Genomic DNA, 131,252 nt, shown 5'->3' with positions numbered 1-131,252 from the left:
CACAAGAGGTCGTCCTTCATTCGATAGACCCGGCGTAGTTGGCGGAGGCCTGCGCCGGCGGCGGTGCCAAGGGAGTGGATTATGGCAGCAATGGCGGGATCTTGCGTTTGTGCAGTCCTCAGGTCCGTCAAAGCCGTCACGGAACAAGGGTGGCGAGAAAGGAAATTCGGCATCTTGATGGGCAGAGCCGCGCCGATGCACTATTGTGAAATTGTACTCTTGAAGTTGCAGGGACCAGCGTGCAATCTTGGCATTCAAATGTTTGGCGGACTGCAGCCAAGTGAGAGCGCTATTGTCCGTGACTATGGTGAAGTGACGGCCGTACAGGTAGGGACGGAACTTCTCGACGGCCCAGACAACGGCGAGGCACTCGAGTTCTGAAGAGTGGCGGCGGCGCTCAACGTCGGAAAGCTGGCGGCTGGCATAAGCTAGGACTTTGTGGTCACCAGACTCGTCTTCTTGCAGGAGGACAGCGCCAAGCCCATCTTGGCTGGCATCCGTGTGGAGGACGATGGGGGCCGATTCGTAATGGGCCAATGTAGGAGGCTCGAGGAGGGCGTGCTTGACGTCAAGAAACGCGAGCTGTTGGGCCTGCGTCCAACTCCACGGTGCATTCTTCTTCAGCAGGGCGGTCAATGGAGCGCTGCGCTTGGCAAAGTCCGGAATGAAACGACTTAAATACGAAGCAAATCCAAGGAAACTTTTGAGCTCCTTGGCGGTGGTGGGAGCTTCGTAAGCTGTAAGCGCTTTTAGCTTTTCAGGGTCGGGACGGATGCCATGCCGGCTCACAACGTGGCCCAAGTACGTCACCTCCGCGAAACCGAAGAAACATTTTTTTGGTTTTAAGCGAAGCCCAGCAGAGGTAAGGGCTTCGAGGACGAGTTTGAGGCGTCTCTGGTGTTCTTCAAATGTAGCCGCGTAGACAATTACGTCATCCAGGTAGACCAACGCCATAGTCCACTTCAAATGGCCTAAGACTCGGTCCATGAGACGCTGGAAGGTGGCTGGAGCGTTCGAGAGACCGAAGGGCATACGGTTGAACTGGTAAAGGCCGTCGGGAGTCACGAAAGCCGTCTTTTCCGCATCATCGGGGTGAACAGGCACCTGCCAGTAGCCCGAGAGCAGATCTAGCGTGGAAAAATAACGGGCCCCCTTCAGGCGGTCAAGCGCATCGTCGAGGCGAGGCAGCGGGTACACGTCGCAATTAATAATAGCATTTAGCTTCCGATAGTCAACGCAGAAGCGGAGTGTTCCATCCTTCTTGCGCACAAGGACGACAGGGGAGGACCAAGGGCTACAAGAAGGGGCAATGATTCCCTGGTCAAGCATGTCGCACACGTGCTGCTGGATGACTCTCCGTTCGGCTGGCGCTACACGGCGAGGTTGGTGATGAACGGGCCCGCGGTTTTCGGTGTTGATCCGGTGTTGAGCCCAGGAAGTGCACCCGAGTTCACCGGCGCTGAGAGCAAGGCAACTGCGATGCTCGAGCAGCAAGGTCTTCAGAGAGGCGAGCTCCGCGCAGGTCAGGCTTGGTCCAAAGTTAAATTCTTCCCATGATAGGATCGCCGGCGCTGGAGGGTGGCGAGGCGGGGCTTCAGGTTGCAGAGACGCCACTGGTGACCCGGGGTCCAAAACTGAGGCTGTACCCAATTGCGTGCCGGGAGTCAGCGCGAGAGGTACGCTGCTGATGTTGAGTATAAATACGTGGGCCGCTCCTTTGAGCACAGGCAGAAGGCTTCGAGGGGAGGTCATCTGACGGGCTGGAGCTGAACACCGGATGGGTTCGAACAGCACGTCTGCTGTGACCGGACTGTCAAGCTTGGCATACACCCACGTTGCCGCACCCGGTGGCAGGGTCACGGCGGACGCCACAGTCACGGTAGTGACGTCGAACGGCTTGACTCGACACGGCCACTTCGTCGCGAGGTCACGCAGAGATGCTGAGGCACGCTTGGTCGCCGACACCAGGGACTGCCACAGGGCGACACCGAGGCTGGAAACCCGGCTAAGCCAGCCCGGCCCACAGAGAGTTCGGCTCGCCCGTGGTTTGGTTCTAGTAAAATTAAGGACGACTCCGGCTTGCTGGCACCACCCGCACCCGAGGACCACTGGCCAAATAGGGCTGTCTGCGACAACAAACTCGGTGGAGATGGTATTTCCGAGTGCTGTCAGGTTGACGACGACACGTCCGACTTGCTCCACAGGGGTGCCGTTAAAAGCTAAGAGCCGGGTTTTGGCGGCTGGCAGAAGCAGGTGGGGCGCGTTAGCAACAAACGATTTGTGCAGTACATTGACAGCCGCTCCAGTGTCAACCAAGGCCTTTACGTGCCGGTCAAGCAGGGCGACGTCGACGAGCACGTAAGGAGCATCAGTGGTAATCGGAGCCGACGAAAGGAGGGGACGCGGAGAACGAAGGAGTGTGGGGACGGACTGTGTGGGGGCGGAACGGTGCCCCCGGAGTTCCGCCAAATCGTTTCCCGACGTTGGAGGGCCGGCACAGTCCCTCGCGTAGTGTCCCCGCAGGCCGCAGCGGAAGCAGGTCATGTGGACGTCGTTACGCAGGCGTCGGATAGAGGCCGCAGTTGGGGCTGCGGACCGAGGAGCCTGCACCCGGACGCTGCGCTCGGCAGACGGTGGCGACCCCCGCGTGGCCAGCAAAGTCAATTCCGCCTCGATGGCGAGCGCCATGGCGGCGCGGACGGAATCAGGACGGCCAGAGCGGACCAAGCGCTGCACCTCGGGGAGTTGGATGGCGTCGACAAACGCCTCGGTGCCGACCAGGGCCACGGCGTTCTGAGGCGCTCCCGGCGGCGACTGCAGAGCCAGGCGCTCAATGGCGGCGGCGAGGTCCTGGTACGTCTCCCCGGGTTCTTGACGGCGGGCTCGCAGGCAGTGGTACTGCACACGGGGTTGACCTGAGGCACCATAGTGGGCGGCGAGGAGGCCCGCCAGAACAGTGTAAGAGCCCAGCTGGTCGGGCGGCACGTTCTGCAGCAGCTCGGCGGCGCGGCCCCTCAGTTTTGCAACGAGCATCCATGCCTTCATTTGCTCGTCCCAGCCTCTCGCCGCCGCAATACCGTCCAGCTGGATGCGGTAAGCATCCCACGAGATGGTGCCGTCAAATGTGGGCAATTCCACAACGTCCAACGAACACTGCGGCGAGGACGCACCCGCGCCGAGCACGCCATTGGCGGCCACGACCGCAGGCCCAGCGACGGCAGAGCCGTAAACAGCGGCGGCGGGGACGCCCAAAGGCACCTGACCTGTGCTCGGCTCGGCTGGTACCAGGCGACGGAGTTCGCGCCGGAGAGCTTCCATCTCCCCAGCCTGGGCAGTCAGACGGGCCTCCCATGCGTCCATCCGTTGGGTGACTGTATCCAGGAGGCGCTCAACACCGGCGTCCGGCTGCTGCGAAGAGCCGAGCCCCTCCGAGCGCCTAGGTCTAGCTGCGCCGGCCGCCGCGTCGTCGGCGCTATCGGCTGGTGGTGGACTCCTGTCGTCTGGCACGTCGGGTGCTTGACTCTGGGAGCGGGTGAGCGGCATGATCCCACAGCTGCCACCAAAATGTTACGGTGTGGGATGCCACGGGGTGGCCACGGGCCCGCCCAGAGAAATATAGCAGCAGTACGGAGGAGAGCCGGCGAAGCACGACCAGCGGCGGCCAAGCTTTTTCGTTCTATCTCCCTCGTGCTAGAGCCGCGCGCTCGCCGCTCGCGCTCGCTCTCCGCCTCTTCTTTTATTCCCGTATCAATAGATAGATAGATAGATAGATAGATAGATAGATAGATAGATAGATAGATAGATAGATAGATAGATAGATAGATAGATAGATAGATAGATAGATAGATAGATAGATAGATAGATAGATAGACAGACAGATAGATAGACAGACAGACAGACAGACAGACAGACAGACAGACAGACAGACAGACAGACAGACAGACAGACAGACAGATAGATAGATAGATAGATAGATAGATAGATAGATAGATAGATAGATAGATAGATAGATAGATAGATAGATAGATAGATAGATAGATAGATAGATAGATAGATAGATAGATAGATAGATAGATAGATAGATAGATAGATAGATAGATAGATAGATAGATAGATAGATAGATAGATAGATAGATAGATAGATAGATAGATAGATAGATAGATAGATAGATAGATAGATAGATAGATAGATAGATAGATAGATAGATAGATAGATAGATAGATAGATAGATAGATAGATAGATAGATAGATAGATAGATAGATAGATAGATAGATAGATAGATAGATAGATAGATAGATAGATAGATAGATAGATAGATAGATAGATAGATAGATAGATAGATAGATAGATAGATAGATAGATAGATAGATAGATAGATAGATAGATAGATAGATAGATAGATAGATAGATAGATAGATAGATAGATAGATAGATAGATAGATAGATAGATAGATAGATAGATAGATAGATAGATAGATAGATAGATAGATAGATAGATAGATAGATAGATAGATAGATAGATAGATAGATAGATAGATAGATAGATAGATAGATAGATAGATAGATAGATAGATAGATAGATAGATAGATAGATAGATAGATAGATAGATAGATAGATAGATAGATAGATAGATAGATAGGAGGAGGAAAATGCAGGGATGTTACCCAGTCTTCATGCATTTCGAGAAACCATATTAGTCACTGAAAATTTCAGCTGTCATGCAGAGAATCGGTAAAATGAGGATGTAGAGTCTTATATGAAAATTTCTGAAGATATCTAAATCGACTTCACAGCTACAATTGTCCTCCATAAAATCAGCAATAAACCAGATAGGGAGACAAAATCTCGCCATTGCTATTCACCACCTGTTTACAGGAGGTGTTACGAGGCATGAATTCGGAACAGTTGGGGATAAGAGTTAATGAAGAATACCTAAGTAATGTACGATTCGCTGATTACATTGCCTTGCTAAGTCGTTAAGGAGGTGAACTGTACAAGCGTGATGAAAGAGTTACTCAGGCTGAGCAGAACGATAGGCCTAAAAATTAACATGGAGAAAAGCAAAGTAATGTTCAACAGCATAGGAGGGGAGCATCCTTTCATGATTGGCAGCGAGGTGCTACAAGTGGTAAGGGAATACGCCTACCTATAGCAGGTAGTGACCGTTGATTCAGAGTTTGAGAGGGATATAACCAAAAGAATAAGAATGGGATGGAGCGCATACGGCAGGTTCTTTAAGATCATGGAAGGCAGTTTAACAATACCCCTCAAAAGAAAAGTATACAACCGCTGTACCTTACCAGCACTCCCCTGTAGGGAAGAAGTATGAACGCTAACGAAAATGGTTCAGGGTTAAGGTTAACGCAGCGAGCTATGGAAAGAAAAATGATTGATGTAACGTTAAGAGACCGTAAGCGCGCCGAGTAGGCGAGGGAACAAAAGCGGCCTAATGATATGCTTTTCGAAATCAAGATGCAGAAATGGGCTTGGGTATGGCATGTAACGCGAAGACAAGATAACCGCTCGTCTTTATAGGTAACGGAGTGAATTCCATGAGAAGGTAAGCGTAGCCGGGGGAGGCAGAAAGGTGGGTGGATGAGAATAAGAAATTTGCGCTGTTACAGTAGCCGCAACTCGCAAAAGAGTTCTAACTAGAGAGACATGGGAGATGCCTTTGTTTAGAGAAGGCGTAGTCAGGTTGATGACTATGATGACGTGAAGGACTATGGTGCCTTGGCGCCCGCTAAAGTCACCTTCCCGTATTTTTGCCTAAGGCCCTTCTAAGCCCATATTCTGGAATGCCTACATGGCAGATGAAGTTTCGACTGAGTCAAACGCTTTCTCTTAATGTACAAAGGCTTTGTATAGGAGTCGGTTACTCTGTGGTTATTTTTCTGTCATATAATTGATAATGTGCATACGGTATAATGCCGCAAATATTTGCAGTGTTTGTTCGTTTTTCAAATCTGCCGCGACACCACCTTATCGCTTTGTTTGCGACGCAAGACGCGACTAGATTTATCTCGATTGATCGCAGCCAGGCAAAGCTGATTCTACGTTGTTCCGGAATGTTCTAGTAACTTTGCGCCCTTTATCTCGAATGTTCGCTATCAGCTTTAAATTGAGCACGGCCGACAGCGGCGGGCATTCTGTTCGACGACCGCCGAGCACGCTTGTCGCTTCGCCGCCGCCGAGTGATTCAGTCCATTTTGGGTGCAAGTCAGCCCAATAAACAGTTCTTTTAGAAGACCCTTTCGTCCGTCTTCATCGCTGCTTCGACTGCCGTCACCACTACGTGACATCTGGTGGAGGTGCGGGGTAGACGTCCTTCTTTGTTATGTTGTTCAAGCGGCGGTAATCCACGCAGAATCGAAGTGCGCCGTCTTTCTTTCTCACTAGAACAACCGGTGCCGCCCATGGGCTGTTTGAAGGCTGGATGACGTCGTCGCGAAGCATTTCTTCGACTTGGTCCCGGATGGCTTGTCGTTCTCGCGGAGACACACGGTAGGGGCTTTGACGGAGAGGTCGGACGTGTTGATCCGTTATAATGCGATGCCGTTATAATGCGATGCTTGGCAATTGGCGTCTGTCGCACCTTCGGCGATGTCGAAAAGCACTCACTGTAGTTTTGAAGCAGATTGCGGATCTGGTCTTGTCTGTTCCGGTGCAGGGCTGGGTTGATGTCGAAAGTGGGTGAGTTCTCTTGGTCAGGCGAATCTTCTGCGGAGGGGTCGGAGAGGGCGAAGGAATCTCGTACGTCAGATATTTCGTCGTAGAAAGCAATCGTCGTTCCTTTGTTAATATGCCGGTATTCTTCGCTGAAGTTAGTCAGCAGTACTTCGGCCTGGACATTGCGGAAATGTGCGATGCCTCTTGCGATGCTGATTCCTCGGTCTAGTAGCAACTGCATGTTCCCCTCGATGATGGCTTCATTGTTTATGGCTTTCGTGGCGCCTACGGTCACGATAACGCTTGAACGGGGTGGGACGCTCACTTCTTGCTCCAGGACACTTAGGGCAACGTGATTTTCCCGAGTTTTCATCGAAGCGATGGCTTCGTCCGTCGAAAGCGTGATCAGCTTGGATCGCAGGTCGATGATCGCCTGATGCTCATTAAGGAAATCCATACCCAAGATCACTTCGCGGGAGCATTGCGGTAGCACAACAAAGGTCGCAGGATACGTATGTCCTTTGACAGTCACTCGCGCTGGGCATCGTCCTGATGGCGTAATGAGGTGGCCCCCAGCGGTGCGAATTTGTGGGCCGACCCAAGCCGTTGTGACTTTTCTGAGCTGCGCAGCGAATGCTCCATTCATCACCGAGTAATCGGCTCCTGTGTCGACTAGAGCGGTAACTTTCCGGCCGTCGATAGTCACTTCTAGGTCGGAGGTCCTGGCTCTTGCATTGCATGTCGCTCTCGGCGTCGGGTCACGGCTTCGTCGCGTATGCGAGTCACGGGTTGGGCGTGTGGTCGAAGCTCCTCTGGGTGGTGGCGTCGATTTCAAGGTAGCTTGCGTCGTAGTCCAGGTTCTCATTGTGTGCGGCGTCGGTGCAGCGAGTGTCGGTTCTTCATGCGGCGTCGCGGGTGCAGCGTCTTCATGGGGCGTGGTCGGTGGAGGATCTTCGGCGTTTAGCTCGTGAGCAACCTCACCTCCAGAGGTTGCTGCCTTTAGTTTCCCCTACGGGGGCTGGGCGACCTTCCTCGTACCGCGGCTGCGTAGCTGCGGCGTGGCGACGCAAAGCGCGAGGTTGACGGCGATGGTGAGCGCGAAAAGCGGTTCGGCGTGTACTCTTCTCGACGCAGGTACTCGTCGATTTCGTGCGGACGTTGTCCGAAGCGTGGTCGTGGGGCGTTAACGGCAAACCCTCGAAGACCGATTCGTCGGTACGGGCAGTGACGAAGAATATGGCCGGCCTCACCGCAATGGAAGCACAACGGCCGGTTGTCGGAAGTCCTCCAGGCGTCGCATTTCCTGGGGCTTGAGCGTCGGTCATAGGCTGGGCGGGCGGGGGCTGGGAGGCGGCGTTGTGGAACGATTGGCTCATCTCGGAGAGGACGTGGGGGTTGTCGCTGGGGCTGAGCAGTACTTACTGCAGCGGCGTAGGTCATGGCCTGGGGTTCTGTGGCCGTCGGGGTGCCAAGTGCCGTTTGCACTTCTTCCCGTACCACATCCATCAGAGTCGCTGCTTGTGGCTGTGGGGAAGATGGCAGTAATCGGCGTAGCTCCTCTCGGACGATTTCGCGGATAACTTCCCGCAAGCTGTCGCTGGTGGTGGCCGGCGTGTCCGAACGGATTGCACAGGCAGAGGAAGGGCGATTGTACTGCCGAGCTCGAACGTCGAGGGTATTCTCAATCGTGCGTGCTTCTTGCATAAACTCCTCGACTGTTTTTGGCGGCTGGCGGACGAGGCTTGCAAAGAGTTGTTCTTTTACGCCGCGCATTAAAAACTGAACTTTCTTTTCCTCGGTCATCCCGGGATCGGCGCGGCGAAATAGGCGCTTCATCTCCTCGACGTAACTGCGGACAGGCTCATTCGAAAGCTGGATCCTGGACTCGAGGAGTCGTTCGGCTCTACCATCTGAGCTACACCCCCCGCTTCATTCAAGCGAGGACTGTCTTCTTTCTGTGTGCAGAATGAGGTCCTTGTGAAGAACTTTACAGCGAACAAAACAGCCTACCTCCTTGTTGTACCTACTTGTCTGCGCGAAGAAGTTCTACAGGCTTCACACGACGAGCCGACAGCTGGACATCTCGGGTTTACTCGCACCCTCCGCCGCATTCAAGACAAGTATTACTGGCCCCGACTGTCTGCCGATGTCGCACACTATGTGAAAACATGCCGAGATTGTCAGCGACGAAAGACTCCTCCCACACGACCAGCAGGATTTCTGAACCCCATTGAACCTCCCACAAGACCCTTTCAGCAGATTGGCATGGACTTGCTTGGCCCTTTTCCAACGTCAACATCTGGAAATAAGTGGATCATCATAGCGACCGACTACCTGACCCGCTACGCCGAGGCGAAAGCCCTACCGAACGGAACAGCAGCAGAAGTGGCCAAATTTTTCGTGGAGTGTATTCTTCTTCGGCACGGCACCCCCGATGTGCTCATCACGGACAGAGGAACAGCATTTACGGCGGAACTCACGCAAGCCATCCTGCGCTACAGCCAAACCAGCCACCGGAGGACAACTGCATACCATCCGCAGACCAACGGACTGACCGAGCGCCTGAACAAAACCATCGCCGATATGCTCGCTATGTATGTCGATGCCGAACACAATACCTGGGATGTCATCCTGCCTTACGTCGTCTTCGCCTACAACACCGCAGTGCAGGAGACCACCCAGATGACGCCTTTTAGGCTCGTCCATGGCAGGGATGCCACGACCACGCTAGACGCCATGCTGCCCAACGTTACAGAAGAAGAGAACGTCGACGTTGCCGCCTACCTTCAACGCGCAGAAGAAGCTCGAAGGCTTGCCCGATTACGGATCAAAGATCAGCAGCGGTCCGACGCCAGACGCTACAACCTACGAAGACGCAACGCGGAATACAAGCCAGGAGACCAAGTCTGGGTGTGGACGCCCATTCGCCGCCGTGGATTGAGTGAAAAGCTTTTGCGCTGCTATTTCGGCCCGTACAAGGTTCTTCGTCGGCTGGGTGAACTGGATTATGAAGTCATCCCTGACACAATGACTGCATCCCAGCGACGCCGAGTACGACCAGAAGTTGTCCATGTAGTCCGTCTGAAGCCGTATTATGCGCGCTAAAGGCCGCTGCATTTCCATGCTCTATTTTCGCAAGATCCGTTTTTTCCCTTATAGTCGCATTATTTGTTTTAATGCATCGGGTCGATGCTTCTTTTGAGAGGGGAGTAATGCCGCCAATATTTGCAGTGTTTGTTCGTTTTTCAAATCTGCCGCGACACCACCTTATCGCTTTGTTTGCGACGCAAGACGCGACTAGATTTATCTCGATTGATCGCAGCCAGGCAAAGCTGATTCTACGTTGTTCCGGAATGTTCTAGTAACTTTGCGCCCTTTATCTCGAATGTTCGCTATCAGCTTTAAATTGAGCACGGCCGACAGCGGCGGGCATTCTGTTCGACGACCGCCGAGCACGCTTGTCGCTTCGCCGCCGCCGAGTGATTCAGTCCATTTTGGGTGCAAGTCAGCCCAATAAACAGTTCTTTTAGAAGACCCTTTCGTCCGTCTTCATCGCTGCTTCGACTGCCGTCACCACTACGTGACAATATTGTCGAGCATTAAGGTCGTCGTTCTCAGTTAAACGCAAATATCTGTTCTCCAGCGATATAACGCACTTCTCTTACTTTCCTTCTAACAATTCGCTCGTTAATGTGTTTTCGTGTCACTCGTTTTTCTGTTCACTCTTCAAGTCTAGGCTTATTTAATACCTTATCATCACTTGCTCGCTTCAGCGCACATTTGCGAGGACGTCCACATCCTGCACTATGTCAAGGTGAGCGCATAGTATGAAGCCTAATTTTGTTTTTAGAATCCCCATTGAGGCTCTTTCATGTGTATTTTCTGTTTTTCCGTTGCCGTTGTGATGTAGCAATGGCCGCCGAAAATTCTTCGAGAGCCCAAGTGTAACGTTGTGCAAGTTACAGATATCCCGCCTTCGTCTCCTGTGATCATTTTTATTACATGTGCCTCTTTTTTTAGTCCACTTAGCACCGTATTCTCCTTTCGTCTCGCGAAGATTTCTTCCTCCACCGTTCATCATCTTTACTGTACGAAGGGGCCGGGCCGAACTAGCCATCTGCAATGACACTTTCTGCTCTCTCATTTTTCACCGTGGTGAGTTGCACCGTGGTGAGGTGAGATAGTTAAAGTAGACTAAGAGTTCTACACAAGTCTATACAGTAGCCAATGCAATCACAACGTTAATTATGCAGACAGTACAGCAAAGCAATGCGTCATCCCGCCAGTAACGAAAGAGGAAATAAAGAAAGCCTTAGGGGCAATGCAAACAGGAAAAGCAGCTGATGAGGATCAGGTAACAGCACATCTTTTGAAAGACGGAGAAGGGATTCTGGTAGAAAAACTAGCCACCCTGTATACGCAATTCCTTATGACCTTGACCGTACCAGAAGCTTGGATGAACGCAAATATAATCTTAATTCATAAGAAAGGAGACGCCAAAGCCTTGAAGAATTGCAGACCGATCAGCTTACTGTCTGTTGCCTACAAGGTATTTACTAAGGTAAACGCTGATAGAGTAAGGGCAACCTCAGCTATTATTCAACCAAATGATCAGGCGCTGCAGGCTTTCGTAAAGAATATCCCACAATAGATCATATTCACACTATCAATCCGATGATAGAGAAATGCGCAGAATATAACGAACCATTATATATAGCCTTCATTGATTATTAGAAAGCATTTGACTTAGTGGAAACCTCAGCAGTCATACAGGCACTGCGGAATCGGTGTGGAAATGAGCCTTATGTCAAAATACTTGTAAATATATATATATATATATATATATATATATATATATATATATATATATATATATATATAGGAAGCCAACAGTCACGGAAACCAAGGGGCATAAGGGAAAGTTTTTTATTATTTTTTTATTTTTTTATTTGTAGTGCCAATCAATCGGTTTAAAGAAAATTACTTATAAAGCAGCAGGAAAAACAACCTTGCCGCCGGTGGGATCCGAACCCACGACCTCCAAATATCGCGTCCGGTGCTCTTACCAACTGAGCTACGGCGACAGCTGTCCAATCTGCTGCTTTCGTGGGTATTTATGTTTACTGCTTGTTAGCGAACCTTGAGAGTGTTCACCAGCGCCACCCTCGACCATAGCGGTGGACGTAGCACGTCCTGTTATACCGCGAGTGTGACGTAGAACGTCATCTAACGGCGAGGGCGGAAACTGTGCGAGAGCCCTCTTATACTACCTATGGCAACAAGACTGCCAGAACCGAGACCCCCGTTAAGCTATTAGCAGACAAGGTAAAGGAAAATGAGGGGCTCGTTTGACAAACATATTAAGGAAGCCAACAGTCACGGAAACCAAGGGGCATAAGGGAATGTTTATTATTATTTTTTATTTTTTTATTTGTAGGGCCAATCAATCAGTTTAAAGAAAATTACTTATAAAGCAGCAGAAAAAACAACCATGCCGCCGGTGGGATCCAAACCCACGACCTCCGAATATCGCGTCCGGTGCTCTTACCAACTGAGCTACGGCGACAGCTGTCCAATCTGCTGCTTTCGTGGGTATTTATGTTTGCTGCTTGTAAGCGAACCTTGGATGGATGGATGGATGGATGGATGGATGGATGGATGGATGGATGGATGGATGGATGGATACGGCTGAACCCTTTACATCGGGCGGTGGCTCAAGCCACCTAGCCATGTCTTGTGAAATTTTACTCCTGTCTTGATTTTAGCCACCAATCAGATAACCTTCGCTTGGTTTCTTCTAACTTCTTAAAATCCACTTTCCCTTCACTATCCCTAAACCCCAATGCCTTGGGTAAGTCAGCCCCGCTGCCTTCCACTGTAGGGTGAAGCCCTTTACAGAAAAGTATCAAGTGTTCAGCCGTTTCCTCCTCCTCTCCGCACGCAATGCACAAAGTGTCTATCTCCTGGTACCTGACTCTATACGTCTTAGTCCGCAAAACTCCAGTCCTGGCCTCAAACAACAAAGAACTTCCCCTACAATTATCATAGACATTTTCTTTGACAATTTCCTGTTTAAAGGTCCGGTATGTTTCTAGTGCCGATTTCGTCAGCATCCCTGTTTTCCACAAAGCTCTCTCTGTTCCTTTAACCTTTTTCTTAACCGATAATTGCTGATTTGCCCCCTTACTGCTGTCCAGATATTTGCTTGTCAATTTTCTAGTTCGCTTTCTCCATTTCGTGTCAACATTCTTTATATACAGGTATCTGAAAACTTTCCTAGCCCACCGCTTTTCCTCCATCCTTCTCAATCGTTCCTCAAATGCTATCTTACTGCTAGCCTCTCTGCTCTCGAAAGACGCCCATCCCATATCACCCTGTACCCCCTGATTTGGTGTATTGCCATGTGCTCCCAAAGCTAACCTCCCTACTCCCCGTTGCCTAATTTCCAGCCTTGCTTGAACATCTGGCCTCATACACAGGACCGCATTCCCGAAGGTCAGGCTAGGGACCATCACCCCTTTCCAGATCCCTCTTACCACCTCATACCTATTGTAATTCCACAGTGCCCTATTTTTCATGACAGCTGCATTCCTACTAGCTTTATTCATTACATATTTTGCATGCTCTGTCAGATACTCAACACTGTTATTTATCCACACCCCAAGATACTTGTACTCATTCACTACTTTTAGCACGAACTCCTGTATTCTATGCTCGCCGCCCTCTTCATTAAATGTCATGACTGCAGATTTTTCCTTACTATACTTGAAGCCTAATCTATCTCCCTCTGTACTGCATATGTCTAACAATTTCTGCAGGTCTTCCTTGTTGTCAGCCATTATCACTATATCGTCCGCATATATTAGTCCCGGTAATGTCTGTTTAATCAATTCCCCTTGCTTGAAAAAAGATAGGTTGAAACCTACCTAGTCCGCTCCCCTCTAGCTTGGCCTCCAAACCTTGCAGGTACAACATGAACAACAAAGGGGACAGAGGACATCCTTGTCTAAGCCCCCGCTGTATCTCTACAGGCCCTGATACATTTTTTCCCATTTTATGAACACTCTGTTACCTCTATATATATCTTTTAAAAGATTAATTACTCCATTTTCCACATCCAATGTGCCCAATATGTCCCACAAATGCTCCTGAGTAACGTTGTCATAGGCTCCCCTAATATCCAGAAATGCTAGCAATAAGGGCCTATGTTCCTTTTCCGCAATTTCTATACACTGTGTCAATGAAAATAGATTGTCCTCCAACCTCCTTTGTTTCCAGAACCCATTCTGTAGAGGCGCCACTGAAAGCCGCCTAGCGGCCGTTTTCGGCCCATCTTCCGGGAGTCCGGTTCAGCGCCTGCCGTTGCCACTGCGAGAATGGCTGAAGTTCGCAGCTGCGATTTCCCGGTTGTTCGGGTCCCCGACGAATATTTCTGTGGAGACAGCGAGAGAAAGGGCCGGGCTTTGTACGAGAGCGGGCATGTCCACGACGTCGCAGCCGTCTGGGACAACCCAGTCCGCATACGTGCCAAGTGCGTGGCGCAGACGAGCGTCGATAAAGTAATCACTTCAACAGAGCCTCTATTTTTTTTTTAAACACATCTCCCGCACTGCACGTGTGTGGTGAGCACACGCGAGTCGCGCGTTTTAAGTGGACCCAGCGCACATGCTCATGTACATGTATCCGGTCTTCAAAACATCGCTTCACTGACGTACTGATATGCGCTGGCGACCGGGATACACGAATGGCAGAAGCAGACTAGCGCGCTGTCACAATCTAACTCCCACCATTCCTTTGGAAAGCAAGAACGGGAGGTGCTGCGCATACGCAGGTGTAGTGTCGGCTGCGCTGCCGTGCATGCATAACCCTGACTGCTCATTCTTGCTGCATCGAGATATGCAGATCAGCACAGCGCGCTCCGTTTACTGGTGTCCGCGCCTGTACGAGAATTGCCATTGCAGCGCCCAGTTCGCGAGCCTACCGCCCAAGTAGACACTCTTCTTGTCTCTTTTACCTTTACCGGCACATATCTCACATAATTACCTTTCTGTAACGAGGAGACGCGTACAGAGGACGGTCGTTAATTTTTTTTTTGGCATTTCTTGCATTCACTACAGCACGTCATAATATGGATATTGAATACCTACATGCCACACGGGTCCAATTGTGTGAAAAAGTTATTTCCTCTTGATACTAGATTCACACATTTAAAAAAAATTATTGGACCATTGTGGTTATGCAAGGAACATTTAATTGCAGCATACACCATCGGCATTCCAGCAAGCTTTAGTGCATTGCTCGTGTTCCACAAAATTAGTTACTGCTGAAATTTGCTTTCTGAAATAACAGAGCCTTAATTATGCTTAAAATCTCACCCCTCAGCTGATTGCACAAAGAATTTTTCTCATCAATTTTACCTGATGATTCTTGCATACTGGCAGCTTGAGATGAAAAAGAGAGTAGTACACATTTTTAAACTTAAGTTCTTCATTATTTTCATGGCAGGCATCAGTTCCAGACTTTTCGCTGGAAGATGGCAATTGCTCCTGTAAGGCAGGACCAGGTGGACGATGCAAGCATGTTGCTGCTTTAGTGCAGTACATAAACAAAGAAGAAAATGCATCACGTACAAGTGGACCAAGAGAATGGGGGAAGCCTTCAGTACGGTCACTGAGGACGTATAAAAAGGGAGCTTGCTTGGATGGTTTTCTTGGGAAGACGGTTGAAGACATTGAACCAATGGCACCAGCAGTACCGCCGCCTCAAGATGCAACTGCTGTAGTCGCATTACTTGATGAACTGTGGGACCATAACTGCTCACTCGTTACAGCCATCAAGCATGAGCTATCTGTGAACATCGATAAAGAACCAGTGGAAGAAACAATTGTGTATGGGACACCAGTGGTGCAAGGCAACTTGCGAAAGTCTGGTTTCTACCGCTGCCTGGCAACCAATGAAAACAACGACGAAGATATGAGTTTATACATGGCCAACATTGTACAAACTGCTGAGCAAACAGTAGAAACTGAAAGAAAAACACGAGGGTCAGAAAGAGACTTTCTGCAATGGAAAAAAATGCGGGCATGCCGTATTTCAGCCAGCAGTCGGCCGCACAACATACTGAAATCATGAAAGGAGCGCCATGTACTGGCTGAGGAGTTCTTGTCCGAACGGTCATTTTGGTCATCAGCTACAGCGTATGGGAATGCCCTTGAAGAAGAAGCCATAGAGTCATTTTCGAGGGAAATAGAAGCAGAAGTCCACAAGTGTGGGCTTGTGATTATGCTGGAGCAGCCTTGGCTGTGCTGCACACCAGATGCTATTGTTGTAAAGGCCCTACTGCATCGCTTCTTGAAGTGAAGTGTCCCTACTCGTGCAGAGACAAACCTATTGTAGATTTTGAAAACACCAAATCTGGTGTTTCATACCTGGTTTTCCAAGATGGCAAGTTGGAGCTTAAGCGTACACACATGTATTACACGCAAGTTCAAGTTTCAATGTATGTCCTCGGTTTAGAAGCGTGTTTCTTCTATGTGTACTCAAAACAGCAGCACATTACAGTCAAGGTACCAATTGACAACGCCTTCATTGCTCAGGCTGTTCCGCAGCTTGAGAACTTCTATTTTAAGTATTTCTTACCGGCACTAACAAAAGAAGTGGTGCCCACTTTCAGGTAAACTGGTGTGTATTCTTCTCTCTATCACAAAGATTTCAGTTCAGTGTTGGATATTGTTATAGCGCGTGGTCGCGATGAGCACGCATTATCAGCGCGCTATCAGCCGCGGAAGCGTCGCCACGGTTTGGAGTGCGTGACGTCACCTTATGCTATTATTGTGTTCTGTGCCCGTGAATAAGCGGCTTTTTGTTCCCAGGATGCCAGCGTGATAACTTACTTCAGATATTAATGCAAGTGCATTAGAGGAACCATGGCGAGAAAACGTGGTGGGGCGCCACGTCAACAACAGTGATACATGGCCACGATGCATGACCCTGGTGCATGGAAAGGAATAAAGCGCAAGAATGACGGAAGCAGTCAAAACGAAAAGTGTTGCTGAAAAGACAACAAGACCGTTTTCAACATCATTCAAGCAGGTTCGAAGACATTGGTGGCTATTTTAGGGCTTCTGTCAAGACAGGACAAGAACAAAATCAGCGTGGAAAATGTAAACTAGAAAAGGATTGAGTGCCACTGATGAAATCTAGGGACATAGTGTCAAGACTATTTTTAACACTAAGGAAGTAAGCAAGGAACGAGCACAATAGAAAGGCTAAATAAAAAATAATTTATTGTAAACATTGATCCCTCGGAGAAATGAGATCTTTTTACCAAAAGTAGCATACTTCATCTTCAGCATGGAATCAGCATTGTCTGGTTGCTTCACTTCATAAAAAAAAAAATCATACGTTAGCCACGTTTTTTTTATAAATCAACCAAACAACTAATAGATTATCAAACATATACCACAGCCACTGTATTTACAGTCTAGAGCACTGCACATGCAAGTGCGCTTTCCTACAACTGGATAACTGGCACCACAAAAAACTGCCAATGAGCTCATAAGATAGAACAAAAAAGGGTGAGGTGTTTTCATTCAATTACTTAAATGTATGGGGCAAAAAAAGTGGGCTTTTCGTAAAAGCAGTTTGACAAACTCAGTTGCCCTTCAGCTCTCATTGTGCACATACTGCAGAAAAAGTATTTGTACACATAAACTCAGTGTGAAACGCAGAGCACCAAACAAATGCTTCAAGATGTTCTGAATGCATATGACAGCCTGAAGCGGTGAGTGCTTAAGCAATTCCGAGTAACAAAGCAATCGCACTTCAAGCTGAAACAAAGGAGTGCTCGATGAATTTAAATCCCTACTCTGCATAGCATCACACGAGAGTGATGTCTAGTTTTCGACCACCTGAGAGAAGTTTGGCAACCATGGCAGCTGCATGCACTCTCTCTGCCTGCCCATTAGTTCACAAGTATCCAAAGTGTGGCACATACGTGTTCTAGCTCGAACTGGACGACCCTGTACATATTGTCCGCCTGACTGTGCAATCCACCTGCACAAAACATGCCAAAGTATCTCTTGTATTTAAAATTAAAATCTGTAAATGTTACAAAAAAGTCACGCTATAAGTTCAGTCGGGGAATTAAAAGATAGCAATGATTGTTAGTTGCCATGGTCACTCGGAAAGTAAATGAAAACAGGATTCTCAATAGGTTAAACCAAAACCTGGATTTTTAAAAATATACATATTGCATTTTGACAAAAAATCTGCTTATTTCCAAATTTGGTTTGTGGTTTATGGGGGTTTAACGTCCCAAAGCGACTCCGGCTATGAGAGACGCTGTTGTGAAGGGCTCCGGAAATATCGATCACCTGAGGTTCTTTAACGTGCACTGACATCGCGCAGCACACGGGCCTCTAGAATTTCACCTCCATCGAAATTCGACCACCGTGGCAGGGATCGAACCCGCGTCTTTTGAGCCAGCAGCCGAGTGCCATAACCACTGAGCCACCGTGGAGGCTGTTACCAAAAATGTAGCTATGGCTGCACTCCAGAGATCTTGCTGAGACATACATACTCGCATTGCAAGGTTTACCTACTTTTAATGGTATTTTTTTAAATGCCTATATAAGTTATGCAACCTAAGTATAAATGTAACTTGAGTGCTCATTGTGCTCTCACACAGTCAGGTTTCTAGATTTGTGTAGTAATAGGATCACTGAGCAGCCTAAGTTTTTCGTGTGTCAATCAGATCACTGTTCCCAACAGTCAAACAAGTCCCAAGTTTCTCGATGTTTTTCAATAGATGTTTCAAAATTTTGTCAAAGAAATGTATCCTGCAATGCGCACCTTTTACTAAACACATCCTGGGTGCAACAATTTTGATAGAGATACATGAAGATCCTAAAAAAATAACTACTGATTTCCTGCAGTAAAAAAGGTTTTGTGCATTCATGGTAATAACCAGCCCTCAAAAGAATATACTTGCACTGTAACGTCATCTCAGTCTATTTTGTACATGGTGAACATGACAGCTTGCACATTACCACATTACTCTTTAGCTTTAATGATTGGGCTGTGTAAGTTTGTTTGCACACCGCACATATCAATTATTCTTGAGATGTGAGGAAGCAAATCAGCAGACAACTTTTCTGACAATATCCTGAAAAGTTTCATACGTTGAATACATCTTTCAACATGTATTCTTGCACTTGCCACTTTGTATGAGGTAAAAATTTCCTCACGAGTAAAAGGCTGGTTTGGTCGTGCAAAAGTAGGCATCTGAAATAGCACGCCTCGTTCCACAAGTGCACTTCTGATTTGAGAAAAGCCCTTGTCAGCAAGCACAAGATCTCCTGGGCTAAGCAAGTGCAAAATGCCAGAATCAGTTGTTATGAATGAATCGGTGGCACGACCACCATAAGGCCTTGATAAGAAGCTGATAATTCCGCTAGGTGTTATTCCTACAAGAAATTTGACAGTGTATGTGCCTTTATAATTGGAAAACATCAGCACTTTCTCGTGTACTGTGTTTGGTGCTGAGCAGAAAACCTCAGTGCAATCTATAATGACTCGACATTTTGCATACTCAGGCTTGAAACATTCAGGCATCATGAGCTAAATGGTTGATCGTGAGGGCCAGTAGATAAGACAGCGCATTTTGGCATGTAAAAGATTCAAAATCAGAAGAAAATGTCGTGAACAAGTTGTCCTATGCATACCAAAAAAGACCGCTAAAGCCGAATAGGAAAGGTTGAGCTTTAGCTTCATGAGAAAGAGGAGGAGTTTGTTTGATGCATTTACAATTTCCTCTTCCCCACTAACATTAAGCGCCTCCACAACAATGCTCTGCAATTTTGAAAATACTGGCAGTGACACACCAGCAATGGATTTTAAAATGTCTGAGGCCTTTTCACTGGAGCAGACAGATACACTTGGGTAGCCTCGGAAGCTACAGGTAGATTTCAAGCTGTCGATGTTCATTGGGTCACATGCGCTGTCCCTGACGCCATAGGAAGTGCCCCATGCGGCATACTTTGTTTCCTTCTTGCTAGGAAAGGTAGCCTGGAAGAAATTACGCACACAATCATTTGAAGCCGTGCTTATTAGAGGGTAACAAAGCTATTGAAGAAGGAAACCAGCGCAAAGACGAAGACACAGGAACAAGGAACACAGGGCCCAGCTCTCCACCAGCGGTGTCCTGTGTTCCTTGTTCCTGTGTCTTCGTCTTTGCGCTGGTTTCCTTCTTCAATCATGTACCGACTCGCCCAGCTCTCCACTCTACTAACAAAGCTATCTTACGTACACATCTCCATTAAATATTGCCTAAAGATTAATGCAGTGAACAATGACAAAACTGAAAATATGCTTAAGATAAATACTAACACATAGTTTATTTCCCAAGCTGAAGTATTTTATCTATCATACACGCTAGCTGCTATCTCAAAGCTGTAGCTACACAGCCCAGCACCCAGTCCACACTTCAAAAAATAGGGCGCTGCAGAAAGGTAGCAACAAGAAAATATATGTAATTTTAGGTACAAGCCTATTCAGGTGCAATGAAATTATAGCAAATATGCATACCAGTTCCCATCCTACCTGTGTCTCAGCATTGCAATCTTGCATGCAGCAAAGGAACAGACTCAGCATATCTGGCTCCAAGGTCCAAGTACAGGGGTCTGTTTGTGTTTCTACCTGCATTCATTGAAAGGCACAGTCACTTCTTTTTTGTTCAAAATTTCCTCCCCACAATACACAATGCAGTCATGCAGTGAATCGTAGTGCTTTGTTAGCACCAGTATAAACTGCAATCTTTAAAAAAAAAATATGAATGACATATATGCAAATGACCTGAAAGAGTGCTGTAATGATTATTGAAGACTTCTGGCGTGTTATGTTCACTGACACAATGTTTTAAAAATGTCTTGGGCAACTTTTCTAGATAACAACACAACTGAAAGCACAAAATGTCAGCATGATATGTGCAAACTGATACAAAGAAAGAAACCAATGACTAGAACATCGTCATGTCCATAGACACAAACATATTAAGGGCAAGGAAACTGGGAGAAAGCATTAAATCTAGCTTGCCAGAAATTCCAAAGTTTTGTTTGTTGTTCAAGTCAACACAGAAATTTGTGAAATCAGCTTAGTAACGTTGATATTGTGAAAGCTTTTCAGGATGGGTATGTGAAGAGACATACACTTATGAGTCCATTTGTGGAATCGTAGCCTTCTTCATCACTACCTTCATACTACCTATGGCAACAAGACTGCCAGAACCGAGACCCCCGTTAAGATATTAGCAGACAAGGTGAAGGAAAATGAGGGGCTCGTTTGACATACATATTAAGGAAGCCAACAGTTACGGAAACCAAGGGGCATAAGGGAATGTTTTTATTATTTTATTATTTTTTTTATTTGTAGTGCCAATCAATCGGTTTAAAGAAAATTACTTTAAAGCAGCAGAAAAAACAACCATGGCGCTGGTGAACACTCTCAAGGTTCGCTTACAAGCAGTAAACATAAATACCCACGAAAGCAGCAGATTGGACAGCTGTCGCCGTAGCTCAGTTGGTAAGAGCACCGGACGCGATATTCGGAGGTCGTGGGTTAGGATCCCCCCGGCGGCATGGTTGTTTTTTCTGCTGCTTTATAATTTTCTTTAAACCGATTTATTGGCACTACGAACAAAAAATAACAAAAAAATAATAAAAAACATTTCCTTATGCCCCTTGGTTTCCGTGACTGTTGGCTTCCTTAATATGTTTGTCAAACGAGCCCCTCATTTTCCTTTACCTTGTCTGCTAATAGCTTAACGGGGGTCTCGGTTCTGGCAGTCTTGTTGCCATAGGTAGTATAAGAGGGCTCTCGCACAGTTTCCGCCCTCGCCGTTAGATGACGTTCTACGTCACACTCGCGGTATAACAGGACGTGCTACGTCCACCGCTATGGTCGAGGGTGGCGCTGGTGAACACTCTCAATGTTCGCTTACAAGCAGTAAACATAAATACCCACGAAAGCAGCAGATTGGACAGCTGTCGCCGTAGCTGAGTTGGTAAGAGCACCGGACGCGATATTCGGAGGTCGTGGGTTCGGATCCCACCGGCAGCATGGTTGTTTTTTCTGCTGCTTTATAAGTAACTTTCTTTAAACCGATTGATTGGCACTACAAATTAAAAAATAAAAAATAATAAAAAAACATTCCCTTATGCCCCTTGGTTCCCGTGACTTCGCTTCCTTAATATGTTTGTCAAACGAGCCCCTCATTTTCAGTCAGCAAAAAATTTGCAATAAAGAAAGGCGTCAGGAAAGGAGACACGATCTTGCCAATGCTATTCACCGCCTCTTTACAGGAGGCCTTCCGAGGCCTGAATTGGGAACAGTTTGGGATAAGAGTTAATGGAGAATATCTAAATAATCTGCGAATCGCTGATGTCATTGGCTTGCTGAGTCACTCAGGATATGAACTGCAAATCATGATCAATGATTTGCACAGACAGGGCACTACGGTGGGTCTAAAAATTAACATGCAGAAAACCAAAGTAATGTTCAACAGTCTAGCAAAGGAACTCAATTTCACAATTGGCAATGAGGTGTTGGACGTGGTGAAGAAATTCGACTTCTTAGGGCAGGTAGGGACAGCTGATCCGGATCATGAGAGGGAAATAACTAAAAGAATAAGAATGGGGTGGAGTGCTTATGGCAGGTTCTCTCAGATCATGAATAGCAGTTTGCCAATATCCCTCAAGAGAAAACTGTGCAACAGCTGTATCTTACCGGTACTCACCTACGGGGCAGAAACGTGGAGGCTAACGAAAAGGGTTCAGCTTAAGTTAAGGACTACGCAGCGAGCCATGGAAAGAAAACTGTTTGGTGTAACCTTAAGAGACCGGAAGCGGGCAGAGTGGGTGAGGGAACAAAAGCGTGTTAATGATATTCTAGTCGAAATCAAGAGGAAGAATTGGGCTTGGGCAGGGCATGTACTCCGAAGGCAAGATAACCGCTGGTCGTTAATGGTAACTGAGTGGATTCCAAGAGAAGTTAAGCGTAACAGGGGGCGGCAGAAGGTTAGGTGGGCGGATGAGACTACGAAGTTTGCAGACATAGCGTGGGCGCAGCTGGCAAAGAGCAGGGTTAATTGGAGAGACATGGGAGAGGCCTTTGCCCTGCAGTGGGTGTAGTCAGGCTGATGATGATGATGATCATCATTATGAATTCTTTGGACACGCCGAGGTTCTCCGTCCCGATGACATTGTTCTTGTGTCGCGCCTACTCCGCAGTGCCGCTGCAGTCCCCAAAAGCCTCAATGCTCTCAGCCCGCCTCGTTTCTTACGCGCATCTTCGCTTCCGGCTGCCTTCACCACGGCCGTCGACGGCGCCCTTACTGCTGATCAACGCGCCCGGCTCCTCGACTTGCTGCATAAATTCCGAACTTCTTTTGGCGCCCACCAACCATCATTGGGTCGGACCTCAAATGCGGCTCATCGCATCTATACTCGTGTGCACGCGTCGTTACGCCGTGGCTTTCGTGTATGCGCTTGAGAGCGCTGCATTATTGATGAACAAGTCGACGACATGCTTCGTATAAGTGTGATTAAGCTTTCCAGCAGTGCCTGGGCTTCGCCCGTCGTCGTAGTACAAAAGAAAGACAGATCCGTTCAATTCTGTGTGGATTAAGCCTGAATGGGCTTGAGTTAGTGGGCTTAGCAGCAACACATCGGAATGAGTGGGCTTGGCAGCCGCGCATCGGAGTGAGTGGGCTTGGCTGCAGCGCTTCGGAACCGATAATCACCAACCCGCTCTGCTTTGTTGTCCATGTCCTAGCCGGCCTGATTCAAGTGCAAACGTCCTTTTTCTGCGCCTTGCCTGGACTGCCTGTCGTCCACCCCGGGGATGCCAGCAAGGGGCTAGGAACACGTGGTGACTAGATGAAAGCCAGAGAAATAATCCTGCCTACAGTAAAGACTTCTGCGCATGCCCCAACATCTGGGATGGCAGAACAAGTGGCCCATCAGGTCTTTATATAGAGCACCTCATTTCCGATCACCTTCAGTGTACTTGGCAGCAGCGCTGCGGGAAAGACGTTGACCAACCCGTTCTGCTTTCTTGTCTAGGTCCTAGCCGGCCTGATAAAAGTGCAAATACGCTTTTTCTGCGCCTTGACTTGACTGCCTGTCGTTCTCCCCGGTGATGCCAATTTGAATGTAAGGACTGGAATTTCTGATCCCCAAGCTGTCGTACTGACCTTCATTAATGCAAATTTCGACCGCGAAGACACAATTCGCTTCTTTTCTAACTTCTCTCGCGCTCATGACGAATCAATTATTGATATGCTAAAGTTTCATTATGACACCCTTCATAAATTCTAGCTGCAATGTGAATGACCTATGGCTCCTTTTCAAAAATATCGTTTTTGAGTACTTTGAACGTTTTGTTCCAAAAATTGCTTAGAAGACTCCCAGATGTAACCCGCCGATCACACGAGAAACGTTAAGCCCGCAACGAAAACTAAAAAGAATGAAAAGACTGTTAAGAGTGGGAAGCTGTTCTCGAAACAGCATTGATCAACAATCAGAGAAACTAAAGGAGCAGATTGTCCGTGACATGGAGCGATACTATTCTACGGAACTACCTCCATACATTAAAACCTCTGCTGGCAAATTCTGGAGGCAAATAACACCAAGACCGCGACAAAACGTAGTGAATGGCAGGTGTTTGCGTGATGATGCTTTGGTGTGCACGGCTTTTAACTATTATTTCAAGTCGGTATTTACACAGGACGACGGCTCCCTTCCCAACTATACCACAAATTAACTTCAATTTCTGATGTTGCAATTTCTGACGCAGATGTTCTCAATTTCTAAATGAAGATTGATGTGAAAAAAATCTACTGCACCATATGATATTCCTAACGCTTTGCTGAAGCGTTATTCAGAGTGGTGTCCAAAATATTTACGCATTTTGTTCTGCAGGTCCTTAAGTAAAGGCTAATTACCATGGGACTGGAGAACGGCCAGAATAAAGCCAATTCATAACACTGGAGTTAGAACACCTGTTCTAAGTTACCATCCGAAATCATTAACCTCAGCAGCATGCAGAATTATAGAACATATTATTCATAAACATATAGCTCATTTTTCCCCAGAATTAACTTTCGAACTAATCACAACTTGGGTTTAGACGAGCATATTCCACTAACTCTCAGCTAGTTGAAACCATACATGATTTTGCAGAGGCAGTAAACGAAGGAAAGTAGATTGACGCTGTATTAATGAATAAGAAAAAAAGGTTCGACAAAGTTTCGCATAATAAACTCCTTTACAAACTATGTATTGTAGTAAAAAATGACACACTACTCGCCTGCATTTCAGCTTTCCTCAAAAACAGCCGACGGTTTGTGGCATTAAATAAGTCTTCTTTTCTTGTCGTTTCGGTTGATTCTGGCGCTCCCCAGAGGTTCGTTCTTGGGCCGCTTTTTTTTCTTGATTTTTATTAATGGCATTGTATCCAATATCTCGGTTTCAATCGGATTTTACACTGACGATTGTGTGTTGTATGAAACAATAACTACTACTTAGTATGAAGTCAGGTGAAATGAGGATTTTGCGAAGGCGTTATTTTGGTGTGACCGATGGCAAATGTGTGTTAACTACGATAAAACAGTGTTCATGCGCATAACACAGAAAATGAACCCACTCCTATTTAACTATACTGCTGCTAACAAATACCTCTTGAAGTAAATATCTACAAATACCTAGAGCTTCGTATTTCTAATAGCCTCTTCTGGAGAGAACACATTGATAACGTCACCGCGAATACCCATCGCAAGCTCTTTTTCCTTCGATGTGTTTTGAAGCTCACGCCCCCGCAGTGTACGTTTGCTCGCTTGCAGCACCGTTATTCACCCAATGTTAGAATATGCCGTCATAATGTGGGATCCCTTCGCTGAAACTAACGCTGCTAAATTAGAGCGAGTTCAGAAGAAAGCAGCACGGTTTATTTACAACTCGTATGACCATACATCTCTCAGTCATCTTCTTAATGATAGTGGATTGCGTCCAGTCACTCAAAGAAACTGCATCTATTGTTTGAAATTATTTTTTCTACTAATCAAAGGCGAATACAATATTAACACCTCCAACATTCTGTCGTACTCATCTGGATATAACACAAGGCAACGGAACGATTTTACAGTGGCACCATTAAACACAGGAATTCACTCCTATATGTATTCTTATTTCCCCAGAACGACTAAAGACTGTAATAATCTCAATAATGGGGCAGTATCACAAACGTCCCAAAAAATTTTGGAAGCCCATTTTTAGTTTCCTTACATTTTTTACATGATATTTGTTGTTGCATTTGTTTCGTGCGCTTTGCATTCCTGTTCCTTGATTTATCCTTTTGTATAATCGATTGATAATTTCATTTTTACACCTTAAGAACGTGTTTATTGTTTCCAGCGTGTGTTTACTTGCATATTGTGTGCCCACCCTGCTAAGGTCTTGAAAAAGATCGCAGTATCAATAAATATATAAATAAAAAACCGACGGCTTTAATGCAATCACAAGAAAGGATGTTGTTATAACTCGGGTAGCAGCATCCCACCGCTGCCACTAGTTATCGTGGCGCAGGGGTTCACTCGAACCCGGGCTCCTTCGGGTATCGTGTCAGAGCATTTGGGCTGAAGAAAGATGGAACTTGAAGGTAGGGAAAACGAAAAACAAGCAGGTTTACTGGCACTTAGGGAAACTTATTTACTTATTTTACGAAAAAAAGAACCAATAGCAAAGAATTAAGAGTTCACAACGTAAAGCGACTGGATGAACCTTGTCGCCAAGGCCCAGAGAGTTCGTTCTTACTCAGGACGCTCGTTAAATACACTAAGGCTCCGCCCTTTTCACCAGCCGGTAGCCATTTGAACACGAGGCTCAGATCGTGAGAGCGACACCGCACATATCATGCGGAGCCCCGTGGGAATGGGCGAGAAGGACTCGGAAGTCGCTGCAACTTCAACCAAGATGCATGTGTCCTTCCATCACCAAGATGCATGTGCCATCCAGTCCAAGCTTGGCTGCTCATCCTCGGGTCTGGGACGTTCTCGTCACGGGTCGGACGTTCTCGTCACACACGGTTAGCTGCCGTCCCCTATTCCCTCCGCCGTCTTGTACATCGTCGGTCGCGTCTCGCGGCGAACCAGGAAAAGGGAAGGTCATCTCCCTCCTTCCTGAAGAACGTGGGAAAGATTCCGCTGTCAGGTTCCTAGAGACAAACTTTTTTTTTCGTGGGGTCGACGAAAGGTCAAATGACCTGTCGAAATGACCGCCACCGCGTGATCATCTCGGTCGATGGAATCTTCGCTTTAATCTTTCGGCTGGTGTATATCCCGTTCATAACAATGTCTACCACCTATCACGCTGCTTAAACGACCCTTCTGGCTGTCTACATGGAGCTTAATTTTTCTCCTTTCTCGATTTAGGATCTGGCTACTGGCAAGTGCCGATTGTGGAGGGTGTTAGGCCAAGACAGTTTTCGTCTCTCCCGATTGAATCTGACTTCTACGTCATGCTGTTGCACTCGCTATTTTTGAACGCATGTTGGATGCTATTCTTCGTGGCTTGATGTGGAACGGATGCCTTTGCTGCTTTGATGGAATCGTTGTAATTTTCCTCCGACTTTGCTACCTATCTCACTGGCCGTGAGATGGTTTTGAAGTGCCTTACCGACGCTGGTCTGCAGCTCAATATGAAAAAGTTGCTATTCCTCCTCCCACCAACTCACCATTTTAGGGCATTCCGGGTCGAAAGATCGCATCCTTCCTCACCCAGATAAACTCCAAGCGGTCGTCGCTGCGTTCCCAAAAACCGACTTCAATCAAGCAACTACACAGATTTCTTGGTTGGCTTGTGTTCGTTCTTGCGGCGTTTCGTTCGCAACTTTGCAACCATCACAGCCCCTTTCACGCAATTACTCGTCAGCCACAAAGGCCTGGCGGCCTGGTCGCCAACTTGTGACAATGTGTTTACAAAATTGGGCACTTACCCCGCACCTCCATCAATGCTATCGCGGGATTTAAGACACTGGTAGCCATCAGAAACGGAGCAGTGGTTTACTGGCCGGCCAGGCAGCCATCAGTCTCGTCTTGTTTTGCATCTAGCCGTTCGTGTCAACTTCTTCACTGCACACTAAATGATTCAAACCAGGGGCGGCGTAAAAGAGAACCTTCGTTCACCGCTGCCTTAGGCTACTCGCCCATCTCTGATGCTTCTTATTGTTGTTGCATGCAATATCCGAAAGTTACCTAACCCACTTCGCTCCTTACTTAACCAGGTCGAAATCAACGAACTCGGCATACGGCCTCACGCCACCAACATTTCCTTACTGCGCCCGCACACCAAAATTCCGCAGAGTGCCCACGTAATGAAGGGGCTACAAGTCAGTAGGTTGAACTTCGGCGCTATAGGCCTTTCCATCCGAAATGCTTGTAGGCGAGAAAAAAATTGTGGGTCTTTTTTTCGGTCAAGAAGGTATCAAACAGCGTGCAAAAAATTAAGAAGACTGTAATTACAATGGCTTTAAAGGAATAATCATATAAAGTATACTGGAGACTGGGATCTATTCGTTAAACTAGGTCTAGCACATTTTCATCTACAAGGAAACTTGTTGGGCGAGTTGGCTTCTATATTCCATAACTACAGCGCAACGAACGGGACGTAGAAGAAGGACACAGGCAGGGACACAACACAGCGCTGCATTGGAAGAATTGACGCTACTTCCTTCGCCATGTAGCATAGACTCTGGTTGGAAGTAGTGCGCTTCGTCGCCTGAGTCTGAATCGACGTCAAGGTCTAACTCGGCTCCAAACAAAGGTTCCTGAATTTCCTCATTAGTAAGCGTCTTTTCTCCAAATAAAATCGAAATTGCGCTCAAAATCGTGCTACTTGCACGAAAACTCCACATCAGGTGGTTTCTACAACGACATATTTGGAGTTACGTAATTTTGGCGCCAAGAATGCTGAAAATCAAACATAACCTGATTGCACGCGGATTTAAACAATAGGCGCCAATTGAATCCTAATTACCAGTACACTGGACGTAAAAATATTATCGCACTGCGGAAAAACTACCCGTAACTAGGGCAAACTTTTAACCACATTGTTTCAAATCGACTTTATTAACTCGCATGAATTTGTTTATTTGAATTGCTTGAACAGAAAACATTAAAAGAAATTATTTACATGAGCATGTGGCGCATGGCAGTCTGCGCGTTGAGGACGCCATTACTCTGTGCTGCTTACCTAAGAACATGCGGCTGAAAGAGGAGCAATCATGATCGAGATATTCCTCGTCTCTTCCTGTAGCCGTAGATTTCGGTTTTGATTGTACGCTCTGTCTGCTTTTTTTCATCTTTTTTTAATGTTCAGTGTACCTACTGGTCGCTGTCTCGGAAAGGGTTATACCTGCTGCGCTTAAATGCACTGTTCTTTCAACACTGACCTCGTCGAACGCGGTGGATCCACGTGTACGCTTCATACGGCTTCCGCACACGCCAAAACAGTCCTATTAACACGAAAAGTTCATATGGAATTTGAAACTCTCTCACCGCAGGCAGAAATTTTATAGTGTACGGTGCGATCGTGATGTCTTTTTCAGTAGTTTGCTGAAGTTTGTCCTAAACGCAGCTTACAACACAACACAAATCATTTCATTGTTCCATATCCTCTCGTTGCTCGCGCAGGTAGAAATTCACCAATCATGGCACAAACGTGTCCTTGGCGCCAGCGCGCGTCCTAACGCTCAATGAATTATCTCAAGTCTAAAAGAGGCTCCCGCGACCTATTCGATCAAAATCTTCTGGACCCGCTTTAACATACTGGCGTGAAGAAAGGATAGGCAAGGCTGCAGGAATATCATATGGGTAGAGGAAGCAATCACCGATCAGAACTTTTGTCCTCAGCCTTCTGTGAAGGGAGCACAGGTGTTGCCAGAAAAAAAAAAGAGTGACAAAAGCGAAAGCATCACCACAGAATTTTCTCTCACGACCATGTCCAGAAATGACAGATGGGCGCTTAGTCGTCAACCCGCCGCGGTGGCTCAGTGGTTAGGGCGCTCGACTACTGATCCGGAGTTCCCGGGTTCGAACCCGACCGCGGCGACTGCGTTTTTATGGAGGAAAAACGCTAAGGCGCCCGTGTGCTGTGCGATGTCAGTGCACGTTGAAGATCCCCAGGTGGTCGAAATTATTCCGAAGCCCTCCACTACGGCACCTCTTCTTCCTTTCTTCTTTCACTCCCTCCTTTATCCCTTCCCTTACGGCGCGGTTCAGGTGTCCAACGATATATGAGACAGATACTGCGCCATTTCCTTTCCCCCCAAAACCAATTATTATTATTATTATTATTAGTCGTCAAATGGTTATGTTGGTGTGTGGCTCTGAAAAATAAAAACCCTGAAACAAGTTGCTGCACAAAAAGCACACGTCAGATTGAGCAGACTCTGCTTGCTCAGTCTGAGATCAATTTGAAGACAAGGGGATAAAAAAAGGCCGCCACCGTCTGGAAGACGTTGAAGTAACGAGCGTTAGCTGTTTGGTTTACTAGATGACGAAAGTGAAGAAGAACACGCCGCTCGTCTCGAGACACAGGATGTAATACCCTTTGAAACGGGGTGGATTGCCACCATACTCGGCTACGCGTGCACGCACGCCGCCTAACGGGGAAGGAATGGGAGAGGATCACGAAATCTCTTAACATGAGGAGTAAGAGCATACGCTCTTAAAAATTTTGTTGACGCATAGGCCTACATTTATAGCGCCCAAGAAAAGTCGCAACATTCCATGTAGCGGATGAACCTTTTTCCTCGCACAAAGCCGCCCAAAGCTGCAACTGCGTTGCAGCACAACGTCGCAATGATGTTGAAAAGTTGTGCCCGTGCAGACACGAAGTGCTCCCGACCCGTTCGAGCCTCTTTTCTTTTATCATACTCTTTTTATCAGAACAAAAGAGAGCGACGTGATCAGCGTGGGCCAAAATCTTATTTTTAAATTTTAAAGGGCGAGAAACGACGATTAGATAGCTATGTTCTTGATACTGAGCTCAAGGTCCTAGAGATATATTACTCGAGTTGCAAAGGAGAAGTGATAGCCGTCGAAGTGGCTCATTGGTTAAGAGGCTTGGCTGCCGATCCGAAAGACACGGGTGCGATCCGGGCCGTGACGGTCGCATTTCGATGGAGGCGAAATGCTAGAGTCCCGTGTATTGTGCGATGGACCCCGGGTAGGCTAAATTATCCAGATGCCTCCAATATGGCATCCCTCGCGGCATGAGTCGCTTTGGGACGTTAAACCACCGTTAAAAAAACCAAAATCAATGTAAAACAAATTATTTAAATTAAATATGTTTGGTAAGTTCTTTGTTGTTAGGGACAGCCAGTATTCCCACGAGGCTTTCAAGTTATTTGGGGGTGGGTACTTGAGGGGGTTTCATATATATTCACACCATTTGATATGCACGCCGCAAGGCACTGCCAAGTGCGATAGGAGTCCGCAAGAACGGCACCTGTGCCCGAAGCATGTCGTCGACCCCTGGAGTGGCGCTGTTTTATTTGCGCATGGGACATAAGCCCTACTAATTTAAATTGGGGACAAGGATTTGACAGACACCTTGTAAAGATAGCGTGTTTTTGTGAGTGCGCAAGTGTTCTGTTAGGCTTGATTTCACCTTTCATCTTTTCCTTTTCTCTTCGCTCTTCTTCACCCATTTTCCTTCACCCTCATCTGTAAAAACTTGCCAGGTTAACTACCAGATACGCTTCTTCTGTATCTCTCTTCCTCTCTCCCATACCTCTTAAAATTGTCCTGGACAAAAAAAAACGTTCATCTGTGCACGGGTATCTTGAGTCAGCGTGATTAAGCGCGCAGATAGAACAGACACCGCGGCGTGAGTTGTGCACATGCCTGTTCTTTCTACTTCCTTGTCTCCTTCTAATATTTTTCTAAGATGCACCGCAAAGCTGCACTGAGCCTGGACGCGGAGAGGGGGACACTATCGACGTGCTCGATGCTTTGGTTCGGGAGACTCTTTGCAGCCAAACCGCTTTGTTGTAATGTATGGCTGAGAATAAATTATGCTCCAAGACCCTTTATTCTAGTATGTTTTTGTGCCTACGACACGTGAAAACAAAGGGGTAGAGTACACTTGCGACGTAGGACAGATCGCAGTTGTATTACCTTTCGGCATCTGGGTGTAAAGCCATACACGAATGCATATGTATACGGGTTCGCCAACATCGCGAAAACTTTTTAAGTCTGCCATTGGTTAATCGCGATTTCACTTCAAAGGAACATTCTGAACACAAGAACGGTTCGCGAACGTGCCGCCTTAATTTCCACCTTGGTCCCTAACCTTAAACTGGCAATTGCGCAAACTGAAAGATGCATGCATTTCATGCACCGTTAAAGATAATGTACTCGGAAGGCATATGGCTGGTTGCTTTGGACTTTTACCACGAATTTCATACGCCGGGGCCAATTTAGCGTATCGGCTGAAAACGAAGAATGACCGGAGATTGTCAGAAAGTACATTAATCGCAATCGTATCAGTGCCTCGAGCTGGAGTAGGGAAAGGGGGCAAATTCAATGAGAGCGCGGTATTGAAGACCAAAATGTTGGCGGGCCGCTTTATTTTCTATTTTGTCGCGTAAAATTGTTGACCATTAGTCCAAGAAAAGGCAGGATGAATTTGACTGGTGGATGTTTGGAAGACCCATCTTCAGCAAGGGCGGTGCAGCTTGTTCTGCACATTGCGAAAAAGAAGGAGAGCTTCATAATGAGCTTCTTTATTGCATTATAAGAGTAAGAATAAAAGAAACAAAGTCATTTTTGGAACAAAAAAAGAGAAAACTGCTTGCTTGCTTGCTTGCTTGGTCAAACTTGTCTTTGCTCACTTCTTGGTGCATTTGTCGTCGCGTGTGGGAGGCTTTCTGCCAGCTTCTTGCAGGTGAACCAGGTCACTTCTTCCAGTGGGCACGACTTCTCCTTCGTCACTGAAACAGCCAACGTTCTGGTTATCTAAAGAGACCATGACGTTATTGGCCAACGCAAGCTGTGCATCGAGTGCATCGGCACTGCATCGGCACTGCATAATTATTTTTCAAAAACCTCTACGGGATCCGAAACGCTGAACTGCCACCTTAAAATGGTCAGTGACCTTCAACTTGTTCAGTATCATGACTGACCGGACGAATTGTTGCCGAACTGTAGACTAGGAAAGATTGTGCCGACATGCACACCTTTCTGAGCAGTATAGTCAAGTATAAAAGCACTAAATTGTTAGATGTGCGCCTTGTTACTACCTGAATTTGATTAGGGTAAGTCTAGCCTACGTACAGCGTAGATGTCTGTTAGCGGGGATCAAATCAGCACGAGAAGAAAAAAAAAGAATTGCGAAACGAGCACAGGCATTATTCAAGTAAATAGGTAAGGGTAAAGCGTGCGGAATGTTTCAAGGAGAAAAATTTCTAACAGCAGAAAACTTGTTTTCCAATACCCACCTAAGAACCGTGAAAGAATAGTGAATAGGAATCGCACTTTATATTTAACAAGCCTGGGATGGAATATATACGTTAACGAGAACCGTAGTTTCTGTTGTGTAATTATGATTATTTTTGAAGCTCTTAATATTAGATATATAAAAGTGATAGTGAGAATGCTCCTTACTTTATCTTTATTTTTATGAAACCTTGGCTGGCTCTTGTTTTAGATTTCAAATTCAAGATTACTTTTCAATGTCTCTTTCACGGTCTCCTCACCGTTTCATAATATTGGGATGCTGTTGGTTGCTTCCATCTAATGTTCTTACCAGAAACATGATTTCTATATTACTGATTACATAATGCTGAATACGTATGCCCTGGAAAATATGATGTATACATTGATTGAGAGCCCCAAGCAAAAATCCTCTTATTATGCATTAATTGGTGTCTCCATAGAGAGAAAAATATAAGTGACAACACTATTCGGGATTCTTGAGGCTGTTTAGATAAATCAGAAGTTAGCGATACTAACGAGACCATATTTCACACCTCAAGAGCTCTTGAATTTGAAACATGATATTGTCTACCAGGAAGCATTGGTACTTTAATATTACGTGTTCTTAATTCATTAAAATGCACTCATGCAAATCTCGCGTTAGTTTAAAGAGCAATTTTCAGTGGGGAGACAAAAATGTGTGGATAAAAGGGAGTTTTTAGCTGAAAAAGTAGCTGAACTGTTTAACGGATATTTAAAACATTTTTTTACTTGAAGTAGTGCTTTTGATGTGCCAGCGTGACCCATCATTTTAATAAATTTATTGTCACTTCTTAATGGGCGGTCTGTCTGCTTCCTGCAAAAAATAAATATTCAGAAAGGCTTCCACCCTGACCACATTACCAAGGGTTTGTAAAAGCATACGCCAGAGGCCTCTCGACGATCCGCAAGAGAGAGGGTTTATTGACGGGAAAGTCAGAGAGGTTGGCCCGAAAAAGAAGCATCTGGCCTGCTACTCTGCACTGAGGAAGAGGAAGAGGAGAAAAAATTTGGAGGACGCTTAAACTTCGTCTTTAAGAGTGAGACGCGACAGCGCGTTGCAGCGTTTCCAGGGAGTGCACGGAACGCCTTCGCCCGTTCGGCGCGACGCGCGGCCCATTGGACAGTTTAAGGAAAGGACGCCTGTCTCACATATCTCAGTGGACACCCGAACCAGGCCGTGAAAGAAGGAAAATGAAAAGAAAATTGGTTTTAAGGAAAGGAAATGACGCCGGTCTCAAAATTTTCGCTGGACACTCGTACCGCGCCGTAAGGGAAGGAAGAGGAGGCTGAGGAGGAGTGTGAGGCGGACGATTTTTCGCTCACGGTAAACGCCGCCGACGCCGACACCGTCTTTTCTGCTACACGAGCACCTTAACGATGCCGAGCTAAAAACAGGACACACAGCTGTGTTCGTCCCACTTGACACGGGGCATGCACACAGCTGTGGCAGCTCGGTATCGCCAGATCGCCGCGCCGCCGCCTGTAGCTGCTGCTCCGCAACACGTGGCTGGTCACGTGACCAACCACGTGACGACCCACGTGATCAGTCACGGCGCCGCTCCGCCGGCGGCTGCTCCACACCACGTGACCAACCACGTGACAGCGCGACGGCGCAGCCACGCTGAAGGCTCGAAATGCTACCTTAATGTAGCTATCGCTACAAAAGTATACTACAGATTGGTGCTTCTACCATACCTAATCGGGTTTAAACTTTAAGCATATAAATTTTTAGAATAGAGGATAATTCTAGACACATCGATAAAGGAAAAGCAAGTTTTGACAAAGTGTAGCATCGCAAACTTCTTCATATATTTAAATTATTGGGCTTCATTCCTATATTTTCTAATGTTCTTTTTAATAATAGATCGGAGTTTGCCGCACTGAATGGAACTTTTTCTGAATAAGTTATATTATTCGCATATTTCTCATTTCATTGCTATAAAGCACATCCTTTCCTTAGCGTAAGTGAGTGATATCCATCAGACCCCATCTTCCAGTTTTTAGCAAAATAGTTGCTGCCGAAGAATTGCGTAGTTTTGAAGAAAAATGCGTAACAAACTACCCCTACCTTCAAAAATCGTTAAACAGGAATCTTCACTTAAAGAACGATTAGTTGTACTATACGTGAAATTTCAATTCTTACGAATTTATCCTCCTGAATTGTGCTTGCATCAATTTCAACTCGTTGCATACACATGGGAACTCCTATTACCCATCGCAAAACATTGAGTACTTATATGTCGTAAAGCACAATTACACTCCGTTACTTCTTGGACAAACAAAATTGCAGCGCATTTCCTTGCTTCGCAAAAGCTTTGTCAAGCAAAATTAAGATTATTTCTTGTGCATTCGTTAAACACTCCAATACGAAAGGACCTGCCGGTGGAAGGAACAATGTCTACAACCGGTTTTTGTAGCAGGAAATGCGAATGAGAGAAGTTTTTAATTCAACAACTTCTCTTTGGAAGGTGCCTCCTGCATGCATTTTTGCACTAGGTTTTTATTGCTTCTTAATAAATATATTTTTCCCGCGGCAAAAAAGCTTTTTGCCCTCTTAAGCATATCGCATTGTAGACTTTTGTGTTGACGGCGGTCTTTCTAAGAATATGTGTTTTGTTTCATTTTCGGAATAAGAGTTGTCACTGCGTGCGCAGGACCCTTATGTCACCAATTAAACGTACAAGTTTGATAAGTAAAGATCGGAGACCAGGTTAAAGAAGTCTGATGGCAATATGGCGGTCGCAACCGAAGCAAAACAGACCGTTGAACGCAGATAGAAAAGGCATTTGTCCTAAGTAGAGATATCCGTTGCAAAAACTAAACATTAAACAAGGATATAACACATTTCTTATCTTTAATTTTGAGAGATCATTGAACTTAATATTATGTAGTGCTCTGTAAGTCTGCATGACTTCTTTACGATCCTTATTTCTTGATACCCGCAGCAACGACTGTGGCACTCAGAGAATATAAATTTTCCGGCACTCCATTCCAACTCCTAATCTCAAGAACGAAACAGACGCTGTGGTGACTGCTGTGAGACGGGATGCCAGTGCACCCTGGCCGCAGAAATACACGCAGAACAAAAGAACTCTCCTCGACGACACCGCCGCTAGTGTGAGAAAATGGCTCGCTCTTTAAAGCTCCATCTTAGGTGAGAACAACATCCTCGTCATTAGAGACGGCTAATCTCTCAATATAGGGCAACTTCAGTTTGCATAAATATGCATTTATTGACTAGTCCTGGTAGAGGCAGAAGGCCCACCAAATGATATGGAGGCGACACTTAAACAGCGCTTTAAGATTGTGAGGGGATAGCGTATTGGGTTAATTCCCATTTGCAGGAGGTCATTCTCTACTTTACCGCCATAGATCCCTGGGGGTCCTCATACCTCTCCTGGTGCAGCGATACAGCGATGCGCCACTGCCCTGCGATGAAAGGTGCTCCCAGTGGTGGGCCTTGTGCGACTAAGGTTGCTCTTCCCGATTGACCAGTCATTCATCAAACTGCCATCCGCCACGGTAGTGAACAGTTTGCTCGCTATTCGGCGGCCAGGTTGTAATGACACTGCAAGCTCACGTGATACCGGAACTTTCTTAACAATGGGGTCTTTTAGGCTACAGCGTTAAACACTGCGCTATGGATTCCAAGGAAATATGCAAAAAGTTGCTAGCATGGCCGTTTTTCCTTTTCGTGTACCAGGTGTCCGTAATAAGTGTTACCACGTTTTCGAAAGAGAGTTATTGTCCTAGGCATGCAAAACCAACTTAGTGGTGTTGATATTCGCTTGTCCTGATCGATGGTATTTTTTTCCTCTGCAAATAAGCAAATAATTAAACGTAACTAGCTGCCTTTTTAAATATTCGGTTCGGGAAAAAGTGTGAATTCGAAAGTTGCAGATCAGCTTGAAAAACGGACGGCCAATATGTTTGCAGCAAGGTTTTGCTTCATCATCAGCCTGACTACGCCCAGTGCAAGACAAAGATCTTTTAATACCTCTCGAATTAATCCTGTCCTGTGCCTGTTGCGACCACCCTGCAGCACCTCACTACTATTTGTAAACAGCTGTCCACATCTGAGGCTGTTGCACATTACTTTGCTTTTATGCATATTAATTCTTGAGATCCACCGTTCTGTTCTGCCTGTCTAACTTACTCATCATGTTTCGCAGTTCATCACGTGAGCGATGCACGAAATTGGAAATCTGCTACCTGACAGTTTTGCAAACTGAGCTCCCAGGAGTGATCAAAGATTTTTAAAAAATACGCCTATCTAATACCCCTCGTCCACTTAAAGCGCAGAGCCCTGTCGAAGAGAGCGTTCTGGAAAGAACCGGATATTTTTTTCTCTGAGAACGTATCTTTTAGCGCTCAGAATTCTTTGTTAAGTGCAGTGTGCATAAACAGGGTCTACATCTTTTGAAATGATACCTTTTTTGGAGCCAATATCTAAAAAGTTAACTAGTTAGGCCTACCTCACTAACTATGCCGAACAAAAAAGCACTGTGGCCAAGCCACTCTGGACAGAATTAGTATCACTGGACTGTGACATTAGGCTTTATTTCAAACCTTAGTTATACTTAGCTGGGAGAGCCCGTACTTCCCTAGAATAATGAGCCCCGTCTTTTCGAGCATTCTATTGACTGTTCCGTGGTTTTCCTTCTATTCTATATGCAAGTGCATACTCTGTATATTTAGCGTACTACATAATATTTACGGATACATGTTTGCGCATTAGTTTTCTTTTTTCTGTCACTGTTGCCATTTTCGCCTTCGCTTTCCATCTATGCACTCTGTATACCAAATCCACTAATATTCCCTCGGCGCTGCAGGTACACGAATAAATGGATAACGAATTGAGCTTAAACGGTTCCATTCTTCGCTCTGCACGGCACATTGGGCATTTATCCTTGAGGCGTTCCTCTTCTTGGAGGCTCCAAGTCTTTCATCGATGGACCAAACCCGAAAGTGTCGTTAACTAGACACGGGCGTTGCCCTCTGCTGCTATGTTTGGCATGCCATCAAAGGTTATATATAAGCTCCGAGTTCATTTCTTTTCCGTGATTCCTTCCTACTCGTGTTGCCTACGGGCTTAGAGGGTGAGGGCACATTACTACATATGGAAGGAAATCTGCGGCTAGGTGGTGGCTCAGGGCAAGCCTGAACTGATGGTGCGGCTTTGTCATAAACAAAATAGGTGCTCCAAGTATGGTGGCTTTTTACCCAATGGGCTGTTTAGGCGCACTGATTTCCGAGAGACCTTAGTGCATGTGTGAAATGTGGATTGCCAGAACTGAAATGATTCTTCAAAATGCATTTGTCCGCTCCGCTTCAAGCTGTTCATTGATTTTCTCATATTCTCAGTGTGTTCTGCGAATCGTGAGCTCGAGCCCAACTGTCTTCCTGTACGTTAAGCGCTCTTTGTCAGTTCGTACCTTGTTTTCAGGTGCTGTCAAAAACATGGCCCTATATCGCAACATTAGGAAAGAGAATTGAAGAAGGCCTTCTTTACTTTACGACATAGTTAATTCGAAGTACTAGTGAATTTTTTTCTCGAATGCATGTGCAGTTGTTTTTGTATGCTTGCTAATATTTGTTCAACTGGTTCAATTATGGAAGATTAGGTGCTCTGAAAAGGGGTTTGTCTTAAAATAGAAAGGACTGTAAGTTTGTTCCACATTTGAGCAGCGGTACTTTCCGATGTATTTTTGCTGGTTTCGATATTGAATAACTCACAAAAAAGTGACACTCACCATGGAGCGATTGCAGTGCCGACTCGTTCGCCAAGAATGCTAGAAGCCAAAGTCAGTCCAAATCCTGGCAAGCTGGCACAAACTCTTAAGGCCGTAGTGATCGCAAAAGCGGGGCTGAAAGGTGCAGAGAGAATCGCTAGGCCGACAGTAGCAATAATAGTGCTAAACAGCCCAATCATTCTTCCTTTGTAGCTCTTCTGATCGTTCCTTCTTTCGAATTCCTCGAATGTTTTGTCGATCATCTGAAAGACACAATTTAAAAGGTCGTGCAGTTACTTCACACTGAAAGACCAACATGGTGCCTTTCTTGCAGCTGCTCTGCGGCAGCTAATTCCTACAACGCAGCTGTGGTGCACCTTTGCGCAGCTCATGTCTGAGCTGCAAAAGTAAAATATTTACAGGATGTAAGAGATCCTGTTGGCTGCACCATCATGCCGAATCAGAGTCACAAATAATAAGGAGTATAAAATAAAATTATGAAGGAAAGAGGTGTGGAGAAGAAGGCGTGGATTAACCGAAGAATAAAGAAGATGAAGCATTCGGCGAGCTGCAGAAAGATGATAGGTTGAGAAGCATCCGGTGAGGTGGAGGGAGATGATTGGTGTAGAAGAGAAGAAGACGACGACAAGGCTTACGTGGACTAACGCCAAGGCTATAAAAGGGCGAGGAGAGCGAGGCACGGGAGCGAAGAACACAGAAGCGGAGACTCCGGCGGGTCAGGGACGCTTAGGCTGGAAGAGAGCGACGCAGGCTACTGCTCCGATGAGCTCGCGTTCTACGGCTTCGCATCGTGGACTTCCTGCCGTTCCTGAGCCCATTCCGGGGAGTAAACGGAGGACGCTACCACCTGCTACGGCCAGGCGTCTCTCTAGCGCTGTTGCCACCCATCCGGTTGGTGCCCCCAACGCCAACAACTCCGCCATCACCTCCACGGGCGCTTAGACCGGGACCTTATACGACGCAGCCAGCGACGCCGCCAGCGACGCCAGCCCAGGCATGTCGAACGCCGCCTCGACGCCGGCTACTGGATACATACAACGCCGCAGCCGCACCGAACCAACCGTGAGCACGAACGCCGACCGCTAAGAGTAGGACGCTAGTAGTAGACGCTGGCAGCGGTGTTCCCGGGTCGTGTGTATTTATAGTGTTTGTGTTTTGTGTTAGCTTTGTTAGTTTTGTGTGCTAGTGTGTGTGTCACTTAGGGTGCATTAAATGTGCGTCTGTGTGCGTACACCTGTTGCCTGGTCCATTCTTTTGGTCCGAGTGTTCTCTGGGGAGATCCGTGACAAAGATAAGTGGCGAGCCTGTGCAGGATTCATTTCCTCGTTTCCTTTTTGCTTTGTCTCGGATCTTTCCGATCTCTCGGCGGCAGAAAGAATGTACTTGGCAAAAACGTTAAAGCTGGCGCTCAAGCTAGGGTTAAGCAATGAAGAGGCGATGCGTCTCTATGACGAGGAGGGAAAGAGGCAGAAAGAGGAGGAAAAGAGGCAAAGAGAGAGGAGGCAGATAGCAGAGAGAGGAAAGGGCGCAAGCACGCGCAGACACTCGCGAAGCAGAAGAGCGCGAGGCGAAAAAAGCTCGCGAGGCAGAAGAGCGAGAAGAGAAAAGAGCTCGCGAGGCAGAAGAGCGAGAAGATAGAAGAGCACGCGAGGCAAAAGTACAGGAGAAAAGAAGGAGAGAACGGGAGAAGGAGTGTCTTTTTTGGAAACAGGCGCATGTCGCGGGAGGATATGAGGAGATCACGGACAGTGATCAGCGTTCCTTAGCGGGTACAGAATCTCCTTGACCGGCCAGAATTTGTCCAAGCAAGCTGACGGCTCCCTTCGATGACAAAAGAGATGATCTGGACGCATATCTGCAGCGATTCGAGAGGATAGCTTTGGGGCAAGGCTGGGAACGCAGTGAATGGGCCACGGAATTGAGCATGTGCTTAGTCGGAGAGGCGCTGAATGTGTTTGGAAGAATGTCTGCTGCTGATTCCATGGACTACGAGAAAGTCAGAAAGGCGATCCTCCAAAGATTCAGGCTTACGGAAGAGGGTTTTCGCGAGAGATTTCGCACCGCGAAACCTTAAGATTCGGAAAGCGCTAAGCAGTCTTCCTGCAGGTTGACCAACTATTTTGATAGCTGGCTTGATATGTAAAACACAGAAATGAGTTTTGAAGGGGAGCGTGACAAGCTGGCCACAGAGCAATTTTTAGCATGTTGCAGCTCAAAGCTAGCGCTATTCCTGAAAGTTGTGTTCATTGGAAGAGTTCGCCGACACTGCAGACCAATTTCTCGAGGCTCAAAGGCTAAAAAAATTCGATTAAGGCAAAGGAGGAAACCCAAAAGATCAGAGACAGATGCGGCCAAATCAAGTTCATATGGCGGTGCATCTAGGGCGCCAGTAAGGTGTTTCCTCTGCGGCAAGGTGGGACACCGTGCAGTTGACTGTCGGACTAGAAGCGCTGCCCAAAAAACACAGGTTTTGTGTCAAGGTTGTAAAAGGAGTGGTCATACTCAGGATGAGAGCGGATAGAGAACGAAGGACCGAGCTGCATGCCTTGTCGACTCTAGGGTAGAACTTGTCACGCCACCTGAAGTTCCGCAGCTGAAAGGAGAGCAAACGCCGCTGGAAAATGAGGCGGTGTGTGGAACACCCAAGTCTAAAGCAGCAATGCCGGTGGTGGATGGCTAAATAGGGGACCGTCCTATAATGGTGCTTGGAGACAACAGAGCCAACACAGTTTTGGTTCGGAGAAGCTTGGTGAAGGACGAGAATCTTACAGGGGAAGCGTCAGCCGTCTCTCTTGTAGATAGCACAGTTAGGTACCTTCCTGAATCCAGGATTCTAGTGTCCACATCATATTATACTGGGAAGGTAGTAGCAAAATGCGTAGACCAACCCATCTATGATCTCAACTTGGGAAACAAATGGGTGCAAGAAGTGTCAAAGACCCCGATCCCGAGTGCAGGACGCTCGACATTGAAGGACATCCAAAGGAGGAAAGGCCCGCGACAGCTCAGACGGGTGCAGTCAGTTTCTCGTCGGCAGTGGAGAAAAAGAGCTCAAGCGACAGCCCGAGCAACGCAGCGTCCGCTCTCTGCTCCTGTTACGATGTGCCTGAGCGTAACACCGGGCGAAATTGCAATTAGGCAAAAAGAAGACCCGAGCTTGAAGGGCTGCTTCGAAAGAGTCGGGGAAGAAGTGAAAAGAAAGAAGAGTCGTACGTCATTCGAATATCCAATGGTAAATGGTCTTTTGCACAGGGAATGCATATTTAGTTCAGGATGGCGGGTACAACAGCTGCTGTTACCGAGAGATATGCGAGAGACAGTGCTACGCTTAGGACATGACGCCATTATGGCCGGACATCAGGGTGTTCAAAAAAAGGTGTCTAGGATCACCTAGGAGTTCTTTTGGCCGGGTGTTCATAGTGAGGTTAAGCGCTTTGTTCGCTCATGTGACGGGTGCCAGCGCACAGTTTCGAAGTGAAGAGCTGGTCTCGTACCTCTGGGCAAGATGCCAGCCATTTGCCTACCGTTTCAGCGAGTGGCGATTGACATTGTGGGGACAATCTCTCCAGTATCCGCCAAAGGCAATAGATATGTGCTTACTCTGGTAGACGTGACCACTCGTTGTCCTGACGCTATTCCACTGACAACTATTGACAGTATCCAAGTGGCGGAGGGTGTTGTGGAAATGTTTTCGCGTTATGGGTTCCCGAGTGAAGTTTTGAGTGACCGGGGCTCAACGTCACATCGGAACTAATGAAGGAGGTTAACCACCTGTTGTCAGTAAGGCAGTTACTGGCGACACGTTCCCATCCCATATGTAATGGGCTTGTAGAGCGGTTCAATGGCACCCTCAAAAATATGATCAAGAAAAAGTGCCAGGAGAGACCTACTCATTGGGATAGATATCTCCCAGCTCTTTTGTTCGCTTACCGCGAAGTACCGCAAACGAGTCTTGGTTTCTCGCCCTTCGAGATGTTGAATAGGAGAACCGTTAGAAGTCCACTTGCAATACTCAAGGTGCTGTGGGCTAATAAGGAGATTGCATCAGATCTCAAGACAACATACACATACGTTCTTGAGTTGCGGGACAAGTTAGAAGAAACATGCAGGCTTGCACATGAAGGCCTGGAAAGGGCACGCGAACGCTATCAGGGCTACTATATGACAAGAAAGCCACTCACAGGAATCTGAATCCGGGCGACAAGGTTCTAATCTTGCTACTCACGGATCATAATAAGTTACTGATGCAGTGGAAGGACCCTTACCTTGAGACGCAGAAGAAAAATGACATGGAATAGGAGTTATTGATAAATAACGCCGAGAAGGTTTTCCATGCTAACATGTTGAAAAAGTACGAAGAAAGAGTTCGCGTACAGTGCACCCCCAAAGCAGCATGGTCGGTAGTAGCCGAGGAGACAGATGATGTTGTTGAGGTGCCCACGTGCTGTGGGGAGATAAATGCGGAGGGGATGAGGTACTAATGAAGCCCAATGTGAATGAAGACAGACGATCACAGCTCTACTCCAAATCAAGGGGGAGATGTTTTCGGGTGGGCCAAGCATAACGCAGGTCACATGTTACAAATTACAGCTCACTAGAGATAGAGCCAACTGAGCAGCTCTAGGTATCTCTGGGATGTATCTTGTTGTTGCTGTGTTAATGTATCTCTGGGATTTATCTTGTTGTGGTTGTTGCTGTTGTTGGTGCTATGTGATTATACACAGGAGTGTGTTGTGGACACAAACATGTTTATTAAGGCCTCTGTATGGACAACGGCAGTGGTGTGTTAGTGTTCTGGAAACGCCGTTTTGTGTGCTATGTTAGTGGTGTGCTCTTGGTGTGTGCTGGACATCTGCGGTGTGTTGTGCTGGGTCCAGAATCGCCACAGAAGATAGTCGGTTGGCTGGATTGCTTGAAGATGAGTATGACGTGAGCAGTTTTTCATGAAAAAACTCTTGAGAGGGGGCCCTTGTCACATATAAAAAGGAGTATAAAATAAAATTTTAAAGGAAAGAGGTATAAAGAAGACGTGGATTAACGGAAGAATAAATAAAATGAAGAAGCGTTCGATGAGGTGGATAGAGATTATTGGTGGAGAAGCATTCGGTGAGGTGGAGGGAGATGATTGGTGGAGAAGAGAAGAGAGAGAGAGGGTTTATTGATAGGAAAGGCAGAGATTGGCCTGAAAAATAAATATCTGGCCTGCTACTCTGCTCTGGGGGAAGGGAAGAGGAGATAAAAGAAGGTCACGATGGGGGACGATGATGATGGGAGGAGGCAGATGAAAAACTACTTAAAAAAAACAAGGCACACTTTCTGACATCACAAACGCGAGACAAGGTCCGTGTCGCTCAAAAAGCGTGAGAGCGCTCGCGTTGCCTTTACAGTTCTAAAAATATCTGGCCAAGCGCCGAGGATCAAATCCTCAGAGAGGAGCGATGTGTCCATAGGCTATAAATGAGAGAGGCAGAGCGAGGCCCGGTGGGGGGGGGGGGGGGGGGTGGAGAGAACAGAGAAGCGGAGACTCCAGCGGCCCAGGGACGCTTCGGCTGGAAGAGAGCGACGCCGGCTACTGCTACGGTGAGCTCGCGTTCTACGACTCCGCATCGTGGACTTCCTGCCGTTCCTGAGCCGTTCCGGAGAGTCAACGGAGGAAGCTTCCACCTTCTACGAACAGAGGTGCCTCCAGCACTATTGCCACCCATCCGGGTGGTGCCCGCAACGCCAACAACACCAGCATCACATCCTCGGCCGCTTGGACCGGGAGCTTGTACGACGCAGCCAGCGACGGCGCCAGCGAGGCCAGTCGCAGCACGTCGAACGCCATTACGGCGCCGGCTACTGGACCTATACAACGCCGCAGCCGCACCGAACCAACCGCGAGCCCGAACGCCGGCCGCTAACAGGAGAACGCTAGTAGTAGTGGCTGGTAGCCGCGCTCCCGGGTCGTGTGTATTATAGTCTTTGTGTTTTGTGTTAGTTTTGTGTGCGAGTGTGTGTGTCACGTAGGGTGTATTAAATGTGCGTCTGTATGGGTACACCTGTTGCCTAGTCCATTCTTTTGGTCCGAGTGTTCTCCGGAAAGATCGGTGACAATCAGAGACGACACGCACCGTTCCTTTAACGCTCCCTCTTTAGTCACAACGTCTTCGTCATCATCTCTTTCACTATGCCATGAACTTCGTCTTCCTTGTTGCTGCTGCTCCACACATACTAAATTAACGCAGTACGACGCGGCTACCTGCGGAAATAAAACTTTGTTGGAGGCACTCAGATATCTCTTAACTACAGGAAGGCGAAAACCGTTTGCGACACATTGCACTGATTTGAATTTAGCGCCCTTGAACCTTTCAGTGACCTCAAGATTACGTGACATCACAAGGTCACGCGCCCTAGGTGGCGATGTAACGGACGGACGGTCACCACGAGTACGAGTAATTAAAGACTATCGCCTTAAAACTGACTCCGTATAGTAAAAAGCTGTCAAAATGAATAGAATACATGACCATGCAGCGATGCAGCGATGGAGCGGAGGCGTAGAGGTAGAGCATCGGCCCCGAATGCAAGATGATCGGGGTTCGAATCCTGGTGCCGCGCAATTCTTCGCCGGGCCTTAAACAAAATTCGCGTGTCGATGGCATTGCATGACCAGGCCTAGGGTGCGGCCTGGTTTCGGTTCTATGAACCTTCAATGAACAAACCAATTAACCCTCGGCCCTCAATCCCCAGCGGTTTCGGAGCAACCGATCACAGCGGGGGTCAGACCTGTGACGCAGCGGAGAGTGCTAAGAATTTCTGCTTTCGCACAGGCCGCCATTGGAATCTGAACGTGGCAACGCTGAACGCCAGAACTTTATCTAGTGAGGCTAGCCTAGCACTATGGTTCGGGGAACTAGCGGGAAATAAATGGGAGGTCATAGGGCTTGGTGAAGGTAGGAGGACAGGTGAGGCATATACAGTACTAAAGGACGGATACGTACTGTACTATCGCGGATTAGCGGATAGATGAGAAATAGGTTTGGGATTGCTCATTAATCACAATATCGCTGCCACCGTAGACGAGTTCAATAGAATTATAACGAGAGGGTAGCAGCTATTCTAATTAGGCTCAACAGGAGGTACAAGCTGAAGGTGGTGCTGACCTACGCGCCTATGTCCAGCCATGATGAGCAGACCGTTGAAAGCTTCTATGAAGACATGGAATCGAAAATGAATAAAAATTGACGGTGGTTTAGCTCTAGTTAAACATGGGATGGCGCGATAGCTACAGCCGGCCGAGTGGCACTTGCTCAGCTTAATTGCAAAGCCAGCCTTTGGCCGCCCTCCGTTTCGCTGGGCGTTCCTTCTTCATTTTCGTCCTACTGGACACGGCGCATGCGCACAGCTGTGAGAGATCATTTTTGCTGGCGCGCCGTGCCGCCGGCAGCAGCAGCTTCTCCGCACCACGTGGCTGGTCACGTGCCCAACCAGGTAACGAACCACGTGATCAGCCACGGCGCCGCGCCGCCGACAGCTGTTCCGCACCACGTGGCCAACCACGTGACAACGTGGCGGTGCAGCCACAGGGTGGCAGCGCCGCCACGATGAAGGGTCAAAATGCTACCGTAATGAGCTATCGCTACAAAAGTAAAACCGCACTACACTGTACTGATGGGCGACTTCAATGCGAAGGTGGGCAAGAAGCAAGCTGGCGACCACGTGGAATACGCGACAATGGGATAGGTTCTAGAAATATCAGGCGAGAGTTATTTGTCGAATTCTCAGGTAGAAATAATTTACGGATCATGAATACCTTCACCTTCAAACGAGAGAACAGGAAGTGGACCTGGAAGAGCCCCAATAGTAAGGCTAAAAATGAAATCGACTTCATACTATGCGCACAACCTGGCATCGTCAAGGATGTCGACGTCGTCGGATAGGTGCACTGTAGCGACCACAGAATGGTAAGGTCTCGAATTAGCTTAGACTTGAACAGGGAACGAAAGAAGCTAGTGAAGAGGAAGTCTATTAACGAGTTAACCAAACGATCAGGCAGGCTTTCGTAAAGGATGTTCCACAATAGATATTATTCAGACTAATAATCTGGTGATAGAGAATCGCGCAGATAATAACCAACCTCTATATACAGCCTTCATTGATTAGGAGAAAGTATCGACTCAGTGGAAACCTCAGAAGTCGTACAGGCATTGCGTAATCAGGGTGTAGAAGAGCGATATGCCAAAATACTGGAAGATATATATAGCAACTGCACAGCTACCTTAGTCCTCCATAAAGTAAGCAATAAAATTCCAATGAGAGAGGGCGTCAGGCGAGGAGACTCGATCTCGCCAATGCTATTCACCGCCTGTTTACAAGACGTATTTCGAGGCCTGAATTGCGAACAGTTGGGAATAAGAGTAAAAGAAGAATACCTAAATAATCTGCGATTCGCTGATGACGATGCCTTGCTGAGTCTCCCAGGAGAAGGACTGCAAATCATGATCGATGAGTTAGACAGAGCAGTACCGTGTGTCTTAACATTAAAATGCAGAAGCCCAAAATAATGTTCAACCGACAAGCAAGAGAACAGCAGTTCACAATTGGCAGCGAGGTGCAGGAAGTAGTCAAGGACTTAGGGCAGGTAGCGACAGCTGATCCTAATCATGAGAGGGAAATGACTAGAAGGAGAAGCATGGGTAGAGCACATATGACAGGTTCTCTCAGATTATGAATGCCAGTTTACCAATATTCTTTAAGAGAAAAGTGTAGAGCAGCTGTATTTTACCGGCACTCGCCTATGGAGCAGAAACCTGGAGGCTAACGAAAAGGGTTCAGCTTAAGTTAAGAATAACGCAGCGAGCCATGAAAAAAAAATTATACGTGTAACCTTAAGAGACCGGAAGCGGATAGAGTGGGCAAGGGAACAAACGCGGGTTAACGACATCCTAGTAGAAATGAAGAGGAAGAAATGGGCTTGGGCAGGGCAATTAATGCGAAGGCAAGGTAAACGCTGGTCCTTAAGGGTAACTGAGTGGATTAAAAGAGAAAGTTCGCGCAGCAGGAGGCGGCAGAAGGTTAGGTGGGCGGATGAGATTAAGAAGTTTGCAGGCAAAGGGTGGATGCAGCTGGCAAAGGATAGGGCTAATTGAAGAGGCATGGGAGAGGCTTTTGCCCTGCAGTGGGTGTAGACAGGCTGATGATGATGGTGATCACATGACCATAGGAGCATATTATGATGATGACGTGACCGTATATACTTATTTGTGGAGTGAAATTAACAAACGCAAGACAAGTTTGCTTCGTCTCGCTTTCAATCTTTACGTGACCGGTTTTTTCAAACCCTTTAAAATCAGTACACCCGTGGTTTCGTTCAGGCTGATCATTTCGAAACGGATTCGTCACGTTTATTTAGGAAGTGCTCTGCTTTTGCAACTGTAATAAAAAATCTAAACCCTCTAGAAATTGACTATGCGTAGAGGCTTCATCAGTGCGCGTTCGATGAGAACATATTACCTATTCAGTGTATGTTTATCACAGAGCAATAATGCGCATACCTACTCATCTTATCGACGCTAGTGTTCTACGTCCTTAGACCAACGAGCCAGCTGTGTAAAAGGTACGAAGTAGCTGCTTGCCTACGACCATCCTTTTTACGTAGTCGGTGAAAAAAGAGTCAGTAGCTGCTGCATCAATTCGTCGAAATAGTAACAGAGTCTGCAATGTGCAAGAGAGCCAAGACTTCTATGTAGTCATCAGGTAAAGGCGCAGCCTGACTGGCACTAGCTAAAGAAATTACTTTCTTGTATGTATTTCCGAAGCCAAGACAAATTTGGAATTTTTCAGAGTAACAAAATATCGAGAGGAAACCTAAGCAGCGCCCGAACGGTACGACGCCATAGCTTAATGAGTTAATACCCATATATGCAGAATAGGCCATTCTCTGCTTAACACTGATAGATACCTGGGATTCCTCACATGTTTCTTGGCGCATTGGTGCAGCTGTTACGCGATGAGCCTCTGTCATGCGATGGCAAGCGCTGCCAGCGATGTAGCATGTACGACTGAGGTTGCCCTTGCCGAGCGACCCCTAGAGACCAATGAGTCATTTACTTGCCACCTACAACGGCACACAGTTTGCTCACAATCCAGTGGGCAGGTTGTGAGGATGCCGCAAGGTTACGTGACCTACGCGGCCCACCTTCCTGCGAGGTTGCTTCTTTGGGGATTTTTCGTCGATTTTTCCCTCGCAGTCAACAAAGCCGACGACGCTGGTGGCGACGCCTGATTTTCCGCAACACGAGCTCTCGCTTCAAGATATAGAGAGTGGAGGCTCGCTACAAGTTAAAAAGGGAAATCGCTGGTTCCGAGAAGTCATAACAAGCGTTGTCGAGGTGTCATATGAACAGCCAGGACAATAACTGTTTTAACGCTCAGCACATGCAACTATAGCCCTCTACAAAGGTTTGATCCCTTTCCGCATACATTCATTCCGAAGAACAGTCGGAAAGGATGGCTGCCTTCAGCAGCCGCCTTCTGTGGAAACGTAAACTATTCACTTCACGGCTAGATATTTTTCATTTGCTCTGCCCGCATTCTTCCAGAAAAGGAGAGGTGCTGCAGCATTTCTCTTTGTCCGACATCGTCCGCGCTCTGCATTACGCAGGATGAAGAAAGCAGCTTATTCTCGCCTGTGTGGGGACCTGCCCTGCAGCCCCCTGAGTTTGCTTTCCCGCGAGGCACCGTGCAGCGGCGGTCTCACCTCGAGGCTGAGCGCATTCCCTAGTGAGTTACATTAACTGGCAAGAGAGGGCGCCAGCATCGCTGCGCGGAGACTGCCAAAGCCCGCGCGCGGGATTGGGGCTTCGGCTGGGATCGTCGGCGAGGGCGGACGTGTCGCTCGCGGCTCCGCTCTTCAACGGCGGGCGAAGAAGCGACGGGGAGACAGGCTCCCGTACTCGTCCCGTCCGACCTGCGGAGTTTATATCCCTTGCCCTAGCGCGGGCGAACATTCGCTCGGAACCTTGCTGGTGAGTCGGAAGACCTCGATTCATTAGCGTACCTTGTTGCTAGCTGACGTTATTGTTGCTGTAGCAATAAATGCCTGTTTGTGTCAGCCAATGTGTCGTTCCTTTGTTCCCTCAGAGCAAGGCCCGCCGTAGTTGGCGTGCGATGGGTAGCGTACGCGATCACGGGGTGGGGTCCGGGCAGCTTTGAACCGTGTCAGCCGCGATCGAGTGGGGAGAACGTACGTATCTCCCCAATTCAACCACCACATCTGGCAGCCCAACGTGGGGCCTGCTCTTGGAACATTGGACGACTGTCGGTTCGGTTCGAGGAACGCTCTTTGTCCGGACTTAAAAAGTGCTAGGCCTAGAGTGAATTTTGTTCGCTAGGACCTGCGGCATGCTTTCTTGAGTGCGATCTGTATTGTGCTGCAGCATGTTTGAACTTTTCGACATGCTCAGCACTTTTTTTTCCCTGGAGATTCTTCGCGAGAATCACTTGGTCCGCATCGAGGGAGCGCCAGGCCTAGCGCCCGCGGAGTCGCCGAGCCCGTAGCGAGTGAGTACGGAAGCCGCGTGGGTGGTCCGAGTTTCTGTATATATTTTCTCTACTGTCTCTTTTTAGACTCTGTGAGTCGCGGCTCCGGGAGCCGGGTGGCCTGGGGCCACGGGTGCCGCTACGAGCTCGCTGGTATTGCAGCTCGGCACCGGGCGCTCCGACACCGTCCGATACGGTGGGCGCCGACCGCTCAGTAGTTGCTTTGTGCAGTGAGCGGGGTAGGACTACCCCACAAAGCTGACGTCTCCTCGCGGCTGCGCGCACATAACCCGTTTCGGGTCTTTGTTGTGGTCACGGTCGTTGTCGGAGTGGTAGTTAGGCCTGAGGCTTTCGGAGCTGCCTGCACCACGTTAAAAGAGACGCGACCACCGGACCGTGTCGTTGAGAGGGGGCGCACTTTGCTGCCCGCCCGTTTTTTTTTGTTTGTAACCTCGCACGAACTGAGCAGTCTCGTTCAACTCAAGAAAGGGCTTTGTTCACTCGAACTTTCCGTTTGCACAACCGCCGACACATTTTGCTAGCGAGTTAGGCATTGTGCCACGAGGCCCTTGCGGATGCCGTTTCCCCTCTCGTGACCTACGTTAAAGGCACGCCGAGAGCGTTTCGGCAATTTTTCAGATTCGGTGGAGCCACCCAGGCTTGCTGTCCGGTGCACATCGTCTCGCTGCCACCTGCTGCGACGGAGCGGCCTGTATCCTGTTCGCCGCATCCATCCGGGGCAGCTGTGGCGATACCAGTCAGCAGTCACCTCCGGCTGCTGCTGCCCTGGCAACTACTGCAGGATACTGGCCTGCAGTTTTCCCACCGGCCTTCGATTCGTGGGCCTGCGGACACGGTAGTCCGCGGGCCATGCGAGTCGTCCCAGCGGAGACCTTCACGCCGCTTTCAGAATACCGCGAAAGTCTGCGTGGACGCTGTCGGCGTTTTCTCCGCTGCAAGACGTGCCTCAAGGACATGAAGACCAGGAGACTCCTCCATAGGATGTACTTTCAGGCGCGTGGGTCTATTTAAGGTTGGGGGGATGTGGGGACCTGCCCTGCAGCCCCCTGAGTTTGCTTTCCCGCGAGGCACCGTGCAGCGGCGGTCTCATCTCGAGGCTGAGCGCATTCCCTTGTGAGTTACATTAACTGGCAAGAGAGGGCGCCAGCATCGCTGCGCGGAGACTGCCAAAGCCCGCGCGCGGGAGAGGGGCTTCGGCTGGGATCGTCGGCGCGGCGGACGTGTCGCTCGCGGCTCCGCTCTTCGCCGGCGGGGCGAAGAAGCGACGGGGAGACAGGCTCCCGTACTCGTCCCGTCCGGCCTGCGGAGTTTATATCCCTAGCACGGGCGAACATTCGCTCGGAACCTTGCTGGTGAGTCGGAAGACCTCGATTCATTAGCGTACCTTGTTGCTAGCTGGCGTTATTGTTGCTGTAGCAATAAATGCCTGTTTGTATCAGCCAATGTGTCGTTCCTTTGTTCCCTCAGAGCAAGGCCCGCCGTAGTTGGCGTGCGATGGGTAGCGTACGCGATCACGGGGTGTGGTTCGGGCGGCTTTGAACCGTGTCGTCCGCGATTGAGTGGGGAGAACGTACGTATCTCCCCAGTTCAACCACCACACCTGAGGAGAACATGATTTAGGACACTCACTTGCTAGGCGTGGAAAACAAAAGCGGACATCATATGCCTATAAAGCACCGCTTTTCTTTAGTTTATATGGCCTGTAGCTTATTCTTCTATCGCCGGTGATGTGGAAGGCGCAAGGGCACACTGGCATGCACTATTCGCTCTGTTTGTCACATAACTTCTACTGGAGCCAAATAAATGGTAGGACGCTCAGGTTTTAACGCCGTCGTCGCAGGCTGGCACCACCTGTACACTCTCTAACGCGTTATTTCCTCTCTTACGAAACACCGCCTAATAGCGACCCGAATACTAGTGCCCTTTAAAGAACTGAATACATTGGGACCGCTAACAGTTATTTTAAAAATAGCGCCTAGGTGACGAGACGACTGTTAAAGGCGTGAGAGAAATCTATGTGAAGTCACGCTTCTTGGCCGATCTTCCTGACAAAAGGGTAGACGTCCCTTGTAGGTGTTGCTACAATGGGGAAAGAAGGGTCTCCTCCTAGTCAAAACTTTCTCGACCGGAGCAGTCGTGTGGTGTAGGTCAAGCGAGACAGAACGAAAACTGATGCATCATTCCTTTCTTGTTATCACAAAAAAGTGTTATCATTGCCCACCGAAGAAGGTACAATCGTTGTGAAACGAGAGGTCCTACGTTTCACTGCCGCCAAACTATTTTCAACAAATATGCGAGATGGAAGACGACTGGAGAAAGTTGTGCTCTGGTCCGAGGGGGCTAGGTATGCCGCTTTTGCATTGTGGAATTTTCAGCGTGGATGCCTTGCACCTCGAAACGGTGCCTGGTTGAATTATTAGACACTGACAATCTTGTGTTAGAGTTTTCTATGCTGACGCTTCTTAATTTTCATATATTAACTGAATTTTCTGCTTGCATCACACTGCGTTCGAAGGCATCGAAATTCCATGCTAATGTTTCACGCATAAGGTGACATAGGGCCGTCAGAAAGCGCACTCAGCGCTCATGAAAAAGAATAAAGCACTGGATGCCTTTTGAGAAAAAATATGATGTAAATGAAGTAAAAGACGCAGAGCAAGGCGTACTGATGAGATCGACGATCGATTTTTTCCGCACTTGTTCTTAGAACGCCCGGAAGGACTTAAGGAATTCAAAAATAAAGTAAAAAAATATTGCAGTTATGATCATGTCCCCAATCTAAGACGGAGGCTACTGAAAGAATACTGACTTATTTGAACTAATAGCAGATTGCCCCTCCCTGAAGCCGAACACAGCTGTATTTATATGCCTTGTCATGGGTGGACTGAAGAAAGCGCTTCATAAAAAGTGAACTTGAAGGGAGAAAGTGTATGAGTGCAGAACTCATGACGAGGTAATGGGCATGGAATCCTGCCTGCCCTAACTCGCTGCTACATTAGGCGAGAATGTTTAAAATGTATACCCACCTCTAAGAGCCTCCCTCTGTAGAGCTTCTCCAGGTCTTTGCCACCCACTTTCGCCACGTCGTCGAACATTTTAAGAGCAGCATTCCTGTGTTCCTGGTGACCGCTGGACAGCTTCTCTGCATCGAGCATCGAGGCTCCACCGCATAGCTGCAGGTGTCCAAACATGTGCACGTAAAATCACCTCAGTAAAACAGGCTGACTTACTCCACAGCACCGGTCCTTTCTACTGGCTCTCCTCTCTGCTGCTACGTCGATTGTGAGGAAAAATAAACACTTATTCTGCGGCATGCGTGTGTGCATAGATGTTGGCGTAATTTGTTTTGCGCTGATTTTCTTTGAGAGACCATACAGCCATGTCGCCTAAGCTCTCTCTGTCTCTTTTCGAAGTGTTCGTTTTAGGGGTGTCTGAATATCGGAAGTTTTCCAAAAGTGAATCTAATTTAATTTTATTAGATGCGCTGAGCGAATGAAATTGTACGCATACAATATTATTGGAAGTAAAGCGAATACCCGCCCTCAAGTTTTCGAAATGTTTTGGAATAACTGCCACAAAGTTAGAATAGGTCACACTGTAAATTTTTTCGACAACTCTTCCAAGATGAAGGTCCCCTCCGACACCTCAATCTAAGCTTCCGAAATCGGACTGTGCGAGAAAGAGGATTCAAAGCTTGAGCTGGACTATTCATGCGGTGGAATTCCTAAATATTGCATTCAGTATTGAGTAAACGCCTGCTAAAATCTCGGTTTTTCATGAAAGGGTCTCTTTCTCGTTTTCAGTGTTACGCTATGCAACACGCTTCCAGAAATTAGCAATTCCTGCCTTCACGCCCGATGTTGGAGGCCATGGCTCAAGCTCAACTTACATTTGGCACGTGTTTTCGCGGTCTTCATCAGAAGCCAAGGGTTAATTTTTCTATGCGTATAATATCAAAGGAGAGAAATAACATGCCGACATCGTGTTGCGTTTCGTCTGATGGAGATCCGTGTTGCGCCTTTCGATAGATGCGGAGTTAATTCCGTGACCTGCAGAGCCGCCACCAAAGATTCACTCTTCCGCCTGAATATTCGCTTTGTACAGCTATTTACACAAGAAAGGAATAAGCAAAGCTATAGGAACAGTAATCAATCCAGTATTTTACTAATCAATTCATATCCTATTCGCTTTCTGACTATGATCTTCGTATTCGATTTGGTAGCGAAACGCGTATTCGTGTTCGAGTTCATTTCGGAATAAGTAGCGGTGTAATCTTTGCTGCATCTAGATTAGAGTACCCCTCTGCAGGATTGCATGCGCGATGTTCAATGCTTTGTAGTAATTCATATGTAAGGAACAACACGAGGAATGACGTTACTAAAAAAGCCATTCTTTACTTGTTTTTTTACGTCACTTCTAGGCACGTAGCCAGCGTTGACTTTGCGTGCACAACACGGTTGTTTAGAATCATCGCCTCCTATCGGCGCCTCGGCAGATGCGTTTGTTTTGAATTTAATTCTCATTATGCATGCTATTGACCAAAAATGCTCAGATTACAAGACCGTGCGAGGGCGGACAAGAGTACTTGCGAGGGAGGCTGGGAACATGTGGTCGAACGTCACAGAAAACACCTCACAGAGAAAGACTACGCGTCTCAATAGGCTCCAACGTCTTCAAGGAATCTTTGTTAGGTAATCTCATAAAGATATCGCAAACTCATAAGCGGCAGAAATTTGTTTCTCGCACTACGCCTGTTATGCTTCTACGGCCAGCGTAGCAGATGAAAGGCTCGGCGTTTTAGGGACATATATCGCTGAGTAATCCCTTCATCTTACGTGGTCGCTGCAACACGCATATTTCTTCAATTTTTTTGCATATGTTTTCTTCAAATCCCTTCAATCTGTACCCGCCATTGATAGTGTACCAAGTTGGGGTAGTCATTTTCTTCAGTTTTATCTGTCCCGAACGGACAAACATCTGCGTACAGCGAGATGAGAATTTAGCCTCTTAATACATTCCTGTTCGCATCCTCCACCCTCTCAGTGTGTTTAATATTTCGACTCAAAGCACACACTTCGGCGGGCATGCCGGAAATGCGGTGAAAAGCGTGGAGTAGCGACAACGCGCCCTTTGTGGGCTTACGTGTGATGACTTCGGTATTGATTCCTCAATAATGAGTTGGCGAGGGCCGCGAGGTGGGGAAGAACGCACAGTTGCGACATCAGCTCGGGAAGTATCGGACGTCCTCCAGCACGTTAGACTACAGCAACGTACTCTCCTGACTCAAACTTCGTGCCCAGAACAGCATTCGTCTTGTTTAAGTGTGTCTTTTCAAATGTAGTCTGGTTTTCTGTAGATATAAATCCGTAAAATAGCAACAACTGTAAATAGGAGCATACAAAAAATAGCCAACCTCACTCCTGTGAAACAAAGCAAAGCAAAATGAAAAAGGAAGAATTTTACGCATACCTGATTCATTTCTTTTATGTACTTGTCGGTAGCGTCCACCAGTGCGCTGACGTTGTTTGCCACGCCTGTAGCCTAAAAAAGAGAAGCAATTTCCTGAAAATTTTCGGCATGTAAAATAACACCTCACCTCTCGCATAGACATGGGGCCAGGCACGTTCCCTTTCTTGAAAGCCTCCGCGAGTACCTGCGAAAATTTCCCACTGTGACAACGGCAAAAATGGAAACTTCCCATACCTTAATGTAGGCGTACAGCTTCTCGCAAGTAATATTGGCGCCATTCACTGTTTTGGGCTGCAGTGTTCTTGGGTGGAGAAAAGCAGACACAAGCTTCTCTAGATGGTCTATGAAGCTGCCTTCAATTTCGGAAAGGCTACCTTTAAACTCCCGGTCCGTCGCCACCTGCATGAGAAGAACTTTAATCCATGCACATCAAAAACCCGTGCTGTACCTTAAGACCTGGATGCGGCATAAGAAAGCACTTGATGTCTTTGAAGGAGGAATAGATGTCTTTCCGCAAGTTTCGGAGCTCTGGGGGCTGTTCGTCGGATATCTTCAGGAACTCCTTCAGGAACCTCTGGCCTCCTTCCTCGCCGTAGCTGAACTCGTACGGAGAACTCCAGTCCCTGACCAGGAACAATAGTTTCTGGAAGGGCGCATCGTTCACTTCCTGCGGTAGCAAAGGTGTCAATGTGCGAAGGAAAAGCCTTCATTGCACTAGATTTGTCTCAATACGAACCTTTTGCACCAATTGGCCATAGTCGCAGAAAAGCTGAAGATGCTGAAGGTCGTCTTCTCCAATGTTCTGCGAAAGGTTGTAGATCTGCACTGAACTCGACATTGTGCTGAGTGCGAAAATTATCGCAGATTCTTTCAGGGTAGACTTCCTGTCGAACGTTCCCTGTGTGTCCATGAACACCACAGCCACCTCCCCGCATTCAGGTGTATTAACCTGCAGGCAGACGGGGGTTGTATCCTTCGCTTTCTGCCAACGAAATGTATGGACTTACCACAAACACTTCACTCCACAGTAGTATGCCCGTCGTCTCCCGTTCGGATCCTCCGCGCCACTTGAATCCATCCAGCGTAGCGCCACAATCGTTTAGCCAGTTACTCTGGCATTGGTTGGCAAAGTATCGTATGAAGAAGTTCAGTAGGAACGACTTTCCTTTGCGAAATGCTCCAGCCACTGAGATGACAACCACTGGTTTGTTCTTGACGTGGTCGGCCAGCAGTACTCGTTTCAGTGCTGCCTCGTCCAGCTCGAAGCTACCGTCGGACTGGTGTTTGAAGATGGGCACGGCTTGCGAACTGCTCGACCGGTCCGCCATTGCGCCCCTGCGTATATGAATCCTCGAGATGCGGCGTAAAATTCAACTCTATACTTATCAGACGTCATAACTGAGCTACCAAAGTCCCAAGACGTTAAAATGCCACGTTTTCTTAGAAGGTTGGGACATAGGGCGCGCATTTTTTGAACTAGTTTCTTTTGCTACCCTTCTGAAATATAGGCTATTTATGTAGTTGTATACGTTTGCTGTTGTATACCTTTCTCTCGAGAGGTATTTGCAAACTACCATTCATAATTTGAGAGAACCTGACATTTGCGCTCCACCACTTTATTTTCTCAGTTATTTAACTCTCACGATCCGGATCAGCGGTCACCACCTGCTTTAAGTAGACGTATTGCCTTAACACTTCCAGCACCTTGTTAAGGGTTGTGAAGTGTGGTTTCTTTGCGAGACTGTCATTTTTTTAAGCGTTGTTTATTGCCTTAGGGCATAAAAATATGAAGTGAGAGATGAGAAAGATGGTTAAAAAAATGAAAAAATGTGGGCTGATCTGATGAAATCAAGAAATGAACGATGATATGGACCCTGTGTCCAGGCAATATAAGAATCCGGATTGTCCGGTGAGAGTCCCACTGCCGCCAGGTGCCGAATTCTCGTCGGCTTCAGCGCCGGTCACTCCCACAACTGGTGGTGAATATCCGCCTCATGATCTCTGTTCTTGCAGACTGGACACCCGGGGCGGGGATATAAATCTTTGAAATGCGGCCACTTGCGCGTCACAGCTGGAGTTAGGGCAACCCCGACCCGTATCCTCCGAAGCGCAACCTCCTCTGAACGGGTAAGACCACGGGGGAGGGTTACCGCACACGGAGGGATTAGAGCACGCGTGCGGCGCCGGAGGTGTTCCTTTCTTGTTAAAAGGAGGGTAGTGTCCTCCAGAGTGAGCACTCGAGGCAAAGACGAGGTTGGGGTTGAAAGGCGGGTGGGTTGTGCAACCACGCCTGGTTTACCAAGCCCAATTCCAGCATTTGACGAGGGCTCAATGGGATCGTCTAGAAGCTGTTAATCAAGAGTCAATGAGGGCCATAACTTGCCTTCCCCGCATTACCCTGATCGTGGCGCTCCACGAACATTCGCAGCCGAATACACTAAATAAGCTGGTGCAGCAACGGCGCGATGCTCGCCGCCTAAAGTCAAGCCTTACACACACAACATGTGCACTCAGGGCATATGCTTCATCTCACTCCATTCTACAGCCGCCCCCGCCAGTGTTTCATCCTTGGCGTTTTGTGCAGCTAAGCGACAACAAGCCAACTGACCTATGTCGGTCATCATCTACCCGCGCGGCATCGTTGTTTCGCGACCGAATTACAGACCAAGACGCCAATCTGCCACATGGCTTCATCGTTATGTACGTTGACACAAGCATCCAGGCCTGCGAAACAACAACGGCAGTTTACTGTCCTTGCAAGCCTGTTCTAAACAAAACGTCAAGTTTTCGCCTCTCAGAACCTCCTTCCTCCTTCTGTGCGGAGATGCTTGCGGTTCAAGAGGCACTTTGCTCTGTGGCCACCGTTCCCATGCTACACACGGCCCACATTTTCATTCGCACCGACGCCCTTCAAGTCACATGCCTACTGCGACGAGTCAATCGTACCCCAGAAATCTGCCAAGACATCCACCGTCTAGCGGCACGCATCCCGCAAGAAATCCGTATTGAGTGGGTCCCGCGTGACCTCCTGAGTGCACAAAGCCGCGCAGATTCTGCGACCCGCCTTTCGACTCGAGACTGTAATTATACCTATACCTTGTTTATTGCCGATCCCACGTATCCATAGAAGCTTTCAACAATCTGGTCATCATGGCTGAATGTAGGCGCGTAGGCCTGCGCCATTTTCAGCTTGTACGTTTTATTAAGCCTAATCATAATAGCCACCCTCTATAATAGCCACCCTCGTTTTATTAAGTCTAGTTGCCACCCTCTGGGCAATGCACAGCACAGCACGTGTCCGCCCCTTAGCACTGTATACGCCTTATCTGTCTTACTAACTTCGCTAAGCTCTACGACATCCCATTTAATGCCCGCTAGTTCCTCTAACAGCACTGATAGGCTAGCCTCACTGGATAAAGCTCTAGCGTTAAATTTTAACAGGTTAAGTTTCGAATAGAGGCAGTTCCGGAGCCACTGGTTCTTAGCATCCTCCGCTGCGTCACAGGTCAGACCACCGCCTTGGTTAGTTGCTCCGCAGCCGCTGGGGACTGAGGGCCGAGGGTTAATTGATTTGTGCATAGAAGGTTGCGGCGGCATACTACACCAGCGTGGCGAAATCTTGCTCTGGAGAGGGAGTGCTTTTTCGGTTCTGTTCACTGAGTGCAGGCCGCACCCCATCCATGCTTATGGATTCCCATCGACGCGCAGAGATTTTTTTCAAACCTGGTTCAGAGTTTCGGGAAACCGCGATTCGAACCCCGGTCCTCTTGCACCCGAGTCGCATGCTCTCCTTTATGCCATCGCTTAAAACTTAATTGTATCGTTAAAAATTATCGCAGCTACTTTTGAGCGCACAGTCTCCCATGCAGAAAAGAGTATGATGAAAATGATTATGGGGAATATCTTTATCGAGGGCGTCTGTGACACCATGACCTGAGAGATGCATGCAGTGACAGCTTCTATAAAATGTTCCATGACCTTTGCCATAGCCTTCTCTACCGATGCTTCTATGACCTGAGACAGGCTAGAATCCACCAGTCTTCCGCGCTGTCGCACAAGAGTAACCATGTGTCATTTCCTTAACAATCACAACGGCCTTGAGCCTAGATCAGCGAAGCTCCTTAATAATCTCCTCAGCCCTCGCAGTACAGTTTCAATAATTTGCAGAGTAGCCACCACTGCACAACCAACTTGGCTAATTTTCTTTAGAGCACTGTTTGGGGCCGTGGCTTGCACCGCACGCTTAGCACTTTTAACTTGATTTGGAGGCGTTAGCACTGTGGCCAAACTTCAAACAATTGTGGAATTACAGCCTATATGTGCAATACTGATCCACTCTAAAGACCAGTGGCCACACCTTGAACAGAGGGGAATATTTCTCGAGCGTCTCTGAAGGACTGAGTCGAGTGCCAATACCCCGCACTAGACCTTTACAGCATGTCAAGTGCAGGGGGTGCCGCCGTATTGGGCTCTGTGCCATATCTAGGTCCCGTATGTATTCGTGATTCGTAAGCCATATTGACTGGTGAATTTAGTCAATATTAACTAGTAGCTGAAGAATCTCCCCTACTCTTCTCCGTACTCCCCTACTGCCCTATCATCTGCAGTCTTCCTGCCCGTCCTAGTACTGAAAATCGGTACTATGCGCTGTCTTTTATTTGCTCATTGTGCATTCGTCTTCCGAGCTTCTTTTCATAATGACTGGCTCTGCATGCGTAGGAAAGGACAACCTTAATTTTGTACCTCTTAGTAAGCCTAAGTACAATGACTGTCAGTGCCGCCCCTTGAAAAAGGGAACATTACAAGGGTCGGATAGAGGAGGCAAACTGATACTTTCCTATTCTTGGAAGCCACCAGAGAAATTGCTGGCTCACAGAATTATCAAAAGTGCTTCCGCTATGAGCGGACAGAAATACAGCTGCAACTTCCCTCTGCTCCGTCGCTTGTATACAGGTCCATTCATCCCTCGCAAACTACCAGTCCAGGTTTTCTCTGCTGCCACTGTGTCACAAGAATGAGGGCGTATGTGGGCCTCGGGCGAGGAACTGCCTATAGCGGAGCGGAGTTTACGGATTCTCTCCCGGGCACCTACCCCTAAAGAATTCTGGATGTCTGGCCGTGGGACGCGTCTACCGATTCTGTTCCGGTGGGTTTCCTGCTGTGAGAAGTTCATTCAATTACTGTTCACAGCAAAACTTCGATTCCTGCGCCCTTTCTTCCTATGTTTACGTTTCTCCGGCATCAAGACATTGACTTGTAGCCGAGAAAATCGAGTTTAAAAATCATCCCCCCTTACGAATGAAACTCTGGACGTCCTTATTAAAAAAGGCGGGTTGCCAAAGAATTCAAGTGTAGCGCCCTTCTTTGGCTGCGCCTAGAGCACGGCCAAAGCGTGCCCACGCGAGAAATAATAGAAGCCGCGGGGCTCTTGCACGGGCAGCCACGGCTGGCTGTTCTTTTCTTCCCTACATCCCAGTCAGCTGCTCGTTAATTCGCTCCTAAGGCAGGCTCCTACATAAGCAAATTCCGATTTGGAGTAGCCTCTGGGAACCACGAAAAAAATTGTTTTGACGCATGAATTTCACTTGCGAAGGCAGCCTGTAGTCGCGCCATATCTATTTCCTTTCGTGGTGATTTCTAGCTTTTAAAACCTCTGTTTTCGGTAAGAGTGATTTATGTGATTAGAATGCGGTACACTTTCGAAGCAGGCCAACATCAATCTGTCCTCAGTGTCCCTTCAAGCAACCAGACGCTTGGCTTCTTATCATCCTTAGTAGTTATGGCAGTCTCAAGAATGAACTTGAAGAAATGGAACCGATACTTACAGATGCCCACGAATAAAGCACTCATACTTAACTTCACTCATTCATACTTCGACGCAGAGATGGCGTAGAGGTAGACAGTCTACCTCACGCACAAGAGGACCCGGGCTATAACCTCGATGAATCCGCGATTCTCCACCGGATTCGAAAAAAACCGTGTGTTAATGGAATTGCATAAGAAGGCTTGAGGTACCGCCTGATGTCTGTGACCAGAACCGATAAAGCACTCCCTCACCAGAACAGGATTTGGTCACCCTGGTGTAGTACTTGGACTCAACCGTCTGTGAACAAACCAATTAACCCATCAAACTCAGTCCCCAGCGGCTGCAGAGCCATTGACCACGGCGGCGGTCAGACCTGTGACACAGCGGAGGGTGCTCAGAATTTCTGGCTCCGGACAGGCCGCCATTGGAATCTGAACCTGTAAACGTTTCACGCTAGAACTTTATCTAGTGAGGCTAGTCTAGCAGTGCTGCTCGCGTAACCAGCAGGGATTAAATGGGATGCAATAGGGCTTATTGAAGTTACGAGGACAGGTGTGGCGTATATAGCACTAAGGGACGGGCACATACTGTGCTATCGCGGATTAGCGAATAAACGAGAACTAGGTTTGAGATAGCCCATTAATCAGAATATCGCTGGCACCATAGAGGAGCTCTATAGAATTATAACGAGAGGGTAGCAGCTATTTTAATTAGGCCTAATAGGAGGCACAAGCTGAAGGTGGTGCAGGCCTACGCGCCTACATCCAGCCATGATGACTAGATCGTTGAAAGCTTCTATGAAGACGTGAAATCGGCAGTGAACGAAGTAAAATCGCAGTACACTGTAGCGATAAGCGACTTCAGTGCGAAGGTAGCCAGAAGCAGGCTGGCGACCACGCGGTAGGCGGCTATGGGATAGGTTAATTCTAGGACTAGCAGGGTAAATTTATTAGTAGAGTTCGCAGATAGAAATAATTTACGCATCATGAATACCTTCTTCCGCAAACGAGAGAAGAGGAAGTGGACCTGGTCTTAAGAGCTCTAATGGCGAGACTAAAAATGAAATTGACTTCAAACTATGCGCTCAACCTAGGATCGTTCAGGATGTAGACGCCCTCGAGAAGATGCGTTGTAGCGACCACAGAATGGTGAGGTCTCGAATTAGCTTAGACTCGAAGAGGGAACGAAAGAAGCTAGAGAAGAGGAACTCCATTAACGAGTCAGCGGTAAGAGGGAAAATAGAGGAATTCTGGATATCGCTGCACAACACATATTCAGCTTTAACTGTGGAAGACGATCTTAATGTTCTTAGAATGAACAATAATTGAACACAATAGAAGTAGGCTGTAGGATGGTTCGACACGATAGCGGCAAGCTATCTCAGGAGACGAAAGATGTGATAAAGAAACGCCAAAGCATGAGGGCGTCTAACCCTACAGACAGAATAAAACTAGCAGAGCTATGGGGGGGGGGGGGGGGGTAGCCGACATAAGGAAGTTTAATATAGAGACCATCCAGCATCCCCTAAAGAAAGGACGTAGCCTCGGAACAGCGAAGAAAAAACTTGTCATACGTAAAACCCAGACGCAGCCAGTGAGACAAGAAGGGCAATGTTATTAGCAATATAGATAAGAGAGTTTAAGCACCTGAAGAGTCCTACACAGATCTGCACAGTAGCCAATGTAATCAGAAGGTTAACGAGAGAGACAGTAGCGCACAGCAATGCGTCATCCTGGCAGTAACGAAAGAGGAAGCAGAGACCCATAAGAGCAATGCAAAGGGGAAACCAGCTGGTGAGAATCAGATAACAGATCTGTTGAAGGACGGAGGGGAGTTCCTGTTAGAAAAACTAGCCACCCTCTATACGCAGTGCCTTATGACCTCGATCGTACCAAAAACTTGGAAGAACAAGTCCCAATAACTCAAAGCTAATGCATTGACAGAGGTGAGTAGCGCAGATACACACAACAGATATCACAGCTACGATGCTAGTTTGTAAACAACAGACAAAAAACAAACAAATTTGTTACATCGCAAATTGGAATAAACAGCAAAATATTCGCAAGCATTATACAAAAAGCGAATACAACCCAAGTTCAGAAAGTGCTCGCAAATTCTGTATTGTGAAGTGGTATTTGTTTAAAACCTTTGGATTGTAGACTGAACCATTTGAAATCCATAATTTGTGCGAGATATTGGAACATGCCAGAGTTCTGTGTGCCTCGTTGAGCGTAAAGAAGTGCTGCTTTTCAGATTTCCCAATGCTTTCCATGTATGTGTGCTTTTACGTATTTCAGATTTAAGTGTTGACAGTATCTCAGTCATATAACTTCTGTAATTTTACGATTTCGAGTTTATTGAAAATTGGAGATGTGTGGGCATCATAAGGCTTCTTTGAAATCACTCGTAGGGCCTTTTTTGTTTATTGTTAGATTATATATTACCTTCAAGGCGCCGTTTCACCATACTAGATAACAGTATCGCAAATGCGATTCAAACAGGGCTACATATATTAGACGGTTTTGGTGGACCAGGAGGAAAAACATGCACTTCCATAGTATACGTAAAGCATTCGAGAATTTAGTCTGCAGGTAGTCAGTTTAATGGTCCCAAAGCATAAATATTACTCCCAGGGATTTAGCGGCAGGACAGATTTCAATCACAGAGTCATTTAAGTGTAGGATCTGACCAAAGATACGTGCACCAGGACATATTTTTTACGGAATAAGACAGCTTTTGTTTCAGAACAATTTGTTACTAATGAATTGCTGAGAGACCATGTACAAAGTTAACTGAGAATAAGATTTCCACGCTTTATTAGATCATTGGCATCTCTTCTTGTTAAAAAGATACTTGTGACATCTGCATAAATAATATAATTAGCGGAGTTTTCAATCTTTACAAGATCGTTGATATATGTATAATGAATAAGAGGGGCCTCAGAATACTGCCTTGGGGAACGCCACATTTATTATCGCGGACAGTTGATAATTTCTCGGTCAACGCAAGCGGATTGATGCCTTCCTTTTAAATAGCTACCTTAACAGATCAGTTGGTAAACCACGAATTCCTTACCAAGACAGTTTTTCTAACATAGTGATGCGATTTATTCGGTTCAAGGCTTTTGAGAAATCTAGAAAAATCCGTTGTGTCAGCAGTCTGTTCTCAGTGTTGCGTAGTAATAATTCCTTTTGGTGTAACAAAGCGACCTCCGTTGATAAACCTGGTCTGAAGCCATACTGAGCTGAAGTGAAGAGGAAAGTGAAGAGTCTAGAGTGAATTATTTTTCAAACGACTCCAAAAACAACTGCAAAATAGTTATGGGTCTATAGTTACCTAAATTATTTCTGTCACCGCTTTTGAACAAGACTAAAACTTTTGCTATCTTCATTTTCTGAAGATATATATTCCTGCACTTAAAACTAGATTGCAAATATGTGTTACGCATGGAGCGATCAAGACTAGCAAGAAAATGGCTGGTGGCATTTTTATACGTGATTTGAGGACGTTGATTGTTACCATCCAAGTAAATTCATGCCAGCATATCTTCTATAGTTAGAAAAGACTCTTGCAAAACTATTCGAATACATGTGTTTGTATACGGCTACCTTAGTAAATAGCAACAAGGATTGAGACCATGCCATTCAACTTACGCAGCAGCGCTGTTATTAAGAGAATTAATGCCGTACTGCAGAAGCTATGGCAGCAGAGTTGTTTAATACGCTTTTAAAACGCAATCGACGCAACTGATTATTGCATAATTATAAAAAAAATTAAATTACAACGATTGCGGCTGTAACATTTTCTGACCCCCTTGATGTTATGTTACTTAAGAGCCGTCATAGTGTAGTCGTGATGAATAACATTTCGCCTTTACCATACAAGTTTCAAAAAGTAGTTCCGAAAGGATATGCAGTAATACGTTGCTACTTCTATGATATGTTATTTTTTTTATTTATTCATACTGTTAACCCTCTGCATGAGGGTCATTACAGGGAGGGAAACATATACAGACACAAGTGCAATTCTCTTCGCTAAAAAAAAGAAACACTCAAATGCACAGAATTACAGATTTGCACAGCAATCTTCCAGGAACGCGTTCACACCTATCACAAATTTTTCTACATCTGTTTGGTCCACAACGTCACCTGGTAGTTGATTCCAAATTTCTACAGCATCGGGAAAAAAGGAGTAGCGATAGACATCAGTACGTGTAATAATAGGTTGTAATACCTTACTGTGATTTTTCCGAGGGCAACGCTTCAGGGGAGGTGTAACATAGTGATGTTTATTAACTTTGACTTTATCATTCATTATCAGAAAAAAAAGTTTCAATTTCTGCTTTGTTCTTCTTACTTCTAGTGATTCTAACTGACACTCTTTTATCATTGCTGTGACTGAATCAGTGGGGCGTTAGTTAGAGCATATAAAACGTGCTGACATCCTTTGCAATCTTTCCAGTTGCCGTTTTAAACCCTTTTGATGAGGACTCCACACTGCACTTGCGTACTCTATGATTGGCCGCACGAACGTCTTGTACGCAATCAATTTAATTTCTCTAGTCGCATTCGGCAACTTCCTCCTCAGGAAACAGACCTTCTGGTAGGCTTTTAAATAGACATTTTCAATATGGGTGCGCCAGTCAAGATTATTTGTTAATGTCACTCCCAAGTACTTGAGACACTTTACTTGATCTAAGGAATTTTCACCGATATTGTATCGTAACATCATAACATTCTGCTTCCTTGTTACTTGCATGTAATTAGATTTTTGGTAATTTATTTCCATACCCCATTTCAGGCACCACGAGTTTAACGACTGAAGACACCTATTTATGTTCATCTGATCTGCTCTGTATGATCAACTGCTCTATGTGACCTGCTCTGTGTGATCAACTGCTAAAATAATGTTATGTATGCGGCCGAATTCTGTCCGATATTACGGCTTAAGTTAGTGAAATAAATAAGTATAGCTCTGCCTAGAAAATAACACTAAATGCAGCAAAACTAGAGAACATAATATTTCATTCCTAAAGGAAGAATTCATACTAATATTCACCACTATTTTAGCCCTGTCCCAAGCTGAAGACACACTGAGGCGTAAGGAGTGACTGTTATTATAAAATGCTAATATTAACAAGCCACACGGCCTCTCATTTGCTCTCATTACGCGCCCTTAAGAAAGAAAATATGGTGCAGACGACATCAATTCTACGCTTGCGTTATGTTACTATTTGGCACCTCTAAAAAAACATTTAGTTATCGGATGAAATCAATACTATGTTCAAGGAAACTTAGGCTTCAGGGCTGTAAGTGGAAATTATTTGGAAAGCATTAGCTTACTTGCAGTAATAGAGCGCGCAGACGGCTCCACTCCGTGGACACTTGTAGCAGCGACTCCGTCAGAGCCTGCCAAGTGACTCTCCTCTAAACGGCGCAGACAAAAACGCGAGTAAAGGGTGAGGCATACTCAGTCGAAGCGCTGTCTTCATGCGCGGAAAAATGTAGTTCCGAAAGCGCGCAACTGAAACAGCTCTTATAATCTACAAAAACTGGAGGAGATTGCTCTTCAGACGAACGCGGAGTGTCGGTGCATCTATGGCGCTGACAAGGAAGAAGCTGCCAAAAAGTGCTGCTAATCATTCGCCAATTGCACAACTAGAGCGAAATCCCAGGCCGTGTTCATTCGCCGTGGAACGGAAACGTGATACAAGGGGGCGAAAGCAGGAACTCGTATTTCAGATAAAAAGAAAAAGCGCGTGTTTATCTTCGGCGCAGGCACGACGATCTGTCGCCCTTGCACTCCACCACACTGCTCGACGTCGCCGGGCTCAACCGCTGCTGGTGCAAATCGCAACGGACGTGAATTCTGTTCAAGGTAACATCTAATGTGCACGTGTGGCGAGGATCTCTAATAGGGCCGCTTTTCTTCTATATTTTAATTAGTGACCCGCCTAACGGTCGCACGTCCAATAATTGCATACTGTACGCAGGTGGCACCATAATGCAAAGCTCCGTCAGCTCTATCACTTCTGTCAGTGGAGGTTAAGTCAGTGGAGGTTCATGTCAGTGGAGGTTAAAGAGTCCCAGGTGGGCAAAATTATCCGGAGTCCTTCAATACGGCTGGCCACATTGCCTTAATTGCTTCGGGACGTTTAACCCCCAGAAACCAAACCAAACACTTACAACGCTCGTTATTCCTTACAAATCATTAAAAATCGCGCAACGAGAATATTAACCTTTAGTTCATGGAACACTAAGTTAATACAACTATGGAACGACAATCATATTTTCCCGCTTTATCAGCTTGTAAAAGATATTATTGGCGTTTTTTTGGTCAGGCTGATAAATGATGAGATTCCAGGGCTTCATATTTCTAACAAATCGGTCATAAGTGCGAACGAAATGAGATTTGCTTCAAATCATTACCAAGTTTTGCCCAAAGTACGGATTATTTACGGATAAATGGCAGTTCCTTCCTCATCGTTTTGTTTTTGGTATACGCTACCATTTGCCTTAAAGGTGCTCTAAAGCGGAACCTGAAATCGTCTTTTTACCACGAGAACTTGATCTACACTTTCCGAACATTATCAGAAACTTCAAATTATTGTCCTGTGCGGCCGATTTCCCTGTTAAATCGAATTAAAATTTCCGGATCCCGTCTGTTTTTTCAACTCACCTCTGAAAAGAGGAGAAGTCCGCCAACGTCTGTAGTGCCTTTCAGTAAGTCGCACGGCGGCTTGCCGCTCTGCCATCGGCGACTCAGGTTATGAGGGATGCCGTATTGAAGGGCTCCAGAAATTTCGACCACCTGGGGTTTTTTAACGTGGGCTGACATCAAACAGCACACGGGCCTCTAGAGTTCCGCCTAGATCGAAATTCGACCGCCGCGGCTGGGATCGAACCGGCGTCTTTCGGGTCAGCAGCCAAGCGCCATAACCACTCAGCCACCGCGGCGGCTTTGGGGTTATTTGCCATGCGCTGACAACGCACAGTACACGGGCCTCTATAATTCTGCCTCCATCGAAATTCGACCGCCGCCGCCGGGATCGAACCCGCGTCTTTCGGGTCAGCAGCCGAGCGCCATAACCACTCAGCCACTGAGGCGGCCCTGGGGTTATTTAACACGCACTGACAACGCACAGTACACGGGCCTCTAGAATTCTGCCTCCATCGAAATTCGACCGCCGCGGCCGCGATCGAACCCGCGTCTATCGGGTCAGCAGCCGAGCGCCATAACCACTCAGCCACCGCGGGGGCCCTGGGGTTATTTAATTTGCACTGACATTGCACAGTACACGGGCCTCTAGAATTTTGCCTCCATCGAAATTCGACCGCCGCGGCCGCGATCGAACCCGCGTCTTTCGGGTCAGCAGCCGAGCGCCATAACCACTCAGCCACCGCGGGGGCCCTGGGGTTATTTAATTTGCACTGACATTGCACAGTACACGGGCCTCTAGAATTTCGCCTCCATCGAAATTCGACCGCCGCGGCCGGGATCGAACCCGCGTCTTTCGGGTCAGCAGCCGAGCGCCATAACCACTCAGCCACCGCGGGGGCCCTGGGGTTATTTAATTTGCACTGACATTGCACAGTACACGGGCCTCTAGAATTTCGCCTCCATCGAAATTCGACCGCCGCGGCCGCGATCGAACCCGCGTCTATCGGGTCAGCAGCCGAGCGCCATAACCACTCAGCCACCGCGGGGGCCCTGGGGTTATTTAATTTGCACTGACATTGCACAGTACACGGGCCTCTAGAATTTCGCCTCCATCGAAATTCGACCGCCGCGGCCGCGATCGAACCCGCGTCTATCGGGCCAGCAGCCGAGCGCCATAACCACTCAGCCACCGCGGGGGCCCTGGGGTTATTTAATTTGCACTGACATTGCACAGTACACGGGCCTCTAGAATTTTGCCTCCATCGAAATTCGACCGCCGCGGTTGGGATCGAACCCACGTCTATCGGGTCAGCAGCCGAGCACCATAACCACTCAGCCACCGCGGGGGCCCTAGGGTTCTTTAACATGCACTGACATCGCACAGTACACGGGCCTCTAGAATTTTGCCTCCATCGAAATTCGACCGCCGCGGCCGGGATCGAACCCGCGTCTTTCGGGTCAGCAGCCGAGCGCCACAACCACTGAGCCGCGGCGGCGGCCGCAAAAGTATAAATTTCTATCTATTACACCTTGTGTAAGCGTTAGGTTGTCATTCAACGAACGCGTGTTTTCTGTAGTTTTGAATGTATGTGACCACTCAGTTTTTTTTTGTAATGTAATTGTAGTGAGCACGGTGATTTCCGCTGTTTGTATGACCAATTCGTTGAGCTGCGACTTAAAAGACGGGATATAAGGAAGAAATGACGCGCTAGAAGGTTGGCAGGTATACAGGGTGTTTTGATCGAGATTTTATACCAGATTTAAAATAGGCTTTTTGAGTTAGAAGAGCTCTTTTTCCCGCATAGCACTGTCAGCGATGTTGCGCATCAGAATACAGCTGAGACGTGCTGATCGGAGCCTTCTGAACTAATATTGATTAGTTAACTTTTTAACTATTACTGTTAGGCTCTTTAATTATTAGGAGGCGTCAAGCCCACTGTAAGTAACATCCATATCAGTTTTTAGTACTACGAGAACACTGCCACCCTCGGTGGTGTGGCCCAACAGTCTGGCTACATCGCCCTAAATTACACGCGCTTGCGAGAAGCTTGCAGAGAAAGCAACCTCTCCAGTGCACTTAACTCGTCGAAAGAGCCAAAATTTGGTTGTCCAAAGAGCAGAGCTTTACCGTGTTTTCGAAATATAATATAAATATAACATTAGTCGGCTAGTTAGCACGGTTTAGCTGTATTCTGATCGCTACACCGCCGACAATCATATCCGAAAAAAAAAACCGCTTTTCAATCTCTAAAAGCCCGTTTTTAAAAGTCGTGTAGTCATATATCTTTTCCAGCGCTCTGTGTCTCTGACTAGGAAGGAGGAGATAAAGCACTCTGGCGCCGTCCGACTCGTACCGAAGCCTGATAAGAAACAACTTGTGCGCGGTGAATCACTCCCCCGTCTATGGGGCCCAGAGATAGCGTATCCAGCGTGACTCAACCGACGCGCAAGCTAAAAGTGGCATCGCCCTGTGCAGTCTTTCTTTTTAATTGTTTGGAAACTTTGCGACGCGGTATAACTGCTGAGCACTCAGAATTCCTTGAAAAGCAGTGTGTAAACTGGCAATCCTCCGCCTACACAATGAGGGTAAAGTTAACCTCTATTTTTATATGTAAGCACCAAGCCTCGCTTTCTTTTTTCAAAAATTTCTTTGCTTGTGCAGGTGGTGGCTGCTGCTTTATTCTTCAAAATTTCTCTTTCTTTTTCGTTAGGGCATATTTCTACCTCCTTCAGAGAGGAAAAAAACAGTGCTTAATCAAGTACCTCGCTTCACATATCCGTTCGGCTTGGTTTCTTTTGCATCCGCATGCGGAATTGAAAGCGCTCTCGCTATTGTCACCGCTTCCAAATACGAAGCACTTCAGCTGGACTCGTGCTTGAGATACCATGATTGGTCGAATATGAAGCTGAATCTGACGCCTGGAAAATTAGATTACAGAATTAGTGAATTTTTTTATTTCTTTTTACCCTCACCGCATTACAGGCATCGCAGCAAACAATGTGAAAAAGAAGCGGCGGCATTTATACATGCAATAGTAGCTAGGAAATAGACACTAAATTATTCAGTGCGGAACAAAACTGTCAGCGTTGATACGACGAAAGCCAGAACTTTGCTAAAATTATTTATATCAGTAATTTCATTCCGAAGATCATTGCATTATTCAGAACTGCGGGGAATAAATGAGTGTAAGCAAGAAACTGTTTTGCATGAGGGGATCGTAACTTTGTGAGGATGATGAATGCGACACGATGTGTTATAGGGTCTACGAAGCAAGCTATTGTGTAAGCGGTAATGGTAGTATAACTTGTGAAACGGGGTTAGCCGACAAACCTTTCGTCCTGGACTACATTCTTGGGCGGAGGCAGACTAAGCTGCGACTGCGGAAACTCGCACCTCTTCCGCTTTCCCCTCGGCGCTCGTCTCGTCGGAACCGCTTCATGGCATTTCACGGAGCCGGTATCAAGTGCGCTGTAACCCGCGTGCTCCCTGTCCTACAAGTATGCCGGCGCTTTTCGATTCGATCCACACTGCAACTTAGGGGGCTTGTAACGTACAACGATAGAGGTGCCGGCCAGTTGGTTGCTCGTACTTCTTAAAACAGCGCAAAGGATGCGGACCTAGACTACGTACACACGCACGGCTCTTCTTTCCAGTTACCTTTATATCAAATATTTACATAGCTTGATGCGCGGCAGATGGAAAGACAAGCACAATACCAGTATTCGTTCTGGCTTGCGCACAGTACATGTTTCTTTCGGAAGTTGCTGCAGTAGTACAATACATTTAGCCGCTTGCTCATATGTTACGGCGCCTGTCTATGGATGAGAAGTCCCATACTAAAAAGCCTAGTCTGGCCGTTCACACGGGCATCTTGAGCACGGAACGCGTCGAGCTTTGTGTGCAGATAAAATCGCAGCGAGTTTCTGTAGTACGAGCAGCCTGTATATTTATTCTCAGTAAAATCTAGCCGATCAGTTCGTATTTGAACAATATTTGATCGAGTGGCGAGTGTAAACGCCCGATGAATGAAATCTCTTTCCGCTCTGTTTTTCGCTCGTGTACTTCACCAATTAAGTTCGATCACGAAGCGCTTTACAATAATCAAGGATTATTTGCGGTAGCTGGAGCTCCTCCACCTAAGGTTTAAAGCGCCTCGTTAATTAATTAGGAACCTTCAAAAACGAGGCGGGTCACGAAGGGTTGAAATTTACTTCATTCCAGGGACTCTGCATATAATATACGGGCCCACCTGTACGAATCTATTTAATGCGTTGTTCCTGAAACTGGCGTAAATACACTTAGCACAGCAGCCACGCTCGCTCATTGTGGCGAACCTTGTGTGTGAAAAAGAAGACGATCCAGAGGTGTGAAACTCACTCGCAGCCCGTGCGCTTGGCCTGAACCTTTGCAACCTTAGCAGAACGACCCGAGTTCTGCTGAACCACAACCCCCTCTTACACACTAAATGTTCTTGATTTCGAAAGCATCAAGACCGCTGTTTTTTTCTTACCCATGAACGATTCTATCTTTCTGCCTCTGGTGCAAAATTCTCAGGAGGGTATTCATCTTTGAAGCGCGCCGCACCGTTGACGTCGTGTTTAGTGCATCCGACTCATATGCGGGAGGCGGATGCTCTAAGTATGCCACCTGTCGCAGCGCTCCATACGCGAACACACAGCTTTTCAAGCCCACGTTCGCCATCTCTCCACCCTCCCCGTCCGCTGCATCACTTTGTGCTGACCTGGCGTATTCATTTGAAATCAGAGTTTTGCAGGTGAACCGGTATAATAGGTCTTTAGCATCTGTCCTACCTGCACTCTAAATTTCAACTTCTCGCTCCCAATTCCTCCACGATTCTCATATCGCATCCTCTTCTGCCACCGGAACTCCCTCCACGGAATATTTAACCCCTGCCTGTGATTAACGCATTGCCCAGAGCAGCCTGAGACTCCTCCCTCAGTCCTTGTTCACTTCGCTTGGGTTGCACTTACAAGGGTTATATGTGGGCCATATGTTCATGCGCAGAATAATGCTGCACAGCTGCGTATTGTTTATTTCTACGTGTTCAAAGCAGCTGGCGCGCGACGTTTTGACACGAGATGCGATAAGATTTATCTTTAATTTTCGCAGCCACGCTCAACTGCTTCTCCAAGTTTCGAGAATGCCGCTGTGGTTTTTGACGCGTTATTTCGAATGTTCTTTGCCTGCTTTCAATATAACTCGTTCCAGAGCAGCGCTGGGTCCATTTCTCGATTTTTGAACGACACGTTCAAAGCGCCTGGTTCGTTCGTTGCTATAGCCGCCGTCGAGCGCATCCAATTTCAGTGGGCACAAATCAGCCTTATAAAGGTTTTTCTTTTTTTGGAAACCATTCAAAGGGTTCCTGCTTTGCGGAGAGTTCACCAACGCGTGAACACAATTACAAGCTGCGGCTGCCCATCGATGTAAAATTTTTGAAGTGCTTGTTTTTTTTTATTTATCTTTGCGAAAATAAAGTAAGGCGAAAATGTGTGGTGGTTACAAAAACCTTGAATACCCAGAATCTGATTTGTATGAAAGTCCGGTTTGTGTGGAGGAATCTGTGCTCATCACGTTCATGCAATGAACAAGACAATAATTACCAGCGCAAACCTTGCAACGTTTTCAGAAATCCTTAAAACTAGCCAGAACATATCTTCACGCTGGGATGCGTCCTCAACATAGTTGCAAAAATTTCTATCACGCATAAAGATTGCATTTCTGTCAGTGCCGTAGAGAAGAATAAAATTATGTCAAAGAACGGCTGCATCCGGAGGCTTTGGAAAAAGCACGAAAGTTTGTGGGACGAAAAGCGCTGTTTTTTTAGCATTTCAATGCGGTGCTGGGTATAGTCTTGTTGGGGACCACAATCTCATTAATTCTTTTTATCTTTCATCTCTAAGGCATCCCTGGTGCGCCACATCTTATCCCAGCTGGGCCCTTTATTACCTTAGTTTTCAATTTTGTGGTTTCTTGTTATTGGGTACTTTCTTGGTTTATATATGCAATTTCTAGTCTTGCATTGCTTTGCTGGAGATAAGTGCCTCTAGTTGCTCATGACTAGAGCAGAACGTTCTTTTGAGCATGGACTCAGAGGAGAGAGCTTTAACATTGTTCTATCCAGCCAGCCCAGAATACTTTGTAGTAGCAACGCCGAGATCTTGGTCCAACGAAACCGGTCAACGTTTGCGTGCTGCTGACTTTTTAAGCTTGCTCTTCACCAGGCAAGGGCGGCAGAATTTCAGCGAGAGTGCTGTTAAGGAGTAAGCGGGAAAATAACTCTCCGGGATCACTTAAGACATCTGTAACATAAACAAGAAGGGTTGCGTTGATATTAAAAGCCGAGTTTTAGTGCCTTGAGGGCGACGTCAGTTTGCTATTGCCCATCAGTTTGTAAGTGCATGTCACTTTGGCTACTATAGATGCAGGTAACTGGCACTGCTTCGAAGCAGGAAGCTTTAATGCGCTCTTATGTCTTTCACGAAGCTTTAATTCACAGATTGCGCTTCCTTGAGTGCCTACCTTTTGTCCGCCTTGTTTGGACTAGAATACCTTCAGAAATATTAAATGCTTGGACGGATTCAAACATGCGGTAAGCTTTAAACCCAGCAAATGATTTCGATACATTGCATACTACTATTTCAAAAAACCGCATCCTGGAGGATTTCGCTGTTTTTCTCCCTGAATTCCTAGGACGCGTGTCGGCATTCATGAAAAGCATGTTATATTATTTGGGACAACGTAACCAAAATTTTTCATTTTCTGTATTCCGACCACAAATTAACGCAGCATTAAACATTGTGTTACATGTAAGTCAGAGGCCGAGTCGAAGTAAGCCGGTTCTGTGAGTTATGTGACACGCTGCACTTGCAGAAGAGACCTACGACTAAAAAACGCCGGAACACGAAAACATGTCGTTCTTTTCTCTCATAATTTGCGTTCTATCGCTTGAGTACCCTGCAATCAATCAAACGGAAACATCGCCTAATAACCCTTCGTTTCAAAACTGGACTTCTAGCGGTTCCAGGAGTACCTGACCTTAATCTATTGCATTCAGATTAGTTTGCCTGATTTAGGATTTTAAGTGCGCTTATTTAGTAGGATATCAGCTAGCATGTTGGGTTCAACATTCGAGGCGTATTTTTATGCTTCATAAGGTTTCCAAGCAGTAATCTCCCGCGTTGCATTTCAAGAAAACTTCACGAGAAAAATTGCTTGCTCCGTCCTTGAACATTGCAGCGCACATTATATTCAGTAGTGGCTTCGCATTCTGGTAGGTACCTAAACACACTATGTCTCATAATCGTCATCGTTGTCTGCAGGCTCACAATGATGGACAGAGCACGCAGCGGTGCACCGTTCACAATCTTCAGCGCCAGAGGCGACGGCAGCTTCCTTCTTAATGGAACATCACTTGACCAAATACTGCTTGCGAGCCACGTCAGGAACAAGCCTGTGGTTCTGGTCTCGGTAGCCGGACCATTTCGCAAGGGGAAGTCCTTCCTTTTGAACTTCTTTATACTGTACCTTCGAAACCAGTGCAGAAGGGACTGGCTGAAGGAATCTGGCGCCCCTCTGGGTGGCTTCAGTTGGCGCGGAGGATCCCAGAGGGAGACTACGGGAATACTGCTTTGGAGTGAAGTTTTCCTGGTAAGCCTTACATTGGCGGGCACAGGAGAGGAAAATTTTCTTTTGCGCCCTGTTCCAGGTAACCACGCCTCAGGGGAAAGAGATAGCTGTGGTACTAATGGACACCCAGGGCACTTTCGACATCAAGTCAACAATGAAAGAATGCACCACTTTCTTCGCTTTGAGCACAATGTTGAGCTCAGTACAGATTTATAACCTTTCGCAAAATATTCAAGAGAATGACCTTCAGCATCTGCGTTTGTTCTGCGACTATGGCCGTTTGGCCCAGAAGGTTCGTATGCAGAGCACTAAATTGTCACCTCATCACAAAGCCTCTTCCTTCTGCAGGATGTGAACGAGGCGCCCTTCCAGAAGCTCATCTTTCTAATCAGAGATTGGAGCTATCCGTACGAAGCAGAGTATGGAGAGGTGGGTGGACGCAGAAAGCTGAATGATTGGCTGGCGACTTCAGACTGTCAAAATGGGGAGCTCAAAGGGTTGCGCGAAGATTTGAAGTCCTACTTCAATGACATAGCCTGCTTCCTTATGCCTCATCCAGGTCTTAAGGTACGTAGCTCACGCAGCAGCATCATCACCACCATGATCAAGCAAATACAGTGATCCTTGTGCAGGTGGCGACGGATCCGGAGTTTCAAGGACAGCTTTCGGACATAGATAGCGGATTCAAGGAGCAACTACTCAAACTAGTAGCTTTGATTCTGGCGCCGCAAAATCTTACTACCAAGAAAATCAATGGTCGAGAAATCACATGCGAGCAACTCAGGAAACTCTTTGAGGTATGCCTGTTCGTAGCTACTAAAGGGGCGGAAATGAATATTCGTTCCTTTCCAATGTCTACAGTTCACTTAAGTAATTATTTCACCTTTCATGTAAGCTGTAGAATGTTTAGGTATCTTTAGATTGCAGCACTGGGTGCAACGTAGCAATGCTTGTGCCAACAGCTGAGCACAGCGCGCACCACTTCCGTGAAGTGTACACACGCTGTTAGTTTAGCGGCAAAACATATTAAAGTACTGCGCTGGACAAGAATGTCGCCAGTTTTAGTCACCGTTTCCATTCAAAAGTTTCCATAATCTTTCATACGCACTCTATCTGGCCTCTTGACGTTGGCGCACTGTTTTCGGATTCGCATGTTTATACAAAACGCACTGCCATTTCAGGAGGGACATTACCGATAGCTTACAGAGTGCGGAAAGTACAAATATGCTTTAGCAAAAGGGGTTCCCTTATAAATCAGTAGTGCGCCGAAAAACAGCGAGCGGCTTAGGGATTGTGCGCTTCATACTGTCAGTCATATGAATTGCGGATACTGTCTTGTGCTGTCCCTTCACAACGAATGTGGTAACTATTCAGGTCTACTCGGACAAATTCCATCAAGGCAATCTCCCTTCGCCGATGTCGTTGCGAGAGGTAAGTATAGACTTTGCATTTTCATAACTTTTCTATAGTGCTCTGTCCTCTTGCAGGCAATTGGTGTGGAAAACAACCTAACAGCCTCAAAGGATGCGCTTGAACACTACAACTGTCGTATGAACCAGGTGAGAGCGTCATCATTGCGGCTATTTTTATGGTAAAGCAACCTGCTTGCACGGCGCAGTTTTGCCGCGGAGGCTACCGGAGTGAGAATGAGTTCCGGAGCGGCCATGAAGAGCGACGAGCGACTGCATTGCATGTATTTGACAGTACGTTAAAACTGGGTGGCAAAGAGCTGGAAAAACGCTACAGAGATAAGCTAGTTGAGGTAGGTACTCTTTTATAGATTTTGTATTCGCTTTCATAACACGGGCCAAAGTGTAGAGTGTAACCTAGCAGTGATGATTTCACTCTGTTTCTGTAACTTTTCATGCGAAAAAAACGGGTTATTAGCCACACTTACAGACCATATTTTTTTGCACTATCTTCGACTTTTCCTACAGTCTGTGCTCAGCGAGCTCGCTGGTCGGGGTGCGCTGCCTAAGTGAAATTGTGATACGAAAAGCGAAGGCCCCATGCAGTGTCACTGAGAAAACAAAATTCATTCTCAGCGGGAAATCAACCTTCGCTTAAGATTAGTGGCATGCTGTCTCCACTCAACCAACATCCTGCCAACCGCCCATTACCGATTCCGGAAAATTTTTCGCTTCCCACATTAATTGTTTACTTTTCCCTCGCATCAAAAAAATCACTTAATGAAACTCAGCAGCTGTTCCACACCTCCAACGTCTAAAATTCATGCAGCGCTCTAAAATCCATTTACGCAGTTGAGAACAATTGACGCCCGAATTTTCCTGCAAGACCGGCACCTTGCGCCATAAAAGACGCTGCGCTGCTCCCATCGATCTTCCTGCCACTGTTTTGCGGCGGTGTTTTGTGGCAGGAATATGGCCGAAAAATAACTTCAGCAACCTGACGTGCTCCTTTATACAAGTGTTTAAAGAGAGTGCCTGTTTCATACCAAAGTATGCCTTGGCGGAAAAAGGCTAGAAAATGTGCCGATACTTCGGAGTTGAAATCAGGTGGTGTCGACATCGGATCAGAGTTGACGTCAGTGATTGTGAAGATGGTCACATATGGGCATGCTTGCGCGCATACTTTCTCGGACAAGGTTTTAAAGCGTATTCAAACTCGGCACAATGTGTAAATGTACCCACATCTGGAGGTTTAAATATCACAAAAATGACAGCATTCTTACTTGTCGCATGCAGGTGTTACGTTACTACACACCACGATATGTTATGGAAAAAGCTCTCTGTGCACACCGGGCCTCGCGTTAAATGAAGTTCTTTATGCCTTTTGTATTGTTAAAAGCAGTAAAACGTCCATATTTAGCTATTTACCCGCATGTTAAGCCAGCAATAAGGAAGTGCTATATAGAACAATCCTGTTAGCAACAGGATGCGATACTCCTGAAAAAGCGTTGTGTTTAGGGCTTCTGATTACCGGCTTGTTATAATATTTTTCGCAATTTTATGCACGCAACTTTTCTCGAAAGCATTTCCTGAGCACGAGGGTACTAAACTTCGTTGTAAAATCTAACTGTTACGCATGGAGGCTTTGTTGAATAACTTCATGATCGTCTGAGTCGAGCATGTGGGAGTTCAGAATTTAATTCTATTACTCAGAAACTAAGGCCTCTGAAGATAAAAATGTCGTAGTTTTCATCGCCCTACGCAGAACATAGCAGCTGCCTAAAGCGTCTGACAATACTCTGAGCGCACGAAATGCCCCAGTCTAGTGTGCGGTTTTTGAAGTTTAGGAAGCTGCGTTTAGGTGGGTGAGCAAACTTTTTTATGTTAGGCAAGGGCTTACTGAGGATATATTTTAAGTAATACCTACCATGTGATCCGAAAGGATGTGCGTACGTGTCTTGCTTGCTCGCAGCACACAGCTTCTGTGGCTTCGCCTGGTGGCATGCCACCTAAGAAGTGCTTGCGTGGCCTTTTTACAGGATATAGAGAGGAAGTTTTCGGATTATATCCGGTACAATGAGGACCAAAAGCCGGCAGACACATTTTGCCTGCTGTTCTGAAATTCACCCACCCAGCCACTGACGCCGAAACAGCCACTGTGGCTACTTGTGAATAAGCATCGGAGAACGAAACCGGAAGACGTGCATCTGCATCGCAATAAATTGGCTTGAGTCTTCCCGAAGCTTGACGGGCGCCCAAACGAGATTCTTTATTTTCTAAGGTAAGCCTATTACTAAGTCTCTTTGAAAAAAAAAGACTTTTTAATGAAAAACCACTTTCAGATTCTAACATAAAATTGCAGTAGTCTTAAAGCCGCCTCCTCGCCGTGTTTGATGTCCTGTTTGAGCAGCGTTACGTTCGTGCTCTGAAATGATCACCGCACATACTCTGGTATTTGGCCGACTTCAGATGTCCACGAGGCGGGAGGCATTGTTGCGCAGAATGGAGCAATTTCGTAAAATAATGGAGTAGAACACATTTGAAAAAAATCATAGGTTTTACTCCTTGTATTAGGACTTTACCAAAGACGCCGCTAGAATGCCTTGCGTGAAATTTTCAGTGTAAAGCAATGACAATGAAATAGTGCTTCCCTTAGCTCCGGAATTTCACGGGTTCCAAGGTAGGCATTTTTTCTTAGATTATGATTGTGAACGCACAATCTCGTCGATTTAGGGGCTGAAATTGCAATGTTGCTAAATTCAGAATGCTCGCCAAGTCTTGTATCGGAAAATCGGCTTAATCTCTGCCACGCTATCAGCCATTGGGCGTTGACCCCAATTTCGAGATTTAGTGGTCTTTTGCATTCTGCAAGAAACACTTCTATTTGCTTTTAAGCTAAATTGAAGGAGGCTATATTATCAAACAACCCCTAAAAAGTAAACAAGCATCTTGGCGCAATACTCCGCAGTACGACAGTCTTAAGGCTACAAGACATCATGGATTACTTCGCCATCCGTACATGAAATATTCCTTTCTTACTTCCGCGTTCAGAAGAATACTTAGGCGAAAGGGTGGACAGACAATAAAAAGGCACATTTTTTAAATAGAAAGCAATATGGCCGAACCGAAATTTATGTCTATTTAATACAGCCAGGTAGGTATTTTCAAACCTCATTTGATGAAAACATGTCAAGGAGTGTGGTCACGAGGACTGCTTGAAACTCGGAGCTATTAGCATCAAGAATTATTAATCTCTGTGATGAATGACGTACCGCCCATGCGGAATCAGCATACTCGTATAGTTTTCTGTCGATGGCGTAACTGGCGTCTACGGTATCACGTTGACGTACTACGTTCCGCGTCCCTTATAAGTCTATATGCGAAGAGTACGCGATCATAGCGAGTGCAGAAGATCAGGTTGAGAACGCTAAACAGTCTTCCTTTCTCCCATTTTCTTACGAATCCAGTGTTTTTAAGATGAATTGCTCCTGGTTTTATGAACGGCTGTCCACTGATGCTCGTTGAATTGTATACAGCCAGAAGCAAGCCAGCTAGTTTCAGTGATCGCATGCTGATATTTTACCAGTTGTTGATTACGATTATTAAAGTGCTTTCTAATTTTTACAAATATAAACGGCCTACAAAAGCAGCCATTTAAGCCCAGTAGAAACAAGCGTTTACAAATACACACTGTAAACTGCATACTGGGCACACAATAGGAGTCATTTATGCATCCACCTACTACAAAAAGGCATTTAGCCTGCTTGGAACCGGGACTATGCGTCCCAGCTCCCAGGAAGGCGTCGTGATCGTCGTCTTGTGGCGGTGCATCTACGGGGGCTCGTGACCGGCTATCGGCGTAAGAGTGCTCGCGCCATGACTTGTAAACGGCGGTGACGTCAAACTGCTGTAGTCGTAAGCTCCATCGAGCGAGGCGGACAGATGGGCCCTTCAGGGTGGTTAGCCAGTTGAGCGCGTTATGGCCAGTCAGAACTTCGAAAGGCCTATCGCAGAAGTACGGGCAGAATTTCTACGTGGCCACACTCTCTGAAGGCGCTCGTTCCATGTCGTGGACTAATTCGTTTCTGCCTTTGCTAAAGCGAGGCTGGCGTGCGCAGTTACTCTCTCGCGGCCTTGTTGCTTCTGGACGAAAACGGCGCCTAGACCCACGCCGATTGCGTGTGTATGAATTTCGGTTCCGGCCTTTTCGTGGTGTCTAATCATGGGCAGTGACTGCAAGCGAGGCTTATTTTCCTGGAATGCCTCATGTTGCGGTGCTTCGTACTGCAATGGCATACCCGACTTCATTAGGTGCGATAAGTGTCCGGCAATGCATGAAAGGTTTCAAAAAATCGTGGGTAATACGCGCGCAGTCCCTTCTGTGGGCCGGGTTGTATTCCATCGTTGGTTACTATGTGCGCAAAAAACTACAGCTTCTCTGCCTTCAGGATTAGCCCTGATGACTTGATTGCCTCTAGCACGGTTCGAAGCCCTTTTCAATGATCGTCAAAGCTCAAAGAGAACACGACGACGGCATATAAGTATAGCAGAGAAATGATCCACTTGAAGCCGATTGGTGCTGTGTCCAATACATGCTGGAATGTCATTGCGGCAGAAAAACCTCACTGGGTGGTTACGACTTGTAACGCGATGTTCAGCAAAAGCTTTCTAGGCATTTAGTTTTTGGGATATGTTCCTGGCACACTGGTGTAGAGGTCAAGTGACGCACCCCTGCTCTGGCAGGCAGCTGTTCCAAAAGAGACATCCGTAGGCTTATGTGACCCAGGTTGCCCGTGACTTTAAGGTCACGTTACATGAATGTTAAGCCACCGTGACATTAACGCACCCATCGGTTGCGCCGACGGTGACGAGAAAGCCAGGGACGGGCGCCGAACAGCTATCGCTGCAAAAACTCCCAATGACATTGTCTTGAGGTCGTATAGTCTGTCGGGGGTTATGAAGGCGGTTTTCTCACGGTCTCTTTGGTCCACCTCGATTTCCCATCACAGAGGCGGTATACGCTATCGTCGATTCCGGGAAGTGGTTAGACAGGTTCCTTGGTTACGCTGTTCAATCGGCGGTAATCGACAGAAAACCGGAGAGTAACATCCTTATCCACGAGAACGACCATGGGCTTTCCGATGGCTGGGTGACATCACCGTACAGAACTTCCTTAACTCGGTCTCGGATTGGTTGACATTCACGCGGCGACACACGGTAGGTGCTTTGGCTTAGAATTCGGGTGTGCTGGTGGGCTAAAATGCGATGTTTGGCTATCGGCATTTGTCGGACCTTCGGCGATGACGAGGAGCACTCGCAGTAGCTTTGAAGCAGACTGCACTTTTGGTCCTGTCTGTTCCAGAGCAAGGGTGGGTTTATCTCGAAGAGAGGGGTGGGGTATTCCCTACCTAGGTCAATTTTCTGGGATTCCATTGGGATTCCATTGGAAAGGGCGAAGGCGTCGTAAACGTCGGATAATTCGTCTAAAAAGCGATCGTCGTTCCTTTTTTGACGGCTCGATATTCAGCACTGAAGTTCGTCAGCAACACTTCAGCTAAGCCACAGCGGAAATCGCGGGTGCCTCTTGTGATATGAATTCCTTCCACTAGAGGCAACTCCGTGTTCCCCTCGATGATGGTGTCGGAGCTAAGGTGAGGAAGAACCAGCTCCGTCAGCGTTAAGGTTCAAACTGTTATGTAGCTATTCGGGCCCTCAGCGTGGCGGCGCCGTGGCGGTAGCTGCGACGTGTTTGGCCACGGGGTGCGGAGCAGCTCCCGGCGGCGCGGCTGGTCACGTGGTTCGACACGTGGTTGGTCACGTGACCATCCACGTCATGCGGAGCAGCTGCTGCTGCGGGCGGCGCGGCGGGCCGGCGAAACCGAGCTCAGCTGTGCGCATGCGCCGTGTCAAGTGGGACGAAGATGAAGAAGGAACGCCCTGCGAAACGGAGCGGCGAAAGACTGACTTTGCAATTCAAATGAGCAAGTTCCACTCGGCCAGCTGTAGCTGTTGCGTCACTCGAGGTTTAACCAGAGCTAAACTACCGCCATTTTTTTTTTATTGCACTGTTCGTCAGTGTGGTCGATGATGCAGCTGTACAAGGCCTTATGCATGGGATGTCTTCTAGCAAACATTCGGAAAACCAACATACGAAGTCTACAAAGCCGTGACCCGACGAAGCCGTGACCCGACGGCTGTTTCGCAGTTCGTCTTCGGTTGGGACGGCTTCTTTGACTTTCCCGGGATCTTCTTTGGGACGGTTTGGGCTGCTTTGGTATATCTCAGGCGGTGAGGGCGAGAGGAATATCTATCAGCACTTCCACCAAATGTCCCGTAGTGGTTAAAGCAGTCCGCCAGTCGAGAAACCAGCGAGGAGGGCTTCTAAAAGAAGCTGTTTATTTGGCAGCCATGCGCCAACAAAGAACTAAATGACTCAGCGGCGGCGTAGCCACACGAGTGCTCTGCGGTCGTCAAACAGAATACCCGCCGCTCTGGGCCGTGGTAATTTTACAGCTGACGACGAACTTTTGAGGTGCGGCATGGTAAGTAGCCAATAGAGTGAGGAGCAACGCAGAATTGCTTCCGCCTGGCTGCGATCTGTCCAGTAATCTCACGCCTAATGCTCCTTTCTCTGGTAAACTGCGATAATATATTACGTGCTCATCCTTTAGCTCTGTAAATGCTGCATCTGTACTCCTGGTTCCACGTGGTCCTATGGCGTCCCATTGAATGCCAATCAGGTCTTTGAAGACCTATGCTATACTTACCTAATTGGACAAGGTTCGAGCATCACAGGTTGCCAGGTCTCAGGAGTGGCTTGTCCAAAGCCAGAGATGCGCTGCGTCACTGGCCTGACTGCCGGCTTTGTCTGCTGCTCCGAAGGTGCTGATAGTGTCCTACTGCACCAGGGTGGCCGAACGCTGTTCTGGTGCGGCAATTCTTGGTCGGCTCTAGGCGCCTGGATCAGACTGAACCCCAGCCCTGATTATTTAATTCCATCGACAGGCAGCATTTTTAATGCAATAGGGTTAGAATTCTGACTGCGCGAAAAATGTGGCGCCGCTCATAAAAATCGCCTATTGGCTGTAGGGAAGTGACGTCACTTCGTAACTCGTGACGTCACTTCAAATAAAAGCTTGAACTATTTCTAATGATATCGCATTGCCAAAATATAGTGGTGCAATTGGTGTCTCTGCGAATTCGGTTTTATATAGTGGAAAATTGCGTGGCATGGTTATTAGGGCCGAAGTCTCCTCTTTCATGCGAGGCCGATTGTTTACCTCAACGCCACCACTGCTATCTTCTTCCGCAGTACTACTACAAAAGCATCCATCGGAGGGCATAAGTACTTGCTAAGCATTTGCAGGGTGAAAGGGCGGAGGTTGTTAATGAGCGGCATCTATTTGGTGCGTAATTATGTGTAATAACGAAGAGTGCTTGAGAATGTTTATCAGTCAATGAGCAAAACCTAGAAAATTGTGCTTCTTTCATTAGCAACAGCCTGGCAATAACAAAACATGACAATACAATAATCTTTTTGCGCCCAAAAGCCGCTTTCGTTTCGGATATAATACACTCTTCAGCAAAATTCTGATGCCACCGTTGCACTAAATTCGCCAATCTATGGTTGAACAGATAAGCTGTATCCTCCTTGTAGAAATTAGTAAAATTGCGTAACACTGCTCCAGATTAACTACTTTGGAATTTGGCTGCACTGTGCACCGGTTCTTCAGGAACACATCACCTTTGTTGCCGCCGTTTTAAATGACTTGGTTCGTTGAAGCCCACTTATAATATATACGATCGTCAACCTACATTAATTAAATATGTCCCAAAATTCGAAGCAAGTGGGTTAGTGAAAAGTAACTCCGTAGCGCGGGATTCTATGGTATGCTTTACCATATGGGCAAGTCATCATCGGTCCGGGGAAGTTCTTGCGCGTGTTTCTGTTTTCGTGCTAGCAGCACACGCATCGAGATGAGGATGATCGACGTGCAGAGGCCTGCGTGTTTTTAGAATTGAGCTTTCATGGGCACGAGGATAGCCGTGAGTGTCACGGGATCGAGGGTCGAGTTTATTTACGACGCAAATGGCAGTGCGTTGTAAACTCCACACATAAAGATGAGACATGTTCTGTACATACGGCATCTCACAAATGGTTCTTATAGCATACCGGAGACGTATTAGCGCAGACGTATACCGCTATATTCGCGTAGGGGTTACGCCTGACCGCACCAGTGCCGCTGCGCATGCGCTGGAGGCATCCGCCAAACCGGTATACCGCAGCTACCAACCAGTACCAACACGCCCAAATTTCTGCTTTACTAAACCGATATACGTCTCCACTTATACATCTCCGGTGTGCTGAAGACGTATGCCAGTTTAGCGGGCACGCACGCACAGTGGTCCCGCCTGCCCCATCCATGTCAGATCTTTTTAGCATACCGAAGAGGCATTAGCGGAGGCACACACCGAATTACCGGACGCCTCCTGCGCATGGTATCTCCTTCTCCTCCGAATACGTCTCTCAAGATTGCTGCTGGTAGGAAACAAATACGGGATGCGTGTTTCCAGGAAAAAAATAATTGTAGCGCCGGTTCATGACCCAGTCGCCTGTTATTGTTACTACCTGAAGGAGCATCTGCGTCACCTCACACTTTCAGACCATTAACGCGCTGTATGACTTATCTGACTGCGCAAAAATATCCTGTAAACGCATTCTACCGATAGTACTTACCTAACAGTCTTACCTTGCAGTGAAATCTAAGTGTGTGCTATACATGGTGATGATGAACTTGCTTGGACAATTTATTCTTGCTTTCTTTTGCATTTATGTAACGCTCATGCTGTTTACATTGTCCGCGGAACTCGTTCGGAGATGTACGAGCGTCCGCGTTGAAGAAGCGGCCGCGCAGTCCGTTCCCGAACGCGGATCTCGCACTTGCATGTTTGTTACAACCGAGTACAGAGTCCAGGGATGTTAGTTCTCTTCCAGTATACGCTATAGACATAATGCGCCTCGTAACTATCTTGACGGCCTCATTCGCGCTAGCCGAGCATTCGTTTTAAGTGGCCGCAACTGGAGTTGCTGCGTTTGCACTTTACCGTTCGTGTCAGTTCTCCAACACGGGTACCACACGCTCTGTCAGCTGTTTAACAAATATTCAAGACATTATATACGACGTGCGGCTTAGGGCAGGCTTGTGGCCCAAACAGTGGTCAGCTTAGGCAATCCCTTAGGCAGCGCAGGGTAAGGTTTAGGCTCGTCGGGTCCAATCAGCTCGTGCACACTGGCGGCGCGGGAAAACGGATCGCAGTATGCTAAATCTATTTCCCCTACCGGCAGGCATGCCTTTTTGAAGCGAAAGCTTTATTGGCCGCAAACTCGCGATTTCGCCGTGGCGGTACTCCATCGAGGCACGTGACGTCACAACGCGCGCCTCGCCGCAGCTGGTTACTGTGCTTCGCGCGCTCGCCGCGCCATCTGGCATGACATCACACCGCGCCGCTCGCCGCCGCCGCCGATTGGTAGGACGTGACACCGCGTTCCTCATCGTTGCGCTCGCCTCCGCTCGCTTCGACAGCTGCGTCGCATGCGTGTTAGGATGTCACAGGATTGAAAGAGAGAGCTGGCGTGCGCCGACACCACAGTGGAGGCGACAGTATGGACGGCGACAATTCTGGTAAGCTGGAGGAGGCCTGGAATCGGCAACGTATAGAGATGAAGAGGAAACGAACCGCCCAGGAAACAGACGAACAGTGCGCCGAACGAGTGGCTAAACGCCGCCGTTATATGCCGCCGCGAGGCAGGTCCGTTTAACGTCCGGTGTCTCGACCGCTAGCGGCAGCGACAGCAGCCGGAGGAGAGACCTCAGTCCTGCTTCACTGAAGACGGCCTGTGATGAACGATGGAATGTGATCAAGAGACTTCAGCGGCACGATCAAGAAACCGAAGAACAACGTGCCGTTAGACTAGAGAATAGGCGTACGAGTGACTCGACCCCTTCAATCGTTGGATAGCCTCGGTGCTGAAATCAAACATGGACCTACAGGTCACACTGGACGTTTATGCCTGTACTTGATACATTGTGGAATATATGAACAAGGCCAACCGGGGAGTTTCATACTTGCTTTCGCTACATACATCCTGGCATAGCCGAGCTAAGCCACTGCGATTTTTTTTACCGAGCCGGTGTGCGATGTCTCCGCAACGCAGTAGGCACTCTAGGATTGCAGACTGAAAACCTTTGTGTCAACAGAGATGTGTGGTTTCAAAGTAACGTGGCATACAGGCATGTAACAAAGAAAAAAATACATGGCAAATTGTTGCAGAGCAAAAAATTATCAATAGGACTGCAGGCAACAAGTAAACGCCACACAATAAAAATGACACGGTTACAATGCTGACTAACAATTAAACCACCAACTAGCTCAGAAACACATCCTTTTAAACAAATAGCGCTCCGGTTAAGTTGTCACTGGCGCAGAGAAAAACTATTGGGTTTCCTACACATTAAAACTTCTATTTTTCGGTTTGGTTTGACATCTTCACCAGGCGTGAGCATATGCAGTGAATTCTCACTTCAGCCAAGGCCGCATCAGCTAACTTTTCCAACAAACGAACCTGTGCACAATTCCCAGCCGAAATGTTATTCCATGCAAAGCAAATCCTTCTCTTTAGGTTTCAATTTTGCTTCTGTTTTTGGACCCCCTTTTTCATATTTAGATTGGCTTCCCATATGTGGACAAGGCAGCTGTCCGCTATCCCCACAGTGGTGTCCTCAAAGGAGATTGAGGAGCACGCGATCCTTCTCTGTAAGAAGCATTGGGAGTCCACCAGTAATAGAATGGAAGGCAGCCTAGAGATGGGCAAAACATGGCACCTGCTACGCTGCTGACCAGACCCCGACGGTTGCGAATCCACGCAGAGGCGCGACCTTCACAAAATCCAAACCAATACGATGGTTCAAAGGAAGAGGTGTTGAGGGAGATGCAAGAAAGATACATGGGGGGGGGGGGGCACAAGCGCGGAACTCCTCTCCGATTACACAGGGGCAGGCAACCCAAAGCTGGACGAGCCCATAAGCGAATCGGAAATGAAAGTGGAAATAGCCAAACTTAAGACCGAATCGGCTCCGGGTCTAGACGGAGTTAGCAATAGAGCGCTCCTTAACCTTACTGGACAAAAATTCGATCGCACCCCTCATCAACGTCATCAAAATCTTTCACCAACTTAAGTTGGCAATGCGGAACTACCAGCATGCGATGCGTTTATTCATTCGTCTTCATTGTGCACGTCAAAGCAGGCATTTTGGAAAATGCTTCCGCTCTGGCAACCGCTTCTTGGTGGTGATGCTGTGCCCGCGACTACTGCATGTAGTGTTTGATGTTGCTGCTTCCTATGGAAGCTCTTATACTGTCGTTAGGGGACGACGAAACAAATCCCGGCCCTGAGTTGGCACTAATCGCTCAAAAATTGAGACATATTGCTTCTTATTTCCAAGAAATAAAAGAATAACGTCTCGCATACATACAAAACAGGTGAGATGCCATAACATTTTGAGAAACTAAAGTCCAGTCTTGTCAAACTGAGATTTCTCGTATTAGTCGCGTAACAGGAACCATGAAAAAAAATAATGGTCTTGAGAACAGAAGACAGGGAGAACTTAATTGTTTATGGCCTACCAAAAGCAGAAGAAAAAAGCAAAACTCTGGAGCAGACGCGAAACAAAAATGTCACTCAATATACCCGAAAGATCGACCAATCTACATTGAACGTATTCACCAGTTAGGCAGGCCGCGAGCTAAAAAGAAAAGGCCGCCGTAATTTTTAATCTTCTTGATTTCCGTGACAAATCGACAGTACTGGAACAAGGTTCTAAACTTAAAGTTACGAAGTCTTAGGGTAGACTTCTCTCCAAAATTTTGAGAACTCTGGAAAAAGCCCTGGAAAAGTGGAAAACATCATCTAAAAAAGTCTCGCTTGCCTTCGACAAATTATTCATATACAGTCGCGCCTTTGTTTAGGATGACAAAGAAAACGACAAGGTTGAGCTGAAAGAAAAAACTAAGTGGAGGGGGAAACAAGCCAAAAAAATGAGTCATATTAAAACTGCGTGAAGAAGAAAGGAAAGCAAGAAGAAGCACGAACAGGAACACACAAAGCGATTTATGTGTTCCTGTTCATGCCACTTCTAGTTGTCCTGTCTTCTTCACGCCGTTTTAATATGACTGATCGAAAGAACCAACTAGCCCAAATTCATGCCTTACTTGAAAAAATGAGCCCGCCAACGACACGAGGAAGAACACGACCAAAGAGCTGATCATCATAAATGTAAGTGCAAGCAGCCTACTAAACAAAATAGAATCTTTAGAAAACCAATTGATTCATCGGGAACCTGATACAGTCGCCGCCACGGAAACTTGGCTTTCACCTGATATTTCAAGCCATGGCATCGTACCACTTAACTACTCAGTCATTCGGAAAGATGCAGGCTCCTGTGGCGGTGGTGTGGCTTTGTTGATAAAGAAAAGACTGCCGTTTGTTATATTCCGAGATGTGTCAGGCACTGAAAGCGTATTTTGCGAACAACTTTGCAGCAACACTACCCTCCTGTTGGTTGTTTGTATAGGAGCTCCTCTTCAGGAGATGAGTGCATTTCTGCATTCACGACTTCCTTCAGCGATATGCTTGGAAATCCAGAATCATCCTGATGGCGTACTTAAACATTCCAGACGTGGACTGCATAACTATGGAACGCACACAATCATCTTTCCGAGCTAATTTTGACCTAATACTGCCCTTTAATTTTATCGACGTGATCCTAGAACCGACGCGTGAACAAGGTTCAGCAAATAGCATCCTCGATCTTATATTAATCAGTGATCATTTTCCAGTACACCGAGCACAGCCAACATTATTGAGGGTATCTCTAATTACAACATACCGCTACGCTTGTTACCTCTGGACTGCTCGATAAAAGCGCGATGAAGGCCGTCGCAGTGGCTGAGTAGTTATGGCGCTCGGCTGCCGGCCCGAAAGACGCGGGTTCGATCGCGGCCGCGGCGGTCGAATTTCGATGGAGGCGAAATTCTAGAGGCCCGTGTACTGTGCGATGTCAGTGCACGCTAAAGAATCCCAGGTGGTCGAAATTTCCGGAGCCCTTCACTACGGTGTCCCTCACAGCCTGAGTTGCTTTGGGACGTTAAACCCATATAAACCAAACCAAACCAAACCAAAAGTGCGATGCAACATAACTACCGTACTGAACTTCGATAAGGCAGATGACGCCAGCATATTAACCTACCTGTCACGTGATTTGAAGCCTTAACTGAAATGGCCTCTAATCCTTCAATCGATATTAGAACAGTTTAGCTTTGCTTTAAGATTATTGTTCCGTAGTGTATAACTAATTATATATCATTAAAAAAAAACAAGCGACCACAGAAAACAGTCCATGGGTAACTAGGAATGTCATCCATGCGAAACGACATGTGAAAAGGATGCTTTAGTGTGTCAAAAAACATGGCTCATGTACTTCTAAAACTACGAAGCTAGCATGCGCAATCGCAAAATTTCCAGAGATAAGACAAGAGACCAAGGAACGCTAATTTCATGTAACGCTACCTAAATTTCAGGAAAAGAGCCAGCATAGATTTTGTAACTATTTCCGCCAAATTAAAAGTACATTATCGGACTTCTCTCCCGAAAAAAGACCTAACAATGGTAATGTGCACAATACCTTTTTTCACTAAAATTTCAGAAAAGATGATGGCAATCTCCCAGACTTTTATGGCAATCAAGCACCACTAATCGATCTTTTTATTATATCAGATGTAGGCATTTTCAATCTATTACTCACGCTTGACACTAAAAAATTATCCAGACCAGACGGCATTGCACACGACTTCCTGAAGCCACACGCATACCGGTGAAGCAGATACGTGGGCCTGATATGTCGTAAATCGCTCTTGTTATCATCGTTACCCGATGACTCGACGAAGGCAAAAGTAATATCTATACGCAAAACGGGAGATGCCACATTACGTTCCAATAACAGACCAATATCTCTCACCAGCATTCCTTTAAAGATGCTCGCGCATATCATCTTTAAGCACCTCACCTTTTATCGTCAGTCCAACACGGATTTACTCATCGGCTATCAACTATCAGACAGCTTACAGAGCTTGTGCATGATCTCGCATTTACCATAAATAACCGTAGCCAAACTGACATTACATTATTGGACCTCTGTAAAGGATATGGTCGCTCCTGCCACAGCAAATTGATAGCAAAATTACGAGGTTTCATCGGGATGAGGAGATTTTAGAATGGATCACAGATTGTTTATCAAACAGGACACAATTTGTACCCGTTCAGCACATGAAATCTGCGATAGTACCAGTCACATCACGCGTCCGCGTTGGGGCCTCTGTTGTTTTTAATTTTAATTAACGACATAACCAAGAATATTGATACTCACATCAAACTTTTTGCCAATGATTGCATTATCTATAAAATAATTAACAGCAATGAAGATCTTATTTCGCTCAGCAATTCACTAAAGAAGCTAACTGAATGGTGCAAAACAAGGCAAAAGACTAACACGACTGAATGAGATTGCATGACGGTAACACGAGAAAAGCGACATTATAACTTTCCGTAGTTTGTTAAAAGAAGAATACTGACGAAAGTTCGCCAACATAAGCACTTAGGCATCACACTAACTTCTGACCGCATATGGGACACACACAATGCTAACGGAACCTCGACAACATTACGCAAACTATTTTTCCTCCGAAGACGTGTTGAAAATAAACAAATAAAAACAAATGTTGGATCGAGGAAAACTCCCACCAGTAGAGGACCGCCCAGATCGTGCTCAGGCCCATCTCTCTAACTTCATGCGCCGGAAAAATAATGAAGCACGTAATTAATACGTAGCTCAATAACTACATACAAGACAATGACCTTTACCCCAACGGCGTGGTGGGACTCAGGCCTAAGCTCTCGACAAAGGACGTCATGCTTCAATTGAAGCATGAAATTCTACACGCGGGAACTAAGGAAACCCGAGCGATCCCCGGGCTCGACTTGGGGAAAGGTTTTTGAAGACGAAAAACTCAGAGTGGTCTTCGAAAACTTACAAGACCTAGGTGTAGGAGAAATGACCTACATCTATGTGAGAGACTTACTTTCGGGAAGAAAGACCGGAATCCAAACCGTAGAAAGCAAATCTGACGAAATTAAGCTAGGCAGGAAGGGAACACCACAGGGCTCAATGCTCTCAACCTTTCTTTTCAACGTAGGCATGGTCAAGCTCCCCGAGAAGCTTGAAGCTATACGTAACCTTAATCATAGTCTGTATACAGACGACATCATGCTGCGGATAGCTTAAGGCAGCTCTTCTTGCCTTTCAAAAAGAATTAAAACATTTTCTACTGAATTCATCCTAGTCTCTAATGGCTAATGCTTTGGTTTGTTTTTTTGTCTAAAAATAACATGTTTACTTGTTGTTTTCACTTGTGTCCACTGCCCAGTGCTATAATATGTTTACTGCTAAATAGCTGCGTTATTTTTTGCTGGCGTCTACATCATATGTATTAGCTCATAGTGGTCGGGACCTTTAAACAAATTTTGCTGGGTCCCTGAAGTTGTGTGTTTGTTTTTCATGATTCATGCTAAAAAATAAATGCCCAGGTCGAGAAGACCCTGCATATGGCATACAAATTGTAAAAGAATACGTAGAGCCTCGGGCCCTGAACTGTTCGCCGCAAAATTCAGGGCTGCTCCTTCTTGGAAAAAATATAAAGCGCACCCAAGACAACGGACAAGGAAGACAAAACAACACAAGCGTCTACTCGCAACTGGGCAAATGCCTTCAAGCAGGCGCATCAAGATAAATATTCATGCAGGCGCGTCAAGATCAAAAAATTCCTTTTCATGCAGCGGTCCGCAGCACACGAGAGATCATTCTTACGGATGTAATAGGCCTATGGAACCACTCTGGTAAGCTGATTAGTGGTCGAAACAAGATTTTGGTTTGATCAACACATCCTCTGGAAACCCAGCCAACCTTACTCTATTCACTTGCTAACAGAAGCTATCTTTCATTGCTATCTTTCATTGCTATTGAAGCTATCTTTCAATTAGCAAGGTGCTCAAAAAAGTTAGATTTCAATAGGTCACTTCCTACGGGTTCAGAAGAAGAGAAATAGAAGAAATGTGGCAGTTCTTTCATATGTTCGTCGGTTTTCTCATCAATAAAAAAATGTGGGTAACAGATATTGTGTTAATGTCCTTTTTTCTTCCCCTCAAAAAGTTAGTAGTGTTTGTGCGAAGGTTTCCGTCCACTTATCTTTGTCACGGATCTCTCCGGAGAACACTCGGGCCGAAAGGATGGACTAGGCGACGGGTGTAGCCACACAAACGCACGTTTATTACACCCTACGTGACACACACACACTAGAACACAAAACTAACAAAACTAACACAAAACACAAAGGCTATAAATACACACGACCCGGGCATACTGCTACCAGCGTCTACTATTAGCGTTCTACTATTAGCGGTCGGCGTTCGTACTCACGGTTCATTCGGTGTGGCTGCGGCGTTGTAAGGATTCAGTAGGCGACGTCGAGGCGGCATACGACGTGCTTGGGCTGGCGTCGCTGGCTGCGTCGTACAAGCTCCAGGTCCAAGCGCCCGTGGAGGTGATGCCGGTGTTGTTGGAGTAGGGGGGGGGGTCACCACCCGGATGGGTGGCAACAGCGCTGGAGATGCCCCTGGCCATAGTATGTGCTAGCGTCCTCCGTTGGCTCCCCGGAACGGGCTCAGGCACGGCAGGAAGTCCACGATGCGATGCCGTAGAACGCGAGCTCACCAGAGCAGTAGCTGGCGTCGCTCTCTTCCAGCCGATGTGTACCTGACCCACCGGAGCCTCCGCTTCTCTGCTCTCCCCTCCCCCCCCCCCCCCGTGGCTCGCTCTCACTCGCCCTTTTATAGCCTCGGTGTTAGCCCACGTAAGCCTTGTCGTCGTCTTCTTCTCTTCTCCACCAATCATCTCTCTCCACCTCACCGAATGCTTATTCCTCTTGTTTTTTCTTCTCTTAATCCACTTCGTCTTCTTCACACCTCTTTCCTTTGCAATTTAATTTACGTTCTTTAATATATGTGACACTCACGTGCAATTCTACGGATCACATTGAGACGCGAAGATATAGATGAAACAATCGCGTATACAGCTCTTCGCCACTGTAGACGGGAGTCTATAATGACGCCTAGGAAACGCGTGTGGTTGAAATGACGGATGCAAAAGTGACCGAGGTCTATTCTCAACCGCGCTTGACGTCTCCTTACACCTGGAAACAGAACAAAGCCAGATTTTTACACTGACAGAGACAATCCCACGCCTTGAAGGTAAGCTTGTGCCGAAAGTAGAGCCTGTCGAGCTATCAGGGCTAATCGCTTTTGTTGGTAGCCAGTAATCCAAATATAGATGTCGTCAGCATATATGGACATACGTGCTTGCCGGCTATTTTTTGTGACGAATCGGGAAGGCCGGCCATTACTACGTTAAATAACGTGGGGAAAAGAACACTTCCTTGAGGCACACCTCGTGATAGAACCCTTTCGGTGCTTAAGGTACTCCCTAACCGTACACGAACCGCGCGATCACTTATAAACGTGCAAATGAATCTTAACATATGGCCGTGTATGCCCACGACTTGCAAGCAGTTTAGAATTGAGCCCTGAAGCACGCTGTAGTAAGCTTTCGCATCGTCAAGAAAAATGGCTAAGGTGGAAAGGCCGAAAGCTCTCTGGTGTTCAATGTGACTGACCAAGTCTAAAACACTATCTTGGACAGTAAGACCTCGGTGGAATCCTGTCATACATGTTGGCAGTGCCTTGCTGTCCTCAAGCCACCGCGATAAGCGTTCATTTACCATCATCTCCATCAACTTAGCTACACAGGAGGTCAATGACACAGGTCGATACGAGGCAAGGTCTGTCATGTCTTTGCCAGGCTTCAGTACTGGAACGACATGGGCCACCTTCCATGACGGAGGAACATCGCCAGTCTCCGAAACTCGATTGATGAAGTTGAGGAGGTCCTTCCTGAGTACCAAGGGCAGATTATTCAGCATTTGATTGGTGATGCCATCGGGACCTGGTGCACACCGGCCCCGCAGGCCACTGAGCGTCGTCTGAAGCTCGCGAAGCGTGAACGGGACGTCCATGTTAGACGTGGAGGAAGCAGGCGTTGTATACATATCTATTCCAGAATTTGCACGTACGAGTGCGTCTGCAAATTCCTCTGCCAAGCACGCAATAGGTTTTTTCTTGCATATTGAGAAAGCTTCAAAAGGCTTCGAAGGGCGAGATTATTGGAAGCAAGGCTGCCAATAACTCGCCATATTCTCGTCATGGGTGCACAGTAAAATTAGTGCAGAATGATCTTATTGCAACCTGTAGAGCTTGTTCGTGTGCCGCCAAATGAAAGAATTCAGCCTATTGAAGGTCTTATTCAAGTCTCTGTCGTCCTTCTGCAGCATGAGTTGGAGCTCCGCCCTTCTCGCTGCGCAAAGGTTCCTGTGTTTTAAATTCGGGGCCGGAAAATGATCAGGTAACTTGACCGCCGTAATTGCTGCCAGCTTACTAGAAATAATTTTGTCAATAACATCACCAGAAACACGTCCTATGTGCTCTCTGTATATGTCCCAGTTGACCACATTGCTAATTTTAGGACCATGCATACGAAAGTCGGCAGCAAACACAAAATTCGAATAATGATCACTTCTCATGCGGTCGGGCGCTGTTGACCACCTCACGCGGACGTCAGGTGAATCCAGTGTCAGGTCTCTAGCTGCCGCTGAGGCTGGAGGCCGGAATAAAGTGGGGCTTCCGCCATTGGCAACACACAGGTCCAAACTGTCAATAACGTCTACGAGTTTGCGTCCAGAGGAATCCGTGTTCCTGTCACCCCAGACGGCATAATGGGCATTTAAATCACCGCAGATGGTTCGAGGAGCTGGGCAGCTGTCGCAGAGGTGCTGTAGAAACAAATCCAATGCTACCTTCTTCCGCGGGGACACGTACACGGATGCAATAGAAATGGTTCGAAATCCGAGCTGTATTCTGACAGCCGCTTCCTCAATAAAATCCGTGCAAAGATCGGCAACGCTTAGAGAAACATGTGGAATTTTCCTTCTTAAGTAAAGCGCGGCACTTCCTGCAGGAAATGACATTATGCTGCAGTTTTTATGAGCGACATATCTAGTCAAACATCTCCCGCTTGGCAGGCCAGCTTCTGACAGGGCCAATACTGGAACGCAAGCCTCTTTCAAGAATATTTTTAGTTCTGCTAACCGACTTAAAATCCCAGCGCAGTTCTCGTGCAATATAAACGGCACTTTTCGGTGCATATTAGATCCACAAGGTTTAGCCCTATCCATATTAGATCGCAAGGAAGTTCGTTGCGAAGGTGGTAATTAGGAACTAAGAAGAAAGCACCAGCTGTAGGAAGTTCTTCAGGTTACCAGGCGCCATCGCTGGAACATTGAGCGCAGGGCCCCAAAGAAAAGATGGTCAGAGATACATTGATTTTTGAGCTCCTTGTTTTGCGCAATGCACTCACAGCATCGACAAAAATGCCGACGGGGACACACTCTTGGCTGCAGTAGCCAGTTTTTTTTGTCACGTGCATATGACAGTGCCGCTTGCCGTCCAGTCTTGCTGTGATCCGGTCGCTCAGGAACATGGACACTTTTTGCTGCAGGTCGAACAACCGACTCGCATGCAATGGACCTTGGCGTCTTGCTGGACTCAAGTCTCTTATGGACATTGTTCGGTAACGCAACAACATCAGACTCCAACACTAGGAACTCGTCTAATCCTGGGACAGGCGTCTCACTCGGTTGGGTTTTGGGACCAGCAATAAAGAATATTCGACGGTGCAGAGCGCTCACACGAAAGGGACAGCCTCCGAAGCTCGCTGGATGATCACCACCGCAATTGACACAAGCAAAATCGGCCTTGCAGGTTTTAAACTGGTGGTCGCCTCCGCACCGCTTACAGCGTCGATCCTTTGTGCAAACTTTGGCCACGTGCCCAAAACATTGGCATCTAAAACACCGTGAAGGAGCTTCAGTGCAGTCGGCAACTGCGTGTTTTGTGAATCCAAGATCAATTTTTTCGGGGCACTCAGAGCTGCGAGCGAATGTCAACACGAAAGAGTTGGTAGGTTTCGCAGCCCATTCTTTTCCTGGAGACTCCACACGACGCACAAGTCGTTTCACGTGCAGAATACCTTGCGGTTTCAAATAATCAAGTAGGTAGCGTTCTGAATACCACTTTGGTACTCCCTTCATGTAGGAATGGGGCAACCGCACGCTAACTTTGATGCCAAAAATCCGAGAGCTCTGCAGGAACTTGTCGACCTGCTCTTCCGTCGAGACATCAAGCTGAAGACCCCCTGCGTGGTGGACCGACTACGAATCGCAGCTGATCCCAGCAGTAGTTGAATGGCCGCGAAAAGTAAGATGGGATTCCTCTCTATTAAATCAACCGTTTTCTCAGTGGGCTCAACCACTACCGGAACCCCGACCGTTCGTTGCTTGCGATGGCTCACCAACTTGAAGCCCTCGCTCTCTACGTCAGCCATATCGGCCACTGACTCGTCACCGTCCACCATCGATGACTCATCCCCACTGAATGATGAGGTCACGCTGGAAGGAGGGTCGTCTCCATGTTCTGGACGCTCCACAGCCTGGGAAGCCATGGCCGCCTCTTCCGAGCCAGCCTCCTTAGATTGGCGTGGTCCATTTAGGTTTGCCGGTGCCAGAGCAGCCGTACTCTTCTCATAGGGACAGTACTGCCTTGAAGATGCTGCCGTCCTCGAGTATTCAAATAAAACTAGGTAAATTAGGCAAATTTAGGCAAAGAAACAGAGCTGAGACGACAGCCTGTTGTTGTTGTTAGCCTATCAAAAGATGGCACATACCCACACTGAGGGATCGGCCAAGAATCGGGTGGCTATTCACCTAAACGCAGTTAATAAAAAGGACAATCACGTGGGAGCGCAACACCGGTAAATTCTTCGTCATGAACAGAAAAGGGATGGCAGTTTTGATTTCAAAATTATAAGAATAATAATAAAGAGAGGGATTAAATAATAATGATTAAGTCAAGATGTAATAATTGATAGAAAAGTTTGGAACACTTAACAAGGCAGTCGGTGAGATTCTATCAGGAAATTTAGAACAGCGGTACAAACAGATCTGTGGCTGAACCCAAATGTGGTGGCGCCAAGTGATAGCAAGAGCGGGCTGCTCAAACTAAGGCCAAGATGCTGCAAGGGCTCCTCCAGCAACCTTTTTCTCAGAGAGTTGAATCGGCGATAATACAGCCAAAAATGTTCTATAGATTCACTTACGGCAAAATGCACAAAGGGGAGAGAGCGGCAAACCCGAATTGTGAAATAGAAATTTAGAAGGGGATGCGGCAGCGCAGCCTCATCAGTGATACTTCAAGCTGCCGAGAGCAACAAATTTTCCTGTTCCAGTAATATTTAAGGTGCTCATAATCCGCTGATGTTAAAAGTGTTGTGTCTTGCGTGCTTGAAAACACACGTCGCCGAAATCTAGATGCTGTAATATAGGCTGCAGCCGGGATGATTGGCAACACGGGGCCGCTGAGGGAAGCCTTTGCGAGATTGTCAGCAATCTCATTTACTGTCACACTGCTGTGACCGGAAACCCATACTAAATGAACAAGGCTCAAATGCGGAGGAAGTAGGGATAAGAAAGTTGTTAAAATGGGACCGTCAACATGTGCAGCGAGGGACGAACACAAAGATAAAGAATCAGTAATTACTGCAACTGCTATAATAGAGGGGTCTAGCTTGCGTAGAGCAAGTACAACTGCTAGAAACTCTGCTTTAAAAATATGGGTAAAATCTGGAAGGCGCAGTGAAAAGGACCAGTCTAAATGCGAGCAAAATATTCCCACACCTGCTTTTTCATTGCATTGCGATGAGTCAGTGGCTATTGCTATATCTGTAGGTAGGGTCCTCAGATGATCTTCTAGAAGACCATTTAGAATACTCGGTGGCAATAATTTTGCATTTTTTGGGAATATGTCGTCGAAAACAATGTGGATAGCGGACCCATTGCGAAGCGCAGGAAGGATATCATAAATGTTTACATCTAAAGGCTGAAGTAATCTTTGCACAAACGCTACCTGAGGGGAATTGAAACGAGACCAGGAGACACCAAAAAATGAGGTCGGATGACAACAGAAAATGCTTTGGGAATGGTGGAAATGGGATTCATAGATCCTGTGGTAAGTTTGCACAGTTAAAAATTGAAGTCCTGATAAGAGAGGCGGAATGCGGGCTTCAAGGTACAGCACATTGATAGCCACAAATTTTGGAAGGCCGAGGCACATGCGAAGTGCTTCCCTCTCTAAAAGGACGAGAGGACGAAGTTTATATATAGCCGAGCCTGAAAACCACACTGATCCAAATTCTAAAATTGGCCTGACATACACAGTGTGGATCATTAATAGCGCATCTCTGCGCATGCCGCACCGGTGATGACATAATCTCCGTAACATGCCCACGGCACGAGCCCCTTTCGCTGCGACATGGTCAATGCTAGGTCGCCAGGTGAGTTTGTTGTCATAAATGACCCCTAGGTATTTTAGGGATTGAACCTGCGGTATTATTTTTAACTGGCAAGTGAGAGAGACCACTACAGGAGTGTATAGAGGGAAAACAAGGGTGGCACACTTGCCAACATTTAACTTCAGGTGTAATGCGCTCAACCAGTGCTCAAGTGTATTCAAATGACTGCAACAGACCATACAGGGAATGTATATCCGGCGCAGCAGCAAAAAACGCAATATCGTCCGCATAGACGTAAGTGCGTACATGGCGGTGGAGAGGAATTGAGCTCAAGAGAATATTAAAGAGCGCAGGAGAAAGAACAGCTCCTTGCGGTACACCTCGCGTTTGTCTGTACCTCTCTGAATGAACACCATTATGGACGCAAAAGAATACCCTGTTAAAAAGAAACGCAGATATCCATGCAACTGTATAATCTGGAAATTGAAGAGACTGTAGCCTATGTATCAGGATGGAGTGTTCTACACTGTCGTGAGGTTTGGCGACGGCGTACGTAACCAAAGCCGCAACCAGGCGTTGACGACGAGCAAGGAGAATTCTGCTCTCAAGATCAGCATGTGCTTTCCATATCGAACACCGTGGCCGGAAACCGAGTTGGCACGGGCTGAGTATAGTTTGGCAGTCCACAATGGCTGACACCCGAATAAGTAACACCCTTTCTATCAACTTTACCACGTTTGATGCTAAAGAAATTGGCCTAATATTATCCAATTCATAGCCTCCAACCTGATTTTTAAGTAAAGGGATCACCTTGGACAGCTTCCACTCAGAAGATATCCAAGCGTTTTAGAGAGAGTAGTTTATTAGGTGCAATAAGGAGTTGGGAGACTCCTCAAAGGGAATCTTGAGCATCTTTGTAGTAACACCATCAGGACCAGGAGCAGCAGCTGGCAATCTCTGGACAACTTGTGAAAGCTCTGATAGATTTACTTGTGAGGCATTATCATTTGGCACGACTGGTGCAAACAACTTTGGGCGCAAAGGTAGTAAAGACGAGAACCGCTTTTGCAGGCCTGTGGCAATTAATTCAACCGCCTGGATAGCTTCTCCAGGTGACATAACTAATGACTGAAAATTATGAGAGGACATGAGCTGTTTCCTAGACCGTAGAAAACCGAATAGTGCACATCGGTTGCCCACCTTTGGAAGAAAATCGAAGTGTTCTGAGTCATATTTTTACTTCGCGCGAGAAACTGCGCGTTTAAAAGTGGCTGCAATAAATTTATAATCACTCCAGTTATTCGGGCATTGGTTATGAAGAAGCTTTTTTCATGCTGCCTTCCTCCGCCTTTAACCCCTTGTACAGTCCGCATTCCACCAGTTAGAAGAATTCCCTTTTGTTGGCCTCACCAGGAACTCCGACTGTTTATGGCTTTCCTCTATAGCCAGACATATGCTTGCTTACTGGTGGACCTCGGCGATGTTAGACACTGAAGCAAGGGCAGAGCGCAACGCCGTCTGAAATCTGTCATAATTTACATGTGACCGCAACTGAGAAGACGCCGGAGTAACACGACATATGATATCAAAATGAGTAGGTATATGGCCACTTGAGGTGCCGCTATCAACAGTCGACCAATTCGTTACGCCAACTCCAGGACTAATGAACGTGAGATATAAAACAGATTGAGTGTGTGAGCGAATATAAGTGGCCGATCCTGAATTTAAGCACATCAGGTTGTGATCAGAAACACAGTCCCAAAGGCGCTTGCCGCATGTATTATTCCTAAAACCCCACGACACATGGTGAGAATTGAAGTCCCCAGCCACGAGAACTGGGTTTTTACAGTTAGCGAGTAACAAGTCCAGAGGCCTAACATCCTGGACTCCAATGGGGAAATAACAATTTGCTATTGAAAATGGAGAGCACCCAGGAAATACAAAAACTAGTGCCAAAATATCACAGTCAGGATACATTTGTTGAAAAGATACCATAGCCCTGTGGCAAAATGTTGAAGAGACTAAAGTTAGTAAACCCCTTGCTCTTGACTGGCGGTCTAGGCGAAATGAACGGTAATTTTTGATATGAAAATGTTTGTCGGTTGAGAGCCATGTTTCTTGCAGAATTATGACATCCGGATTAATCTGGGTAGAAATGCAGTGTAAATCTGTGGAAGCAGAAAGAATAGAGCGACAGTTCCACTGCAGAACTCGCAACGACGCTATGGTTGCGAAAGCCTAGCAGCAGCAACTGCCTGCTCCAAAATGGTATCCTTGGGTTTAGTGCCAAGCTGCTGCTTCTTTGATTTGGGCTGGGTGTCCAGAGAAGACAACGAATGAGACATGGGGGACCCGCTGCGCTTAAGAAGCCGCGAATCAGGCTCCACCATATCGGAATCAGATTATACCAACATCCCTCGAAGTACCCGAGGCAGGTACAGCGGAAGGGGCAGAAGTTTGTTCCTGGGGCTGTGATGCTACTGGAATTGTAGACCGGATAAGAGGAGATGGAATTGCTGTCGAAAGAGGTGCCAAACTGGCCTGCACGGAATGTGTAAGCTGAGTCGCTAGAACGTTTGTAAGGCACTCCGACACACTTGCGACAATCGTTTCTACCATTTTAGTCATAAAAGCCTCCACAGCAGCCGCAATTGCCTGAACAGCGTAGAGTCTAACATGACACCTTGCCGAGCGGTCACACCGGCATACCCGTGGGCACGTTTTTTGACCTCTGAAATAGCGTCACGGCGCGAACTGCGTTTTCTGTCAATTATCTCCAGAATTTGGATTTCCTGAACACGAGAGGGACAATTTGAGTAGTTTGCAGAGTGGGCACCGCCGCAAACGCAACACTTCTCATTCTTCTCAATGCAGGTGCTCATTGAATGACCATCCCCACAGTTGCAACTCCTCAAATTGGATTTGCAACCGCCGGCGCTATGTCCATAGCGCCAGCAGTTGTTACACTGCAGAGGCCGAGTTGATAACGGGTCTACCCGAAACATTAGAGGGTATGCCTTGATTTTAGAGGGGCAGGAAGTGCCGGCAAAGGTAGCAATCACTGATTCAGTGGTTGTCCGCAAGTTGTTTACATCCCGGCTACAGCGGTGCACAGCATCAACACCTGCAGCCGACAGAAGCTCAAGAGTCTCTGACGGAGACAGGGAAGAGTCTACGCCTCGTACAATACCTTTCGTGCACGCCAGATGTGAAGGGATGAAGGAACTTACCCGAAGGGAGGCAAAGGATGAGGAGTTTAGCAAATCTCTTACACAGGCAGCGCGACAGGGATACTGCCGACAGCACTGCGCAAAAAAGCTTCCAACGGCAGGAGATCAGTGGACAGAGAAGCCGACCAGAGGGAGCTCCCCTGGCCGGGAGACTGGGTCGACATAGCCTGGGCTTACTGCCTTACCGCTCAAAGACGCAGAGAGAAAAGACCACAACCAGCCACCCTAAACTTAACCGATCGTTCCCAGCAGAGCAGAGCTTCCAGGAAGTTGTTGTTGTTGTTGTTGTTGTTGTTGTTGTTGTTGTTGTTGTTGTTGTTGTTGTTGTTGTTGTTGTTGTTGTTGGAAGTTGCCTGGCTGTCAAAAAAAAGTCGAACAACGTCTTCGTCTTCGTCTTCCTGTCAGTAAATCAAGGACTCCTGGAGATTCTTTTGGCAGTCCCATGGTATGACAAATAGAATGTGGTCTTCAGTCGGGTTGGCTTGAGTATTTCAGTCTCGCAGCTGGCCCTGACTTCCGTTAAGTCAGCTTGGTTAAGTGTAGTCAGAAACGTGTGTTGCATCACGATAAATACTACTCGAATCTGGCTCATCGCTCATGACGTAACGACATGCGGTATTTAATGCTGTTGCTACTCCCGTAGCACTGACGGGCCGCAGCGGGTGCGAGGAGGATTGGATGCCGTGGCTATGCCTGGAGTTGACCTTGCGACGCCTTTACTGACTCATCAGCAGCGCGCGGGAGTCCACTACAGCCGGCCGGTTTTCCCACATGACGAATGGGAGACGTAAAAGACTGCCCCGCCTGGAGAAGGAGATCCCGATGGGCAGAAGACTGCATCCGCTGTTCGGTGGGAAGTCGCTCGAGAATGCCTTCAACCGAACCCCGTTGTGTGATTTACGCAGGTCACAGCCCTCTTCGATCTGCGACGCATCACATCGCAATGCATGATGTACCTCCATGTCGCCTTAGCACTTTCTTCAGGGGTGGCTGATGAATTCGACGATGTCACGAGAGCCCCACACCCGGCCAAGGCCTACTACGATTTCAAGGTGACGGTGCCGACACGCAAAACGGTGTCGGAGAGAATTCGCCTGCAGCAACTCCTTAACTCGGAGGAACTTGGCGATCGCCGACCATCGCAGCTATTACATCGGATGCGACAGCTACTCGTTAACTGTACCCAACACGCCGAAAGCCCGCTATTTCTACAACGCTTGCCTCAGAAACTTGTGATGGCCTTGGAAGCTGCGCAGGATATGCCTCTCGACAAACTGGCAGAGCCCGCGTACCGCGTTAACGAATGCTCCGGCGCAAGCTCCTTGGTGTCTTCGGCTATTCTGACATCAGACCACGAGGCCTGGCAGTCATGGCTCGAGGAGAAAATTGACCGGCTGATAGACTCCATGGCTCCAATGCACACTTGCACGCTTCGCAACTCTCGACCAGGTGGCAGCGGCTCGCGCTCACGGTTCCATTCGCGCTCAAGACCCAGCTCGGATGTCTACTGCTGGTATCACACGATGTTTGATGACATCGCTGACCAATTTCGGTGGGTCTGTCGCTAGCAGGGAAGCACGCCAGCGAGTCACTAATGGCGGCGCGTGACTCAACAGCTACAACAAGCTGCCTCTTCTACGTCGCAGACAGAATTGCAGGACATCGCTTTCTAGTGGAAACTGGTGCCGAGGTGAGCGTCATTCCTGCCTCCCGCCTCGACCCAAAACGGTGTCCGAGGACTGCGCCTTTGCAGGCGGTGAATACATCCACAATCGCAACATTTGGCCAGCGCCGGCTCACCATTGACTTGGGGCTGCGCAGCACATTTTGGTGAATTTTTGTCGCCGCCGACGTGCTCTACGCAACAATAGGTGCGGAATTTCTTACCCGCTTCGGTTTGAGCATGAATCTCCGCTCTCGTCAACTTGTGGACTGTACGACCAGCTTGTACGTGCAAGGTATCGTCGCACCTGTGTCCAGCCTAACGCAGAAGCTCCGTATTCGCCAACGTCAGCTTTTGCTTCGATCCTCTCTGAGGTTCCGGAAGTCCTCAAACCCAGCAATCTCGAACTCCCAGTACGACACACTGTGACACACCATATCGTCACCATGGGGCCTGCTGTGTCCTGTCAGCCACGACGGCTTACTGGAGACCGCCTCGCCACACCTCGCAGGGAAATTTGACCGCATACTGCAGGTACGCATAATCCGCCTTTCGTCAAGCAGCTGGTCATCTGCACTGCGCATGGTACCCAAGCGTTACACTGGAGACTGGCGCCCTTGTGGAGACTACCGTGCGTTGAACGTCCGCACAGTCCCCGACCGGTACCCGTTTCCCCAAATTCACGACATTGCTGCCACTCTTGCTGGAAGTGCCATCATTAGCAAGATCGATCAAATGAAAGCGTATAATGAAATTCCTGTTGAACCATCGGCCATACCGAAGATGCTGTCACCACCCCTTTCGGCCTTTTCAAGTGCATCCGCATGCCTTTCGGGTTGCGGAATGCCAGCCAAACTTTTCAACGCTTCATAAACGAAGTCCCCCGCGGACTGCACTTCGCCGTCGCCTATTTTGATGACCTGCTTGTAGCCAGTTATTCACCCGAAAAGTGCGCTGATCATCTGCGGTAGCTGTTTTAACTACTCTAGGAGCCAGGCTTGGCCATAAGCTCAGCAAAACGTGTCCTTGGTGTTGCCAATGTCGAATTTCTCGGGCACCTTGTCACCACTGAGGGAATCCAGGCACTAGAAAGGAAAGTTCAAGCCTTGTGCGATTTTCCACACCCCACATCACTTCGCAAGCTAGGTGAATTTCTCAAGCTCCTGAAATTTCACCGTCGCTTCCTGCCTAATATAGCCCGCATTATTCTTCCTCTGGCCAACATGCTGGACACCAAAGGCTTCACCTGCTTCCTTGGACTGGACACCCGAAGCAGACGCCGCCTTCCAAGAGGCAAAGAATGCCCTGGCGCACACCACCCTCCTTGTGCACCCGCTGACGCACCCATGAGGCTGATCACTGACGCCTCCTCATGCCGTTGGTGCAGTTTTGCGACTATTACAACAGAATATGTGGTGCCCACTCGGTTTCTTTTCACAGAAGTTGAAGCCGGCAGGAACTTCCGTCATCTGCTCGAAGGCACCGGGTTTCACGTGCTTAAGGATCACAAGCCACTGACATTTGCTTTCCCTTGCAGTCACAGCACGCACACTCCCCGGCAAATTCGGCACCTGAATTTTATGTCCTAATCCACAGTTCACCTACGCTATAGCGAAGGACCCGTCAATGCGGCTACCCATGCGCCATCACTTGTCGATGCGCTTTCCTCAGGTACTGTGGACTTCGAGGTAATCACTGAGGCAACACAATGACAGCGACCTTCGTGACCTGCGTGCGGGGTCCACATTGCAGTCGTTTTCTGAGGTGCCGCTACCATTCTCCCCCGGAACGAACGTCTGCGACATGTCAACTGGCTGTGCCCGTCCATTTGTGCCGTCCTCGCACCATCGTCAAGTCTTTAACAAGCTCTACGACTCGAGCCATACCGAAGTTCGTGCAACTCGGCGCCTGATCACTTCCCACTTTGTATGGCCCGGCATCAACGCTGATGTCCGCCGCTGGGTTCGAGAGTGTCAGCGCTGCCAACGTGCAGAGACTTATGTCGTGAATACGTTGACGATCGTTGAAGAATAAGCAACCGATTAACAAAGAACAACTGAATTTAATAATGAGTAAAAGCGCTTACAAATAGGTTCGATGCGTACAAGGTTCGTTTTGCCACTAACGCTTTCGCACTTGTCTCGTCGCTCTCATGGTCTCAGCCTCCAGACACCTCCCCTCTCGCCACTCGGGGACTCCGGCGTTGAGAGAAGCTCTCCAGGGAGAGGGACTTTGCGTGGCGCAGAGGGACGCGGGGCGACCTCCTCGAAAGGCACAGACGATCCTAAATAAATCCGAATGTTTCCGCGCAAGCGGGGAATTGGTTTTAGAGGTCGGCGCAAAAAAAAAACCGTTGTTCTACGAAACATAACGTTCACAACACATTCCCGCCCAAAATGGCACTGACATTTCAAAGCCACACTCACTTCACAAGCTCTAACGGATAGAGCAGTTGAACAGGACGACGCACGGTTGCTCCTCCCAGAAGTCGCACGGTGCACGACCTAACTCGCCCGTCACGCCCGGGAAAGGTCGCGTCAACTAGTGCCATCTTCCAGAGCTGTCTTGGCTGAAGATTCTTTAAGCAGCACAAGATCTCTTACCTGTAGACTCCGGGTGGGGTTCTTTTCGTGAAGCTGTGACGCTTGCGATCCTTTCAAATACCCATTCATCCACTGCGACCAGAATCTGCGCTGGACACAAGCTCTGTTCGTGAACATTTGCCTTAGGGTCGCACCAGTAATGACATTCAGTTCGACACGCGGAACATCTTGCAGTGAGGTGAGCCTCTTGCCGGTGAGAAACGATGCCGGGCACAGCGGTTGAGGTTCGTGCGCTTCGGTGTGTACGTGCGTAAGTGTACGAGAGTTGAGGATGTCTTCCACTTCAGTTAGCTTTGTGGTTACCTCTTCAAAACTGAGGCAGCTTGTTCCCAGCGCTTTCTTTAGTGTTTTTTTGTCATGCTGAAAAGTGTTTCGTAGAAGCCACACCACCATGGCGCGCGTTCGACTATGAACTTCGACTCAACTCGGGTGTTCGCAAAGTAGTATTGTAGCGAATGCTACAGTGGCAACGAACTTGAGATTTCTCAGTGGCACTTCTCAGGAGGAGGCATAGAACCCTTTCCTAGCAACGGCTGCAGCCGGCGTACGCAGCACGCTCGCCGCGCCATCTGGCATGACGTCACACCGCGGGCCTCACCGTCGTTTCCCTTACCCACCCTTACGCGCTTGACCTCTAACCGACGTATTCGGTGGCGCTATCTATGGGAGCCACTGAAACCGTCGCGCACTCGCTGATAAAACTCCGGGACACTCACTAATCGAACCAGGGCCTTTGGCGTTTGAGGCGCAGACGCTGCCACTTCGCCATGACGGCTGAGGATTTTAATCATGAATAAAGGCGCATCTAGTGAATGCACGGGCTTCATATATTAGTTCTTCCGATCCAGAAGTCACCGCGCTTTCGCTATATCTATCCTGGCCTAATAGAGCTAGGCCATCGCCATTTTTTTTCGTGGCGCGTTACGCCACTTTTCACATTCTCACATTTAGTTCCACGTATGCATACAGAGGCGCAACGATAAAATGAGACTAGTGGCGCGATATGGTTGATAGGATGGGAAACATTTTAGAGCGAAACCTCTACTTTACACGACAAAACCTTGCAAGCTGGGTCATCGCTAAAGCATAACCATCAAATTTCTTAAATAAATGAAATACTTATTACCGCGACTGGGATTAGAACTCACGGCGACGATAAAGGATCAGCTCTGCTGGCCTCTGCACGATAGCACTGTCCTGTCGACGGAGCCGTTTCCTCTTATACTGCAACACATCCTTGCGCTGTGCATTTCACTAGTACTACTATGGAACTAATATCGTCCCCTACTACTAAGTGAATTCTATGACAGTCAACAAGCTAACCTGATGTAAATCAAGATAAACAAATCAGACCAGACCTTTCTGTCGAGAGGACAGCTAGGGGGCCGGCCAGTGCGAACGCGCTTCGCATCGGCTCTGTACAAGCACGGCGATTTCGTCCAGATTTCGACCCGCGCAGTGCCCATCTTTTTTCTGCACCGTTCGTAAAGGTGAGCGCTAGCATCTTTTCAAATTTGGTGGCCGTCTGTCCCCCTTAAGTGGGCTCACGGGCAGAAAACCGCCCTTTGCCAATCAGCTGCCGCACTAGGCCTCGCGCCACTGTGCGCTAAGTATAAGCTGCTTCGCCCTCCCCTACATCGACAGTATCGAGGTCCACGTGATCGGAGAGACAATCAACCCGAAGGACTACGATCCCAGGGACTGGAACCATATCCTGAGTTTACCCGCTCGTCAGAAAGGAGCACTGAAAATCCAGGACCAGGCGAATGCTACCACCGGCTCACGACCTGAAGATTCAGTACACCAAGCGTCCCAGCTGCGCGCAACGCGTCTCGCAGCGCAAAGGTCGCAACGCCAGCCGCGGATGCCTGAGGATGCCTACAAAATCTTGTTTCGTTCCAACGGGGGACTTAACTTCAACGACCTTCAACCGCGCCAGCTTTGCCTGGCCCTGATAACTGCAGCCAAGAATCTTCAAGACCCGGACGCCACCAACTTGCGTATCCACCCCCTAAACAACACCTGCACGATGAGTACCCCGCATCATGCCGACGCGCTACGCCTGGTCGCCATCAAACAAATCTCAATTCGAACCCAAGCCTACACCGTCACCGCCTACATCGCCCCCCCCCCCTCCCCGGATGGTGCAGTAAGAAGAGTAATCACTAACGCCTACTGGGAAGAAACCCCAGCACAGATTCTTGAAGACCTCATCACGGGCAACCCTGGCGTCCCCATCATTGATGCACGCCGCATGGAACAGACCCGTTCGATCCTCATCACCTTCCGGGCGGGTCCGGTGCCCCGAACCATCTCCTACGAAGGCGGACTCCACAACTGCACTTTATATAGAGGACACCTGGATGCTTGCACAAAGTGTAGAAAACCAGGGCATCGCGCGGATGTGTGCACCCTTCAGCGTACGCACAACTGTTCAAGATGCGGTATCCCGCACCCCCGAGAGGACACCCCGGCATGCACCCCAGCCTGCATACTCTGTGGAGGCGCCCACATGACGGGTACGGCGAGGGGACGGCGCTCACTGCCTGCTTCACCGCAATCGCACACCTCCCGCACACCGGAGCGAGACACGGACCGCGCCAGCGTTCGTCGCTCTAGCAAGACTCGCTCATCGTCTCGTCGCCGCCATGACCAACAACCTCCACAACTTTACTGGGCAGACAGAGTAGCAGGCAACAGGCTCAAATCTACCAGCAAGCCCTCAACCCCCCCGCCCACACAGGTGGACCCCCGTAACCGGGAGCTACAGGCCTTGCGAGAGGAGGTGAGTCGTCTTACCTCTCTCATCAAGACCCCCACCTCTACCCCTCTACCGCTACCGCCAATAGTCGCTACCACGCAACCCATGCTACTACCTCAAACACCCACTGAAAACATGGAACAATCGTACTCCCAGGCCCCCACCCCACCCCCACCGAAGAAAAAACGTACACCAAAGCAACCACCCGTCACCTAAACCGACCTTCAATTCCTAGAGGCCCGCATGGACGCTAAAGTCGCCGAAATGAGCGCACGTCTGGAGGCAAAATTTAATCACCTCGTCGACCACCTGTCCCAACGCTTCAAGCAACAAATTGAAGCGGCATTTACGCGCATGGTACGTACCCTTGAGATGAGCCTCGCACAGTACGACACCCACCTCCAAACAATAGGGCAGGTCCTTCCCTCGCTGCACCTGCCCAATCCCCCCATTAATCCCGCCCACCTACCCCATAGAAACCCCTACAAACCCACCTACCCTCACCCCAGACAAGATACAGTATGGCGGGGCGACCACCTAATTCCTTATCAATTCTGCAATGGAACTGCCGCCGCTTCCGGCGCAAACGCGCACCTCTCCAACTCCTCACCACACTTCCCACGCCCCAAATCCTCTTCCTTCAGGACACATGTCCCTGCAACGCCTCCTATCTACACATCCGCTCACTCGGACGCAACGAATACACCCAGGGCTTCCACACTCATACATCGCCCCATTACACACCAAACGCATCATATCCCCTCCGAGATGCCCTGCGTGATCACAGAAATCATACCAGATTCACACTCCACACCATCTATTTTTATTGCAAATATATAACACACCGTCTCATCCGATGGCTTCATTGGAAACGCTACTGCGTGATCTCCATCGTATTGCAGGCAAGCATCCATTGATTGTCGGAGGGGACTTAACAGTCAGCATACTGACTGGGGCTACCGCACCACCACGGGACGAGGAAGGCGACTCTGGTCCTTGGTACAACAGCTCCGCCTCACAATACACAACTACTTCAACACTCCCACGAGAATTGGCAACAGTGTCAGCGCGGACACCAGACCGGACTTGACACTGAGCCGCAACCTTGCGGGTGTTACGTAGAACACAACACATCACGCATTAGAGAGCGATCATTACATCCTCTCTGTTAAAGTATAGTACAAAGAACGACCCTTCACCTAACACGCAAACTCACCAACTGGCATGCGGTCCGCGCCGCACGGGCGGCCCTTCCTGACGCCCTTATTACAGACATCGACCACTCGGTGGCATCACTCATGAACGATGTCTCCGCACATACTCGAACGCTTGACACCACACCAAATACGCCCACCCTCGACACTCGCCTGGCCCACCTATGGGAGGCCCACCATAGCATTCTAGAGCGCTGGAAAGGGCAGAAGCTATATCGGACCCTTAAAAAGCGGTTAGACGCACTGCAAACACAAATTACTGAGCACTCTGAGGAGCCCTGCCGATCACACTGGGGACAGATATGCGACAGTATGGCTGGCAATCTGTCCTCCAAACGCAGTTGGCAACTCCTCCGTCACTTAATTGACCCCACGAAATCCAAAACAGCCGCACAACACTACCTCACACGCCTTCTACACGGGACCGACCTTACTCCCGACGCACTCAACGACATAGTTAGGAACACACATACAACTCCCAGTACCTTAATCCTCTGCCGCCCTATGCCGGCACCCCGAATGCCAATCTCGACGCGGAGATTACGGAAGCAGAAGTCAGAGCGGCCCTCCTGACTCTCCGCTCTAACTCAACTCCAGGAGTTGACCGTATCTCATATAGCATGCTCCACAATTTAAACGATCAGTCGATTGCCCAGCTCAAGGGGTACATCAACACATGCTGGCAGGAGGGCACCCTTCCGCAATCCTGGCATCACGCCAAAATCTTATTCATACCCAAGCCCCACAAACCCCTTACACCTGCAAATCTTCGTCCTATCTCACAAACATCATGCCTGGGCAAGCTTTTGGAGCATGTCGCACTCGCCCGACTCACCCAACACATGACGGAGCAAGACCTCTATCCGCACAGCATGGTGGGCTTCCGTCCGACCTGTCGGCCCAGGACGCCATGCTCCAGCTCACACAGGATATTTTTGGCTACCTCATACCGGGCTACACAAAAGCTGTCCTCGCCTTGGATCTCTCCAAGGCCTTTGATCGCATAGACCCTAAAGCGATCATGGCGGCGCTCTCCCCTTTGAACATAGGTGAACGTATGTACACCTATATTAAAGCATTCCTTACTAACCGCACGGCCGAAATTCACTTCAGTCCCCACACATCCCATTCATACAATCTAAGTGGGGTTGGCACCCCCCAGGGGTTCTGTTCTCTCCCCTTTCATGTTTAATGTCGCACTCATCCCCTTTGCCCGCAAACTACAAACTATCCCCCACCTTCGGCATACACTCTATGCTGCTGATATCACTCTATGCACCACCCATGGCAGTGATGGAGACATAGAGAATACTCTGCAGTCGGCAGCTTCCCTCACCCAAACACATGCGCGGAGTATCGGACCCTCATGCTCTCCGGAGAAATCGGAGCTCCTCATACTCTGCCCCAAACCCCGAAACTGCCCCACAGCCCCCATAACCGTGAAACTGGAAAAGCGGTACATCACGGAGGTACGCACTCTCCGGGTACTGGGCCTCCACATCCAGAACAACGGGAAAAATACTCTCACCATCCAGAAACTCAAGCAGACGGCGGTGTCGATATCCCACCTAATCCGCAGTTTCTGGACACCCCCGAGGCATGAAGGAGCATGACCTATGTCGTCTCATTCATGCCTTCGTCCTCAGCCGCTTTTTCTTCAGGCTCCCCGACCTGAAACTCCAGGCCACAGAAATCTCCACCCTGGATGCCATGATCCGAACAGCATTTAAGACAGCACTACACCTACCCCTAAATACCTCAACCGAAAACCTCCTCCAGCTAAACCTACACAACACGATAAGTGAGCTTATCGAGGCCCACCGACAGACACAATACATACGTCTCGCGAGAACCACCACCAGTAGACACATCCTACACACCCTCGGCATCAGGATACCAGCCACGGATCCCACACAGCTCCCGGTCCCCCACCACATTCACCGCGTACTACTTATTAAACCTCTCCCTAAAAATATGCACCCCACCTACCACGAACCCCGCCGCAGAGCTCGCGCACGGGCGCTCCGCAAACACTATGACATGGAACCGGATGCCGTTTGGGTGGATGCCGCATGCACGGGTGAGGACGCGGTTGTAGCCATCACGAACCCCTCCTTACAACCGATTTCTACCCTTCACATATCTCTCACTGCCACTTCGGAGGATGCTGAAGAGGCCGCTATTGCCCTAGCCATCACGCGCACGGAGGCCCGGTATATACTATGGGACTCTAAAACTGCCAAACTAAATTTCTCCCGCGGGAGTTCACGTCCCTGCATTTCGCATATTGAACTCCCTCGCCGCACACCCGCCCCGCCACATGGAGCTCATATTGATGCCTGCCCACTCCGGTAATCCCGGAAACAAGGCTGACAACGCTTTAGCCCGAGGTTCTCTCAACCGGCCACAGGCGGCCTCTGATCTGGGGTTCTCACAGGAGCGCATGCATTCCTTCAGTGAACTGACGCAGGCCTGCAAAGCCGAGCGTCGGCTGTACCCCCACCCCATCCCTCCCTCGACAATTAACATCAGACACTTTGGAGGCGGCTCCAAACACGCACCTTACCCTCCCCTTATACACGCTCGCGCTATCACCAAGCCCACACAAACCCCTCCTGTACCCTGTGCCACCACCCCAAAGCCATTCTCGATCATATTCTTTACCTCTGCCCGGCGGATCCTCCCCCGCGGGGTCTGGAGCGCCTTACCACTTGGGAGGCTTGGGAGACCCTAGTGCGCTCCGAGGACCCGGCCAAGCAAGCCACCGCCACAGGCCGGGCTGCCAGCGTTATGAGCCTCCGGGACATGAACGTTTTTGTGCAGTGGGGCCGCGCGGGGGCCCAAGGACCTGCGCGTCCTAAACTCCCCTGTATGTAATAAAGTTTCCACCACCACCACATTTCTGTCGTTAATACCCTAAGATTGGAAGTTTACCGAGCCGATGAAGAAAGAAAATAGAACGGTTCAGAACAGAACTGAGGAGGTTTGTCACGGCATACTTTATGAAACAAAGGTGAGCCAAGGAAAATAGACCATTCGCGCGACTACTTCGGTTTAAATGCTTTGAACTCCATCAGTTTTTATATATTCTTTCGTCCTTACTTTCTCGCGGAACACCCGGATACATAGTAGATTCCTTTCGGCATTTCTTATCTGAGTTTTTTTATACTACTTATTTTCCCGGCAAATAATTTTACTGGGTATAAGAGCTTTGCGCGTTCGAAGGAACAAAGTATGACCGATACATTCTGCCCACCGACGCATCGATGTATTTGAAACATCCAATTAGCAAATGCATATTTACTCGGTGCAGTTAGGTAAATTAGAAACAAGGCTTTCAGGCGGCAGTGATCTGTATTTCAGCCCCATTCTCTGGATAAAGGCGATGTGTGCCTATTCACGGGTTCTGGCGCACGGGCATCCTATTAGTCTGACGCTCATGTCCTCTTAGGAGGTTAGTTGTCGGAGCTGTGCGTTCCGGCCGCCGGCTTGCGTCAGGGGCCGGTGTTCGAGCTCTGGTCGTGATCTCTTGTTCGGGTGTCCTTCGGCTGGCGGGCGCTCCAATATAGTGAGACAGCCGCCTACAAAGGCTCTTGCCTTTGATGTCGTTGTCCCTAAGGGGGCTAGACCGGAGGATGTCGTCGATGCGACAGCCTCCGTGTTTGAATTGGAAGAAGTTTACTGTGTCCAGCACATCGTTGGACGCAGTTACCGAGTAACCGTGAAGAGTGAAGCCGCCATAGCTGCAATCGTTGATGCATCCTGCCTCATCACTGGCAGGAACGCGTCGCCATCGTTCCCCTGAGCCCGCAGGTGACCCAGGTGACTGTTCTTTTTCTGCCCGCCCGAGTCCCAAGTGATGCCCTTGCCAAGGCTCTTTCCCCTTATGGCAAGGTGCTGCACATAAGTCGCGACACCATGGGCTCGCATTCCACTGTCACCACCGGGATGCGGTATGTTCGAACTGAAAAGAAGCCCGATTCGCCCGTGCCTAACTACATCAAGATCGCTGGCCACCACGTGACATGCGATTACAAAGGCATGCAGCGTGTTTGTCGGCGTTTTGGGTCGACTTCACACTTCAGAGCACAGTGCACGGCTCCGTTCTGCACCCTCTGCGGGGTCTTTGGGCACCAAGGCCGAGGTTGTGTGCCGCCGTGTCGACGTTGTGGCGATCCACACGCTACCGCGGCATGTGCGATCAAGCCCTCGTACCCTGAGGCTGCGGCCCGACCTGCATCTCCGCCGGCCACACAGGCAGCAGATCAAGCCATCAAGGAGCCCAGCGTTTCGGACACCGACGCTGTTACGGGTGGTTCATATGCGTCTCAGAGTGTCTGTGTGGAACAACCGGTGCCTGCGGCTCAGGCTTCCAGTGATGCACCTAGCAAGCCGACAGTAAATGTGCCTGCTCTGTCAGCCTCAGTCTCTCCAAGTGTACTAAAGCGGCTGTTTGGGCTTGTTGGTCAGTGAACATGGTAAAAAGAATGCAGCACTTCTGTTCGTCCTTGTTTTTTTCGCGCTGCATTCTTTTTACCATCTCCAAGTGTGCCTCCCGCAACGGAGCCCATTGCCCCCCCCCCCCCTGAAAGTCTATGATGCTGGGGACAAGCCGCTCTCGGAAAAACGCACGGCAGCCCGCAGCCAGTGTTGCGGCTTTGAGCAACAACGCCAACACATAGAGCGGGAACGGCGAAAGCACAACGATTATGCGTCTCACAAGCCCCTTCTCGTTTTTCATTCACGTCCTGATCTGCCTCGCATGCTGCCCTTTCTACGACACGGAACCAAACTACCAGCCACTCATTGTACCCGTGCCAGTCAGCAACAGCACTCGGATGTACCACCAGGCGGCTGTAATTGGCTTCAGTGCTTTCTGCAATGACACGTTCGTCTGGTACAAGAGGACAGCCACATCGTGGGAAACATCGCCAACTACGGAGCGTATAAATACCGTGGTCAACTTGCGGCACCTCAGTGGACATGGGAACGGCCCAACAGTGACGATGCTTGACATTTCCTCTCCTATATTAATTCAGGTATGTAAACAGCACTCGTTATACGCTAAACGCTCAGGCAGTCGTTCGTTATTTCTATTCCCATGTCCACACGTCCTTTGCAACCTTTTCGATGAGTGCTTTGATGTACTGCGAATGCTTTTGTTGTGTTGTGGCGACGTCGAGAGCAACTCTGGTTACAACAGGTCTAAAAGCGATAATCCTGATCCAAGCACGGAAGAAGGTGATGGCAGAAAGAGATGCTTCAGCATTTACGGGAGTTGAAAAAGCGGACAGGCACTTTAGCCTAGGGGCAAGCTGAAGTAATAAAGTCCGCTAACGAAATAAAAACAGCACAGCAATCCCTTGAAGCAAAAATCACAGCTATGAATGACAGCATACCTTCAGTGGAAACCAGGTGTGATGATCTCGAAGATATGAAGCAGGATTTCTACGCTGCCAATCAGACAATTCAAAATATTGCTCAGGAAAACTGCGACATGCGTTCAAGACTTGACACACTTGAAGACAGAGGTCGTCGTGACAACCTGTTGCTTTTCGGCACCACTGATAGCGACGAAACATGGCATGAAAGTGAGAAGAAGGTCATTGACCTAATAAATGAATATATTGATGCCAATATTACTCATGATGCGTTTGAGCGTGCGCATCGTCTCGGTGGTCGTTATGAAGAAGATCGATGCAGGCCTGTGATTGTCAAATTCCATACCTTTAAGTTCAAGCAAATGGTGTTAACGCAGCGTTCAAAACTGAAAAGCAGCGATGTGTCTGTTTCAGAGGATTTTTCGCTTTCTGCTCGCCACGCTCGAAAGAAATTGGTTGACTTTGCCAAGGCTTTACCGGGGAAGCCTAAGTTCCAGCTTCGGTATGATAAACTATTATTGAATGACACCACGCATACCTATGATAAGTGCACTGATAACATCCAAATGATAAACAGCAAAAATCATCCTCGCACTGGAGACGTGCATGGCGACCCGACAAACAATAAAAAATGTGGACCGGATTCCCACATTCGTGCGCGTACTAAGTAACTGGAAACATCGTCTTCTAGTGAAGCGCAGGGCACAGGAAGTTGGAGGTTATCGAGGGAATGTGGCACTCGTCAGGCATCTAAGGCGGTTTCAGTAATATTTGCCAATATAAGAAGCATAACAAATAAGCGCAATCAACATGGCTCAGTTGTTCCGACTACAGACGCCGACATAATAATTTTAACCGAAACATGGCTGAATTCAAGAATCCAAGGTATTGAAATTTTGTGTAACGTGCCTGATGTTGTATGCAATGTACAAGTGTTGCCTGGTTTGAGCGACCACAATATTATTCTAGCAGATTTATTAGTTCACTACGTGAAGGTTGCAAAACCACCTAGGCGAAAGATTTATGTCTACAGCAGGGCCAACTACGAGGCGATTAGCGCTGCTTTCGATTCGTTCTTTCCAACTTTTGATGAACTCGCGGATAACTTAAATATCGAACAGCTATGGAGTACATTCAAACAGAAATTGTTCGAATTACGTGAAGCTTTTGTTCCATTAAGCATTATATCAAGTAAGAGAGCTCGAGATAAACCCTGGTTTAACACCGAGTTACGTGCCCTTGTTCGCAGACAGCGACGAATGTATCGAAGATACAAGTTGTCTAAATCGCCAGAGTGTTTGGCCTTGCTGAAAACAATAAAAAATGAATTCAGACAGAAGTCTCACATCGCTAAAGACTTGTATTTTTCGAATTAGGAGAAAAACTTGTCAAAGATACCAAAGAATTTTGGAGATATGTGAAGCGTAATGGTAAGGATGACAGCTCAGTACCTGCTCTGAAAAATGATGAGTTAATCATCCATGATGATGAGGCTAAAGTTGAAATGTTTAGCCGTTATTTTTCATCTGTGTTTTTGCCACCTAGTTCACGTTCTGTCTGTTTTGCATTACCTCTTGAAATAGATTGCATGCCGGAAGTTACTTTTTGTGTTGACGGTGTGCGTAAATTATTGAAGGATTTGAATCAGGCTAAGGCTTGTGGCCCTGATGACATTCCTGCCGCAATTTTAAGGAATTGTGCGGATACATTATGTCTGTATTTCACCCGGCTGTTCCAGAAGTCTCTTAATGAAACCGACTTGCCTGCTGATTGGAAGGTAGCGCGTGTCGTGCCCATACATAAGAGTGGTATGCGAAACTCCGTTCAGAACTACAGACCCGTTTCCTTAACCAGCATAACCTGTAAAATTATGGAGCATGTAATATATAGTTGCGTTGCGTTATGGCCCATCTCACCAAACACAATCTCTTATGCACTAGTCAACATGGTTTTAGGCGTGGATTTTCCTGCAATACGCAGCTGGTGGAGTTCGTTCATGATTTGGCATCGGCAATCGATAAGCAACAAATTGTGGACTGCGTTTTCTTGGATTTCCGCAAGGCATTTGATGTTGTCGCGCACAGTCTTCTTCTCTCCAAATTGAAAGCGTATAACCTGGATTGTAAAATAATTGCGTGGATTGCAGAATATCTGTCGTTACGAAGGCAGGCTGTTGTTCTGAACGGTATTTCTTCACAGTATGCACCAGTTACGTCGGGAGTTCCCCAAGGCTCAGTATTGGGACCACTTTTGTTTTTGCTGTATATTAATGATATTTCAGTTGGCATACAGTCTTCATTCAGGATGTTTGCCGATGATTGTGTTGTTTACAGAGTAGTAAATTCCACTTCTGATTCACAAATCCTGCAAACTGATTTAGATACTGTGGCAGACTGGTGTGTACGTTGGGACATGTCCTTAAATATAAACAAAACTGTTCACGTCACCTTCACAAGAAAACGTGCTAATCATCCGTATAGGTATAGAATTAATGATCTTACTCTCAACATAAGCAAGTCATTTAAATATCTAGGCGTCTTTTTTACATCGGACTTACGATGGAATAAGCACATTAATTATATTGCGAATAAGGCAGCGTCACGTTTGGGTTTTCTACGGCGGAATTTTAGCCATTTACCAAGTAACTTAAAAACACAGCTGTATTTCAGTTACGTACGCTCCATACTTGAATATGGATGTGTTTGCTGGGACCCACACACATCTGAGTGTGTAGGAAAATTAGAGAAAATTCAGAATAGGGCAGTTAGATTTGTTCTTGGTAATTATAATTGGCAAGTTAGTATGACGGAAAGCAAACGAAAACTTAACTGGCAAGACTTGAAGGACCGTAGAAGGTACATCAGATTGAAATTTTTCCATGAGATTTATTATTCTAAAACTGGCATAAACCGCGAACAATATATCCAGGCACCTCATTATATATCAAAGCGACTAGACCACTGTTTGAAGGTCAGAGAATTTTCTTGCAAGGGTGACGTCTTGCGTTATTCTTTTTTTTGTTAGAACTGTTCGGGACTGGAACAGTTTGCCATCGAGCATTGTATGTATTACATCTAACGAAGCATTTTTCCATGCACTGCAATAATTGCTTTATACCTATAAATGAAGTATGTACCCCCCTGCTGTAATGCCCTGCGGGGCGATGCAGGTAACTAATAAATAAATAAAGGAAGTTAGATATCTACCGTCGTGATAAAGAAAGCCGGCACGGTGGTGGAATCCTAATTTATGTATCAAGATCAATCCCGTCGTTTTCCATTGATGTGGGTTCTAGCTTGGAAACTGTATGGGTTGGTTTGGAATAATACTAGGCGTCTGTTATCGCCCTCCAAATACCGTAGCAACATTCACCGATGAACTGCATGATGCTATCAGCCTCATCGTGTCTCGCGATCCTGCCTTACCTATATTCTTGTTAGGGGACTTTAACTTTGCTAATATTTCATGGGAAGGTCCGTATTCAATCATTTCTCCATTCTCGGCCCCAAACTCAGAGTTTTCTTCACCACTGCTCATGTTTTCAACTCATTCAGCTTGTCAAACAGCCAACCAGATGTACAGTACTCACGGATTGAAATAGGACATTCGGAGCGCGTGGCCGTCGCTTCATGGAGCGCCGCCCGTAGACGCTCATGGAACCAAGGTGGTGCATTGTGGTATGGCGTGAGAGGGAGAACATCTACAAAGCAGAATTGTTCCTTCCAGTAGCCAATCAGCCGGCCTGTGGTTTACCACATGCCTGCGTGGCACTGCAAGGCTAGCGCTCCGAATGTCCTATTTCAATCCGTGAGTACTGTACGTCACAGTCCGCTAATACGCTAGATCTAATACTGACGACTCACCCGGATTTACGTTCTTCTATCACCCATCTTCCCGCCATTAGTGACCATGATTTGCTTCACTTTGATCTAAAAATTTGTTTTGCACGCTCACCAGTAAAAGCTAAGCAGATTCGGCATTACAGAAGAGCTAACGTTTACGCTATTAATGAGAACCTTTGTCGATACTGGGACACGTACACAAAACATTTTGAACTGTGTTCTTACAGCAAAACTGTGATTTGTTTGCTGCGCAGGTTACTGAGCTCTGCAACACATTCATTCCATTACGATGCATTAGGAGCCCCGTGGTATAGTAGAACACTCGCCCGCATTTCTAACAAGAAAAAGAGGCTGTTTCGTCTAACTAAAGATCGTAACACGCATAATCGATAGATCTCATACTTCTCAGCTTCAAAACAGTACGCTGATGCAATCCTGGATGACAAGGATCGCTTCGTTCACAGCACGTTGCCAAACATGTTAATAAACAATCCAAAGAAGTTTTGGTTCACTGTAAAGATAATAGAGCAATTTGTCGTCACTGTGATTCTGGAGAGACAATTCTGCCTGGCGAGTGACCTTGTGTTCTGGACACTGTATTCTTGAATGCTTTTTCGTCCGTGGCTGCAGAATATATTCCGGATCATTTTCCAGATTTCAAGTGTTCTCCGATATTCCCAGTAATCATTGATCCGGTTGGCATCGCAAAAGTAATTCATCCCTTTAAAATCTCATCCTCTTCAAGGCCTGATCACATACATTCATAATTTCTGAAGCAAACAAAATTGTGGTCATCTATTTTTCTGGCAAAAAGTTTTCAGCAGTCTTGAATGCGGTGAACTACCCTTGCAATAGAAGACAGGGAAGGTGGTTCCGTTGTACAAATCAGGTAGGAGGCATTCACCTCTTAATTACAAACCCTTATCATTAACAAGCATTCCTTGCAAAATGTTGGAGCATGTGCTGTATTCGCTTATCTTCAACTTCTTGGAAGAGAACTCATTTTTCAAAAAAAAACACATGCGCAACATGGCTTCAGACGTTCATTTTCCTGCGAAACCCAGTTGCTGGTCTTTACAGACCGTTTGCATGCTATTCTTGACAAACACTCCGATATCGATATAATTTTCCTTGACTTCTCGAAAGCTTTTGATAAGGTTAACCATAACCTACTAATGTTTAAGCTGTCTTTTGAATTTATACCATAAACTTCTTTTTTGGATTGAGTGTTTTCTTACTAACCGCTGTCAATACGTAACACTTGGCGGCTTCGATTCAAACCTAACTAATGTAACATCTGGTGTCCCTCAGGGTTTTTTTTAGGCCTGTTGCTTTTCCTCATATTTGTTAATGACCTTCTTAATTATGTGACATCTTCCGTGCATCTTTACGCTGACGACTGCGTTGTTTATCGGGAAGTTTGCAGCGAAGCTGATATACAAATTTTACAGTCAGACATTGACAGCATTGCAAACTGGTGTAAGATGTTAAAAATGGAGCTTAACACCAAAAAATACAAATTAATGCATGCATCACGTCTCTCCACTCATACTTCAAAGCACCACCTAGATAACACTGAATTGGAAGCCATGTCATCATATCTGTAATTAGGTCTGCTCATAACCTCAACATTATCGTGGCAACCGCACATTGAATCAATAATTTGCAACGCTAATCGCATGCTCGGGTATCTACGTCGAAATTACAGCAAGGCCCCAGTTTCATTAAAAATACTCCTTTATAAGACACTTGTACGATCGAAACTAGAATACGCCGCTTCCATATGAGACCTAACCAAGCTTACTTGTGTCAGTCCATCGGGCTTGTAAAGAACAATGCGGCTCGTTTTCATTTTATCTATCATCGCACATCAAGCGTAACAAGTATGAAGAACAGTCTTTCACTACCCTGTTTGTCTCTGCGTATAAATTTCTTTCGTTTATGTCTCTTTTTCAAAGTATTTTTTCGAAGTATACCATCATTCAACTTTAAGACAGCAGCTCATTCTAGAACCCCCTTATCGGTCGTCACGAGTCGACCAGAAACACAAGGTTGAATATATTCGTTGTAACACATACACATTTACTTACTCATCTTTAACACGTACATGCGGCGACTGGAACCACCTCCCGGCTGATATTGCATGCATCAATGATTATGCCCTTTTCAGGAAAGCTTTATGCCCTTTTATGTTTCTTGATGACGTGGCCTGTGTGTTGCAACAAATTTCATTTATAATGCTCAAATGAAGTCATGACATTTTGAACTTCTTTGTAATCTTGTAACATCATAAAAATTATATGTTTAAGTAGTCGGCTTTGAATTTTTTCTTTTTTTTCCATGGCTGTCTTCCCTTATGCCTTCGTACTCGTGAAAGAACCAATTTGAGCTGCGTGTATTGTTATCTACATTTTTCATTTTTAGTTGTTTGTTGCTAATATTATGTCGGGCTTCTAATGGTTTGTTACTGTTTACTCTAATGTTTTTGCTGTTTGGTTACTAATACTGTTTTCTCCTAAACCTGCTGTATTCAACTTGCTCCTCTTCAACCAAGATTCGACACAGATGTTCACTGCAAATGTTCACCTCACTCCCCTCTGCAATGCTTCAGCGATTGAGGGTATTGTAAATAAATAAACAAATAAATAAATAAATGCAGTCCAATCTATTTCATTCGCAAATACGCAACAACGGTAAGGCACGTGCGTGGTAGGTCTGCGGGCCGAGAGACTGTTTTGGACGGATTTTCTTCGCCGTTGTCAACCCCTCCTGTGCATGGGCATTCAAGATGAGCAAAGGTGAGTCCATTGAAAGCGGAAGCTTTGTTCAGAAAACGTCAGTGCCACCAGTGTTTACGACGGCGACATTGGGCATTTGACAGGTGCTGCAAACACTGACACCGTCCATTTGAGCGGGCATATCTACAAAGAAAAGCTACGGTATCGTCGTTTGCACGGCTTTAGTTGAAGCTCCGTGCCGGGCGTCTGCAGCTTGCAGGTGTTGGTGAGTGGCGACACCACGGGTTCCCAAGCATCCGCTGGGACATCTCCACAATGTTATGATGGTGAACAGTGCATCACCACGAACCTGAGCACCCACGCCCAGCCGTGCGTGGCAATGCCGTGTCCAGGGAAAAGGGGATCTTGGGTGTTGAGCCGATGAGGAGCGTTTGGGCCTTTAAGGCCCCTCGGCGGAGGCAACACACCACTTTGGCCCCAGCTTCCTGTAGACGGCACCTCCGGCCTGATCCCGACCGGGGGAAATCGGCAGTCACCTTTTCCTATCCTCCCCTTAATCTTTCACTTTCCTATCTTCTTCCCCAAACCTCTTTTGTCTTCTCCTCTCTTAAGTACTTTTTCCTTCTTCCTGGTGACAAGGGTTAACATTGTGTGACCAACTACTCTGAGTTGTGTCATATTTGGTTATAGTTGAGGTGTGCAGCTGGCGTGGGCAGGAATTGCTGGCAAGTTCCGGTCCCGTCCCCTCGCTCGACTCTGCGGTGGGCAGCTGACATCATGACCGAACATTAAACAAACTTTACGTCTCCACCTCCCTCACAAAATGATCACGCTCGAAAAAGAGTGCGGACCGAATACATAACTTCCCAGTGTTTCCAAAAACAAGAGAACATTTCCCTAGGTATCATGTCGTAAATTGTGACGATGCAGAGCAACCAGCCAGAAAAATGTCTCCATTAATTGTTTCCAAATCTCTCACTGACGTCCTGGCCTTGGCTACAAGGTGGCGAAGTTAGCCTGTTGCGACCTCCTCCTCCAAATCTGAGACAAAGCACAATACTCAAAACTCCCAGCCTTAGTGTCCATCGGAGGCATCCGTGTAACCGTAACTACCCACCGATCACTGAACACAGTCAAAGGAGTAATATCTGAGCATGATTTCATGAACCTTTCTGAAGAAGAGAGGTTGGGGGGTCTGAAAGACAAGAATGTCACCAGAGTCCATCTTATCAAAATCCGAAAAGACAAGGAAATACCAAGAAAACGCATAGTCCTGACCTTTGCTTCCAGCCAACTTCCCGAAACCATAGAAGTAGGATATCTTAAAATAAATATAAGACCATACATCCCAAATCCCAGACGCTGCTTCAAATGTCAAACATTTAGCCATGGCTCACAGAGCTGTCATGGCCGCCAAACATATGCCAGATGTTCGTCAAAGAATCATGAATCCGTGGACTTCAATGCTTCACTACTGTGCGCGTACTCAAGTTTGTGTCCGACCTGGAAAAGAGAGAAGGAAATAATGACAATAAAGACAAAGGAAAACATAACTTATCAAGAAGCACGAAAAAGACCCCCGAGCCTTCCAGTTTACAGCAAAAACAAATTTCGCCGATGTAGAGCGCAGGGGCGGCACACCACTCCAGGCTTCGGCCACAGCCCTGCAAAAGCCTCAGGCAGGGCTACCCGCGCCCCCGCCAGACGCAGTGAAGGCTGCCCTGCCCCCTCTGAGCAAGGGCCCGCCTGCCCCTCAGTCGGCCGCCAGCAAGGCTTCCTCCAGTCGGGAGAACTTTACAAGCTGTACACCCGCCGGTTCACCGCGGAAGTCCAGAGCCTCTAGTGAGGCGATGGACATAACTCGGAACTCGCCGTTGCTCCAGCAGAGGCACAGCTCCCTGGAGCGAAAAAGAAAAAAGACCCCAGTAATGGCACCTCCAAAACCGGCATCCTAAGTTTTACCTACACCCGTCAAACATGGCGTTCATTATACAGTGGAACAGTCGGGGACTAATGAATAACTACAGTGACATAAAAGAGCGTTTAAACACAATGTCCTCAGTGGCTTTATGCTTACAGGAGACCAAATTTGGTCCAAAAAAATATTTTAAACAAGTGTAATGTCTTTCGGTTTGACCAAAAGCAAGCAAGCGAACTGTATGAAGGTGTTGCTGTTGTCATCCAGAATGGTGTACAAACCCGCAAGATCAAATTTAAAACCAAATACGAAGCCGTCGCAGTCACCATCCTTCATTTTAAAACACTCACAATATTGACACGTGTACTTATCTTTATCGGGCGACCGCGTTTCGCCGCCTAACAAGTGTTATCGCACAGCGCGGAACGCGCCTGCATCTATCTGAAGTTTCTGGCAAGTCATAGATGCTTCTGTTCGCTGTCTGTTGTAGCCGAACCTTATGTTATCTGATTTCATCGCCGGTCGAGAATGGTGTAGAACTTTGTGGAAGGCACGCGGGTCCCAACCATTAGTCTGGAACATTCGACGACTGCTATATAACAGCCGACGTGCTTGACCCGCGGATCAGATTTTTGACGATCGCCGACCGTGTTCGCCGCTACCGTTGTGCTGTAAGTGTAGCCTCTTTTTGTGGGCACAGGTTCGCCCAATAAAAGTTAGTTTTGTCTTTCACAGTATTGCTACTGTGTTCTTCAACGTCACCACCACGTGACAATATGTACCATACATCTTGAGCCACACCTACAGTAACACTTCATGATTTAAAATCCCTTTTAGAACAGCTACAGAACCATACCTGCTAGTTGGTGATTTTTATGGCCAATCCTGTTTTTGGGGAAGTGCACACAGTAATGCAAGAGGTCGTATTTTATAAGATTTTATTCTAAATAGTAATGTTAGCCTCCTAAACAAGGGCAAAAATACATACTGTTCCCTGAGCACAGTAACATGGGCAAAAATACATACTGTTCTCCGAGCACAGGAAAAATGAGTTCCGGAGATTTGTCTTTCAGTTCACCCTCTCTCTTTTGTGATTTTAAATGCGATGTCATCGATAACCCATTAGGCAGCGATCACCTCACTGTAATAATAAGCCTAACATCCCAACTGCAAGTCACCCCAACGATACCACGATGGTGGAACTTACATTGAGCCGACTTGGCACTGTTTAGAGAAAGAGCCAGCTTAGGTAAAATAGTTTCAGATGATCTTAGCAAATGAAGAAATGAATCAAGCTATCACAAACTGAGTTTTAATCGCTGCATGCCTAACAATCCCTCGGTTATCTGTGGTAGTAAAGCAGAATCACAAAACTTGTAATACACAAGAATACCGAGACGCAAAAAGAAACAGAGCAAAGCTTGGGGAATTTTCCGTAGGTACCCAAAGCAGGAGAATTTCATGAAGTTCAAATAGCTCAGAGTAAAAGCTTGATATCTTCGCTGTAATGCAGAAAAACATTCATGGCAAGGTCACATGTCCTCGATTAACAGGTCAATCACGTCAAAAGAAATGTAGCAAATGGTAAAAAAGATAAATTGCAGCTACTTCCCATTCACAGTTTCGTTTCTATCAACCCCTGGCATACTGATAAGTTTAGAAGAACAGGCAGATATTTTGGGTGAATATTTTTCTGCAGTTTCCAGTTCATCTCTCTACACAAAATCATTCCGCAAATACAAAAACACACCTGAAAGACAAAGATTGCCGACAAGTGGCGGCACAAATGAACCCTATAATAACTTATTTAGAATTCAAGAAATTAGTAAAGTACTCTCTGCTGGTAAGCAAACTGCGCCTGGCCCAGACGAAAAAAATATCAAATGTTAGCTCATCTCACTGAACCGGCTGTGGAGGCACATTTAAAATTTTTTTAACAAAGTTTGCGTATCGGGGAAACTTCCTGAAGCCTGGAAGATGGACATTATTGTTTCTCTATTAAAACCTATAGCAGCTATAGGCCCTCAGCTCTCACTTGCTGTCTAGTGAAATCTTTTGAAAGTTTAATGAATATTAGACTATTATTCCTGTTATAAGACTGAGAGCTTGGGCATGCCCATCAATTCGGATTTAAAAATTCTTGCTCCATCACTGACCACCTGGTTCGTCTTGAATACGCTGTTCGTGAGGCTTTTATACGCAGACAGTACTGTCTCGAATCGAGAGTCTTCTTCGACTTAGACAAGGCGTATGACACAACGTGGAGGTAGTTAGGTTGCATCAGTAGCGAAATTACTGGCTTTTGACCTTTTCTTGCTAATTTGTTTCTTTGCAGGGCGATGCACAAAATTCAGTACCTTAATTAGTACTAAATGAACTGGACTGGACTGCAACGTGGATGTGATCAGCCTTTGGTGCAGGCCAGGCATCAAGGACACACATGCTTTTCGCATCCGATGCAACGTGACAATCTCCTGTGCTCAGCATGGTGCTGCTGCTGTCAAGCACCATAAAAAAATGAATAAGAAAGAAACACCTGGAGGCAGCGGCAAAGAAGAGATTCAAACGGGGTACTTCTAGCGCCCAAGTCTGTACAAGCTACAATATATTTTTCACAGCGAAAGCTACATGCCACATTGCACGATCACGTGTGCGAAGTTGAAGCCATATTTGTAATCAAAGTTTGAAAGGGCATTATACACTGGTGAGACAATACAGCAACATACATTAATAAAAAGAAGTTTCCTGACAGCGAAGAGGCGAAGCATTTCACCTCTAGAAGGAAAAAGATTTACTAAGTAATCTTAGGTGGTATGGATGGTGGTCTGGAAGCGCGGAAGGAAATTTGCTTCGACACAGAGAAAGCTATAGAAGGCTTGCACCGCACAGAGAAAACATGTTCCTGCTTGCAACCCACCAATTTTACCTTCCTTGTTCAAAGGCACTGCTTCGGAATCTCCCTCTGACTAACAAAGTGATCATGCATGCAATGTTTCTTGCACTATAGTATCAATATTCTGAGCATGAGGTGCAGTCGTTGCGCTATATTTCCAGCAGCTGCCTCAGGTTGTAGCTTATGATCAGCTGTCGTTGATGAATGGCGCATATTGAAATGTGATGGCGACAGAGGGTCCCTCCACTTGAAAGAACGGGTGGATGACTCCTGTGCGAGGATATTTCGCATGAAGACAAAATCAGGTGAAAAGAAATATCTCGTGCTTTCAAAACTCACAAAACACTTATTTCTTTACCCTTCGGCAATGCCTACCTAGAAAGAGGCTTTAGCGAAAACAAGCACCTCCTAGATGGACGAAGCTCTTAGCATTGCTAGTGTTAATGAAATGTGCCATGTTAAAAGCTTTCTTCAGCGCTGTTTATCTCTTGGGTAAGCGTGTTCCCTGATACTAGAATGTGTCGGGCGAATGCCGTGATAATGCTTCGAAGCTAGTGACGGTAGGCAGCTTGGCAGTCGGAGCAGATTTCAGAGACGTCGGGACCTTGTGCAGCGTGTATGAGCGCCAAGGCAGGGGCTGCGCCCTCGGCGTCCGTATGGTTGTTGACGTGGAGGGTAGCTGCCGCCCCGAGAACGCCGTCTTCGTAGGCGGCGACGGCAGTATAATGGCCTGGTAGGCGGTTTGGTTCGGTTTATGAGGGTTTAACGTCCAAATAAGACGCATGTTACGAGGAATGCCGGACTTAAGGGCTCCGGAAATTTCTACCACCTGAGGTTCTTTAACGTGCACATATCGCAAAGTACACGGTCCTTTATCATTTCGCCTACATCGAAATTCGACCTCCGTGGCCGGGATCGAACCCGACTCTTTCGGGTCAGCAGCCAAATGCCATAACCACTTAGCCAACGCGGCGGCAGCCTGGTAAAGTTCGCGGAGCCCCGTCAACGTGGAGGATGTCGGATCTGCCTGTGTAGTATACATGGCGTAAAATCCAGGTGGGTCCTGGGGTCTGTCAATGTGTAGCTCAGGGTTCATATTCCTGTGTAGAGGTTTGATGCACAGTTAACTCTAGATGTCAGGTGGTATGATTTGGTAATTGGGTGCAGGTGAGTGGTGGGTAGCCAGGTGTAGATGGCAAAACTTGGTGCTGGGCTAGTTGGTTAAGCATTTCGTTTGAAACAGGTCAGCGCTAAAAAAGACAAACACGGCGAGAGAACGACGACACAAGGGATGAGCGCTCATCCCTTGTGTCGTCGTTCTCTCGCCGTGTTTGTCTTTTTTAGCGCTGAGGTGTAGATGCCGTAGGAGGTGTTGGCGGGTTTGTCTACGTTTTAGTTGAAATGTGTAGTTGCTTTGTTGGGCTTCGATTAACTCCGAGGCTGTGTTGTAAGTCCCCGTTTTGAGTAATCAATTTAATGTAACTGATTGTGGTAGGCGGAGAGCTAAGGTGGTCGCTTTTCTAATAAGCACATCAGCTTTTTCTTGTTGCGTTTTGGTGAGCAAGTGATCAGGAAGGTGTAAAGTCAAGCGGCTGGTGATGGGGGCGTCGGTAATACTAAGGTTTTTCTTCACAGACAGGAAGTGGTTGGGCGTTGCCACTCTGGTGATAAGGTCCGCAATTTGTGGGTTTGTTTGCCTAGCAGTTGTAGAGTGAAGGTCGCATATATAGTGTCATGTATATTGAGTTAAAGGACCTAGAGTCTATTACCAGTGGTATGACATACCCGCTGCTGTACGTCTGCAGTTATCCACATGAGGTGCCTTACTGCCTCAAATAGAATTGCCTGTTGATCCACGAGTGTTTCAATTCTATCGCGTAGATACAACCTTACCGGCGATTTAACTCGTCATGAGGAGGAGGCGTTGCGGAGAATACTAGGTGGGTGCTGTGCTGACGTCCCCGACCAGCTCCTCTTGGACCTCGCAGACTCCTCTTCTGACCTTCTCCTTCTATGTAGCGACCGGTACAGAGGCGACATTAGTTCACGTTTTGCTAACTAGCCTCAGCCCTCGAACGGCACTCACGTGACACCTCGACAACCAGGGTTCCCTCCCGAACAGACCACAGGACACAAAAATCTGGACCCATGGGCCCCAACTCCTGTCCTTGTCAACATTTATAGGCGACACAGGCCTGCATATGCACATATGACTTTACTTGTGCAGAAGGGGACATTTGTTCAGTAAAAAGGAATATCATTTAAAGCTGTAGTGGGAAAGCCAGCTGTCCTCAAAAAGCCTGACCGCCTATGGATCTCTTGACATGCTTCACCCCTCTTCACCCATGGTCTTCCCCTGCGACAAATGCGCTTACCAGTTCCCTATGCAAGATCTTTTGAAACTGCATGCACCAGCAGAGCAAGCATCCCCACAGGCTAAGGCACCAGTGCTCCACTTGCAAGTACTCTAGCTATTACAGGTAAGCACAAGGTTTGGCCACGCATTACCGTCCGCTATTACTTTTCGTATCGGTCGCCAGCAGTAGTAGCGGTAGACCGAAGAGAACATGAAGCATTGTTTGGCAGCGAGCTATGGAAAGAAAAATTATGGGTGTAACGTTGAAAGACTACAAGAGATCATAGTGTTTGAGGAAGCAAACGCGGCTTAATGTTATCCTAGTCCAAATCAAAGGGAATAAAGGGGCTTGGGCAGTGAATTTAATGCGAAGGTAAGATAACCGCTGGTCTTGAAAGGTAACGGAGTAGATACTAAGAGAAGGCAAGCGTAGCAGGGGACAGCAGAAGGTTAGGTGGGCGGATGAAATTACTGAAAAGGGAACAGCGCGAACAC

General features: G+C 47.4%; 2 protein-coding genes across 4 annotated transcripts; one reads left to right on the top strand and one right to left on the bottom strand.

Annotated features, from left to right (window-relative positions):
- Positions 1-32,498: 32,498 nt before the first annotated feature.
- Positions 32,499-67,313, bottom strand: LOC144103929 (atlastin-1-like). 2 transcript variants are annotated; one of them, XM_077636650.1, is made up of 10 exons: positions 67,159-67,313; positions 57,018-57,345; positions 56,747-56,959; positions 56,459-56,677; positions 56,245-56,409; positions 56,138-56,194; positions 56,011-56,082; positions 53,568-53,714; positions 39,001-39,242; positions 32,499-32,721 (listed from the first exon to the last, which is right to left on the bottom strand). In XM_077636650.1, exons 2-10 carry the CDS (start codon positions 57,336-57,338, stop codon positions 32,619-32,621), a joined length of 1,539 nt encoding a protein of 512 aa, XP_077492776.1. In that variant the 5' UTR covers positions 57,339-57,345; positions 67,159-67,313; the 3' UTR covers positions 32,499-32,618. The 2 variants fall into 2 exon arrangements, with proteins under 2 accessions (XP_077492776.1, XP_077492777.1); XM_077636651.1 differs by having other exon boundaries at positions 57,018-57,360; positions 67,159-67,300.
- A 232-nt stretch (positions 67,314-67,545) lies between these two features.
- On the top strand, positions 67,546-79,793 carry LOC144103931 (atlastin-1-like). 2 transcript variants are annotated; one of them, XM_077636653.1, is made up of 9 exons: positions 67,547-67,693; positions 75,818-76,145; positions 76,204-76,416; positions 76,473-76,691; positions 76,757-76,921; positions 77,499-77,555; positions 77,612-77,683; positions 77,743-77,886; positions 79,573-79,793. In XM_077636653.1, exons 2-9 carry the CDS (start codon positions 75,825-75,827, stop codon positions 79,651-79,653), a joined length of 1,272 nt encoding a protein of 423 aa, XP_077492779.1. In that variant the 5' UTR covers positions 67,547-67,693; positions 75,818-75,824; the 3' UTR covers positions 79,654-79,793. The 2 variants fall into 2 exon arrangements, with proteins under 2 accessions (XP_077492778.1, XP_077492779.1); XM_077636652.1 differs by lacking the exon at positions 76,757-76,921 and having other exon boundaries at positions 67,546-67,693.
- The last annotated feature ends 51,459 nt before the right edge of the window (positions 79,794-131,252 follow it).

This window comes from Amblyomma americanum, chromosome 9, assembly GCF_052857255.1.
Source record: "Amblyomma americanum isolate KBUSLIRL-KWMA chromosome 9, ASM5285725v1, whole genome shotgun sequence".
NCBI lineage: Eukaryota > Metazoa > Arthropoda > Arachnida > Ixodida > Ixodidae > Amblyomma > Amblyomma americanum.
The sequence above is the reverse complement of the archived record's forward strand: the minus strand, read 5'-3'. Positions and strand labels throughout refer to the sequence as shown.

Excerpts from the sequence above, each read along its gene's own strand:
- LOC144103929 (XM_077636650.1), bottom strand. The coding sequence starts at position 57,338 with ATGGCGGACCGGTCGAGCAGTTCGCAAGCCGTGCCCATCTTCAAACAC. Across the intron at positions 56,195-56,244 it reads AGCTGTACGCCTACATTAAG|GTACTCGCGGAGGCTTTCAA; the intron begins GTATGGGAAGTT and ends AAATTTTCGCAG. Across the intron at positions 53,715-56,010 it reads ACATAAAAGAAATGAATCAG|CTATGCGGTGGAGCCTCGAT; the intron begins GTATGCGTAAAA and ends GGACACCTGCAG.
- LOC144103931 (XM_077636653.1), top strand. The coding sequence starts at position 75,825 with ATGATGGACAGAGCACGCAGCGGTGCACCGTTCACAATCTTCAGCGCC. Across the intron at positions 77,556-77,611 it reads CGCCGATGTCGTTGCGAGAG|GCAATTGGTGTGGAAAACAA; the intron begins GTAAGTATAGAC and ends GTCCTCTTGCAG. Across the intron at positions 77,887-79,572 it reads ACAGAGATAAGCTAGTTGAG|GATATAGAGAGGAAGTTTTC; the intron begins GTAGGTACTCTT and ends GCCTTTTTACAG.